Raw genomic sequence first — 115,605 nt, 5'->3', positions numbered from 1 at the left:
TTGGGGATACTGTTTTAACCTATAATCAGCAAAGAAGACGTCTTCGTACTGGAGGTAAGTGTGTTTTTTATATAAATTGTGATGAGATAAACTAATCGGAGATGTTTTCAGCTGTTCCATGCATTTACTTCTTGGATCTTCCAAAACGTTCCGTTTCATTGGTTTCACACGAAATTCCAAATTTATACATTCACTTCTTGCGAAAGTGCAAAATATTTATTTGCAATCACTTCGGAAGATGATCCGGGATGGAGAAAATGTTTTTCTCGTTTTCCAGAAACGCCAATTTGGTCCCTTAAGTGGCCCCACTACGGCTGAACACTCCAAACTGAGACCAATGAAAGCGTCGCGATGATTCATGATGGATGCTTCAATGAAAGACAAAAAAATCAGCAGTGTTCATCTTTCATCATATTATCAAATTGCGGGAACGACACTGCTTCGATATAACCTCTCCACACATTTGTTCATCGTTTTTTGCGTTATTTTTATAATACAGATGCGATAATTTCACTGTTTTTAATTTTAAAATGATTAACTGCTGTTTCATCCCCTGGAAACATATTTTGAGACAGTTCTTTTGTTACAATTTAAAAAAATTCAAAAATGTTCGAATTTATATGAATTCAATCGATGGTTTATTACAATTTTTTGCTTTTTTTCTTTGCCTACCACTACTTGAACAAAGCAGGGAGGAGACTACCTTCTATTCTACGTACTTTGTACTACTGCAATCAAAGTTTAACACAAGCAAAACCCGTGAATCTTCCCACCTTCTATGTTTCATCTCGCAGCTATATGTCTGTCCCTGGTATAAATGTATAATAGGTTCGGTTAGATACAGCTAGTCACGGCTAGATGTCGCTTCGTCATGAAAAGTCGGCGAGGTGAATTGTTGCCATATGTACAGATTTATCTGAATGTCAGCATCTACTTCAAGTAAAGGCTGATTTAGACGATGCCAGTCAGCGCTCTAGTTGAAGTATCCAGTGAACAGAGAACAGACACTCTGTTCAAGTTACTTGTACCAGTATCGAACAAGTAATTGGCCTCTAACTTGAACAGAGTGTCTGTTCTCTATTCACTGGATACTTCAACTAGCGCGCTGACTGGCATCGTCTAAATCAGCCTTAAAACTGATTCAACTCATCAAAATTTAGGGGTAGTGGGGGCAAATTGGTCACCTGCTTGTTTTTTTTTTGACGTAGGACTACGTCTAACCGGAAGATATAGGGGGTGAAATGGAAATCTAGGCACTGAACAAGTAGGAAAAAATGCAAGATTTGGAACGCTTATAACTCGAGCATTTCTCAATAGATCGCAAAGGTTTTTGCATCAATTGATAGGAAATATATCTACGCATCTATCATAACGAATAACATTTCATTTTTCTTGAGATAAATAATTGAATAATTGTGAAATATCAAGCATTGTCAAAATGCACTATGTGCCCATTTTTGATTGGTCCATTTTGTGCTCCTCAAATCGTACCGACCTGCTTTGGTGGCAAATCCAGAACAAGGCGGCATCGAGGGCGTTCGAAATGGTTTTTTTCAAAACCACGATTACTAAGTTTTCTAAATTGGAACCATTCCATAAAACAAGGCGCTTTTCAGGGCTATTAAACCTTCCAAAAAAGAGTTTAGGAAATACAGTTCAATGCTTTCTAAAACATTATCCAAAATAATAATAAAACACAAATTGATTTTTTCATAATTTGTTTGCCAGGATATGATGAGTATGTGAATTTGGCAGTTGTTCTGAGCTTATTGATTTTCACCAATTCTTAAATTGCTTCTAGATTGAAAGTACAATAATTTACACTTATCTCGACATTTAGCCAATTGGACGGACCTATAATGCGGCATATTTAGTTGGACATTTTTGTAAACATAGAGTTCGGGGTCCAAATTATAAACCCACCTTGAAAATCTACACTGTACCACTGTCATCGCAAATGTTCAATTACAGGTTAAAATTACCTCCAATCCGATACTGAGTGGTGGTAATGCGACGTGCCATTGAATGTAATTTACTGTAAAATATGTCACAAGCTGGATGGGAAGAAATTTTCCAACTGTGAAAGCTGTGGCGAGTGGTAAATGCAATCGCTAAACAGAAGGGTTTAGCCGAACAAGATGGGGATATCGAGTGATAACAAAACAATAAACTCTTTAGATTGAAGATAATTTTGTGATCCTGAAAAGGACCCTTTTCAGCCTGCATGTGAATCCAACGAGCGAACAAATCGTAATAAATGTATTTTTTGCCATCGCTCCCTTTTAACGCTCATTCGTTCGTCTCGTTGGACTCGCCCCTCTTGCTGAGTCTGCAGATTTTTCTCTATCCTGTGAGTGTGTACCGCTAGAGTATAAAACACGCGGACCCCAAAAAAATATCTTATTTTATTTCAAACCGTAAACCCGTGTGGTGGTACGGCATCGGCATCGTGGACGTAACAAAGGAGGACAAGTTGAGGGAAAGGCAAAGTCTCACTCGAACCGTACAGGTCTTCAGTTCCCTGTTGGTCGCATTCACTGATTGTTCCGCAAGGGTAACTAGGCCGAACGGATTGGTGCCGGAGCACCAGTATACCTAACAGCGATTATAGAGTTTCGGCCGTCGGAGTGCTCGAGTTGGTTTGCAAAGCTGCTCACGACAATCAGAAAACCCGCATCAAGAACAGAGCAGCTTCGGTTCGGCGCTCATCAAGGCAACAATTAGTTTCAGTGAGTTGCATAGTGTTTCAACATGTCACAAGCTGGATGGGAAGAAATTTTCCAACTGTGAAAGCTGTGGTGAGTGGCAAACGCAATAGCTAAACAGGAAGGTTTAACCGAACAAGATGGGAATATCGAGTGATAACAAAAACACAACACCAAAGGTTCTTTTCAGAACCATCAACATATTCATAAATAGTAAACAGTAAACTAATCCATTTTTCAGGTAGATAGGTAGGTATTCACGTAGGAGAAGAAAATAAAACAATATATTTAAAATATATATTTAACAAAAGCTGTCCCCTTTGTATAGTCCTACGTCACTCCGGTTATGTCCCCGACATTACCCACCCGTCTTTTTTTTTTGTACTAAATTTATTTTCAAATGGCTCAGCAACATTAAGTAACAATGAGCCGTGTTTATGAATAGGGAAAAGCCTCTTTGAGTAGAACAATGCCAATGTTCTTTCTCAAAAAGGCATAAAAACCCTATTATCTTTTCGAAAAATGTTACAATATGGACAAACAATATGACAAAATTCACAATAAGATAATATTATAGGCTTCTTGTTTAAGCTTCTTGTTGCAGAGATGACCATCTCCTAGGAACTAGTTATCTCCTTGGGACTAGGGAAGGTATGAAAATCTGCTCACTTTTCGAATTCTGAAGAAAAAAGTTGAAATAGAGAAAAGGAAACGCTAATAATAAAAATCAAAACAATAAAGGAAAACTAAACATATATATTCATATTTGAAAGTGTATGGATTTGAGAAAATCATAAATTAAAGAAATAGCATCAATATTACGAGTAGCCAGAACGTCGCGAATCGGAAAATTAGGTGGCATTCCCTTATTGCGAAAATTTTCTATTAAAGATAACCTGTCATTTTGAAACTCAGAACAAAACCACACAATATGATCAATATCCTGATATCCTATACCACACACGCATAGGTTACTATCACTGATGTTAATTCGAAAAAGATGTGCATTCGAAGAATAATGGTTAGACATGAGTCTGCACACTACCCGTATAAAATCACGAGAAAAATTATATCCTCTAAACCATGGTTTGAGAGAAACCCTAGGAATGATAGAATATAGCCATCGGCCTTTATCACTACTATTCCAACTTGACTGCCAAGATACAAGTGCCCGTTCACGAGGAAAATGAAGATATTCATCGAAAGTAATAGGCCTATAGAATAAGTCTCCTTCCATAGTGCCCTTCTTAGCAAGAAAATCTGCTTTCTCATTTCCAGGTATCGAACAATGAGACGGAATCCATACGAAAGTGATATTAAATGAACTAGTAATCAGAGCACTTAAAAGTTGATGGATTTCAGATAAGAAATACGACGTATATCTAGTTCTCACTGAACGGAGTACCTCTAAAGAGCTGAGACTATCAGAAAAAATGAAAAAGTGATCTGGGGCCAAGGTCTGAATATGAAGTAAGGCCATGTATATTGCAGCCAATTCTGCAACAAACACCGAACAGGGTAAACTAAGCCTACGAAAAGTGAAGAAGTTGATATTGAATATACCAAAGCCTGTGGATCCATTAAGACTAGATCCATCAGTAAAAAAAGTTTTGGTTGGGTCAATATGTTTATACCTTGACAGGAATATCGCAGGTATAACTAAATGGCGGAGATCATCTGAAATATTATGCACATAATCCTTCATTGACAGGTCAATAGTAATAGAGGAATTGAACAAAATTGAAGGAATGATCTGGAAACCAGATAAAGCAGATGGACTTTCCAGAGTCATAAATTAATGATATAGAGACGCAAACAGCGATATTGAATCCTTTCCAGATGCAAAATATGGGTACAGGCAGCGGACCTGAAGCAAAAACTACCATACTCCATAACAGATAAAATGGTTGTTTTATACAACCTAATCAAATCCTCAGGATGAGCTCCCCACCAAGTTCCTGTTATGGATCGAAGAAAATTTATTCTTTTCTGACATTTTTGTTTCAAGTAGCCTATGTGTTTACCCCATGTTCCTTTAGAGTCAAACACAACACCTAAATACTTGAATGACATCGAGTGACGAATAGGTCTATCCAAAAGTTTAAGCTGTATTTGTGCAGGATGATGTTTTCTTGAGAATACAACCATCTCTGTCTTCTCAGTAGAAAATTCAATACCCAATCTACAGGCCCAATCAACAAAATTGTCAAGAGAATCTTGCAAAGGATTATGAAGATCGGTGTTGTCTTTGCCTATTACCGATACAACACAATCATCTGCAAACTGTCTCAAAGTACAATTTCCCGATAAACAAACATCAATATCATTTACATAGAAGTTGTAAAGAATTGGACTAAGACATGAGCCTTGAGGAAGACCCATGTAGCTAATACGTAAAACTGACGAAGAACCATGAGAAAAACTCATATGTTTTTCACGCATTAGGTTAAACAGAAAACTGTTTAATTTCTGGGAAAACCCATTTAGACGAAGTTTTTGAAAAAGAACTTCAATGGAAACAGAATCGAACGCACCTTTGATATCTAGGCACACTGATGCCATTTGTTGCTTACTACACAAGGCAAAGCCAACCTCTGATGAAAGAAGCGCAAGACAATCATTGGTTCCTTTGCCTCTACGAAACCCGAACTGCGATGGCGAGAGAAGATTATTAGATTCAACCCAGCTGTCTAAACGATGGAGAATCATTTTTTCTAGTAATTTGCGAATGCAAGATAGCATTGCAATTGGTCTATAAGAATTATAATCAGACGCAGGTTTACCAGGTTTCAGAATAGCTATAACTTTAATTTGTCGCCACTCATGCGGAACAATATTCTGTTCAAGGAAAGCATTGAACAGTTTCAACAAACGTCTCTTCGCATTATCAGGTAGATTTTTCAACAAATTAAATTTGATCCTATCTGACCCTGGAGCCGTGTTGTTGCAAGAAAGAAGGGCAAGAGAAAATTCAGTCATACTGAACGGAGGCTCAACATCATCAGATGTCTCTAAGAAGGGAGAAGGTGCGGGGGCAGAGTCTGGACATATCTTCTTGGCAAAGTCAAAAATCCACCTTTCTGAATATTCAACTTCTTCATTTGAATGAGATGAATTTCTCATTTGTCTGGCAACTCTCCAAAGAGTGCTCAAGGAAGTCTCTCGTGAAAGCCCATTTACAAAATGACGCCAATAGCCTCTCTTTTTAGCTTTAATGAAGCTTTTGAATTTACGCTCCAGATAAATGTAGTTATCATAACGTTCACGGGTGCCCAATTTTCGCCAATCCTTGAACGCATTCGATTTATCTTTATAGAGATTTGTACATTCTTGGTCCCACCATAGATTAGGAGGACGTCTACGAAACGAATTACCAGGAAAGCGCTTCGTCTGAGCATCAATAGCACTGTCAAGAATTAAACCAGTTAGAAAATTATATTCTTCCAGCGGGGGTAACTCATGAACTAATGCCACCGATTCTGAAATAATTGAAGAAAATCTCTTCCAATCAATGTTTCTAGATAAATCATGCTGAATATTTGTTGTTTCAGACGATTTTGAATTATTTGAAATGGAAATAGTGATTGGCAAATGATCACTTCCATTTGGATCTTGGATGACATTCCAATTACAATCTAAAGAAAAAGAGGAAGAACACAGAGACAAATCTAAGCAACTAGCGCGGCCTGAAGATGGAGCGATTCTTGTTACATCACCTGTATTCAAAATTGCCATGTTGAAGTCCTCGCAAAGATCATAAATCAAATTGGCCCTTCGATCATCAAAAGACTCACCCCATCCAATTCCATGAGAGTTGAAATCTCCCAAAATAAGATTAGGTTGCGGTAAAAGTTCAACTATATTCACAAGATTTCTATAATTAAGCATAGTTCTTGGAGGAATATAAATAGAAGCAATGCATAAATCTTTACCCTTGATACGTACCTGACACGCTAGAATTTCAATTCCTGAGACTAAAGGCAGGGGAATCCTGTAAAATGGGTAGCATTTTTTAATACCTATGAGAACTCCTCCATAGCAATCATCGCGGTCTAAACGGATAATATTAAAAGCATGGATGTTTAACACATTGTCCGAACGAAGCCATGTTTCAGAAAGAGTAAACGCATCACAATTCAAAAAATGGAGCATTTGCTTGAAAGAATCAAGTTTAGGAAGAATACTTCTACAATTCCACTGCAAAATAGAGGATTTACCTGAATCGTCCAATAAATTAGACATCGAAATTAATGAACGAGAGGAGGGGCCACTCTGAAGTCATTTGTTTAGCTATCTGGCTGATAGAAGGAAGCCAAGCAAAAATGATACCTTTCATTGAATCTGATATTCCGAAAAAATCAAGAATCCATTGAACAATTGATGAAAAGGAAATACCTCCTGAAAAAGATGAGGGATCAGGAACCGATTGAGAAGTAAATTGAGAATGGCTTGACAATTCAGGGAAATGAACGTCATAATTTGAAGATCTCCAACCAGGAGGGTTATTCTTGGGTAGAGCAGAATAATTTGAAGATTCTGGCTTGTTAGAGATCAATCCTCTTTTTTTAGATGGCTTAGAGGAAGAAGCAATTTTCCTCTTCCTGACTCTTCCTGTGATTACTGGATCAAATTGAGAATCCGAATCATCATCCTCTGATAAAACAGAGAAAGGATTTTCTGAAGCCTCGGGTACCTGAGGTGAAGCTGCCTTGAGCATATCAGCGAAGGATCGATTAGAACGATCCTTAAGTGATTGCTTGAGTTTCATCGAACGTAATTTGTATTTCGGACAATCCTTAATTGTATGAGGAACATCTCCACAAAAGATACATTTATCAGCATCTTTGTTACAAGTGACTTCGTCATGGTCGTCACCACATTTTGAGCATTTCGTTTTATTACAACAGTAGGTTTTAGTGTGACCTAACTGATTGCAATTTAGGCAAGTCATTATTTTAGGGGTATATAACCGAACTGGAAGACGAAGTTTGTCGATAAGCACATAATTTGGAAGTGCTGTGCCTTCGAAGGAAATTCTAAAAGAGCCAGATGGATAATACTTTTTTTCTGTACCCTCAGATATCAAAGAGTTCAGAGATCTCACCTCCAAAACTTTAATATGTGGAATATTTGAATTGTGAAAGATACCCTTAGCTTTTACAAAATCTTGAAGTTGAAGAGATTTTTCCGTAACTACACCATCGATTTCAACAATGTGAGCCGGAATATAAACTCTATATTCATTAGTGAACAAAGAGTTTTTCACTATCGCGTTAGCATCTTTGTAATTTGAGAGCACAACACGAAGTTTATCTTTATTGACTTTCGTCATTTCTAAGACACCTGAGTAGTTAGACGTCAGGTCTTTGCAAATTTGAGATACTCTTAGAGGTTTCCCTTTGGGACGGAAGAATACCACCCAACGGTTTTTCGATGATGCCGTGGCGTTCTGGTATTGTCTAATACGTGGAAGTTGAGCAGAGTTAGGCAGAGATTGTGTCGAAGAGTGGAGAACAGAGTTACTATTTGGTACAGACGAAGAGTTTGACTGCGATTGTTTTTGTTTTTTTCCTAGAGAAACCGTTAAACCATCTGGAGGAGGGTCTGAGACCCTCATTTCAGCATCGGAGGGTTCATTACCCTCCATTTTTTTAAAAAAAAGTCGTAAAAATGAGAGAGAAGATTTTTTAGAACACGCAAATATTAAATGATAAAATTAAAAAAGAAAATAAATAAATAAATAAAATAAAATGAAATATGTGTATGTATATGTATATGTATACGTATGCGTGAAAGAAAAATAAAACGAAAACTTATCTTAAATGTATCTAGATGAATGTCAGAGAACTTCTAAAATCCTTGAAGCGGGTCCAATGGAAGCTTCACACTCCAAAAAACACTTGAAAAATAATTCCGGCTTCTTTCGAAATTCCGTCAAAAAAAGTTTTGAATATTGAATATCTTCAGAAATTCTGCTCCGAGGGTCAAAACAGCGGGAAGTACACAACTTCTTCCGGTAAAAGTCTTTCAAACACTGAAATGGCTTACAAGAAAAAGTCACAAAGAAAATCTGCAATATTCGTTATGATGAAAATTATACGTCACCTTTATTCCACGGCTTGCTGATGTATGACCTGCTGGTTTGGTAGTATAACTATTGAATATGGACGCCGTATTGATAATCACTTAATGTTTAAAGAATTTAATGACTATTGAGTCACCCTGTTCTTCAGTAGAGCTGTCGCATGTCAAAATATAAATAAAAACAGAAATTTCTCTTATGATAGCCATTCGGCCGTAGTTCTGTGCGCATGGTATCTAAGGGATTTCTCGTGAAATTTAGTTTATTCAATCTGATGTGTTAGGCTAAGGTTACTTTGGATAGGAGTACGCACGAAAATTTGATTGTACGAATAGAAACAAACAATTTTGTTCGATAGAAGCTGACGAATACGAACGAAGCAAGGGGGAAGCAATGTAACCACACCAATACAACTCAATGTGGTTGTTTAGCTTCACTATTGCAAACAATTCGTACGACCACTTTTCTGCATCCAGTGTCACCGCCGCCCTAGACAAATCATCAGTTTGGACGACTGTTCACATATTTTAGGAGAGATGGACAGATATTATGTTATATCATGGACGGACATACAGCTGTACTAGCGTTGTACGTGTACAGCGTTGTATAGGTACTATCGTACCATGACAGACATACTTTGGTTGTACATTGTACCGTATGTCAAACTGACAATCAGAATTTTTTCCGATTTTTACCACATATTTCAATGAAAAAGGTTTTTATTTAGCGTTCAAACTATCAAACATAACAACCAAGTTTAAAATCTGAGTTTATAACTCAAGAGAAAGTCAATGAAAAGAACGTTTACTAAACGTTTTGATTCGGTTTGTTCATGCTACCCACCACTAACCGTCTATGGCGCTGCGCGCAGTACAGCTGTAGCCATGTACAGCGGTAAAATAGGTCGGTACAAGCAAGGCGCCTCTATATATACCAGGTGAAACAATCATATAGAATGCACTTTCAGCCATATTGGAATTGCTGTCGGTATTGTTTACAAACAGCATCAGAACGCTGCCGGCGGCTCTCTAAGAACTGCTACGACGCTTATTCGAACGATGCCTACTATGTTCGGCTTTCGCGAATTTATGTGAAAAAGAAGGGATGATTTTGTAGAATTTCCTTCCCATCCAGTTCATCCACTACTCTCGCATGTGAAAATGCAAAAATGGCGTATCCTAGCAATAACAAAACAAACAACCCCCGCTCCACAAACCGTAATCCCCTTCTCTTTAAAGTGATGATGTTGCTTCACCTGTTATACATTTATACATGCGCCTTGGGTACAAGTACAACGATTGTACCGAGTTGCTTGCATGGTTCTAGCGCTGTACATGGTGACAGACATACAATTTTCGAAGTACAGCGGTAGAACAGCTGTATGTCTGTCATAAGTATTATACTTATGACAGACATACAGCTGTACTTGCGTTGTACTTCGAAAATTGTATGTCTGTCACCATGTACAGTGCTAGAACCATGCAAGCAACTCGGTACAATCGCTGTACCTGTACCGACCTATTTTACCGCTGTACATGGCTACAGCTGTACTGTGCACAGCGCCATACGCGGTTAGTGGTGGGTAGCATGAACAAACCGAATCAAAACACTTGGTAAACATTCTTTTCACTGGCTTTCTCTTGAGTTAATAACTCAGATTGGGAACTTGTTTGTTGTGTTTGATAGTTTAGACGCTAATTAAAAACCTTTTTCATTGAAATATGTGATGAAAATTGGTCAAATTTCTGATTGTCAGTTTGACATACGGTACAATGTACAACCAAAATATGTCTGTCATGCTACGATGGTACCCATACAACGCTGTACACGTACAACGCAAGTACAGCTGTATGTCTGTCCATGGTATTATGTGGAACGTTATGTGTTTCTTACTACGTTTTTGTATGCATGAGAAAATTTAAATTGAGACTCTAGGTGAATAGGCCAAACTTATTTTATACATGTACCTTAGGGTGGTAATGGATGTATAGGAAAAATTTCCTCATCGAATTTCAAAATCCGACCATGTACATTTTGTTTATTGGCCCAAAAAAATCATCTATGCAAAGTTTCAGCTCGATCGGACATTATTTAGTGGTGCCTCAAAGCGCTCAAAGTTTTGATTTTTTGATCCTCTTCCAAGGGGGGAGTAAAGAAAATTTAGAAAAACCAAATGTTCGCCGCAAAAGCCCCTCGTATAGATTTGTAATGGTAGCCAACGTGATCGGCTACATCTAACGGACAACCGAAGAACTAAATGTGACAATTCGTACTGTCAATGCATTGTAAACAAATGGATAGAAAAAAAACAAAAACGTAAACAAAAGAGAATTATAGAATTGTAGTGAAAAGAAAATTTATTGCGAAATTAAATTTATTCTGTGTGATACGAGAATTGTAAGGAGACTGAAATGTGAGTTTTTGGAATGAATTTAGAATAATTTATTATACTGAAATAAATATACTTAACAGCTTTAAGCTGATCACACCAAAAATACGATTGGTTGATTTTCGCTGGAAGAACTCCATCAAATCTATCGCAACAGTTCTTAAAGATTTCAACCGAAAAAGGATGAGTTCACAGGCGAATGTGAGGCAAACCCGTTCACGGACGAGGGCTCAGCAGGCGAATGCTGCCCCCAATACGGGTATCGACGACGATCAGATATCAAATCAATCGTCGGAAGATCCATTCATACCATCCATGGTTGATAGTGACAGAGGAGAGCTGCACGATTGTGCCGGTTGTAATCGACCCAACAGCTCTGAACGCTATATGGTAGAGTGCCAGAAGTGTATTCGCTGGTATCATTTTTCCGGTGCGAACGTGAACACGACCACGGTACGTTCAACCTGTTTCGTCTGCGTTTCATGCATGCGGAGTGAGATTTCCGGTGTACTGGAACCAGCGGCGAGTCGGATTAGTGGTATACGTCTAGTACCCGTGCAGCCAGAGTGGCTCGTGAACTACAACGTTTCGAGGAATAAAAGAAGTTGTTGGAAGAGCTTAGTCGTGAGAGAATCGAAAAGGAACGCGCCCTCAACGAACAAGAACATCGAGAAAAAATGGAACGCGAAAAGCAGTATCACGAGTTACTGAACCGTCAGGACAACGAAGACGCAAGAAGTGTGCGTAGTGTGCGGAGCAGCCAGAGGGATGCGATGCGCACCGAAAATTGGGTTAGACAAACCGAAACAGTTGCTAGTGAGGTCATCATTCCGACATCTACGTCTATGAGTGCTAATCATCCGGAGGATACTTGTCTGGGAAATCCGCAGGGATTACATCCTTCTTCAACGCCACTGAAGATTAATACACCCGTAGTACATACATCCGCAGGCGGTGACCGTACGGGATTAGAGGAGAAATCGATCCCACGGAACATGGAGAGTGAGATAGTTGCAGAAAATGCTGAGAAGTCTCTGGAAAACTCAGACAAGGTAAATGCGGATAAAGTAAGTCAAACCGTTTTGCCCATTGTCGATCTACAACCCTACGCCGATTTATTAAGGGTGGAAGAAGTAGTCCCAACCGGTGCATATCCCAAAGTGAATCGTTTAAGTCCGCAGTGTTACAAGCGTTGGAGTGTTCAAACCAGTGATCTGCCTAAGCAGGCCCTGTTGCAGCAACAGCAAACAGAAACGGAGCATCGAGACGTCGAAGCATTATTGGCGAGACACCGATTCGACATCGACACGAGACGAAAGCGAGAAAGCGAATTAATGGACCAGATTAAAAACCTGCAGTCGCAGCATGCTGAGGAGCTGAAGCTAGTACGAGAATCGGAGACAGGTTTACGAAGTCGACTCAAAGACAGTGAGCGTGAGCAAACAGAGCTGAAAACGCAGGGCAGCGGATGCGCAATTCAGAAGCAGATTTGCGTGCTCAGCTTGATAAACGCAATCGGGAATGCGAAACACTTCAACTTCAAGTGGGAAAACTGGAGAGAGAAATTAATGGTTTGCGCGTAACGGAGCAGCAATTGCAACTGCAGATAGAAGCAATTCTTCGGCGTGAACAAGAAGCTATTCGTCGGCAAAGTGAAGCAGAAAAAAATACGGGGACTTGCTCGAGGAGGTACAACAAATTATCAATCGATATGAAGGTCGGTCGGCTGATTGTAGTTTTTCTCCTCCGCTACCTTTTTTCGATACCAAATGACTTAAAAATGCAAGAAACGACGAGATCTGGTGTCATCTCAAAAAAAAAAAATTTTGGCCGAGGCCTTTTGGGACTGTGAGGCAATGAAGGTATGGGAAAAAATAATTATCAAATTTAAAGAACCGACCATGTACATTTTGTTTATTGGTCCAAAAAATGACCTGTGCAAAATTTCAGCTCAATCGGACATGATTGAGGAGTGCCTCAAAGCACTCAAAGTTTTGATTTTTTGGCCACTAAGGCTAAGTCCCAAAAGGTCCATTTTCGGCCAAAAACTTTGACGTAGGATTACGTCTTTCGGGAACATATTGGGGTATAAACTGAAAATCGAAAATCGAACACATCGTCAAAATTGTCCAATTTCAAACGCTCAGTCATTTCATGATGGATTGATGAAATTTTTGCGTCAATCGATTTTGGCACTCCATAACAACTTTTTATATTGTAGAAAATAATATATGTCATGAAACTAAGTATCGAACAATTGAAAAATCTCAACCCCTATCCTAACGGAAATACCCATTTCTGATTGGTCGAAATTGACGGCACATGCGGCGGGTCCCTAACAGAGACATCAAAACCAAGCTGCCTGGGGGAAATCGGTATTGCAAATACATAAAAGTAGGGGGAGCTTTTACTCCCACCTATGGAGGCGAATGAACTGCAAAGTTTAAAGCCTCTCAAAAACAAAGAATAGAATACTCCCACCGAAATATGTTCCCTAACAGAGACATCAAAAATCCCGGGGGATTTTTGCAAATATATGCAAGTCGGGGGCACTTTTATATTGCAAGTAAGGTGAGTGATACGATTTATTCTAGCAAATAAAATTTGTAACTTAAATGTTGGTTGTTTCGTGAAATTTCATATCAATGACCGATCGATTGTGTATTTAGCACAAGTGTAAGTGTAAAATTGTAGGTGTGTTCCAGCTCGAGAACAGGTCATTTGGTTTAAGCTGTCAGTTTTGTTGTGTTCATTTCCACCCAAGGAAAGTTTATACGGCGAGAATAATTGGAAAAGTGAAGAAATATTGGAAAAAGTGATTTCCTCTATGCTCTACATATGGTATTAGGTGTTGTTAGTCCGATTAAAATTCGCATTGGGTTGAATAAACTATCAGAAAGTAAAAATTATAAATGAAAATTACTTTTTCCATTTCAAATATGTTTTTTGTATATTAAAGTAAAATGTTTTTACTGATGGGAAAAATTGATAATTGTGTGGTATTGGTAATTATCTCATATTACATTGGTGAGTTTTTTTTCTTTATTTTTCATCATATCTCGTTCCACTTCGGTATCTTTTACCCGATACACACTATTCAACGACTGTTTACCATCCGTCTGTCATCATCACTCGGTATACACTGGTGGAGTGAACAAACAATACTCAACAACCAAACAAAACGGCCCTTTTCAGGGCCTCTAAAACATTATCAAAGAGTTTAACGATGTTATTCTTCAAACATATCCAAAATCAACAGATAGCCTAACGGAATCCTACGTCAACTATGCGGTCGTGTCTCGGACACAACTCTCCTGTGACTTTTTTTTCGGGATGACACCATATCTCGACGTTTCATGCATTTTTAAGTCATTTGGCATCGAAAAAAAAGTTTCGATTTTCTAAATCTCTTTACTCAATCAATCAATGCTTTGAGGCACCCCTAAATCATGTGCGATTGAGCTGAAACTTTGCACAGATCATTGGACCAATAAATAAAATGTACATGGTCGGTTCTTTAAATTTGATAATTATTTTTTTTCCATACCTTCATTGCCTCTCAGGTCCCAAAAGGTCGATTTTCGGCCAAAAATTTTTTTTCGAGATGACACCAGATCTCGACGTTTCATGCATTTTTAAGTCATTTGGCATTAAAAAAAAGGATTTTCCGAATTTCCTTCCGAAACTCCCCCTTGGAAGATTTTCGAGGATCAACAAATCAAAACTTTGAGCGCTTCGAGGCACCCATAAATCATGTCCGATCGAGCTGAAACTTTGCACAGATGATTTTTTTGGGCCAATTAACCAAAATGTACATGGTCGGTTTTTGAAATTCAATGATGAAATTTTTCCCATGCATCCATTATATATCCTAATGGTCGTACATGCTGGCCAAGCAGAGCGAACATAAAGTGAGCACTACGGACCAATTTAAGAAGCTCATTTCCAAGACGAGATGCTGATGGACCAGGTGCGTGCGATACTTTTAAGAAACGTCTCTAGCTCTTTATACAGCACAAGGGGATTATTTTGAGAAAAGTATATACAGTACCATTTTGGTTCAGTTATACATCTCGCTGGATGGACGATCACACATTTAAAGCAGACGTGAGAATATTATAGAGCCGGGTTGAATTGTTTCAAGCAGTCTTCCGAAAAACACTTACACATGTCCACGCGATGTGATAATTCCATGTTCTTGTTTGAATTCGAACATGATTTTCGCTAGTGTTAAATGTCTATCCCAAACACGAACAATGATACACAAACATAAACATTTGAAAACAAACACGATGTTTATAATTCAAGAACATCATGTACAAACATATCACCCGATGTCGCAGTATTCATTGCTTTCGTTTCGTTTCTTTTCATACACGGAAAGAAATTATTCATCCCAAAACATTTCTTCGTAGAATACTTTTTCACAGAAACGAACTTGAAATTTAGTCCGCATTTCAAAAATTGCACGAACTAAGAGGCTATGAGTTCATGCACCAAAATATATTTTTTTTATTAAGGTTCAAATGGCGTCAGCCTAACGGGGCCGGGAGTTCAATATTTTGACAATGTTTGCTTACAACTATGTTAGTAATATGTAACCGATTACTCGCGGTTGGCTTGAGGTTAGTATTACAAGTGTTCTCATAATTGGGATGTTGCAGTCTTCAGTGCTCTGTACGTGTGCCCGACATGGGATACTTCCTATTGGAATGCAGCTGACCGTTAATCAGCAACGCCCCCCTAGTCTGCACCCCATATCTAGCGTGGTGCGTCTTTTTCGACTCGAGGAATCCAGGATAGAATGATCACTAGCCGGCGCAATCATCAGCTCGTGTAGAGTTGTCATGAGCGGTACAACCTTTGACTCTTGTTGAATCATCAGTGGACTGCACAACCTTCGGCCCGTGTATCTGTAAAGAGTGTGTGTATGTATGCCGCGACTAAGTAAAAGTTTATAGATCGTTCATGCACATTTTGCAAGTCTGATTAAATAATCCTTGGTTTCATTCAAAGAAAACACTCTCTGAATAGAAAGAAGCTTTCTATTTTTTTGCGTGCATGTTGGCAATTAAAGTCCGGGGAGCCGACTGCATAGCGGGCGACGTCGTACAAATGCTGACCAAAAAACAGGAAGTGGGTTATATCTATGGTATAATCGCAAGGGTGACGTAGGACTATCGTTGATTTAGAGATCATTATGTGAAGTTGAATCTAAATCCATTCTGAATGAATGAATGAATGAATATTTGGGAGACTTCGAAAACGAGAGCGTAACGTTGGAGGCACAAGGTTTTATGCATCCAAAATAGGATACGAAAAACCTTGTTCTGAAGAATAATCTTCAGAAGCTAACATGCTAACTGTACTTGATTGACAAATCACAAACCCAAATGTATTTGATCACAGTGTTACATGGAAAGAAAACATTCAAATAAACTCTTTAACATGAATATATTTTGAAAATTCCCAAAGGAACTGGCAGATTATTTTCAGTAACGATTAGATATTTCCACATTTTCCTCGATACTGGAAGCCCACCAGTGGTTAATGCCAACTCGATAACCACCTGTTAATAGCACTTGATTGAAACATATTTGGTCACAGTGTTACATGGATAGAAAACATTCAATTAAACTCTTTCACATGAATATATTTTGAAAATTCCCAAAGGAACTGGCAGATTATTTTCCAGCAATGATTAGATCTTTCCGGAACTTTCTCGATGCTGAATGGCATCCAAACGGAAAGAGTTCTGCGCGTGTATGTGTCGATCCTTCGCCGTCCACCTCCTCCAGCACGTTAGGCAACGATGTTGTCTTGTCGATGTTCTCACGAAAAATGAATGTGTCTCACCACCAGAATATCGCTTAAGTATGCTTTTTGTGTGTGATTGAATCGAGAGAAGGTGTGGTTTACGATGGCAATTTGGAAGGCAAACTAGAGGGGAATGAACTCTCTGAGCTCGGAACTTTCGGCGACTGAGCAATAATCGATTGCGGGCGCATACAATATTGGATACGGAAATATCCTACTGATGGGGAAGAATAATCTTCTGAAGCTATCCTGTTAATTGCGATTGATTGAAAAACCACAAAACCAAATGTATTTGGTCACAGTGTTACATGGAAAGAAAACATTCAAATAAACTCATTCACATGAATATATTTTGAAAATGCCCAAAGGAACTGGCAGATTATTTTCAGTAACGATTAGATATTTCCACATTTTCCTCGATACTGGAAGCCCATCAGTGGTTAATGCCAACTCGATAACCACCTGTTAATAGCACTTGATTGAAACATATTTGGTCACAGTGTTACATGGATAGAAAACATTCAATTAAACTCTTTCACATGAATATATTTTGAAAATTCCCAGAGGAACTGGCAGATTATTTTAAGTAACGATTAGTTATTTCCACATTTTCCTCGATACTGGAAGCCCACCAGTGGTTAATGCCAACTCGATAACCACCTGTTAATAGCACTTGATTGAAACATATTTGGTCACAGTGTTACATGGAAAGAAAACATTCAAATAAACTCATTCACATGAATATATTTTGAAAATGCCCAAAGGAACTGGCAGATTATTTTCCAGCAATGATTAGATCTTTACGGAACTTTCTCGATGCTGAATGGCATCCAAACGGAAAGAGTTCTGCGCGTGTATGTGTCGATCCTTCGCCGTCCACCTCCTCCAGCACGTTAGGCAACGATGTTGTCTTGTCGATGTCCTCACGAAAAATGAATGTGTCTCACCACCAGAATATCGCTTAAGTATGCTTTTTGTGTGTGATTGAATCGAGAGAAGGTGTGGTTTACGATGGCAATTTGGAAGGCAAACTAGAGGGGAATGAACTCTCTGAGCTCGGAACTTTCGGCGACTGAGCAATAATCGATTGCGGGCGCATACAATATTGGATACGGAAATATCCTACTGATGGGGAAGAATAATCTTCTGAAGCTATCCTGTTAATTGCGATTGATTGAAAAACCACAAAACCAAATGTATTTGATCACAGTGTTACATGGAAAGAAAACATTCAAATAAACTCTTTAACATGAATATATTTTGAAAATTCCCAAAGGAACTGGCAGATTATTTTCAGTAACGATTAGATATTTCCACATTTTCCTCGATACTGGAAGCCCATCAGTGGTTAATGCCAACTCGATAACCACCTGTTAATAGCACTTGATAGAAACATATTTGGTCACAGTGTTACATGGATAGAAAACATTCAATTAAACTCTTTCACATGAATATATTTTGAAAATTCCCAGAGGAACTGGCAGATTATTTTCAGTAACGATTAGTTATTTCCACATTTTCCTCGATACTGGAAGCCCACCAGTGGTTAATGCCAACTCGATAACCACCTGTTAATAGCCGCGCGTGTATGTGTGTGTAGCGATGTCTTCCCAGGGAACCGTTTGTGGCATCACTCTCCTCCTGATAGATTCCCTTCTGGCCTAGGGTGCACAAACAGGCTCTTGGTGACACCGTTCATCCGCGCTTTCATGATAAATAAAGAGCTTCACCGCAACAGCGACAACATGCTCCAATCGCTGTTCAATTAGAACTGAGTGGATTTCCGAGCGCCGCTCGCTTATATACCGATTGGTGATTTCAATAGCCTGTTTTGAAAGCAATTTTAAGACTATTGAAACAAGTTTTTGGATCAAAAAGTAACAAGTATATAACGCGTAGACATTTTATCCTTCGAATGAAGTGTTTATCATACCATTTCGTTCAGTTGTTTAGGAGCTATTAACGCTCAAAATCTCGGTCTCCGGCGTAACGCTTTCGTTTTCGAAACTTTGATTTTACACCCCGGTATAGAAATGAAAGACGTAGTCCTACGTCAAAAAATAAATACCCAAAAATTAGTTTTAGATGCAACCTTCAGCGGCACACAGCAGAACCAGCAGAGAAATTTCAGCGGCTAAAACACACCATTAATTTCTCGATGTTATCACAAACTGAATGAAGGAAAAAACTAAAAGCTACACTTACACTGCACTACATATGCTATGTGTGCATGCGATTGCATCATCCTTTCTTCTCCTCTGCTCCGCTCGTTTTATAGCTCGGGTCGCGATCGTCGCGAACAAGCAGTATTGGACATTTGTATTCAAAGATCCAGCCAAAATTGTTGCTCCCGTGGTCGAGTGGTTAGCATCACGCCTAACATGTCACTGCTGAATAATTCAATTTTAGTACCTGTTCAAATAGCTAATAATAGCGAATGTTACATGAATTCAATATATAAATTGATGCGTGCACTAAATAATGATATCAAATGTGAAAAACTCTCATATCAATCGATGTTTATTTTGTTCAGAACAGAAAAAGAGGTTGATTTTATTTGCCCAATATTTTAGACGAAGCATCCATTGTCATGAAAGGAAAGCATTTTTTCCATGTCAACATACCAACACACCACGCGTTGAGTGGTGGTGGTGTGGTGTCCGATTCGCTTCTTCTACTCTACGCACTGCCGGTGCTTGAGGTGAAAATGCAAGAGAAACTGTACACCATGTTCGAACATCATGTGAAACATTGGGATTGAACATCGTATGTCCAAACATACCACGAATACAAACATGTCACATTTTCTAACATAGGTACGAAAAAATCATGTTTGTACTCAAACACAAAACTGTGAACAGCAGCGTGGACATGTTTATTCCGGACGCAGTGTTTTTTGTGAAACATGGAAGACTGGTTTCAAGTTATGCTGGAGAGAAGCGAGTGGAATTAATTTCCAGTTGTAGAGTCCTGGGAAAAGTACTAATTATTTGCATCAGTGTATGATGGCAGAATCCATCTACATCGAATGACGTTTGCACAATGTCAAGAGCAACTTGTGAGTGTAGTACAAATACATAGGATATATGTGTCTGTGGAAGTGAGAGTGGTGTATAAGTTGAACGGTACTGAAAGTGCGAGAACCTATGAGTCGTCCACTTGGATGTCAGCGAGCATCGAGAACGGATCAACTTTAGGAGAGCTGTAACAACTGGACGCCATCTTTGGACGCTGCCTTTAGACGCAACAATTTGGCGCAGTCGGTAGGATCATGGTGAGTTTAACTTGGAAAGAATTGAAACTATATAAATTTTTTTTTCCTCATTCGTGAAGAAGATTATCGCATGTGCTAAAGTGAACTCATAGTTGAATTATTTTTGAAGTGAAAATTAGTGAGACAAAATTTGAAATTCGCGATATGTGTGAAATTCGTTCGGTCTGGTGAAGCCGCAAAGCCGATTGAAGCGGAACTGATTTTTTTTTAAAATCGAAGCGCTGAGGGAAAGCGAGTCCGATGAAAATCGAAGCGCGGAGCAAAAGCGAGTCCGATGAAAATCGAAGCGCTGAGGAAAAGCGAGTCCGATGAAAATCGAAGCGCTGAGAAAAAGCGAGTCCGATGAAAATCGAAGCGCTGAGGAAAAGTGAGTCTGGTTAAAATCGAAAAGCGAATCCGATGAAAATCGAAGCGCTGGGAGAAAAGCGAGTCTGAGAAACGAAAAAAAAGAAATTCCGCTAAAGATGCCAATCTACACTGCTAAAGCTGCTGTAGATGTGTACAAAATGGCGACGGGTGAAAATGATGGAATGTTTAACATGTGCGTGAAATAAATGAGCATTTGTGGTACTAATTTACTCCGTTGCTTTCTCTAGGCTGGGAGGAATATTTTTTCCATATTTTCGATTGCTATATACTTTGTCCGTTTTTTTGTTTCATTTCTCCTTTTTTTTCCTGCTGATATTTCAGATGAGTGGAGACGAAATACACAGGATGATGCTAGGGACTTTCAATGACAAAGTTGATTCCCAAGATTTGCGCCGGGAATGGGAAGAGTGGCACCGGGCTTTGGAGCTGTATCTGGAGATGAAAAATATCGAGTCACAGCACGAGAAGCTGGTCACTATGTTGGTAATTGGAGGAAGAGGGCTGCAGCGCATTTTTTCTAATTTACGACCAGTTCCTGAAGAAATGACACCAGAGCCGGTAAAAATTCCGTTTATGCCTCTGGAAATCCCGGAATATGACAACGCTGTCAAGCGTTTAGAAAAGTTTTTTATCGGTAAACGGAATGAACGTGTAGAACTCGAGATTTTCCGTTCAATGAGGCAAACGAACGAAGAATCTTTCAACAGTTTTGTACTCCGGCTGCGCTCTCAAGCATCAAGATGTGAGTTCGGTGACCGCGAGGAGACCGAGCTTCTGCAGCAGATTACAATGGGTGCTCGTGATGAGAAAGTAAAGGACGAAGGACTGGAAAATTCAATGAGTTTAGATGAAATCACCAACTACGCCATAAATCGTGAGATTCTTATGAAGCAGAGGGAGAAGATCAAACCATTTTTTTCCTCATTCGTGAAGAAGATTATCGCATGTGCTAAAGTGAACTCATAGTTGAATTATTTTTGAAGTGAAAATTAGTGAGACAAAATTTGAAATTCGCGATATGTGTGAAATTCGTTCGGTCTGGTGAAGCCGCAAAGCCGATTGAAGCGGAACTGATTTTTTTTTAAAATCGAAGCGCTGAGGGAAAGCGAGTCCGATGAAAATCGAAGCGCGGAGCAAAAGCGAGTCCGATGAAAATCGAAGCGCTGAGGAAAAGCGAGTCCGATGAAAATCGAAGCGCTGAGAAAAAGCGAGTCCGATGAAAATCGAAGCGCTGAGGAAAAGTGAGTCTGGTTAAAATCGAAAAGCGAATCCGATGAAAATCGAAGCGCTGGGAGAAAAGCGAGTCTGAGAAACGAAAAAAAAGAAATTCCGCTAAAGATGCCAATCTACACTGCTAAAGCTGCTGTAGATGTGTACAAAATGGCGACGGGTGAAAATGATGGAATGTTTAACATGTGCGTGAAATAAATGAGCATTTGTGGTACTAATTTACTCCGTTGCTTTCTCTAGGCTGGGAGGAATATTTTTTCCATATTTTCGATTGCTATATACTTTGTCCGTTTTTTTGTTTCATTTCTCCTTTTTTTTCCTGCTGATATTTCAGATGAGTGGAGACGAAATACACAGGATGATGCTAGGGACTTTCAATGACAAAGTTGATTCCCAAGATTTGCGCCGGGAATGGGAAGAGTGGCACCGGGCTTTGGAGCTGTATCTGGAGATGAAAAATATCGAGTCACAGCACGAGAAGCTGGTCACTATGTTGGTAATTGGAGGAAGAGGGCTGCAGCGCATTTTTTCTAATTTACGACCAGTTCCTGAAGAAATGACACCAGAGCCGGTAAAAATTCCGTTTATGCCTCTGGAAATCCCGGAATATGACAACGCTGTCAAGCGTTTAGAAAAGTTTTTTATCGGTAAACGGAATGAACGTGTAGAACTCGAGATTTTCCGTTCAATGAGGCAAGCGAACGAAGAATCTTTCAACAGTTTTGTACTCCGGCTGCGCTCTCAAGCATCAAGATGTGAGTTCGGTGACCGCGAGGAGACCGAGCTTCTGCAGCAGATTACAATGGGTGCTCGTGATGAGAAAGTAAAGGACGAAGGACTGGAAAATTCAATGAGTTTAGATGAAATCACCAACTACGCCATAAATCGTGAGATTCTTATGAAGCAGAGGGAGAAGATCAAACCATTCCAAGGTGAACAGGAACAGAACAGTCTTCATACGAGACAACTTCGTATCAAAAATGCGAGCCCAAAACAAACTACAATGATATATCCGCGATTTGGAAGACGGTCAAACTTCAGGCGTGCTGAATCAGGATACAATCATTCCGGAACTCAATGCGATCGCTGTGGATCTGTCAGACACACCAAGGACTCTCGCGAGTGCTATGCTCGAGGCGCAACTTGTAACCGTTGTGGACAGAGGGGACACTACGCCAGGAAATGTATGCGCGAAAATCTACGACGACCAGTATCACGTTTTTCCAAACGAGAAACTGAGTGCCTTCCGGAGGATGCAAACTTTGTTACAAGTATGGATGGAACAGAGAAAGAAAAAATCCCCCTTCGCTCGACATCTGATGATGTGGCTAAGGTAGAGTAACGTTTAGTTTATCAATTCTGAGTTTAATGGAAATTTCTAAAACACTTCAATCTTGAACTTTGTTGTTAAATTGAAAATCGAAGAAATAAATGTTCTGAAATATATACCCTCAATTTTTTTTTACTAGGTTGATATACAAGCTGAAACCCTCAATAATGGATTGATTGTATGCCAGATCGACAATGTACCGGTAGAATTTCTTGTTGACTCTGGAGCCTCGGTAAACACTGTCACTGAAAATGTGTGGAATGAGCTGAATGAGAAAAATGCTAGTATCTCCAAGAAAAGATACAAATGCGATCGGAGCCTGCATGCATACGCAAGTAGTGTATCGCTAGACGTGATAGCAGTTTTCGGCGCTTGGATATTTGTGAATCCATCGAAACCCAAAACTTACACAGAATTTTTCGTTGTTAAGGAAGCTCGTAAATGCCTCCTGAGTAAAATAACTTCAGAAGAATTACGAGTTCTTAAAGTGGGACTTGATGTTTACCATATCAACACGACTATCAAACCATTCCCGAAGTTTCCGGGCATTCTAGTAAAGCTGTCCATTGACCAAACAGTACCCTCCAAAAAAGTTGCTTATCTCAGAATTCCTGCAGCCATGGAAAAGAGAGTTGACAATAAAATTCATGAGATGCTGCTCACTGACATCATTGAGAAAGTCGAAGGCTCTCCAGAATGGATCTCTCCCATGGTTATAGTGCCGAAAGGAAAAGATGATGTTAGAATATGCATCAACATGAAATATCCGAATGAAGCGATTCAGCGGGAGCACTATCCATTGCCGGTCATCGACACTTTTTTGAACAAGCTAAAAGGTTCTAAATTTTATTCACGTTTGGATATCACGTCAGCGTATCACCACGTTGAGCTTCATCCTGAGTCTCGCGGCGTCACTACTTTCATGACTGGAAGAGGTTTGATGCGGTTTAAGCGCTTGATGTTTGGTCTTAACTGCGCGCCTGAAATCTTCCAAAGAATTATGACGGAAATGCTAACGGATGTTGCTGGCGTTATTATTTATATTGATGATATTGTAGTGTCGGGACGGACCAAGGAAGAACATGACAGACGACTAGAACAAGTGCTTGCTATTTTGAAGCGTAACAATGCAATGCTGAACGAAAACAAATGCATTATTGGTGTTACGGAACTCGAAATTTTGGGATTCCGAGTAAGTGAAAATGGTGTTAGCCCGTCGGAAGAGAAAATAACAGCTGTTAAAAATTTCCGCTTACCTTCGTCAAAAGAAGATGTTTGGAGCTTTCTTGGGCTTGTCAATTTCGTAGGACAATTCATTCTCAATCTGTCTACGAGAAGCGAACCATTACGAAAATTTATTCGGGGTGAAGTCGAGATATTTGGTGAGGATCAAAAAAGAGCTTTTGATGATTTGCGGCTTGAATTAGTTAACAACGTCCGCAGGCTAGGATTTTTCGATCCAAATGACACTACTGAGTTATACGTTGATGCCTCACCAGTAGGTCTTGGTGCTGTTTTGGCACAGAGAGATGTGAATGGTGTACCGCGAATTATTAGCTTCGCGTCGAAAGGATTAACAACAACGGAAAGGGTGTATCCCCAGACGCAACGAGAGGCATTGGCAGTTGTATGGGCAGTCGAGAAATTTTACCTGCACCTCTTCGGTTTACAATTCACTATCTTCACTGATCACAAACCCCTGGAATATATATACGGAGGGAAACATCAGAGCGGAAGACGTGCATGCTCAAGAGCAGAGGGGTGGGCACTTCGCTTGCAACCGTATACTTTTAATATAAAACATATTTCTGGATCGACAAACATATCTGATATACTTTCTCGTCTAGTGAATGAATCTGGATGTGCCGCTGTCAGCAAACAACACCCACCGGAACCTATAAAACGCAAAGAAATGCCAGAACGAGCATGGCAGAAGATTGGAATTGACTTCTTTTCTGCCAAGGAATGTGCGACATTTTTAGTGGTGGTTGACTATTACAGTCGATTCCTAAAAGTAATTGAAATGAAGAGTACGAACGCCACTAAAACTATTGAAGCACTAGAAGGAGTTTTTCGTGAACAAACCTACCCTGAAACCATTCGGAGTGACAACGATCCACCGTTTAACAGTGAAGAGTTCTCTGACTACTGCCAGAGCAAAAATATCAGGTTAGTTCGCACTATTCCTTACTGGCCGCAAATGAACGGTCTAGTCGAGAGGCAAAATCAAGGAATACTTCGCGCATTACGCATAGCGAAGGCTACCAACGCTGATTGGAGAAAAGCAGTAAATGATTACGTTTACATGTACAATACAACTCCGCATTCGGTTACTGAAAAAGCACCAATGGAACTGCTAACCGGTCGTCCGGTGAAAGATCTTTTACCATCCCTCCGAACCGATCCACACTGGCGTCGAGATGAGGACATACGTGAAAAAGATGCAATAAGAAAGTTGCAAGGTAAACTCTATGCCGATAAACGCAGAAATGCAAAAACTTCTGACATTAGGGAGGGCGATATGGTAATGCTGCGCAACTACGAGACGGGTAAGCTTGAGCCAAAGTTCCGACTGGAGAAGTTTAAGGTTATTAAAAAAACCGTAAATGATACCATTGTGGCTAATAAAGAAGGTGTTATGTACCGGCGAGCAATAACACATTTGCGGAAGTATCCATCATCAGGCGATGGAAACTCAAACACTCATCCAGACTCCGAACAACACCAACAACCGGAAGTATTTGAATCAGCAACACAGGCGAAGGAAGTAGAAAAGAAGCGTAAAAGCGGAAGAGAAAAAGCAGCAGATGATGAGATATCGCCAGTAAAACGTCCTTCAAGGGAGAAAAAGCTCCCTTCGCGATATGTTGAATAATCTGGAACTGCTGGTTTCATTTTTTTTTCTCTCTTCTGACATGTTATTATTACTTTCAATAAAGCAGAGGTTATGGAAAATAAACTTCATTCTAGATTAAATATTGTTTTATTTATTTATTTATTTATTTTTGCGAGAAGGAGAGAGACGTAGAGTCCTGGGAAAAGTACTAATTATTTGCATCGGTGTATGATGGCAGAATCCATCTACATCGAATGACGTTTGCACAATGTCAAGAGCAACTTGTGAGTGTAGTACAAATACATAGGATATATGTGTCTGTGGAAGTGAGAGTGGTGTATAAGTTGAACGGTACTGAAAGTGCGAGAACCTATGAGTCGTCCACTTGGATGTCAGCGAGCATCGAGAACGGATCAACTTTAGGAGAGCTGTAACAACTGGACGCCATCTTTGGACGCTGCCTTTAGACGCAACAATTTGGCGCAGTCGGTAGGATCATGGTGAGTTTAACTTGGAAAGAATTGAAACTATATAATTTTTTTTTTCCTCATTCGTGAAGAAGATTATCGCATGTGCTAAAGTGAACTCATAGTTGAATTATTTTTGAAGTGAAAATTAGTGAGACAAAATTTGAAATTCGCGATATGTGTGAAATTCGTTCGGTCTGGTGAAGCCGCAAAGCCGATTGAAGCGGAACTGATTTTTTTTTAAAATCGAAGCGCTGAGGGAAAGCGAGTCCGATGAAAATCGAAGCGCGGAGCAAAAGCGAGTGCGATGAAAATCGAAGCGCTGAGGAAAAGCGAGTCCGATGAAAATCGAAGCGCTGAGAAAAAGCGAGTCCGATGAAAATCGAAGCGCTGAGGAAAAGTGAGTCTGGTTAAAATCGAAAAGCGAATCCGATGAAAATCGAAGCGCTGGGAGAAAAGCGAGTCTGAGAAACGAAAAAAAAGAAATTCCGCTAAAGATGCCAATCTACACTGCTAAAGCTGCTGTAGATGTGTACAAAATGGCGACGGGTGAAAATGATGGAATGTTTAACATGTGCGTGAAATAAATGAGCATTTGTGGTACTAATTTACTCCGTTGCTTTCTCTAGGCTGGGAGGAATATTTTTTCCATATTTTCGATTGCTATATACTTTGTCCGTTTTTTTGTTTCATTTCTCCTTTTTTTTCCTGCTGATATTTCAGATGAGTGGAGACGAAATACACAGGATGATGCTAGGGACTTTCAATGACAAAGTTGATTCCCAAGATTTGCGCCGGGAATGGGAAGAGTGGCACCGGGCTTTGGAGCTGTATCTGGAGATGAAAAATATCGAGTCACAGCACGAGAAGCTGGTCACTATGTTGGTAATTGGAGGAAGAGGGCTGCAGCGCATTTTTTCTAATTTACGACCAGTTCCTGAAGAAATGACACCAGAGCCGGTAAAAATTCCGTTTATGCCTCTGGAAATCCCGGAATATGACAACGCTGTCAAGCGTTTAGAAAAGTTTTTTATCGGTAAACGGAATGAACGTGTAGAACTCGAGATTTTCCGTTCAATGAGGCAAGCGAACGAAGAATCTTTCAACAGTTTTGTACTCCGGCTGCGCTCTCAAGCATCAAGATGTGAGTTCGGTGACCGCGAGGAGACCGAGCTTCTGCAGCAGATTACAATGGGTGCTCGTGATGAGAAAGTAAAGGACGAAGGACTGGAAAATTCAATGAGTTTAGATGAAATCACCAACTACGCCATAAATCGTGAGATTCTTATGAAGCAGAGGGAGAAGATCAAACCATTCCAAGGTGAACAGGAACAGAACAGTCTTCATACGATACAACTTCGTATCAAAAATGCGAGCCCAAAACAAACTACAATGATATATCCGCGATTTGGAAGACGGTCAAACTTCAGGCGTGTTGAATCAGGATACAATCATTCCGGAACTCAATGCGATCACTGTGGATCTGTCAGACACACCAAGGACTCTCGCGAGTGCTATGCTCGAGGCGCAACTTGTAACCGTTGTGGACAGAGGGGACACTACGCCAGGAAATGTATGCGCGAAAATCTACGACGACCAGTATCACGTTTTTCCAAACGAGAAACTGAGTGCCTTCCGGAGGATGCAAACTTTGTTACAAGTATGGATGGAACAGAGAAAGAAAAAATCCCCCTTCGCTCGACATCTGATGATGTGGCTAAGGTAGAGTAACGTTTAGTTTATCAATTCTGAGTTTAATGGAAATTTCTAAAACACTTCAATCTTGAACTTTGTTGTTAAATTGAAAATCGAAGAAATAAATGTTCTGAAATATATACCCTCAATTTTTTTTACTAGGTTGATATACAAGCTGAAACCCTCAATAATGGATTGATTGTATGCCAGATCGACAATGTACCGGTAGAATTTCTTGTTGACTCTGGAGCCTCGGTAAACACTGTCACTGAAAATGTGTGGAATGAGCTGAATGAGAAAAATGCTAGTATCTCCAAGAAAAGATACAAATGCGATCGGAGCCTGCATGCATACGCAAGTAGTGTATCGCTAGACGTGATAGCAGTTTTCGGCGCTTGGATATTTGTGAATCCATCGAAACCCAAAACTTACACAGAATTTTTCGTTGTTAAGGAAGCTCGTAAATGCCTTCTGAGTAAAATAACTTCAGAAGAATTACGAGTTCTTAAAGTGGGACTTGATGTTTACCATATCAACACGACTATCAAACCATTCCCGAAGTTTCCGGGCATTCTAGTAAAGCTGTCCATTGACCAAACAGTACCCTCCAAAAAAGTTGCTTATCTCAGAATTCCTGCAGCCATGGAAAAGAGAGTTGACAATAAAATTCATGAGATGCTGCTCACTGACATCATTGAGAAAGTCGAAGGCTCTCCAGAATGGATCTCTCCCATGGTTATAGTGCCGAAAGGAAAAGATGATGTTAGAATATGCATCAACATGAAATATCCGAATGAAGCGATTCAGCGGGAGCACTATCCATTGCCGGTCATCGACACTTTTTTGAACAAGCTAAAAGGTTCTAAATTTTATTCACGTTTGGATATCACGTCAGCGTATCACCACGTTGAGCTTCATCCTGAGTCTCGCGGCGTCACTACTTTCATGACTGGAAGAGGTTTGATGCGGTTTAAGCGCTTGATGTTTGGTGTTAACTGCGCGCCTGAAATCTTCCAAAGAATTATGACGGAAATGCTAACGGATGTTGCTGGCGTTATTATTTATATTGATGATATTGTAGTGTCGGGACGGACCAAGGAAGAACATGACAGACGACTAGAACAAGTGCTTGCTATTTTGAAGCGTAACAATGCAATGCTGAACGAAAACAAATGCATTATTGGTGTTACGGAACTCGAAATTTTGGGATTCCGAGAAAGTGAAAATGGTGTTAGCCCGTCGGAAGAGAAAATAACAGCTGTTAAAAATTTCCGCTTACCTTCGTCAAAAGAAGAAGTTTGGAGCTTTCTTGGGCTTGTCAATTTCGTAGGACAATTCATTCTCAATCTGTCTACGAGAAGCGAACCATTACGAAAATTTATTCGGGGTGAAGTCGAGATATTTGGTGAGGATCAAAAAAGAGCTTTTGATGATTTGCGGCTTGAATTAGTTAACAACGTCCGCAGGCTAGGATTTTTCGATCCAAATGACACTACTGAGTTATACGTTGATGCCTCACCAGTAGGTCTTGGTGCTGTTTTGGCACAGAGAGATGTGAATGGTGTACCGCGAATTATTAGCTTCGCGTCGAAAGGATTAACAACAACGGAAAGGGTGTATCCCCAGACGCAACGAGAGGCATTGGCAGTTGTATGGGCAGTCGAGAAATTTTACCTGCACCTCTTCGGTTTACAATTCACTATCTTCACTGATCACAAACCCCTGGAATATATATACGGAGGGAAACATCAGAGCGGAAGACGTGCATGCTCAAGAGCAGAGGGGTGGGCACTTCGCTTGCAACCGTATACTTTTAATATAAAACATATTTCTGGATCGACAAACATATCTGATATACTTTCTCGTCTAGTGAATGAATCTGGATGTGCCGCTGTCAGCAAACAACACCCACCGGAACCTATAAAACGCAAAGAAATGCCAGAACGAGCATGGCAGAAGATTGGAATTGACTTCTTTTCTGCCAAGGAATGTGCGACATTTTTAGTGGTGGTTGACTATTACAGTCGATTCCTAAAAGTAATTGAAATGAAGAGTACGAACGCCACTAAAACTATTGAAGCACTAGAAGGAGTTTTTCGTGAACAAACCTACCCTGAAACCATTCGGAGTGACAACGGTCCACCGTTTAACAGTGAAGAGTTCTCTGACTACTGCCAGAGCAAAAATATCAGGTTAGTTCGCACTATTCCTTACTGGCCGCAAATGAACGGTCTAGTCGAGAGGCAAAATCAAGGAATACTTCGCGCATTACGCATAGCGAAGGCTACCAACGCTGATTGGAGAAAAGCAGTAAATGATTACGTTTACATGTACAATACAACTCCGCATTCGGTTACTGAAAAAGCACCAATGGAACTGCTAACCGGTCGTCCGGTGAAAGATCTTTTACCATCCCTCCGAACCGATCCACACTGGCGTCGAGATGAGGACATACGTGAAAAAGATGCAATAAGAAAGTTGCAAGGTAAACTCTATGCCGATAAACGCAGAAATGCAAAAACTTCTGACATTAGGGAGGGCGATATGGTAATGCTGCGCAACTACGAGACGGGTAAGCTTGAGCCAAAGTTCCGACTGGAGAAGTTTAAGGTTATTAAAAAAACCGTAAATGATACCATTGTGGCTAATAAAGAAGGTGTTATGTACCGGCGAGCAATAACACATTTGCGGAAGTATCCATCATCAGGCGATGGAAACTCAAACACTCATCCAGACTCCGAACAACACCAACAACCGGAAGTATTTGAATCAGCAACACAGGCGAAGGAAGTAGAAAAGAAGCGTAAAAGCGGAAGAGAAAAAGCAGCAGATGATGAGATATCGCCAGTAAAACGTCCTTCAAGGGAGAAAAAGCTCCCTTCGCGATATGTTGAATAATCTGGAACTGCTGGTTTCATTTTTTTTTCTCTCTTCTGACATGTTATTATTACTTTCAATAAAGCAGAGGTTATGGAAAATAAACTTCATTCTAGATTAAATATTGTTTTATTTATTTATTTATTTATTTTTGCGAGAAGGAGAGAGATGTAGAGTCCTGGGAAAAGTACTAATTATTTGCATCGGTGTATGATGGCAGAATCCATCTACATCGAATGACGTTTGCACAATGTCAAGAGCAACTTGTGAGTGTAGTACAAATACATAGGATATATGTGTCTGTGGAAGTGAGAGTGGTGTATAAGTTGAACGGTACTGAAAGTGCGAGTTAGAGGCGAATGAACTGCAAAGTTTAAAGCCTCTTAAAAACAAAGAAAGAAAGAAAGAAGTGCGAGAACCTATGAGTCGTCCACTTGGATTTCAGCGAGCATCGAGAACGGATCAACTTTAGGAGAGATGTAACAACTGGACGCCATCTTTGGACGCTGCCTTTAGACGCAACACCAGTCTGATAACCAGTGATGAGTCGCAAAATTTCGGCCTTTGTCTCATACAGAGGACTTCACCGGATAAAAAGAAGTATGCTACCGGAATCTATTCAAAAAAATACGCGAGAGAGGCGATCGCCACCGGTATCAGCTTCAGCTTAGCATAGAGGCCAAGGCAAATCCCTTATCACAGCTGCTAGGAAATAGATACCTTTGTTGCACAACAATGCTGGAGGCAGTAGCGAAGGCGCATGAATTAGGTTTTGTGCAGTTGGGCATCCTCCGTACTTGTCCGATGAGGGTCTTCGTAGCCTAACTGTTTGTATGTCCGCTGCTAAGCGAATGATCGTGAGCTTAAAACACTGGGACCTAAGTCGACCATCTTTATTTGTTATTCTAGCTACTACCATGCAACAATGATCATTTGACGATCTAGACTATCTCCGTTTACACGCACTTTGCTGCTTTTGATGCTATTGATAACACAACAATGGAAGCCTCATATCAACTGTCCCGATGCCTACGGTCTAAAGGTGGGACCAGAATGCCGCGCTATGCGTCGCGTTGCGAAAATTGTGCTTTGACAGTTTATTTTGAATATGTGTGTTTCCGTATAGTCGCCCACAATGATGCGTCGTGTCATTAGCATCGTTGTACTAAACTCTGACATTTGTTCTAAACTGCTTGCGTCGAATATGTCAATGTGTTGTTTTTAAAAACATGCACACAACAAGAAAAACAGGAAGTGGGTTATATCTATGGTATAACCGCAAGGGAGACGTAGGACTATCGTTGATTTAGAGATCATTTGTATGAAGTTGAATCTGAATTCATTCTGAATGAATGAATATTTGGAGAACTTCGAAAACGAGAGCGTTACGTTGGAGGCACAAGGTTTTATGCATCCAATATTGGATACGGAAATATCCTACTGATGGGGAAGAATAATCTTCAGAAGCTATCCTGTTGATTGCGATTGATTGAAAAACCCCAAAACCAAATGTATTTGGTCACAGTGTTACATGGATAGAAAACATTCAATTAAACTCTTTCACATGAATATATTTTGAAAATTCCCAAAGGAACTGGCAGATTATTTTCCAGCAATGATTAGATCTTTCCGGAACTTTCTCGATGCTGAATGGCATCCTAACGGAAAGAGTTCTGCGCGTGTATGTGTCGATCCTTCGCCGTCCACCTCCTCCAGCACGTTAGGCAACGATGTTGTCTTGTCGATGTCCTCACGAAAAATGAATGTGTCTCACCACCAGAATATCGCTTAAGTATGCTTTTTGTGTGTGATTGAATCGAGAGAAGGTGTGGTTTACAATGGCAATTTGGAAGGCAAACTAGAGGGGAATGAACTCTCTGAGCTCGGAACTTTCGGCGACTGAGCAATAATCGATTGCGGGCGCATACAATATTGGATACGGAAATATCCTACTGATGGGGAAGAATAATCTTCTGAAGCTATCCTGTTAATTGCGATTGATTGAAAAACCACAAAACCAAATGTATTTGGTCACAGTGTTACATGGATAGAAAACATTCAATTAAACTCTTTCACATGAATATATTTTGAAAATTCCCAAAGGAACTGGCAGATTATTTTCCAGCAATGATAGGATCTTTCCGGAACTTTCTCGATGCTGAATGGCATCCTAACGGAAAGAGTTCTGCGCGTGTATGTGTCGATCCTTCGCCGTCCACCTCCTCCAGCACGTTAGGCAACGATGTTGTCTTGTCGATGTCCTCACGAAAAATGAATGTGTCTCACCACCAGAATATCGCTTAAGTATGCTTTTTGTGTGTGATTGAATCGAGAGAAGGTGTGGTTTACAATGGCAATTTGGAAGGCAAACTAGAGGGGAATGAACTCTCTGAGCTCGGAACTTTCGGCGACTGAGCAATAATCGATTGCGGGCGCATACAATATTGGATACGGAAATATCCTACTGATGGGGAAGAATAATCTTCTGAAGCTATCCTGTTAATTGCGATTGATTGAAAAACCACAAAACCAAATGTATTTGGTCACAGTGTTACATGGATAGAAAACATTCAATTAAACTCTTTCACATGAATATATTTTGAAAATTCCCAAAGGAACTGGCAGATTATTTTCCAGCAATGATAGGATCTTTCCGGAACTTTCTCGATGCTGAATGGCATCCTAACGGAAAGAGTTCTGCGCGTGTATGTGTCGATCCTTCGCCGTCCACCTCCTCCAGCACGTTAGGCAACGATGTTGTCTTGTCGATGTCCTCACGAAAAATGAATGTGTCTCACCACCAGAATATCGCTTAAGTATGCTTTTTGTGTGTGATTGAATCGAGAGAAGGTGTGGTTTACAATGGCAATTTGGAAGGCAAACTAGAGAGGAATGAACTCTCTGAGCTCGGAACTTTCGGCGACTGAGCAATAATCGATTGCGGGCGCATACAATATTGGATACGGAAATATCCTACTGATGGGGAAGAATAATCTTCTGAAGCTATCCTGTTAATTGCGATTGATTGAAAAACCACAAAACCAAATGTATTTGGTCACAGTGTTACATGGATAGAAAACATTCAATTAAACTCTTTCACATGAATATATTTTGAAAATTCCCAGAGGAACTGGCAGATTATTTTCAGTAACGATTAGTTATTTTCACATTTTCCTCGATACTGGAAGCCCACCAGTGGTTAATGCCAACTCGATAACCACCTGTTAATAGCACTTGATTGAAACATATTTGGTCACAGTGTTACATGGATAGAAAACATTCAATTAAACTCTTTCACATGAATATATTTTGAAAATTCCCAGAGGAACTGGCAGATTATTTTCAGTAACGATTAGATATTTCCACATTTTCCTCGATACTGGAAGCCCACCAGTGGTTAATGCCAACTCGATAACCACCTGTTAATAGCACTTGGTTGAAACATATTTGGTCACAGTGTAACATGGATAGAAAACATTCAATTAAACTCTTTCACATGAATATATTTTGAAAATTCCCAAAGGAACTGCCAGATTATTTTCCAGCAATGATTAGATCTTTCCGGAACTTTCTCGATGCTGAATGGCATCCTAACGGAAAGAGTTCTGCGCGTGTATGTGTCGATCCTTCGCCGTCCACCTCCTCCAGCACGTTAGGCAACGATGTTGTCTTGTCGATGTCCTCACGAAAAATGAATGTGTCTCACCACCAGAATATCGTTTAAGTATGCTTTTTGTGTGTGATTGAATCGAGAGAAGGTGTGGTTTACGATGGCAATTTGGAAGGCAAACTAGAGGGGAATGAACTCTCTGAGCTCGGAACTTTCGGCGACTGAGCAATAATCGATTGCGGGCGCATACAATATTGGATACGGAAATATCCTACTGATGGGGAAGAATAATCTTCTGAAGCTATCCTGTTAATTGCGATTGATTGAAAAACCACAAAACCAAATGTATTTGGTCACAGTGTTACATGGATAGAAAACATTCAATTAAACTCTTTCACATGAATATATTTTGAAAATTCCCAAAGGAACTGGCAGATTATTTTCAGTAACGATTAGATATTTCCACATTTTCCTCGATACTGGAAGCCCACCAGTGGTTAATGCCAACTCGATAACCACCTGTTAATAGCACTTGATTGAAACATATTTGGTCACAGTGTAACATGGATAGAAAACATTCAATTAAACTCTTTCACATGAATATATTTTGAAAATTCCCAGAGGAACTGGCAGATTATTTTCAGTAACGATTAGATATTTCCACATTTTCCTCGATACTGGAAGCCCACCAGTGGTTAATGCCAACTCGATAACCACCTGTTAATAGCCGCGCGTGTATGTGTGTGTAGATTCCCTTCTGGCCTAGGGTGCACAAACAGGCTCTTGGTGACACCGTTCATCCGCGCTTTCATGATAAATAAAGAGCTTCACCGCAACAGCGACAACATGCTCCAATCGCTGTTCATTTAGAACTGAGTGGATTTCCGAGCGCCGCTCGCTTATATACCGATTGGTGATTTCAATAGCCTGTTTTAAAGCAATTTTAAGACTATTGAAACAAGTTTTTGGATCAAAAAGTAACAAGTATATAACGCGTAGACATTTTATCTTTCGAATGAAGTGTTTATCATACCATTTCGTTCAGTTGTTTAGGAGCTCTTAACGCTCAAAATCTCGGTCTCTGGCGTAACGCTTTCGTTTTCGAAACTTTGATTTTACACCCCGGTATAGAAATGAAAGACGTAGTCCTACGTCAAAAGATTTTCCCACGAGCTGAAGTTCGTTGAAAATGGAGTGTGAAACAAATCTAGTTGAATTTGTGAAAACAAACGAGTGCTTCAGGTCGAAGGAACATCGACTGTGTGAAACCAGCCACACGAGATAGAAAATTTGGACTGATATACCAAATGCACTGAAACAAGGAGGTAGGTTACAGTTGAACATTTTTTAAATATTAGGACATCTTATTTGATTTGTTTTTATGCTTTTATTTTGTGGTGGAAGTGTTGAAACGAAAGAGGAAGAGCCGTTACGTGATAGATATTCGCGGAATAAATATGCTCCAAGTATAGGATTGACACCGATTGCAGCTTCATCATGGCAGTATTTTGAAGCATTAAAGATTTTGTAAACACTTGTCAGCAAATGAAGGTGAATAAAATATATAGCTATAATGATATTTAATGTCTTAAATATATATTTTTTATATTGTAGGACTGCCAGCAACTACGACCCTGAACGATCAGTTCTCAGCACAAAAATATTGATCTTCGCGACATTAAGCTGATGGTGAAAACAATGCATGCAGCAAAACCTCCGATACATGATTCATTCGCAAAAAAAACCTTGATGAAATAACCATACCGTTATTCATCTGCATGATACTGTTGACCTCAGTGAGTCCTAAAATGATCACAATTGTTGAGGAATGAAAAAAAACGCCATGTTATCGATTTTTTAATTTTTTATTCATAGTTATCTAGTTTAATTATCTATTACATAACCGGTGAGTGTGTCACGTAGCTTATACGAAGCCTGGTGACCGGAATAAATCGCCACAGTAAACAACTGCAACAGAAACAACCGCTTAGAAAAAGTGTAGTAGGCTAGAAATATTTGGCGCGGGAAAAACATCATGTGCCTCACATTTCTATTATAAATTTATTCTCTTGTTCTCGTTTTTCGAAATTTATTCTGAGGACAATGTAATGGGGACGAAGTCCCCATTTGGCGAGGATAAGGAATCGAGGCGGCCCATGCCGCCAAGATGACGCAATCCGAGTCCACCGCCGACCCGCCGTCGGAAGCGGCGGTGTCTCGCACGCAAACCTGGGATCCACTGATTGCCCGGTTAGTTTGAAACATAGGATACGATCCTTTAGCAATGTCCGACCGAGCTCTAGCGAGCGTCGGACGGTATACGTCTGCCCGGGGCGTTACGTTTGCCTGGGGCGATACGTTTGCCCGGTTAATTCTTGTTTTGAAATACAATACCGCGCCACAATATTTATAGCCTACTACACATTTTATAAGCGGTGGTTTCTGTTGCAGTCGTTTTCTGTGGCGATTTATTCCGGGAACCACGAAGCCTTATTGGAATTGTTCTTATTTATATTTCTGTTGCTGACAAATCCATAAGGGGCTGTCCACATACCACGTGGACAACTTTAGGGGGGGTAGGGGTTACGAAAATGTCCACGCTTGTCCACGGTGAGGGGGGACGGGGTTTTGATATTGTCCACGTGGAAACGTTAAGTATTTTTTAAAGTAGAACATTCAAGTTAGAAGTCAAAATTGAATGAGATCTGTTTTGAATTTACACGATTCTTTGAACTTCACGCCCGCCCTGAGTACTCAGTATTCATCAATAAAAATACTGAACTGCCTGAGAGTGCTGCTCGGTCAAACATCCATATTTTTTCATATGACTGAACCTCTTTCCTGAGATGTATATTCTGAAGGTAACGCACATGAACTAGGATCCAATTTATTCCAATCGGTAATAGAGGGCCATTAAATCCGCCAGGATAAAGACACCCAATAACACAAAGAATGTTGGATTTTGTTTAGTATTAAAAATCACGACTTAAGTGCGGGTTGAATTCAGCTTTTGCTCTTGATGACAAAACTGTTTGGTTTGTTTTCGAGAACTCAAGGATTTCTGAACATTGAAACGAAAAACAAATTCTTCCATGAGTGTACGGGCCGTATCTCTGGAGATCTTTTTCTTGCAATGATGTTGTTCTTCATTGATGTCTGGTAATTTTTGTAATACGCTTTTTTTGAGTTGTCTGGAAAGTTCATGCTGCTACTGCTGATTAATTAAAAGAAAAGATTAATCTTTCATGCACATGAATTAGTAGATTCACTACAGATTTCAAGGTTGCAATATTTGTACAATCCGATAGGACTTGACTCGATCAGATTAAGGGGGATAGAGACACGAATTTCGGACGTTTGTTCGAGCTCCGAAAAAGTAAAACAAAGAATATTTTTACCATCCATTATATCACTATTTGTTATATCAATGAAACAAAAAATTTAACGGAAAAGTATATATCCATAATTAGAAGCTGATCGAGTAAGGGGGTTAAAAAAAAGTTGTGCCATGGCGTACAAGATTCCAGCACTTCTGATTCTCTGAAACAAACAAATCGAACAGATTCTGAATCAGTAAAGATGCCACTATCGTATGAACCTCGGACAAGTCAAAAACGTGTTTTTTGATAAAATGGCGAAAATTTGAACAGATTCTGAATCAGTAAAGATGCCACTATCGTATGAACCTCGGACAAGTCAAAAATGTGTTTTTTTTGATAAAATGGCGGAAATTTGAAGGAAAAAATGCTGTTAAAAACTTTTTTTTAGTTTCTTTATTTTTTTAAAATAGTAAAGTTACGAAATTATGATTTTTTATAGGTTCATGCGATAAAAAGATACATACAGATTGTATACATATAAACATAGATCGGATAAGTAGAACTTGAGATATCGTGTAAACCAGTTTGAAAAACATATTTCGAGAAAAACGCGTTTGAAGTTAATTGTTATAGCCGTACTAGATAAGATATCGCATCACTAAAATGGCTATAACTTGGTAAATAATGAGATTTTCAAAAAGTCTCTTCTATGGTATATTCCTAAATGTCTGAATTAGAGAAATATGAAGAAAAAAAAATTAAAAAGTCACAGGAGGGTTGTGTACGAGACACGACCGCATAGTTGACGTAGGATTCCGTTAGGTTGTCTGTTGATTTTGGATACGTTTGAAGAATTTCATCGTTAAACTCTTTGATAATGTTTTGGTGGCCGTTTGGTTTGGTTGTTACTTTTCCAAATTTTCTCGCCGTATAAACTTTACTTGGATGAAAATAAACACAACAAAACAGACAGCTTAAACCAAACGACCCGTTCTCGAGCGGGAACACGATCTGGTTTTTATTTATGAAAATAGAAATAAATTGTTTCATAGATCAATTCACTTTTAACACAACTTCTACCATATACAATTTCACACTTACACTTGTGCTAAATTTTTCACAATACACGATCGGTCATGGATATTAAATTCTACGAAACAACCAACATTAAAGTTAATTTAAATTTATTTGCTAGAATTAAACGTGTCACTCACCTTACTTGCAATATAAAAATGCCCCCGACTTACATATATTTGCAATGCCGATTTCCCCTTGATTTTGATGTGTCTGTTAGGGAACACATCTCGGTAGAAACAAAAGTTTCCCCTCCTTTCATGTATTCACAATGTTGATTTCCCCCAGGCAGCTTGGTTTCGATGTCTCTGTTTAGGACCCGCCGCATGTGTCGTCAATTTCGACCAATTAGAAGTGGGTATTTCCGTTAGGATAAGGGTTGAGATTTTTCAATTGTTCGATAGTTAGTTTCATGACATATATTATTTTCTTCAATATAAAAAATTGTTATTGAGTGCCGAAATCGATTGACGCGAAAAATTCATCAATCCATCATGAAATGACTGAGCAATAAGCGTTTGAAATTGGACAGTTTTCACGAAGTGCTCGATTATCGATTTTCAATTTGTACCCCAATATGTTCCCGAAAGACGTAATCCTACGTCAAAATTGATTTTTTCAAATTTTTAGACTAGAATACCCTCTTAAAGAACGCAACATTGTGCTAATTTTAAATCCGACCGGATTCAGGAATAAGGGTTTATTTTACCGAAAAAACACTTGAAGGGACTTATCTCAATCTGCGATTCGTTTTATAAACGCGACGAAAATTCATATTTGTAGCGAATTGTAAAGGGCAAATCATTTACAAGAATGTTGAGTTAAAAAAAATCTTAGCAAGTGAATGAAACCCCGAAGCAGGTTTTCGCTTGAAGAAAGTTATGGCTGGGTCTGGTAGGACTGGAAGAAAATCTGTATCATGAGCTTCTACCAAGCAACTAGTTTCGATGAATTCCAACAAGTACTGCTAGCAGCTGAACGTATGAAAATCAACGATCCAGAACCAGAGGATGGAATTCTCAAGTTGCATGAAGGATGCTGAAATATCCATTAACCTATGATCGAAAAGATGTATGCCTACAAAAATATGCTTTTGGTTTTTTCCTTAGAATCGGCATGAATTTTTCAGGCCAATATTCAGCATGATTTATCAATTAAGGGTTGTAGGTCCACGGAATTATCGATCACGATGATACTGCAGATTTTTTGTTTTTACTAGGTTCATTATAGCCATCAGGCACTACCGAACCTGTAAAAGCGAAAGTCATTGATGTTTAGACGAGAACATTCTGTTTTCAAACAAAGTGGTTGATTTCATTGTCTGATTTTCTGAAAACTCAAGCAGCCAGCCAGCTTTAACAAAAATACTCGAGAATAAGCTCACAAAGGGTATTTTAAAATGGATATGGAGATAACGTGAATGGAATTCGGAAGAAAATAATGAGCTCTCGGACAATGTTGAAAAACATCGAAGATTTCAAGACAAATCGTTACCATTGGTAAGGCTATAATTTTTATCAATAAACATATGGAAATTTAAGCGAAAAAATAGAATTTCTTGATTTTTTCCTCAAAACCGGAGGAATGTCCACGTGGACAACAGGGGGAGGGGTATAAGAAATGTCCACGCTTGTCCACAGAGGGGGAGGGGGGTGTCTAAAATCATGCTTTTTCTGTACACGTGATATGTGGACAGCCCCTAAGAAGTATAACTTGAGCACACCATTCTCTCGAATTCATAGAACTTTCACAACCCTCTTCACTTATGAAGTTGTGAAGCGCCGTTGCGATTTTCTCCACCAGATGCATCGAAGTCAGGACATAATCGCGGTCTCTTTGTCGCATCAGCATACCAAAAATCCTATTCGCGTTTCTAGTTCCAAAGGCAAATTCACCATCTACGGTAGTCAGTGTCTCGCATATTATTTCATTATTTCAGGTAGTACGATGACGGCTGCTCTCCGATGTCGGTTCAGTCCTTTTCAGTTCCAATTTTTAAACTAGCTGTAATCTGCATACATTCACTAGTTGATTGAATTTGTTGAGTGTTTTACTTTGTTTTTGTTTACGTGAAAAGTGGCGATGCGAACGCTACATTGTGATTACGAATCAACAGACTGCGTCAGGCAAACGCTTTAGTACAAAACGCAAGCAATGACAGCTGATGAGAAGCGACGCACAACGCGGCATTCTGTTTCCACCTTAACTGTGATCAATAGAACAATACGAATATTCTTACACCGAAAATGAGACATTGTGTTATTTACCACATGCTATCGATAAGATAAAATGTACATGAATATATCCGGCCTTGTTACAGCCAGATTTTAAATATCAATTCACTTAAGATTTCGGAAACGAATCCACATTTTTCGTTGTATAGTGTACTTATTAAAAAAAACAGGAAGTGGGTTATATCTATGGTATAACCGCAAGGGTGACGTAGGACTATCGTTGATTTAGAGATCATTTGTTTGAAGTTGAATCTAAATTCATTCTGAATGAATGAATATTTGGGGGACTTCGAAAACGAGAGCGTTACGTTGGAGGCACAAGGTTTTATGCATCCAATATTGGATACGGAAATATCCTACTGATGGGGAAGAATAATCTTCAGAAGCTATCCTGTTAATTGCGATTGATTGAAAATCACAAAACCAAATATATTTGGTCACAGTGTTACATGGATAGAAAACATTCAAATAAACTTTTTCACATGAATGTAATTTTAAATTCCCAGAGGAACTGGCAGATTATTTTCAGTAACGATTAAATATTTCCACATTTTCCTCGATACTGGAAGCCCACCAGTGGTTAATGCTAACTCGATAACCATCTGTTAATAGCACTTGATTGAGACATATTTGGTCACAGTGTTACATGAATAGATGGAATCATTCAAATAAACTCTTTCACATGAATGTATTTTTAAATTCCCAGAGGAACTGGCAGATTATTTTCCGGATCTTTCTCGATGCTGAATGGCATCCAAACGGAAAGAATTCCGTGCGTGTATGTAGCGGCTACTTCGATGGTCATCTTCTCTTCTCCTGAAGGATCGGCTTCTCTGTGCTCCCTCACTGTTTCAAACAAACTGATTGCGTTTCAGGGCAGATCTCGATCCTTCGCCGTCCACCTCCTCCAGCACGTTAGGCAACAATGTTGTCTTGTCGATGTCCTCACGAAAAATGAATGTGTCTCACCACCAGAATATCGTTTAAGTATGCTTTTTGTGTGTGATTGAATCGAGAGAAGGTGTGGTTTACGATGGCAATTTGGAAGGCAAACTAGAGGGGAATGAACTCTCTGAGCTCGGAACTTTCGGCGACTGAGCAATAATCGATTGCGGGCGCATACAATATTGGATACGGAAATATCCTACTGATGGGGAAGAATAATCTTCAGAAGCTATCCTGTTAATTGCGATTGCTTGAAAAATCACAAAACCAAATGTATTTGGTCACAGTGTTACATGGATAGAAAACATTCAAATAAACTCTTTCACATGAATGTAATTTTAAATTCCCAGAGGAACTGGCAGATTATTTTCAGTAACGATTAGATATTTCCACATTTTCCTTGATACTGGAAGCCCACCAGTGGTTAATGCTAACTCGATAACCATCTGGTTATAGCACTTGATTGAAACATATTTGGTCACAGTGTTACATGGATAGAAAACATTCAAATAAACTCTTTCACATGAATGTATTTTTAAATTCCCAGAGGAACTGGGAGATTATTTTCCAGATCTTTCTCGATGTTGAATGGCATCCAAACGGAAAGAATTCCGCGCGTGTATGTGTGTGTGTGTGTGTGTGTGTGTGTGTAGCGGCTGCTTCGAGATCTTCCCGGGGAACCGTTTGTGGCATCACTCTCCTCCTGATGGATTCCCTTCTGGCCTAAGGTGCACAAACAGGCTCTTGGTGACACCGTTCATCCGCGCTTTCATGATAAATGAAGAGCTTCACCACAATAGCGACAACATGCACCAATCGCTGTTCAATTTGAACTGAGTGGATTTCCGAGCGGCGCTCGCTTATATACCGATTGGTGATTTCAATAGCCTGTTTTGAAAGCAATTTTAAGACTATTGAAACAAGTTTTAGGATCAGAAAGTAACAAGTATAGAACGCGTAGACATTTTATCTTTAGAATGAAGTGTTTATCATACCATTTCGTTCAGTTGTTTAGGAGCTATTAACGCTCAAAATCTCGGTCTCCGGCGTAACGCTTTCGTTTTCGAAACTTTGATTTTACACCCCGGTATAGAAATGAAAGACGTAGTCCTACGTCAAAAATTAAGAATGAAGTCATTTTCGAACTGTAATATTATTTTTTTCATTTCCGCACTTTGGAACCAATAATTAGTGTCGGGTACAAAATATAATAATTTGCACGCTGGAAATAAAACACAAACCATTGATTTTATAGTATACCTGTTTTATTCTTATTGGATGCTATTGTATCATTGTTTCATTTCTAGTACGCACCAGTAATATTTTCATTTGAAACATTTTTTATTACTTTTTCGTTCTCATTGCACGCTGCTGCCGAGACAATAACAGCTGCCATCATTGATGATTGCGCTGATCCGGTTGTTTTGTTGATGGTACTATATCGAATAGGCATCATGCTTTGTCTAATATTGCGTTCTGGTCGTATAAGGATGATATACAACTATTCAAAGAGTGAAAAAAATGTTTGATTCCTGTTTAACCTAGTGTGCACCAGCCAAAAAAAAATCTATTTCTGTTCCAACCCATTTGATATGTGGGTACTTCATGGTGTCCATTCTATTCTAGTTATCACACGCATTTGATTTGGAGCAGAAATAGATATCTGTAGTGCCTAAGTGCATGTTATACTATAGTAGATTTTTATTACCTTAGGTGAAAATAGACAGGCAAGAGTCACTGTTGCTGATAAACTTATTGTGACAGACATAGTTGTTATACGAAGTTGGACATTGTTTCCCGTTCCGAAGTATAACGGAATAAAAGCCAGCCATATTACGCATGTTGTGTACATAGTGAAACCTAGTAGATAGACGAAATGTTTTTATTATTTTTGTTTATTATGTTTTATAAGAATACAGACTTTGTCATGATGTCGAGTTGTGCATATACCCTTGATTGGGATTCAACTTGGTGAATAGGCTGGCTAGTCCAGAATCTGAAGACCTCGTTCAATAAACCATGCTACGACCGTCTGACTTTTATGAATCGTTAAGATGTTTCGGAGTAGAAATGACCAAAATGATTCTGAAGTATTTCTTTGTACACCTGACTGTTGATACCATTGTCTATATCAGGTGATATTCTTTGAAAAAAGGTAATTCGATCTGGATAGTACGCAAGTTTGTGGGCGGAAGATTGATGGTTTGCGATAAAGGATTTTAAAGACAACTAGACCAGGTAACTTCACCATCAACACGAATGAACAATCAGGAGTACAACGAAGTATTTCAGAATCATCACCTGCCATTTTTGCGCCGAATTTATAGGGGTGATTGGGTACTCGAGCAGAATAACGCATCAATTCGTTCCCTACGGCCATGACATGGATAATTTAACAGGGGCTACAGATTCTGTACTGATCAGCTTTATAATCAGATCACAAACCAATCGAGAGCATTAGATGATTAATTGTGCAAACAATAGATACAGATAACAAGCGGTATGGAAGAGTTAATTATCATTATTCGATTATTGACGTCAATTCATTTAATTTGTTTACAAAATAAAACATTTTCCAAAACTACTATTTGAAACGAGCCATTGTTACAACAATTTGATGTTTGGAACTAGGAACAATGATATTTTTGCTAATTAGAATTTGGAACAAAAAGAAAACAAAATGTTTTCCATCATTATAGGTAGAATCAATGTGGCAACTCTCTCATCCGTATATTTATCAGTAACTATCTGACCCGGCAAACTTCGTCCCGCCCAAAATTTATTTTTCGTTTTCAATACCTTCAAACATTCACGATTTCTTGCTAAGCGAACGTTCATGAGTCCAATCACAGAATTGTTCATTGAATGATTGACCCTTTAAAATTACCTTTTACTATAACTTTAAAATAACCTTTTACAAAACTCGTCATTATAATATCAGATTATTTCCAGACACAATTCTCGTTCAAGATTTTTCGAACACTTGCAAATAACATGTTTCTCCGTTACATGGAATAAATGTTTGATACAGAAAATATGATAGAATGAAGTCAGCCCTATATCGGACAATTCCTTCCTCGAGTTTTGCGGCGATCCATTTTTATTTGTAAAGATAAAAGAAGATATAGCAGTGCGTTCTATCACTTGAAAATCCATTTCCAGTTTCGAACAAAGATCAATTTTGTTAGCGCAAACATCAAATGGACTAACAACGCTCGTCACCATGTAATTGTAGAACATACGGGAATTGAATTTTCCAAATTTTCCCATTTTACTTCAGAGTTTTCCGAAAATTTTCAATTATCATGTTCGGTTCAAATATGTGTAATATTTTTATAGGACCCCCTCTCCATTCCAGAGGAGGGAGGAGTGTCATACCATCATAGAAACATTTCTCGTTCCCGAAAACCCTAAAACCTCCATATGCCAAATTTGGTTTCATTTGCTTGATTAGTTCTCGAGTTATGCAGAAATTTGTGTTTCATTCGTTTGGCAGCCCCACCTTAGAGAGGTGGCAGGAGTGTAGAACCACCTTAGAAACGTTTCTTGCCCCCTAAAACCTCTACATGCCAAATTTGGTCCGCTTGTTTGTTTAGGTTTTTAGTTATGCAGGAAATTTATGCTTCATTTGTATTTGAAAAAATATTCAAAATTCGTGCTTCTACACTAGAATACCCTCTTAAGACTAATTCATTGTATATTTACCTATGTATTTTGATTCGTTGAATGCTTCTGGAGTTTTACGAGTAAGTACCGCATACAGAGTACAGATCACGATTAGAAATATTGGATAGAAAAATGCTATCATGTATGATGCATCGGTATATGAATTACAGACAAGTAAATTATCTTCTCTCGTGGGATAGTGGTGCATCGCATGCGCAGGAGAAACAACCATCCAAACAGCATTAATGAGTATCTGTAATTATATGGGGAAAATGATAGATTTACATGTCAATTTTCTCGGTACAAAGTAATGGTCTACTTGTCCGTGATATCCTCATCGAACTAATTTTTAAAGGTTAATATAAATGAAAATATCTAAATATGAATGAACGGCGTTGACATATTAGTCTTCTGGGCTTCAGTTGTCTTTTATGTAACCCTCGGGGAATTGAATGATTGAAAACCTACAAAGCTTGCATACATATACGAAGATCAGAAGGGGAAATAAATGTGGCAATGATATTGGTATTTCTGCGGAAAATGAAACAATAAATAAAATAACAGAAAAATAAATAAGCTAGTATATTACAGAAATATAATTAGGGCTGGAATAGTTAGCGTTATGTCCATGTTTCCAAAGTTAATCTTTGAGCTCACTATTGTTAAAATTTTTCTCACACGACAGTATCACGACACCACAAACCACACAATTAGTCTGATGAATCCATCATCGTGCTCCCCGACGCAGTTATCGTAGATGATAATCCAAAACAAGCAATATCAGCTTATGATATTTGATGGTAAATAGAAACAGCATTTTATATAAAAAGAAACAGCATTTTATATAAGAAGAAACAGCATTTTATATAAAAATACCTAGCAGGAGACTAATTGTAAGTACCTGATATTTGTTATGCTACAATGGTGCGACATACTGAATTGATTGGAACCAATAAATTTGCAGCTCAGCTCAATATAATTGGGAGCCTTGATGATTTCTTATGCGAAGACCTCTTAACAGTAAAATCCCCAGTTTCGATCTCGGTTTCGTTAAGATCGGTCGTGCTAGCAAAGGGTTCCAATCCTTCTCGTATTACCGCGAGTGAAATCTGATGATCTTTTTCATTTGGCTTTTTGCAGATCATTCTCCAACTGACTGGGCATCGGCCAAGCACGAAGATTTCAAATTTGTGTAAGTGTATCCGTGAAATAAAAGCTACCACGAGGCGACAGAAAAAGGCAGCCATCGCTGTCAGCATTGTTCTTATACAACGGAATTATAACTTGCATACAAGTTCCGACAAATCCTTGTTAGCAAATCAACAGAGTGGCGAGAACATTCCGTCACATCGGCAGTGATGCTGGGGGCGGGCTTTCCCTGCCCTTCCCGGGGACTTCGGAGGAGGGTTCTCCGGTATGATAGATGGCACGTCAACACTATCCAGACACATGGATCCTGAGGGAGACCACGGTGAACTAGTCGTTTTGAAACAGGAGCCAATGGTTGGAAAGAAACTTCCAAATAACCCCTTCACGCTAAGCACATCAATTGAAAAACGCATTAATGGCAAGCTCGAAGGAGCGATCCCAGAGGCACGAGGACAAACATATGCTTTGAAAGTGAGAAGTAAACATTAAATAGAGAGACTTCTCTCAATGACGGAGTTGACACCATCGGCTATCAAAATCTCAATGCACCCCGGAATGAACTTCACTCAATTGTATAGAGCTTGCGAAAATTAACGACGATGCCATCCTTCAAAACCTTGAATCTCAAAAAAAAAAAGACGGGTGGGTAATGTCGGGGACATAACCGGAGTGACGTAGGACTATACAAAGGGGACAGCTTTTGTTAAATATATATTTTAAATATATTGTTTTATTTTCTTCTCCTACGTGAATACCTACCTATCTACCTGAAAAATGGATTAGTTTACTGTTTACTCTTTATGAATATGTTGATGGTTCTGAAAAGAACCTTTGGTGTTGTGTTTTTGTTATCACTCGATATTCTCATCTTGTTCGGTTAAACCATCCTGTTTAGCTATTGCGTTTGCCACTCGCCACAGCTTTCACAGTTGGAAAATTTCTTCCCATCCAGCTTGTGACATATTGTTCAGTAAATTACATTTAATGCGACGTGCCGGAGAAACACTTTGCCACTCACTGAAACTAATTGTTGCCTTGATGAGCGCCGAACCGAAGCTGCTCTGTTCTTGATGCGGGTTTTCAAATTGTCGTGAGCAGCTTTGCAAGCCAACTCGAGCACTCCGACGGCCGAAACTCTATAATTCCTGTTAGGTATACTGGTGCTCCGGCACCAATCCGCTCGGCCGTTACCCTTGCGGAGCAATCAGTGAATGCGACCAACAGGGAACTGCACACTTGCACGGTTCGAGTGGGACTTTGCCTTTCCCTTAACTTGTCCTCCTTTGTTACGTCCACGATGCCGATGCCGTACAACCACACGGGTTTACGGTTTGAAAGAAAATAAGAAAATAATTTTTTTGGGGTCCGCGTGTTTTATACTCTAGCGGTACACACTCACAGGATAGAGACAAATCGGCAGACTCAGCCAGAGGGGCGAGTCCAACGAATGAGCGTTAAAAGGGAGCGATGGCAAAAAAAATACATTCATTACGATTTGTTCGCTCGTTGGATTCACATGCAGGCTAAAAAGGGTCCTTTTCAGGATCACAAAATTATCTTCAATCTAAAGAGTTTATTGTTTTGTTATTACTCGATATCCCCATCTTGTTCGGCTAAACCTTTCTGTTTAGCGATTGCATTTGCCACTCGCCACAGCTTTCACAGTTGGAAAATTTCTTCCCATCCAGCTTTGTGACATGTTGTACAATAAATTACATTCAATGCGACGTGCCGAAGCGCCACTCAGTGTCGCATTGGAGGCGATTTTAACCTGTAATTGAACATTTGCGATGACAGTGGTACAGTGTCGACTTTCAATGTGGGGTCATAATTTGGATCTCTATGTTTACAAAAATGTCCAACTAAATAAGTCGCATTACATGTCCGTCCAATTAGCTAAATGTCGAACTAATTGTAAATTACTGTACTTTCAATCTGGAAACAATTTAAGAATTGGTGAAAATTGAATAATCAGGAAAGTCCCCAACTATCAATAAGCTCAGAACAACTGTCAAATTCACATACTCATCAAATCCTGGCAAACAAATTATGAAAAAATCAATTTGTGTTTTATTATTATTTTGGATAATGTTTTAGAAAGCATTGAACTGTATTTCCTAAACTCTTTTTTGGAAGGTTTAATGGCCCTGAAAAGCGCCTTGTTTTATGGAATGGTTCCAATTTAGAAAACTTTGTACTCGTGGTTTTGAAAAAAACCATTTCGAACGCCCTCGATGCCGCCTTGTTCTGGATTTGCCACCAAAGCAGTTTGTATAAAGAACAAACTTTGTTCTTCTGCTACCTGCTGCCGTTTTGCGATTGCGTTTGCCACTCGCCACTCGCTGCAACTGCCTGTTGTTGTCTTGATGTCCACCGAACTGAATGTGTTCTGTTCCGAATGCGGGTTTTCTTATCGCCGCGAGCAGCTTTGCCAGCTTACTCGATCACTTCGGCGGCCGAAACTATATAGCGCCGGCTAGGTGGACTGGTGTACTGGTACTAACGCGCTCGGCCTAGCTACCCTTGCGAGGAACTCCAGATCAACACGGTTCGAGCGGGATTTTGCCTTTCCCTTCACTTTTCCTCCTTTACCATGTCCAGACATGGCTGCTTGGGTTGGTTTGTTGATGTGTTGTGATGCGAACCGATGTGGTGTACGGTTTGAATGAGAATGATCGTTACGGCAGCGGAGCGGGGATTTTTAAGCTGACTGGCAGGCTCGAGAATTACGCATGTGTGAGACTGCGACCAATGTTTCGTTCATTGTTTTCTTTTTCCTTTCCAATCGTGCTTCATTCTATTTCGCTGCTGCTCTGGTTGCCCGTTTTTGTCGGTACGATTTGAGGAGCATAAAATGGACCAATCAAAAATGGGCACATAGTGCATTTTGACAATGCTTGATATTTCACAATTATTCAATTATTTATCTCATGAAAAATGAAATGTTATTCGTTATGATAGATGCGTAGATATATTTCCTATCGATTAATGCAAAAACCTTTGCGATCTATTGAGAAATGCTCGAGTTATAAGCGTTCCAAATCTTGCATTTTTTCCTACTTGTTCAGTACCTAGATTTCCAGTTCACCCCCTATATCTTCCGGTTAGACGTAGTCCTACGTCAATAAAAGGTATTCGACGAATTACTAGGAATATAGGTGTGCGGGCGCAGGCGCAACTCGTCAAATTATTTGCACAATTATCACTCGCTGGAAAACTTAAACTCTTCAAGGGTAGTTCTTAAATGAACTGCTCGTGATAATTGTGACTCAGGTATTCAACGTTATAAGGACGAACGAATGGTGTCTCGATTAATAATAAAAGTATTTTATTTTCGGATTAGAATTTACACCACTGCGTTCGCACGGATAGCTCAATCTGGAAACAATTTAAGAATTGGTGAAAATTGAATAATCAGGAAAGTCCCCAACTATCAATAAGCTCAGAACAACTGTCAAATTCACATACTCATCAAATCCTGGCAAACAAATTATGAAAAAATCAATTTGTGTTTTATTATTATTTTGGATAATGTTTTAGAAAGCATTGAACTGTATTTCCTAAACTCTTTTTTGGAAGGTTTAATGGCCCTGAAAAGCGCCTTGTTTTATGGAATGGTTCCAATTTAGAAAACTTTGTACTCGTGGTTTTGAAAAAAACCATTTCGAACGCCCTCGATGCCGCCTTGTTCTGGATTTGCCACCAAAGCAGTTTGTATAAAGTACAAACTTTGTTCTTCTGCTACCTGCTGCCGTTTTGCGATTGCGTTTGCCACTCGCCACTCGCTGCAACTGCCTGTTGTTGTCTTGATGTCCACCGAACTGAATGTGTTCTGTTCCGAATGCGGGTTTTCTTATCGCCGCGAGCAGCTTTGCCAGCCGAATATATATAGCGCCGGCTAGGTGGACTGGTGTACTGGTACTAACGCGCTCGGCCTAGCTACCCTTGCGAGGAACTCCAGATCAACACGGTTCGAGCGGGATTTTGCCTTTCCCTTCACTTTTCCTCCTTTACCATGTCCAGACATGGCTGCTTGGGTTGGTTTGTTGATGTGTTGTGATGCGAACCGATGTGGTGTACGGTTTGAATGAGAATGATCGTTACGGCAGCGGAGCGGGGATTTTTAAGCTGACTGGCAGGCTCGAGAATTACGCATGTGTGAGACTGCGACCAATGTTTCGTTCATTGTTTTCTTTTTCCTTTCCAATCGTGCTTCATTCTATTTCGCTGCTGCTCTGGTTGCCCGTTTTTGTCGGTACGATTTGAGGAGCATAAAATGGACCAATCAAAAATGGGCACATAGTGCATTTTGACAATGCTTGATATTTCACAATTATTCAATTATTTATCTCATGAAAAATGAAATGTTATTCGTTATGATAGATGCGTAGATATATTTCCTATCGATTGATGCAAAAACCTTTGCGATCTATTGAGAAATGCTCGAGTTATAAGCGTTCCAAATCTTGCATTTTTTCCTACTTGTTCAGTACCTAGATTTCCAGTTCACCCCCTATATCTTCCGGTTAGACGTAGTCCTACGTCAATAAAAGGTATTCGACGAATTACTAGGAATATAGGTGTGCGGGCGCAGGCGCAACTCGTCAAATTATTTGCACAATTATCACTCGCTGGAAAACTTAAACTCTTCAAGGGTAGTTCTTAAATGAACTGCTCGTGATAATTGTGACTCAGGTATTCAACGTTATAAGGACGAACGAATGGTGTCTCGATTAATAATAAAAGTATTTTATTTTCGGATTAGAATTTACACCACTGCGTTCGCACGGATAGCTGCACCGTCGGAGAGATGCAACTGTACCCCTTTTGCTGTTCTCCTTCTGCTGCTACTGTTGCTGCTGCTGCTGTGGTTATTATTGCTGCTGCTTACTGCTCGGTGGTCGACGTCAAACTGCACTCTGCACGATGATTTCGGAATATTGCTTGGTGGTGGAATGAAAACTGAACGTGGAGCGCTTCGTGCTCGTCACTTTTATAGCGGTTTGTATTGTTACGCAATTTCGATGGGCGTGGTTTCGGTTGCTGAATTTTCGTTCAGCACTCGGAGCGTCAGGCGCGAACATTCTCCCCCGGTTGGAAATTACTCTTCAATTTACAAAGATGGTTGTTGATTTTCGTTGTTTTCAATTGGTAAAGGTGCAAGTTTGCTGATTCACCGTCGAAAAACTCCATTCGGCGTTTTTACATCGGCTACTCGAACAATGTGATCTTTACCAGGAAATACTGCCACAATACGTCCTAATTTCCATGTTTGTACTGGTTGATTGTCTTCCATTATAATAACGATAGTGTTGAGCTTAATATTTGGAGATCTTTTAGTCCATTTGGCCCTTGACTGCAAACTAGATAAATATTCTCGTGACCATTTCTTCCAATAATGATCTCGGAGCTGATTTAGGTATTCCCAACGGGACAATCGGTTAGTCGGAACATCCACGTATGACGGTTTCGGAATAGGTTCAAGTGGTCGTCCCAAAAGTAAGTGAGCAGGTGTAATTGGTAGTGGTTCGTTAGGATCATCGGACAATGTATACAAAGGCCTTGAGTTCAGTATAGCTTCGATTTTGCTTAGCACCGTGCTAAATTCTTCAAATGTCAACTTTGTGCTGGCCAGGATTCGGCATAAATGCCTTTTTACTGACTTCACTCCTGCCTCCCACAAACCACCAAAATTTGGAGACCTTGGCGGAATAAACTTCCACTCTATTTGTCGAGTTAAAGTGTAATCGTTGATTTTTTCCTTCGAATTTTCCTCACGGAACATGCGATATAACTTGTGGAGCTCATTGGATGCACCAACAAAATTTGTTCCATTATCCGTCATTAATTTGCGAACCGGTCCTCTTCGACTGACAAAACGATCCAGAGCGGCAATAAATGCCTCGGTGGTTAGGTCAGACACCAACTCAAGATGTATTGCCTTTGTTGATAAGCAAATGAAGATTGAGATGTACGTCTTGATTATTTTCGGTTTATATTTGCCTTCTCTCACGAGCACGGGTCCAGCGTAATCCACACCTGTTAATTCAAATGGGTTTGAGGCAGTTACTCGACACTCAGGTAAGTTCCCCATCGAAGGCTGGATTCCTCTAGGCTTAGCCTTAAAACATGTTTTCACAGATACGGGTTATTTTGCGTATGACCGATCGAGCATTGGTCAGCCAAAATTGTTGACGGATAGCTGCTAGTAGTCCAGATGGTCCATCGTGAAGACGTTCTTCATGCATTCTTCGTATTAACAATTCAGTTACAAAATGTTGCGGGAGAATCAGTTGATGTTTAGCATCGTACGGTAACCTTGAATGTTGTAATCGACCGCCAACACGTAATAGACCTTCGTTATCTATGAAAGGTTGCAGAGCCGCTAAGTGTTTCGGTAATTCTCTACGACGGATTGCCGTGAACTCTTCTTGTAGTTGATCTTGCTGCAGACGTCTGACTATGAAAATCAGAGCCCTTTCCATATCACCTATCGTCAGTAGTTTTGTGGATTTGCGGTTCTGTGGTGAAAGTCTGATTAAACGTGTGAAACTAACAACTTGTGCTAGAACACGCTGTAATTTCAGGAAACAACTAAATCGACTAAAAACACTATCAAACTCAGGCTCTGTTGCAGCACTGACTGCCACTATTGATTTTATTTCTGGAATTTTCTCTTCTGGAATAATTGGAATGTCTTCTGCTTCGTAATAGAGCTTGCGTATAAACTGTGGACCATTCCACCACAAATCAGAATTACTAAGATTTACTGGTGAAAGCCCTCTCGATACGATATCTGCTGGGTTCTGGCCGGATTTGACGTAATCCCAATAGTAACAGTTGGTCAACTTATTGATCTCGATGATTCTGTTTCGAACGTATACTTGAAGTTGTTCCGGAGGTTTTTTTTCTCCAGGCCAATACTATCTGACTGTCGGACCATAATCTTACTTCTCGCCCGTTTTGCTTCATTATCAAAATAACCTTGTTCATTAATCTGGCTAAAAGTAAAGCTGCGCACAATTCCAACCTAGGCATCGTTAGAGCCTGAAGTGGTGCCACCTTAGACTTACTGCATAGCGTGCGACACGATACTGATCCATTTTCTCCAACACAGCGTACGTACACACAAGCTCCATACGCAGAAGCAGAGGCGTCTGCGAACCCATGATACTCTATATAACTTGTATTCTGCACAACCACACATCTCGGGATCCGTATGTCATTAAGATTCACTAAAGACGAGTGAAATGCATTCCATTGCAAAGCTAATTCTTCAGTTATAATGTCATCCCATCCTAAATTGCTTGCCCAAAGACGCTGCATAATAATCTTTGCAAGCACAATCACTGGCGATACTAGGCCTAACGGATCAAATAACTTAGCAATTTCGGATAAAACATGCCGTTTCGTCACTCGTTCTGTTCCAAACGTATTTGCTGAGCTTTTCCAGAATAGGAATTGATCGCACTCTGGGTCCCACAGAAGACCTAGAGTCTTTATCGTATGGTTTGCATTACAATTTTCCAATGCTACAAGCTTCTCGCGATCATCTTCTAAAACACAATTGGAATTCGAACACCATTTTTTAACTGGAAATTTGCCCTTTAACATCAATTTCTCGAGCTCTCCTCTTAACTGTTTCGCCTTCTCTTCGGTTGCAGCTCCAGAAAGGAAGTCATCCATATAACAATCATTCAAAATAATATCTGCAGCATCTGGAAAATTTTCACGCTCCTCCGTTGCTAATTGAATAATTGAACGCACAGCCAAAAACGAAGCAGCTGACGTACCATATGTAATCCTTGACAGCTCTAGAATCTATAAAGCATCCTTGGGATCATCACGCCAAAAAATTCTCTGGTAACACGTTTGGCAAGGGTCCACGAGAATTTGCCGGTACATTTTTGAAACATCACCAGTGAAAGCAAAAATGTGCTTCCTAAATCGTAAAACTATTGAAAATAAGTCGTTCTGTAGGGTCGGTCCCACTCTCAAAACATCATTCAAGGATAATCCATTTGTCTTAGCGGTTGCGTCGAACACCACCCTTAACTTTGTGCTACTACTGGATGGTTTCAAAACTGCGTGATGTGGGAGATAGTATGTCTGCTTTCCGGGTGGATCATCTGTTTTGTTAATTTCTCTACAGTGATTCAATTTTTTATATTCATCGATGAATGCCTTATATTGAGTTTTTAGATCTTCATTTTTCGACAGTCGTTTCTCCAAGAACAGAAATCGTTTGAGAGCGAGTGAACGGGAGTTTCCCAACTGGTTGAGCGTTTCTCGAAATGGCAGCTGCACAATGAATCGACCTTTTTTATCACAGTTATAAGTTTGACGAAAATGTTCTTCAATTTCTTCAACTTCTAGTGGCACACTCTCTATGTCGGAAATCTCTTCTTGAACGAAGAATCGTTTAACAGCATCTTCAAGCGTACCCACGGTAGCAATGTTAGCGCATACTAGAGTTGACACATTTTTGGAATTTCCGTACGTTCCTGCAACGACCCATCCAAATTGGGTATCGTATAGCGTAGGTAGATTATCATCTAACTGCAGTTGTGCTCTCTGGAGGATTTGGAAAAATAGCTCTGCCCCATGTGGACGGTAGAATTCAGGATCCGCTAGTTCAATTCCGGAAGGGATATTCCAATTTTCGATGTTCACTCCGATGGTGGGGATTATACCTGTGATCTTCCCTGTGACTAGACAGTAAATATCGGCGGTGAAACGACTACACCTTGAATTAATACGTACAGCAACATGATGACGAATCTGTGACCTTGTTCCACCCACTCCAATTACTGGTACATTGACAGGATGTCTCGGTAGATCAAGCCTTTTCACCATCGATTCCGTCAGAAAATTGACTTGGGAACCTGAATCAAGTAACGCACGAACCTGATAAGTTTGTCCATTTCTAGCTAAAACATTCACCATGGCTGTCATTAGAAACACTTGTTTAGTTGTCTGTTGGATTGCACTGGAACATACGGATCGCTCCATATCAATCGGAGTAGAATTCGTCTCACTCGGCTGGCTCGGGTTTTCTTCAATCTGGGTTGATTGCACATGAAGTAAGGTGTGATGACGTCTTGAACATTTTGCACACGTTTTGGAGGAGGCGCATGACGATATACGATGACCCTTACGCAGGCAATTGAAACATAAGTTAGCCTCTCTTACCTTGGATTGTCGCTGTTCAATACTCATACCCAGGAATAATGGGCACTTGTAATTTTGGTGTTCTTCAGCACAAATCTCACAGAGTATATTTGAGGTCGTAGTAGCATGTGATATCTTCATGTGTTGTGTTCCCTTCGTGGAAAATTGCAATTTATTATTGAATTGATTGACTCGTGTTGGATTTGCTGACTCACATCTTTCTAGGACTTGACAATGATCTTTCAGGTATGTGAGTGTTTCTTCCAGACTGGGTAACTCTCCATGCTTTAATGTTTTCTCATAATGTTCACGTGTTTCAGTATCGAGACATTTAGTCAATAAGGCTGGAGGTTGCGTCTATGGGTTGATTCATAAATTTCAATCCCTCCACGTGTCGGGCACAGGTTTCTAATAAATTTCTCAATTCCTTATAGCCTTCGCTTGACATCACCTTCATAGATAATAATCCATTGATGTGGGTGTCGATGATGACCCTGGGATTCTCAAAACGCTCTACCAGAAGCAACCAGGTTTGTTCATAATTATTATCGTTTATCATTTTTGCACTTACTATGCCTGCTGCTTCATTCACTAAGGCGTTGTTTAAGTAATGCAGCTTTGTCGCGTCGGAATCTCCACATCTCCCAATGATATCCGTGAAGAGCGCCTTAAACTTGGGCCATCCTTCGTAACTTCCATCAAAAGTCGGTATCGGCGCCTTCAAAGGTTGTTGTTGCACAATGATTTGGGGCACTGCCTGGTTCACGCCGGCGATCGCCATTTGGGTTGGAGTGGCTTGAGCTTGGAAAAATTCCATCAATTCGTTGATTTTTACGATAGCATCTGTGTGAATAAAATCAAATTCATCGAGCTGCTGGCCTTCTTCTTCTATTTTCCCAAAGGCGATTTGCGAGATAATCTCATTGTGTTTGCACACAAATTCCGAATAGTGCAACTCCAACTTTTTTGAATACGCCTTTATTTGAGCCACGTTAATACGAGATGGGTTTGTTAATGCTTCATCGAGCAGCTTCACGATGGCGGTAACGCGCATCTTTATTTGTCCGCGCTGATAAACGAGTTGTTTAATTTGCTCCATGGCTTCACTTCTTGTCATTACTTTTGATTTCGGGGAATGTTCAATTGGCATCACACACGCGAAGGAATTTAATCGGTGAAACGCGCACTGTACTGGTACGAAAACTAAACCGGCGGTGACGGCTGACGAATCACGGTTAGATTACCACACGCGGATCGATACGAAGTCAATAAAACACGCACTGGCATATACAGCCTCGAAACAACTGAACGGCGACCGCGACTGAATTTATCGTTAGTTAAATTCAAAACACTCAGATTCATAAAATGAAAAACACTTGATCGTTCTTTCTATTGGCGAATTGTCACCTGTTTTTCAGAATAAACACTTATGTCACGTATAGATTACCCTTGTGATTTCCAATTATTTCTTTTCCACTCTACTCGCAAAATTAAAATATCCTTGGGCGTTGGTCTGCGGCTCGTGGATAGTTGTACTCGCTGGTAATTTTGATGCTTGCTGGATTTTTATTCGCTGGTAAACAACTTCGAAGCTCACTGGTTGGCAGGACTGTTCCTCACAGGATGGGATCCGGTTCGAAGGACCATGTGCGGGCGCAGGCGCAACCCGTCAAATTATTTGCACAATTATCACTCGCTGGAAAACTTAAACTCTTCAAGGGTAGTTCTTAAATGAACTGCTCGTGATAATTGTGACTCAGGTATTCAACGTTATAAGGACGAACGAATGGTGTCTCGATTAATAATGAAAGTATTTTATTTTCGGATTAGAATTTACACCACTGCGTTCGCACGGATAGCTGCACCGTCGGAGAGATGCAACTGTACCTCTTTTGCTATTCTCCTTCTGCTGCTACTGTTGCTGCTGCTGCTGCTGCTGTGGTTATTATTGCTGCTGCTTACTGCTCGGTGGTCGACGTCAAACTGCACTCTGCACGATGATTTCGGAATATTGCTTGGTGGTGGAATGAAAACTGAACGTGGAGCGCTTCGTGCTCGTCACTTTTATAGCGGTTTGTTTTGTTGCGCAATTTCGATGGGCGTGGTTTCGGTTGCTCAATTTTCGTTCAGCACTCGGAGCGTCAGGCGCGAACAATAGGAGACAAGAAAGAAAATACGGCCACTATTATCCTCACAATCGAAGGTACATCGATGCCAGGGCACATCGACGTGGCCTATCAGCGATATAGGACCCGCCCATACTACCCTGCACCTATACTGTGTGACAAATGCTACACGTTCGACCACACGCAGGTCCGCTGTCCATCAGGCCCTATATAAAGCTACGCATGGACAAAAATCTTACGCCAGTATTGTAGCTCTCTCTAAATACCACACAATCAAATCCATGACAAGAAAAATGGAAGAAAATTACGCCATGAACAACGAATAATTCCGAGTTTAGTGACCTCCGTAATCTTATTCTCAATCTCCAACAAGAGTTGAAAAACAAAGATGAACGAATTCAAGCACTAGATAACTTCCAAAAGGGAGAGTGCAGGATGGACCGTGTACGCATGGTACTATTGAAGACCTTATCGCAAGAGTCTCTTCCCTTGAATAGACATTGTATAAAAAATACAAGGAAATCGGAACATTGCGAACTGTTAATGAACTTATAGACGCGAAATGTACGGTGAACCCGCCCAAAACTCCAGCCAGAAGAGAAATACTTAACGCATTCCGCCCTCTTCGGAACTAACATCAACAACGAAAAATCAACAGCAAAAAACAGCAAATCCTCCAAACAAAAAGCGCTCGAGAACATTTGTTCTTCAATGGAAATCTATTTTATCTCGGAACAAAACACCCATTACGATCACACGGACTCTAAGAAAAAAAATGCACGCGTGGTGCACGGTAGCGAGTTGACTCCAAAAAACGATAAGAAACAACGATATCCCTATGTATATCTCCAACTCAGAGGAGACACAATATAATAAAATCAATTCTTATCTATCCCAAACCCACTCGGAGTTCAACTTTTCATCGGGTGAAGGCACCGCTGATAACTAGGATATACACATGTCCCAGTAATAATAACGCAGTTAAACCCATAAACCAACGCACTCATGGATTCATCACTACCCATGAAAAATAGCAGCGAGAATAGGAAATATCTAGATCAGGATAGCGGACAGAAACAAACATACATATACCCAGAAGGACAACACATTATCACGAAAATGTACTACGACATTGGAAACCGATTGGAACACGATAATGTTAACACCAAAAACAAAATGCTTAAACTACTTAATGTTCTCAATAATGCAGATTTGTATGATCAGCTATACCACCAAAAACAAAAGCCATACACGAGTAAAGCCTGCAGTTACAAAAATAACAACACAGACACCAACAGAATTGGACAAGGCGATTCGTCACGCACGAAGCATCTCACGTCGGCCCTGACCAGAGAAGTACCGGTCTCAATCGGAGAGCCTTTGGCGTCAGCTGACGTAGGTCGCCTGACTCTACAGGCAAATATTTTCTCTTGTTCCCATATATCAGATGCGTTCGTTTCCTCCTCGCGTACTTACAACTTTTCAGAGAACACAACTCCAGCATCAACGCCTATACCAATATCGCATATTAGCAATGGATATTTTGAGATAAATGATAATCATTATTCAGAATCATTTTGCTTCGAAGAGAATGAACCACTCGAAACCATTGATGCTCCGTCCCATGATACGCCAAAGCTAAAGAGCCAAAGAGCTCCTTGGTGGAATCGTGATGTAGGAAAAGCCGTGAAAGAGCGCAGAAAGAAATTACGTGCACTTTGGAGAATCGGTGGTGATGACCCCCGGAAAGGAGAAGCACTTAGAGCATTTCAAGTTGCCCGTTCAGTAAGCCGCAAAATTATTTGCGAAGCAAAATTGAAGAGCTGGGAAAATTTCGTACAGATCATAAACCCCCAAACTCCTAGCAGTCAAATATGGACAAGAGTCAACAAATTGCGAGAGAAAGGAAAAACAACAATAATATTGAAGCTATCCCATGGATTTACGAACGACGGACAGACAGTAGCTAACATGTTTGCGGACATGTACCAACTGATATGGGCTCTTGATCGAAAAGGAGGTTCCTCTACAGCGAATGACATCGGTTACCCCCTTTTTAGAAGATTGTCGTTCTCAGCAAAGCTGTCACTGCTCAAAACCATACAACCAAGTGTGGATAAGCGGCGCATATCCGGACGAATGGAAAGAAGGGGTAGTTATTCCGTTCCAAAGCCAGATGGAGATTGGAGCAAGGCAGACGGCTATAGGCCGATTACCCTGCTCAGCTGTAAGGAAAAATATTTGAACGTATGGTGAACCGTCGGCTGTATTTAACATCATTGGTAATCTCGATTCCCTTCAGCATGCCTCCCGCGCAGGTAAAGGTGCCAACACTTACCTGGCACAGCTGGAAGCCCTTCTAAACCACAGCGAGCGCCAGCGTAGTAGTATAGAAGTAGTATCACTCGACATCTCCAAAGCTTATGACACCACGTGGAGACCGGCAATCCTCAAGACACTGACATCGTGGAAAATATCCGGACATTTGTTGTACATCATGATCAGTTTCCTCAGCATCAGAACATTCAGAGTAGCAGCCAATGGAGCTATATCTAGCATTCGAGTCGCAGAAAACGGTGTGCCACAAGGTTCTATTTTGTCGGTAACTTTATTTTCAGTTGCAATGCAACCCATTTTTGAGAATGTTCCACCAAATGTTCGAATCATAATCTATGCTGATGATGTAATTCTGATTGCTAAGGGGTGCAATTTTACAGAGGTGCGGAAACTGTTACGAAATGCAGTTGTTAAAGTTACCAACGGGACAACTAGTGTTGGATTTTCCATTGCTGCAACAAAATCAAAATTATTACTCATTTGTAATATGAAACATAGGAAGCGAGGTCAGGCCTCCAATATCAATAGTACCGATTCCGATTCCATGCGTGAGAAAGTTTCGAATTATCGGGATACTACTAGACGCAAAAAATCAATCTTCTTCAGTATTTCAAGGAGACCAAATAGATAGATTGAACATACTCCGAATACTGGGATGTCGTCTAGTCAGAGGCAGTTGCTCAACCCTGCTAAACATAGGGTCAGCTCTTGTAACATCTAAGCTATTGTACGGATTAGGCTTCACTAGTATTAACTTAGATGCAATGGAACGCATTCTATCAGCAATGTACAATGAAGTAATAAGACAAGTCTCAGGTGCGTTCAAAACCAGCCCTATTCACTCCATTATGGCTGAAGCAGGTTGTCTACCATTTCGTCTTTTACAGGTACAGCGCCTATTACAATTCGCAGTGAAACTCGCGGAAAAAGCAGATCAGCAACTGACCTACCGGTGGTGAAACGAGCAACTGTTAATTTCTTAACCCAAACAGGACAATATTTGCCAAATGTTTATAACATGTTGAGACTAAACGACAGAAAGTGGTTTACCCCATCACCATCTATGTGTAGCGACTTAAGGGAAAAGATCAGAGCCGGCACTGCAAGTCAATTTGTCGTGCCGAATTTTACTGAAATCATCACAAACAAATTTCCCAATTATGTTGAAGTATTCACTGATTGACCAAAGGATAACGAAACAACTGGCGCAGGAATTGTAACAGGAACTTAACAAATTTCTGTCAGCCTGCCAGGAATTTGTGGCATAATGTCAGCAGAAGCATTCGCACTTAAGGTTGCTTTGTCAGTAACCAGGAACCAACCATCATACTAACCGACTCGGCCAGCTGTTTGGATGACCTTCAAAGTGGAAAATCAACTCATTCTTGGATTCAAGCGATTGAACGTGAAGTGGGGAGTAGAAATGTCATATTCTGTTGGATTCCCGGTCATACGGGAATTTCGGGAAGCTGACAAATTAGCGAACCAAGGACGGAACGAAACTACGACAAACTAAGCCAATCGTCTGCAAATATGTGGACCGTGAAAACTCATCGGAGCAACGTGTTCTCACCAGGCTACGCATTGGGCACACCCGATTGACCCACTCTCATGTTTTAGAAAAGAATGTTTTTTTCATTTGAAGAAAAACAAAACGATCGATGAAACTCATTTCTTCGTGGGAACTTATGGCGAACGTGCTCCTACAGTGAAAACATGTGAGAGATAGTATCGGTAATTCAAAAGTGGTGATTTCGATCTGAAGGACAATTTACGTTTCGGACGATGCTCTGTAAGTGGTGGAGGAGTATGGGTATGACCATTAGCTTTCATAGTGAAGGACGCAATCAAAATCCGTAACTGTCCTGGCCCCGTCAATTACTAGAATAACATTTCAATAGAGATTATCTCGAATGTGACAGCATAATATAGGTAATTTTATATCGTTGTTAGCATGACTGGAATATTTAATCGTCAGCTCGAACGCATAGATTTCCATATAGGGGAGGGGTGGTAAAGACGGACAAAGTTCAGTTCAGTTCTCTGTTTTTAAGAAGGCTTAAGTAACAATTGTTTTTTTTCGTGAATTTCACAATAAATATATAGCTATCTCACCACAAATTGATAGTGTACGTCTCTTTTTATAACAAAATTTGTCTTTGAGGCAGAAATTTTGCAAAATGAATGTGTCCGGTTTCTTTGAAAAAAACAGGAAGTGGGTTATATCTATGGTATAACCGCAAGGGTGACGTAGGACTATCGTTGATTTAGAGATCATTTGTTTGAAGTTGAATCTAAATCCATTCTGAATGAATGAATAAATGAATATTTGGGGGACTTCGAAAACGAGAGCGTTACACGATGGAGGCACAAGGTTTTATGCATCCAATATAGGATACGAAAAACCTTGTTCTGAAGAATAATCTTCAGAAGCTTTCCTGCTAACTGCACTTGATTGACAAATCACAAAACCAAATGTATTACATGGATATTTTATGAATAGAAAACATTAAAATAAGCTCTTTCACATGAATGTATTTTGTGTTCCTCTGGCAGATTATTTTCCGGATCTTTCTCGATGCTGAATGGCATCCAAACGGAAAGAATTCCGCGCGTGTATATGTGTGTGTAGCGGCTGCTTCGAGATCTTCCCGGGGAACCATTTGTGGCATCACTCTCCTCCTGATGGATTCCCTTCTGGCCTAAGGTGCAAAAACAGGCTCTTGGTGACACCGTTCATCCGCGCTTAAACGAAGAGCTTCACCACAACAGCGACAACATGCTCCAATCGCTGTTCAATTAGAACTGAGTGGATTTCCGAGCGGCGCTCGCTTATATACCGATTGGTGATTTCAATAGCCTGTTTTGAAAGCAATTTTAAGACTATTGAAACAAGTTTTTGGATCAAAAAGTAACAAGTATAGAACGCGTAGACATTTTATCTTTAGAATGAAGTGTTTATCATACCATTTCGTTCAGTTGTTTAGGAGCTATTAACGCTCAAAATCTCGGTCTCCAGCGTAACGCTTTCGTTTTCGAAACTTTGATTTTACACCCCGGTATAGAAATGAAAGACGTAGTCCTACGTCAAAATAGATTGAGTCGGGAAAGACGGACACTTGGCAGGAAAAATAGACACCTGGGGTGGGAAAGATGGTTACTAACTGAAAATTCAAGTTTATGTACTCGATAAGTTTTTGAGGTCTTCAGAAAGGTCTTAAAAATGATCAAACAAAAAGGCTGGACTAAAATCAACCAGAAGGGCTTGTAATTTTTCTCATTTTTTCATGTCTAGAACGATGCTATAAAATAGCTTCCGGCATTCGGAATGACAAATTCGGATTACGTTTTAACAACCGCTCTGTTAATACGTCCATGATATCTGGTTGCACTTGCAAACGTAGTTAGTGGGCATCTGTTGAAAAAGGAGAAGATAATCAAATGGTTTTAAAAACAAAATGTTTGTCTTTAGTCGGTAGAGTGTCCGTCTTACCCAATTTAATGAGTACAGTGGATCCCCAATTATCCGCGAGCGGATGATCCGCGGTGATCCTTTGTGATAGACTCATGCACTTCTGTCTTGGTCATGACTTTCACATTATCTGACCACTGGTTTACACGACCTTCTAGAAGTATAGTTTAAAGACTTCTGTATTGATAAAACATACTTTTCATGATGAAATATGTTTTTTCGTGTTTGGAACTCATTTTAGTGCTTTATTCCGTTATCCGTGATTTTCGTTATTTGCGGTTGCTACCCAGACTATTCCGCGGATAATCGGGGTTCTATTGTATTTTACTTTCATCAATATCTCGGGAGCAAAAATGAGAAAACTTCGCCGCTGGTTCGATAATCTCGAAGATAATTTATGGTAAAACACTCACGTAACGAAAAATACCCCAAAAAATTACTTGATAACAATGAGAACCTTATTTTCTGCAGACGAAAATTTACATCGATCTGCTCTTTGTAGATTACTTTTATGTTTTTATTAATGATTTTAACAGAAAGCCAGCTAGGTGTACACAATAAGTGTCAAAGGTATTGATATACTGTGTTGTGAGCTTGTACATCATTAAAATTCAAAATGAAAATGTCATTTATCAATCATACCGTCTGGTGGTGTCCGTCTTTCCTACCGTGTCCGTCTTTCCTACCGTGTCCGTCTTTCCCCTACAGAGTGTTCAATAAGTTCAAATACACTTTAAAAATGTTAAAAGTGTTAGATATTGTTCAGTCCGTCGAACGCACTGAAGACAGAAAGAGAGAGGGGAAAAACTTAAATCGTAGGTCCCCACCCCTTTTCCTGTTCGGGTGCAACACTACACACAAATATAGCTTCCCGAGCGAGGACGAGTCTTTATTCATTCGTCAAGCAAGCAGCAAGTGCTAAAGTGCAAATCCAAAGCAGCAGAGTTTAAAGTTCAGTAGTGAAGAATTATCGATCAGTGTAAATAAAATACATAAAGAGAAGTTTTAGTGAATAATAAATGATGTCTTCTTCTTCTTCTTATATGGCACTAACGTTCCTAAAGGAACTCCGCCGTCTCAACGTAGTATTACTTGCGTCATTTTCATTAGTACTTAGTTGAGATTTCTATGCCAAATAATACGCCTTGAATGCATTCTGAGTGGCAAGCTCTAGAATACGCGTGACCACAGTGCAAGTCAGAGGAAATTTCTTTGAAGAAAAATTTCCCCGACCAGAACGGGAATCGAACCCGAACCCCCGGCATGTAAGGTTTGACGCTGACCACTCGGCCACGGGAGCACAAATGATGTACAATGTGTAAATAGTACTCAAACACCATGTATTTATTCTGCACTGCTCAGACCCTTTCCGAAGCACATCCCAAAAGGTTAGGCCTTTCACAGCACGGAACGGAGCCCCAAGGGCTCCCACCCTTCGAATAAAACGTGAGAAACACGAGGGTTTCTTCCACGCACCCGTTTTTCTCCATGAGTGGAACAACATTTAAACTATACATTCCACCTCACAGTTCCTAGCAGACGGAATAGATATTCTTATATTTTATCAAGATAAGATATAATTTCTGCGTAAATTAATTTTCATTAAGGCAATGTTTATTGAGAACCTTTACGACGTATTAGCTAGGACGGGGGATGCTGGTCACCGTCGGCGTCCACAGCCGATCATTTTGAACATTGTGTGACTGTTGCAAGACAAAGAATTTCTCATCAAAAACACGAACTCCTGACCTGTGTTCCGCGGACATATCAGTTTGGCTCTGCCTAGCCTCCTCTTCGTTGTAGTCTTCGTTACCCCGTGAACCTTGCATTTCTTGTGCGGCTTGTATCCCAGGTCCTTCGTCATTATGGTGTGGGCAGTCCTGATCAACACATCCAGGTGAGCCGCGGTCTTCCGGATCGAGCCTTTCATATTTCGACGAACTCGCGTCCTCGCCGACGTGGCCTCCCGGATCTCACACGGTCCTTGGTCGAGCCCGTCTCCCGGTACCGACGGATGGGGGTATAGATGAAATTCCGGATTTAAACCGTCGGAATATGTAGCCAGGTCGCTCACCTCTCCCAAACAACTTCACTACGACGTCGCGGTACTCCTTCATCGTGCGCGGTAAACAAACCACAAATGTCAGCAAGCCGACACCGCGTTGGTTAGCCTATATATGAGGATAAAGCTGACACCAATACCAATACACAGAATGCACATGGTGTGCACCTACACAACGATGAAAAATTGTATTCAAACTTATTGAACACCCTGTACAGTAAGTTTCAATGTGGGGCCCGAATTATGGCCCGTCTGGTCAGTTTATCCTAAAATAACTTTTTTCAACAATTCATAACTTTTGAGCTACTGATCCGATTTAGATGATCGACACATCAAGTTTAAGCCAAAGAACTGTTCTAAATATTACACTCGTGAAAGTACCTTGTGTCTGTAGTTATTGATTCAATTTGATATGTCGATCATCTGAATCGGTCCTGTGGTTCAAATGTTTTTGAAGAATTTTTGAAAAAAGGCATTATTGCAAAAATGAAGGAAAAATGGTTTTTTTCGGACCACCCTAATGACAAAATCAAAAGAAACGAGTCTAATATATTGCGATAATGAACAAAACTATTTTCACGAAAATCTGAGAACAACTGAGAATAGGTTTGGCATGGAATTACTGTATAAAGATGAAGGTGAATGGTTTTCGTAGAAACAAACCCCGTCTGGTCAGTTTATCCTAAAATAACTTTTTTCAACAATTCATAACTTTTGAGCTACTGATCCGATTTAGATGATCGACACATCAAGTTTAAGCCAAAGAACTGTTCTAAATATTACACTCGTGAAAGTACCTTGTGTCTGTAGTTATTGATTCAATTTGATATGTCGATCATCTGAATCGGTCCTGTGGTTCAAATGTTTTTGAAGAATTTTTGAAAAAAGGCATTATTGCAAAAATGAAGGAAAAATGGTTTTTTTCGGACCACCCTAATGACAAAATCAAAAGAAACGAGTCTAATATATTGCGATAATGAACAAAACTATTTTCACGAAAATCTGAGAACAACTGAGAATAGGTTTGGCATGGAATTACTGTATAAAGATGAAGGTGAATGGTTTTCGTAGAAACAAACAAATATATTGGAAATTTATCTGGGGTGATTATTTCGAACAAAATATATTTCGTGATTCTCCTGAAATTTATGTGTTTTCTTCAACGAAAAAAACGGACTATTTCAGTTTGCACACCTAGTACTTCAAACTATGAACCAAGAATCCTGAAAAATTATAATATCAAATCACATCTTATGACAAGTAAGGCCACGTCGTTCGCCTTCGGAAATACTATGACCCGAGCCATTCCATGTCACTCCCGGTGCATAATAGAATGAATGCATTGTGTTGTGGTTATGTTGTTGTTATTTATATTATACAAAATATTATGAAATAAAACAAACTGGGATAATGGTATGATCTTTTCGTTTTAATGGAACCGTGAAATGATAAAAAAAAAAATTAAAACTTCGTATTGAATATGTCTGGATAATTTAGAACACATTTACCTACCTGGAAGGATATTAGAATTCCGCAAATAACTAGCTGTGAATGTGGGCTTATGAAAGACGGGCGTTTCGCTGATTTGGTACTAGCATTGAATATACGTGCTATTCTGTTAGTTTTCGTCAAAAGTGCAGCGTACACTACAGTGAAGGAAAAACCTGACCAGAACCTGCAGTCATGGAGAAAAAAAATAATGAAGTGCATTACATTTTCAAAACAATTCTGATTGTATCACTGTATTTTATGTGCGGGCAACGTACGTAATTCGAGGACCATTGAAACAGTGTAGATACTACAATGAATAGAATTTACCTTTGTACACCACATACAATGTCGTTTGGTTTAAAAACTAGTGCGTATGTAACACCATAACATAGCAGGATTCCGCTTAAAAGTACATAACTTAATTCTCTGCCTGACGCTCGAACAATAGGAGTATCATTGTTTCTGAAAAAAAAACGAATCAAAAAATTAATATGTTCAATTGATCACTATGCGTATGCTTTACTTCAAGAAAACTCCAACTACAAATAGTGTCATAAGTATTCCTAAACTGCTGAAGATCATGGCTCCTATGGCGTACGGAGATTCGGGTTTCAAATAATCCTCCGGTATATGTTGACAATTTTCATGGTATATATCCGGTATCGTTCCTCGAGGACAGTTCACACAGTGAGTTTCATCGGATGGATTTCGAATCTGGAAAACAAATTTTTGTTTAGTATGTCACTTCAACTAAACGATGCTGATTTCACAGAATAAGCAAGAAAGTATCTCGACCTCGAGTTCTCATTGATTCTCAGTTCTCTATTGAAACATGCGTTCAAAAACTCATAGAGAAGTCGTAAAGGAAGCTAATAGCTCTTTCCCAAAAATGATCGAATGCAATTATCTAGAGGTCACTATGGTGGGAAACTGAGAAATGCGCCGCAGTCGCAAAAACTCGGGTGGCCGAGCAAATGGAGAGATGCACGGATCTCGGTCACCAGATGAGAAACTGCAAAAACTCTGACAGATTCGACCTGTGAGAATGGCTACGTTGCTAGAAACTGTACAAAAAATGTACCTTTGCAAAAAGGAAAAATGAAAATGTTAGGAGGCTGGGAGATTTTAAGTGTCCGTCATACAGGAAGGCGACGGCAGGTCTACAGTAATGAAGGTTACCCAGATCAACCTTAATCATTGCGATATAACACAGCAACTATTGTGGCAGTCACAACGTGAACTAAGAGTTGATCGAGTTCTTCACGATAACGATAAATGGGTGGCGGATAATGTTGCAATAAAGGCTTCCTGATCTCCAGAATATACTTTTTTTTATTTCATTCCAATTTTGCCAACTGTGCCAGCATCCGTTCACCCGTCGGAGCGCCGATTAGGTAGTGCCCTTCATCGTGGGTTATGCACCGGTTTGATGACATCCTCCTTGATACTCGTTCCGTCAAAACGATCCTCGCGATGTTCCTCCATCCAGGCCACAACCAAGCGTTGCCAGGCAGGCATTTTGTTGTTTTCCGCGCCGCTTCCATTCCATCTCGCCATTATCCGTTTACCCGTCGAGACGTGTTCCAATAAGGAATTGCCATCCAACTTGACACGCAACCCGTCACAGCCACCCTAGCAGGGGTTTCTCTCCTGTCGAAACGTAAACCGATTAGGAAGCGCTCTCCAACGTAACGCGCGCCCCGTCTTAGTCACACTAGCAGGATTTCTATTCTCAGATTAGATAGTGCCCTTCAACTTGACGCGCACTCCGTCACAGCTACTCTCGTGGATGCATCAGCTACTTGACGCTTGCTCCGTTGGAACGACCCTCGCCTTGAACCACCTTCTATTTCGCGATTAGGTATTGCCAGCGTACATAATGTCTGGATTCGTTCGATAACTCGCAAGTAGATCGGATAGGTTTTCGAAACGATCCAACAAAGGTGTTTTTTTCCACATCGAATCAGACTGTGTCAGACTTTTTTTTCATCGGTTGCGCTTGCGAGTAGAGCGAAGCTCAAAGTGGTGCGCGACCGAGACGCAGAGGATACAATTCAGACAGATTTATCACACACGCCACACAGCAGCGGCAAGTATAAGTTTATTTTTCTTTTGTCCTCCTACCATTCCTTCTACCATCTGTGCTCGATTTACACCATTGTTCATCTGTGTGTTTACCAAATCGGCAAACGTTGGCATTAGGGGTGTCTATTTTTTCTTGGTTACATTACCGTTGAAATTTTATTGGAACTTTTTTTCATTTTAGAATTTTATATAAATAAAATAAATTAATATAAATATTATCCGCAGCATAACCTTATAATATTTTTTTTTACTTATTCATTTTGATAATTATTATATTCTGTTCATATCGAACAGTTGGCCGATTTTTCTAATATGGCTGAGGGCGGAAAGGACCCCCCGTTGACGCAATTGAATATTTCTGATACCGAACCTCCTCCTGAAGAGCAGGAGGATGAAGCAGAAATTGAGGTAGAAAATTCTGTTTACGAAGTTGATAGTTCCGAAGATGAGGAAATCGACGAGAAACAGGATTTTCGTCCTAAAGAATACCCTGAAGGCTCCAAAGGCCCATTCATTGTGTACTTTAGACGAAAATCCAAACCTCTCAATGTCATTCGTATCTCGAAGGAACTAACTCAACATTTTTCTGACGTTACCGAAATTACACGGATGGGGCCAGACAAACTACGAGTTGTCGTCTCAAGCAGGACCCAAGCGAACAAAATAACGCGCGGCGACCTCTTTGCGATTGAGTATCGTGTATACGTACCCTGTTGCAACATTCGAAATAGACGGCGTAATAACCGAAAAGGGTTTGACCCGAAAAGAGATAATCGATGGTGTCGGTCGCTTCAAGAACTCCACACTAAAAACTGTGAAGATTCTTGCATGCGATCGACTGAAATCTGTGTCACATAAAAATGACAAAAGAATTCTCAATCGGACAAACTCTTTTCGTGTGACTTTTGAGGGTTCCGCCCTTCCAAATTACGTTGCAATAGGGGCACTTCGTTTACCTGTTCGATTGTTTGTACCCCGGGTAATGAAATGCAACAAATGTATGCAACTCGGTCACACGGCCGCCTATTGTTGCAATAAAAAACGTTGCGCAGATTGTGGAGTGAGCCATGATGAGAATCCTTGCGCGAAAGAGCACAAGTGTCTTCATTGCGGCGGGACTCCTCATGATCTTATTCAATGCCCGGTGTACAAACAACGAGGGGGAAAACTCAAGCGTTCCTTAAAGGAACGTTCCAAGCGGACTTTTGCAGAAATGCTTAAGAGTTCCGTGCCAACGACACATGACAATCCCTACTCCATTCTGCAGAACGACGAGCCTGTTGCTGACGCTCCCAATGCCGGATGTTTCGGTACATCGCAGGGTGCCATCAGGAAAAGAAAAATTACTTCTTTTCCATCACTCCCCAGAAAGAATACCGAAACTTCCCAAGTTGGAATGAAGCCTCGAACTGAACGTGCTGAGAATAGGCCGAAGCAGGTACCTCCCGGTTTACGTGGTCATGCTACCAACCAGGGGTCCTCAGCACTTCCCGGAACAACAACGAACACGTCTGTTCCATTTTCGCGGTCGAAGCAACAGCCACTACCTGGCCTGCTTGCGCTTTCAGACCTTGTGGATAACATTTTAAATGCTTTAAATATAAATGATCCTCTTAAAAGCATAGTATTATGTTTGCTTCCGGTTGTGAGAACATTTTTGAAAGAAAAATGTGACTTTTTAGCAGCGTTCATTTCCCTCGATGCCTAATTCAGCGCAAGAGGTCAAGGATTTGACCACTGTCATACAGTGGAATTGCAGAAGCATCATCCCTAAACTAGACCAATTTAAATTTTTAGTTCACAATTCTAACTGTGATGTATTTTCTCTCTGTGAAACATGGCTTTGTTCAGCCGACGAGCTGAATTTTCACGATTTCAACATTATTCGCCTAGATCGTAACGACTCGTTTGGTGGCGTACTATTGGGGATCAAAAAACGTCACTCCTTCTATAGAGTCACTATCCCATCGATTACAGGCATTGAAGTTGTCGCTTGCTAGATACAAATCAATGGCAAAGAACTCTGCATTGCTTCGATATATATTCCTCCCAGGACTACGGTAGTCCGCCATCAGTTCTTTGATATTATCGAGGCATTGCCGGAGCCGCGGTTAATCTTAGGTGACTTCAACTCCCATGGAACAGCATGGGGATCACTCTACGATGACAACCGTGCCACGTTGATTTATGATCTGTGCGACAACTTCAACATGACAGTTTTAAATACTGGGGAAGCAACTAGGATAGTCAACCCTCCTGCACGGGCAAGCATGCTAGACATATCTCTCTGCTCTTCTTCATTATCCCTGGATTGCACATGGAAGGTAATCCAAGATCCCCACGGTAGTGATCACCTACCAATAATTTTATCGATCGCCAATGAATCAAAATCTAGTGAGTCAGTTGATATTGCGTATGACCTCACGAAGAATATTGACTGGAGAAAATTTGCAGAATTAATATCTGAAGCAATCATTTCGATGCATGAACTTCCTCCCCTTGAAGAGTATAATTTTATATCAAGTTTGATTTACGATAGCGCACTTCAAGCTCAAAAGAAACGTGTACCGGCTACCACTTTCCGACGTCGTCCTCCATCACTTTGGTGGGACAAGGAATGTTCAAAGGTCTACCTTGAAAAATCATCCGCTTTCAAAAAATTCAGGAAAACTGGAATGGTTTCGAAAGTACCAAGCTCTAGAAGCCAAACTAAAAGGTCTGATTAAAGCAAAAAAGCGTGGATATTGGCGGAAGTTCGTCAATGGTTTGTCAAGGGAGACCGCTATGAGTACTCTTTGGAATACGGCTAGGAGAATGCGTGGCTGGAACCATACCAATGAAAGTGAGGAATACTCTGACCGTTGGATTTTCAAATTTGCAAGGAAGGTTTGTCCCGATTCTGTTCCTGCACAAAGCGTCGTACGCGATATTCCGCTCCAATGCGATTATGAGAATTTTTCGATGGTAGAATTCTCAATTGCCCTCCTCTCATGTAACAATTCAGCTCCGGGGTCGGACAAGATTAAATTCAACTTGTTGAAGAATCTTCCCGACTTGGCAAAACAGCGTTTGCTGAACTTGTTCAACAAGTTTCTGGAGCTGAATATTGTCCCGCATGACTGGAGACAAGTGAGAGTGATAGCCATACGAAAACCCAACAAGCCGGCTTGCGATCACAACTCGTATAGACCGATTGCAATGTTATCCTGTATTCGTAAATTGTTAGAGAAAATGATTCTACTTCGTTTAGACAAGTGGGTCGAAACGAACAATTTGCTGTCAAATACGCAGTTTGGCTTCCGTCGAGGTAAAGGGACGAATGATTGTCTCGCGCTGCTATCTTCTGAAATCCAAATCGCATTTGCTCGCAAAGAACAAATGGCTTCCGTTTTTCTCGATATCAAAGGGGCATTTGATTCAGTTTCCATGGAAATTCTCTAAGAGAAGCTTCATAATCGTGGACTTTCACCAATTCTGAATAATTTCCTGTACAATTTACTGTCAGAAAAGCACATGAATTTCTCTCATGGCAACTAAAAATCTTCTCGTTACAGTTTTATAGGCCTACCGCAAGGCTCCTGCCTAAGCCCCCTCTTGTACAGTTTTTACGTCAATGATATGGATGATTGTCTAACTAGAGACTGCACGCTGAGACAACTTGCAGACGATGGAGTTATTTCCATCACGGGTACTAATCCCGTCGCTCTGCAAAAGTCGTTGCAAGATACCATGAACAATCTGTTCACGTGGGCCCTCAAGCTGGGTATCGAATTCTCTACGGAGAAAACTGAAATGGTCGTTTTTTCTAGGAAGCACGAACCCGCCCAATTCCAGCTTTACCTATCCGGCGAAACGATCCAGCACTCTATGTTTTTCAAATACCTGGGTGTATATTTTGATTCTAAATGTACCTGGGGGTGACACATTGCGTATTTGAAACAGAAATGCCAGCAAAGAATCAATTTTCTCCAAACAATAACCGGAACATGGTGGGGTGCCCATCCAGGAGACCTCATTCAGTTGTACAAAACAACGATATTATCAGTGTTAGAATATGGCAGTTTTTGCTTCCGATCAGCTGCCAGGATTCATATTCTCAAGCTGGAGAGGATACAATATCGTTGCTTGCGTATAGCCATGGGGTGTTTGCATTCGACACATACGATGAGTCTCGAAGTTTTGGCAGGAGAACCCCCGCTTACTCTTCGGTTCACAGAATTATCCTACAGATTTCTCATCCGTTGCAAGATCATGAATCCATTGGTGATTGATAACTTCGAAAATCTACTACAACTTTATGTTTTATGTCTTTATACCATGAGTACCTTACCCACGACGTGCACCCTTCACCAGGCATCTCCAACCAAGTTTGCTTCCCAAACTTTTGCAATTCCTCTGTTTTTTTTATCTGTCCATGCGACAAAAAATCCATGGAATACCAGATCACCTACGCTCCAATGTTATTCCGTCGATATTTTCGGCAGAATATGGGAAAGTTGGATCTGATAAAATGTTCTTTACTGACGGTTCATGCATAAACGGGTCCACTGGCTTCGGCATATTCAATGAAAATTCCAGTGCATCTTTCGAACTCAAAGATCCTTGTTCCGTGTATGTCACTGAAATGGGTGCGATATACTATGCTCTAGGGATCATTGAAACACTGCCCATCGACCATTATTTTATTTTTTCAGACAGTCTCAGCTCAATAGAGACAATCCGCTCAATGAAAGTTGATAAACGCTCATCTTATTTCCTAACAAGAATAAGACATCTATTGAGTGTTTTGGTCGAAAAATTATTCAAGATTACCTTAGCATGGGTTCCCTCTCATTGCTCGATTCCGGGGAATGAGAAAGCGGACTCGCTAGCTAAGGTGGGCGCTTCAGAAGGCACACTTTTTGAAAGGCAAATTGCCTATAATGAATTTTTTCACATTCCTCGTCAGGACACACTCGTTAGTTGGCAGCGCATGTGGAGTGAAGATGAGTTCGGTCGTTGGTTACACACGATTATCCCTAAGGTCTCGACGAGTGCATGGTTCAAGGGATTGAATGTAGGTCGTGATTTCATTCGCGTGATATCTCGGCTTATGTCCAATCACTACAACCTAAACGCGCATCTCTATCGCATTGGGCTCGCAGCAAACAATCTTTGTGATTGTGGCGATGGCTACCACGACATCGAGCATGTTGTCTGGTCGTGTATCCGGTTCCATGCTGCTCGCTCTCAGCTCTCTAGAGCACTGAGAGCAAAAGGCAGACAATCGGATATCCCCGTCCGGGATATCTTAGGTAGCCGGGATCCTGATCTTCTGCTTCATCTATACCTGTTCCTCAGAAACGCCGATGTCAACGTTTAATGATGTTTCCTTCGTTGTGTCCCCGTTTCATATCCCTCCTATCCGATCGATAAACTTTTACTTAGTCGCGGCAATACATACACACACTCTTTACAGATGCACGGGCCAAAGGTTGTGCAGTCCACTGATCATTCAACAAGAGCCAAAGGTTGTACCGCTCATGACAACTCTACACGAACTGATGATTGCGCCGGCTAGTGACCATTCTATCCTGGATTCCTCGAGTCGAGAAGACGCACCACGCTAGATATGGGGTACATACTAGGGGGGCGTTGCTGATTAATGGTCAGCTGCATCCCAATAGGAAGTAGCCCGTGTCGTGCACACGTATAGAGCATCGAAGAATGCAACATACCAATTATGAGAACACTTGTAATACTAACCTCGAGCCAACCGCGAGTAATCGGTTACATATTACTAACATAGTTGTAAGACAAAAATTGTCAAAATATTGGACTCCCGGCCCCGTCAGGCTAACGCCACATGTGCCTTAATAAAAAATATATTTTGGAAAAAAAAAAATAATGCTGTTCACCACACATCACGCATTCCATCTCGCCAGTAACCGTTTACCCATCGAGACGTGCACCGATTAGGAATTGCCCTACAACTTGACGCGCAATCCGTCATAACCACCTTCGCGGGATTTGAGACGTGAACCGAATAGGTAATGCCCTCCAACATGACGCGCACTTCATCACAGCTACTCCCGTGGGGTATCATCCATTACAATAGGCCTCGCAGTTCACCTTCCACCGTCAGGCATTGTCTGCGCGCTGGTCGGCCCTCCACTACCGCTGTAGCTCGGACATGATGTGTACGATTGCGCTGTTCGCTGCATTCCAGGTGTCCTCACCGCGACACATTGCCTTCACGATATTCCCAGCATAAAGTGTAACGTTTTGGGCGTCTGAATCAGACATTCAGTTCATGCATGCATGCAGTACACCCCTGCACCATCGCACCCACCACAACTGTCACGGCGACAGAAATCGAACTGTCACAGAGGTAAAAAGAAACCGGCAGAAATTTTGTCTTTTCGGGACCACACATCGTCTGAGTCGAACGTGCTTCTTTCTTTGGGCGCTGTTGCGCCGAGTGTCCGTTTTGTTTTTTGGTGGTGTACTTATCTGCCGTTGGTCGTGCAAGACCGACGGGATTAGTAGCGCTGAGTTTGGTGGTCCAACTCGGACAAATATTGTTGTGTCGCTGTTAAGCATTGTGACGTAAGTCTGACACTGACACACCTTGAATAAATATACCTTGGTCCACTCGTGTTGTTTATTATGACAGTAACGTTCGGACGTATGTCTGTTGACTATTCGGGATGAGGGTATGTTCGGCTTGCGTTCGGGTCTATGACAGTTTTAATCTCTTATTCAAAAGATATCGGACAGTGTAGACGTTTTCCAAGTTTCTCCGAATAATAATCATCATAACTGGTCCTTCGAACCGGATCTGGCATTTTTCAAGGTAATTTATTTTCTGTTCTAGCTTTAGGGCACAATCGGTGGTGGAAAGCGTAGATCACGACACATGGGTCGACTCTAATGAGAATGGAACCATGAGGGGAACCATGCTGTGACACTCGGGTCGGCAAAATCATACTTTAGAATCAAATCGCCGCTCGGGGCGATTATCAGTAGAAATTAAAACAGCTTTTTTGTATGCGTTCTCGACTGTGTGGGTTGAGAAGAAAGCGCCGCCCGGGACGATTTTCAATCAAATGGCTGATGCTCTTCTGTATGCGTTCTCGGCGTGTGGGTAAAGAAAGCGCCGCTCGGGGCCATCATCGATCAAAATAGCTGCTGCATTTCGGTATGCGTTCTCGATCCTGTGGATTGAGAAGAAAACGCCGCTCGGGGCGATTATCAATTAAAATGGCTGATGTTATTTTGCATGCTTTTTCGGCCGTGTGGGTTGAGAAGAAAAAACGCCGCTCGGGGCTATTATCGATCAAAATGGCTACTCCTTTCCTTATACGTTCTCGATCGTGTAGATTGAAAAGAATCCGGCGCTCGGGCCGACTATTGATAAAAATGGCTGCTGCTTTTCTGTACGCGTTTTTAAACGCATGGGTTGAGAAAAATGATACTCAGTGAAAAGAAAAAATGCTTTAGCAGAATTATTGAGAGAACATTCGGACAATCGGGTTGCTACGTAGTCTACGCTTCCCCTCGTTCAAAAGCATGATATAACAAATAAAATAAGGAACAACAAACTTAAAAACAAAAAAATACTTTCGGCTGACAGGTGTAAACAATGGAAGTAGAACAGGAACACCCTGACGACCAACATGCCTACGACGCGGAAGATACGCACATAGAACACAGTGATCAAACTACTACCGAAGGTTCGGTAGTGTACATGGATCAGTCTGAATTCAATCGGCTCACCATGCAGCGCAACCATGCGGCTTCAAGGATTCGACACATCATCAACAACATTGCTGCGTTCCAAGACGACATCATGGCACTGGAAACAAGACGTGACATGTTGAAAACATGTTACCAGAACTACGACCAATCGCAAAGCCTCCTGGAACAACTGACTCCCGACGAAATGCTAAACAGAGACACCGTAGATACCCAGGATATAACTGGATTGAGCATGATCGACAAAACCATCAACAGCAAGCGGAACCACAATTCATCCGTAGGCAACAGAGATGCAGTGCGCTTACCTTATGTCGATCTTCCAGTGTTTTCCGAGTCGGGGGAAGCTTGGCTTGAGTGGTTCGACAAATTCAACGGACTAATCCATTAACGACCTACGTTGGCCACCATACAAAAGTTTGAGTACCTGAAACTTTCCCTACGAGGTTCGGCTCTAGGATTGATAGACTCACTACCAACCACAGAAGCAAACTACGCTGTGGCGTATGAAATGTTGATTCAACGCTATAACAACCCGAAACTATTGATTCAGCGCCACACACGTGAGCTGTTCGAAATGAAATCACTTGAAGTAGAATCGGCAGTGAGTCTTCGGAACCTCTTCGATACAGCTAGGAAGCATCTTCGTTGTCTCCAGATCCTAAATCAACCGGTTGAATCTTGGGATGCAATATTGATCCACTTGATGGCTAATAAATTGGACCCAATAACACGTCAGGAATGGGAGGCTGCGTCATCTGGAACCATGTCATCATCGTACAATCAACTTGAAACCTTTGTAACGGACAGATGCCAAATGTTGGACGCTTTACCTACCAAGCGAAAAATTTATACGGAGACAACCACTCTGCCAAAAATGTTCAAAATGGAAACGCGAGCGTTGGCGGTCAATAGATTTCAACATGGATGTGCGGCATGCAAAGGAGACCATGCCCTCAGTTACTGCAATCGGTATAAGTAAAAGACGCTATAAGACAAGCTCAAGATGGTGAAACGATTTTCTCTTTGCTACAACTGTCTGAAACCTAATCACACAGCAGAACAATGCCACAGCAGGGGGTGTCTCAAATGTGACGGTAGACATCACACTTCAATTCATCGAGAGAAAAGGGCTAAACCAGTATCTGCGAACAGCGATTCAAGCAGACTTCGTGAAGGTAAAAGTGAGTAATGTACCTTATACCTAATCTGTAAAGTATTACATTATTGTTTTGTTTAATAAAAAAAAACTTAAACAGAGACAACAACTGGTTGGTTCGACAACTCGCAAGCAGATCGGACAAGTTTTTAATCGATCCAACAAAGGTGTTTTTTCACATCGAATAATAGTGTGCTTTTCATCGGTTGCGCTTGCGAGTGTAGCGAAACTTAAAATGGTGCGCGCTGAGGATCCAAATCAGACACATTCATCGCACACGCCACACAGCCGCGGCAAGTAGAATTTTTTTTACTTTTGTTTCCCTATCATTCCTTCTACCTTCTGTGCACGATTTATACCATTGTTCAACTTTGTGTTAACCAAATCGGCAAACGTTGGCATTAGGGGTGATCATTATTTCTTATATACCGTTGAACTTTTATTGGAACTTTTTTTTCTTTTTAGCATTTTTTAAATAAATTGAATTTAATATTCGCATCATAACCTTATAAAAAAATAATTTTTAATTTTTTTTTTTTTGGCAGACTTATCTCACTTCTTAACTAGGCGAACCTAGCCAGAGTTTTCACCTGCCCCCGGGCTTCTGAATGCCAAAGGGGGACTAGGCTCTGCGGAATGCACGTATCTGCATGCTCGTGCTGTTTCAGTCCTGACCGAGAAATTGTCGGACAATCGCGCAGGTGCTAAGGATGACCGACTTTTGGATGCCGGCCAATTCCTTCTCCATGTTCAACACCTTTAGCGCTTCCAGAAGTGTCTTCGGGACAATTCCAGTTCCAGAGAGAACGACTGGAACAATTCTTGGGACCTCCCTTAGCCCCCACAGTTCCTTGAGCTCCACGGCCAATGGTCGGTACTTGCAGATTTTGCGACCGTGGGTCTCCTCCAGATTCTGGTTCAGTGGAATAGCGACATCGATGATGGTGACTTTGCGGTCACTCTTGTCGTAAACCATTATATCAGGACGGTTGTGGTGGATCGAGAGGTCGGTCAGAACAGTGCGATCCCAGTACAGCTTGAAACGGTCATTTTCCAGGACAGGTGCAGGCAGGTACCGGTAGTTTGGTACGTTGTCTTCCAGTAGAGCACATTGGAGCGCCAGTTGTCGATGAACAATACGGGCCACGTTGTTGTGGCGCTCGGTGTAGGCTGCGTTGGCCAAAACGGGACAGCCTCCCATAATGTGCTCTATGTTTTCACCTGGTTGATGGCACATCCGGCAAATGTCATCAACGTCTTGATGCCAGACGTACCGCCTGCAGTTTCTCGTCGGCATTATCCTGTCCTGGATGGCTATCATGTCGCACATACTGTCAGAAAAGCACATGATTTTCTCTCATGGCAGCTCGAAATCTTCTCGTTACAGTTTTATGGGTCTACCACAAGGCTCCTGCCTAAGCCCCCTCTTGTATAGTTTTGACGTAGGACTACGTCTTTCATTTCTATACCGGGGTGTAAAATCAAAGTTTCGAAAACGAAAGCGTTACGCCGGAGACCGAGATTTTGAGTGTTAATAGTTCCTAAACAACTGAACGAAATGGTATGATAAACACTTCATTCGAAAGATAAAATGTCTACGCGTTCTATACTTGTTACTTTCTGATCCAAAAACTTGTTTCAATAGTCTTAAATTTGCTTTCAAAACAGGCTATTGAAATCACCAATCGGTATATAAGCGAGCGCCGCTCGGAAATCCACTCAGTTCTAATTGAACAGCGATTGGAGCATGTTGTCGCTGTTGTAGTGAAGCTCTTCATTTATCATGAAAGCGCGGATGAACGGTGTCACCAAGAGCCTGTTTGTGCACCTTAAGCCAGAAGGGAATCCATCAGGAGGAGAGTGATGCCACAAACGGTTCCCTGGGAAGATCTCGAAGCAGCCGCTACACACACACACACATACACGCGCGGAATCCTTTCCGTTTGGATGCCATTCAGCATCGAGAAAGATCCGGAAAATAATCTGCCAGTTCCTCTGGGAATTCAAAAATACATTCATGTGAAAGAGTTTATTTTAATGTTTTCTATCCATGTAACACTGTGACCAAATATGTTTCAATCAAGTGCTATTAACAGATGGTTATCGAGTTAGCATAAGCCACTGGTGGGCTTCCAGTATCGAGGAAAATGTGGAAATATCCAATCGTTACTGAAAATAATCTGCCAGTTCCTCTGGCACATCCGGCAAATGTCATCAACGTCTTGATGCCAGACGTACCGCCTGCAGTTTCTCGTCGGCATTATCCTGTCCTGGATGGCTATCATGTCGGCTTCTACTACTGAAGAGAGTTCACCACGCGTTAGCCACAGATTAGATGCGGCCTTGTCGACGTGTGGCCGGTCCAGTTGATGGGGGTGGGCACCATGCACTGCCTTCTGCTTCCAAGCTGCAATCTCCTCCACTGTCTGCAGATTGCAGTTGAGTTGGTACTCCGCTTGCGCCAAGTGCAGAGCGCTGTATCCTCTGTCGGCGGCGCAGACAGCCCGGTATAGCGCGTTTTGGTTGGCGCGTTCTGCGAAGTACTCGCGCAGTTGTCGTACCTGGGCAACACACAGTGCAGATATGTCGACTATTCCAAGTCCCCCTTCTTTGCGTGGCAGTGAAACTCTCTCCAGTGCCGATTGAGGATGATGCATTCCGGCCTCTTTAAATGCTTTCCTCATCCTCCTCTCAAGGTCCTCTAGGTCAGTTTTGCTCCATTTGACTACACCAAAACTGAAGGTCAGCAGGGGAACCGCGAATGTGTTGATCGCGCGTACCTTGTTCCCCGCGTTGAGGAAAGTCCTCAGGACACAGTTCACTCGACTCAAGAACTTGTCTCGCAGCTCCGTCTTGATGTCGGAGTGGCGAATCCCGGTGAGCTGTCGGAATCCAAGATATTTATAGGATTCGCAACGAACCATGTCTCTTATGAACTCGCCGTCATAGACCTCGTAACCTCCGGATTCGGTAAGCTGCCCTTTCAGCAGATGGACACAGCGGCACTTGTCAAGGCCGAACTCCATGCAGATGTCCCTGCTTATGTCTTCGACAACCCGGATAGCTACACCTAGACGCTGACGTGAATCAGCGTAGACCTTGAGATCATCCATGTAGAAGGTATGGGTCACTTCTTCGTGGGCGCCGTCGCCATACCTTATTTTATAGCCATGACCGTTTCTATTGAGCGTCCTACTGAGGGGGTTCAGTGCCAGACAAAACCAAAGCGGGCTGAAAGAGTCGCCTTGGAATATCCCCCTCTTTATCTGCAGCGTTCTAGACTGCAACACATTTTCCCCATCACTGAGGTGCAGAGAGAATTTTTTATTTTTTATTTATTTTTTTTCACTTATTTATTTATTTTGATTATCATTATATTCTGTTCATATCGAACAGTTGATCGATTTTTTTGATATGGCTGAGGGCGGGAAGGATCCCCCATCGACGCCATTGAATATTTCCGATACCGATCCTCCTCCTGAAGAGCAGGAAGATGAAGCAGAAGCTGAGGAAGAAACTTCTGTATATGATGTTGAAAGTTCCGAAGATGAGGACATTGACGAAAAACAGGATTTTCGTCCAAAAGAATACCATGAAGGCTCCAAAGGCCCATTCATTGTATACTTTAGACGAAAATCTAAACCTCTCAATGTCATTCGTATCTCGAAGGAACTTACTCAGAAGTTTTCCGAAGTTACCGAGATTACACGGATGGGGCCAGACAAACTACAAGTTGTCGTCTCAAGCAGGACCTAGCGAACGAAATCACGCGCTGCGACCTCTTTGCGATTGAGTGTCTCGTATACGTGCCCTGTTGCAACGTCGAAATAGACGGCGTAATAACCGAAAAGGGTTTGACTCGAAAAGAGATTATCGATGGTGTCGGTCGCTTCAAGAACTCTTCACTAAAAACTGTGAAAAAAATGACAAAAGGGTTCTGAATCGGACAAACTCTTTTCGTGTGACTTTTGAGGGGTCCGCCCTTCCAAACTACGTTGCAATAGGCGCACTTCGTTTACCTGTTCAGTTGTTTGTACCCCGGGTAATGAAATGCAACTCGGTCACACGACCGCCTATTGTTGCAATAAAAAACGTTGCGCAGATTGTGGAGAGAGCCATGATGAGAACGGCGGGACTCCTCATGATATTATTCAATCCCCAGTGTACAAACAACGAGGGGAAAAAATCAAGCGTTCCTTAAAGGAACGTTCCAAGCGGACTTATGCAGAAATGCTTAAGAGTTCCGTTCCAACGACTCAGGACAATCCCTACTCCATTCTGCAGAACGACGAGCCTGTTGCTGACGCTCCCAATGCAGGAAGTTCCGGTACATCGCAGGACGGTACATTTTTCTTTTCCTGACGCAGGGTGTGCGACAACTTCAACATGACAGTTTTAAATACAGGGGAAGCAACTAGGATAGCCAACCCTCCTGCATGGGCAAGTATGCTAGACATATCACTTTGCTCTTCTTCATTATCCCTGGATTGCACGTGGAAGGTAATCCAAGATCCCCACGGTAGTGATCACCTGCCAATAATTTTATCGATCGCCAATGAATCAGGTTCTCGTGAGTCAGTCGATATTGCGTATGACCTCACGAAAAATATTGACTGGGGAAAATTTGCAGTAATAATATCTGAAGCACTTGTTTCAATGCATGAACTTCCTCCACTCGAAGAGTATAACTTTATATCGAGTTTGATTTACGAAAGCGCACTTCAAGCTCAAAAGAAACGTATTCCTGCTACCACTTTCCGACGTCGTCCTCCATCACTTTGGTGGGACAAGGAATGTTCAAAGGTCTACCTTGAAAAATCATCCGCTTTCAAAAAATTCAGGAAAACTGGATTAGTGGAATGGTTTTGAAAGTACCAAGCTATAGAAGCCAAACTAAAAGGTCTGATTAAAGCAAAAAAGCGTGGATATTGGCGGAAGTTCGTCAATGGTTTGTCAAGGGAGACAGCTATGAGCACTCTTTGGAACACGGCTAGGAGAATGCGTGGCTGGAACCATACAAATGAAAGTGAGGAATACTCTGACCGTTGGATTGTCAAATTTGCAAGAAATTCCCGATTCCGTTCCTGCACAAAACGTCGTACGCGACATTCCGCTCCAAGGCGATTATGAGAATTTTTCGATGGTAGAGTTCTCAATTGCCCTCCTCTCATGTAACAATTCAGCTCCGGGGTCGGACAAGATTAAATTCAACTTGTTGAAGAATCTTCCCGACTTGGCGAAACAGCATTTGCTGAACTTGTTCAACAAGTTTCTGGAGCTGAATATAGTCCCACATGACTGGAGACAAGTGAGAGTGATAGCCATACGAAAACCCAACAAGCCGGCTTGCGATCACAATTCGTATAGGCCGATTGCAATGTTATCCTGTATTCGTAAATTGTTAGAGAAAATGATTCTACTTAGTTTGGACAAGTGGGTTGAAACGAACAATTTGCTGTCAAATACGCAGTGTGGCTTCCGCCGAGGTAAAGGTACAAATGATTGTCTCGCGCTGCTATCTTCTGAAATCCAAATCGCATTTGCTCGCAAAGAACAAATGGCTTCCGTTTTTCTCTATATCAAAGGGGCATTTGATTTAGTTTCCATGGAAATTCTCTCAGAGAAGCTTCATAATCGTGGACTTTCACCAATTCTCAACAATTTCCTGTACAATTTACTGTCAGAAAAGCACATGATTTTCTCTCATGGCAGCTCGAAATCTTCTCGTTACAGTTTTATGGGTCTACCACAAGGCTCCTGCCTAAGCCCCCTCTTGTATAGTTTTGACGTAGGACTACGTCTTTCATTTCTATACCGGGGTGTAAAATCAAAGTTTCGAAAACGAAAGCGTTACGCCGGAGACCGAGATTTTGAGTGTTAATAGTTCCTAAACAACTGAACAAAATGGTATGATAAACACTTCATTCGAAAGATAAAATGTCTACGCGTTCTATACTTGTTACTTTCTGATCCAAAAACTTGTTTCAATAGTCTTAAATTTGCTTTCAAAACAGGCTATTGAAATCACCAATCGGTATATAAGCGAGCGCCGCTCGGAAATCCACTCAGTTCTAATTGAACAGCGATTGGAGCATGTTGTCGCTGTTGTAGTGAAGCTCTTCATTTATCATGAAAGCGCGGATGAACGGTGTCACCAAGAGCCTGTTTGTGCACCTTAAGCCAGAAGGGAATCCATCAGGAGGAGAGTGATGCCACAAACGGTTCCCTGGGAAGATCTCGAAGCAGCCGCTACACACACACACACATACACGCGCGGAATCCTTTCCGTTTGGATGCCATTCAGCATCGAGAAAGATCCGGAAAATAATCTGCCAGTTCCTCTGGGAATTTAAAATTACATTCATGTGAAAGAATTTATTTTAATGTTTTCTATCCATGTAACACTGTGACCAAATACATTTAGTTTTGTGATTTTTCAATCAATCGCAATTAACAGGATAGCTTCTGAAGATTATTCTTCTCCATCAGTAGGATATTTCCGTATCCAATATTGTATACGCCCGCAATCGATTATTGCTCAGTCGCCGAAAGTTTCGAGCTCTGAGAGTTCATTCCCCTCTAGTTTGCCTTCCAAATTGCCATCGTAAACCACGCCTTCTCTCGATTCAATCACGCACAAAAAGCATACTTAAGCGATATTCTGGTGGTGAGACGCATTCATTTTTCGTGAGGACATCGACAAGACAACATCGTTGCTGAGGATGCTGGACGGCGAAGGATCGAGATCTGCCCTGAAACGCAAGCAGTTTGTTTGAAACTGTGAGGGAGCACAGAGAAGCCGATCCTTCAGGAGAAGAGAAGGTGACCATCGAAGCAGACGCTACACATACACATACACGCACGGAATTCTTTCCGTTTGGATGCCGTTCAGCATCGAGAAAGATCCGGAAAATAATCGGCCAGTTCCTCTGGGAATTTAAAATTACATTCATGTGAAAGAGTTTATTTTAATGTTTTCTATCCATGTAACACTGTGACCAAATACATTTGGTTTTGTGATTTTTCAATCAATCGCAATTAACAGGATAGCTTCTGAAGATTATTCTTCCCCATCAGTAGGATATTTCCGTATCGAATATTGGATGCATAAAACCTTGTGCCTCCAACGTAACGCTCTCGTTTACGAAGTTCTCCAAATATTCATTCATTCAGAATGAATTCAGATTCAACTTCAAACAAATGATCTCTAAATCAACGATTGTCCTACGTCACCCTTGCGGTTATACTATAGATATAACCCACTTCCTGTTTTTACGTCAATGATATGGATGATTTTTTTTTCCAAAATATATATTTTTATCAAGGCTCATATGGCGTTAGCCTCACGGGGCCGGGAGTTCAATACTTTGACAATTTTTCTTATTATATATGTTAGTAATATGTAACCGATTACTCGCGGTTGGCTCGAGGTTAGTATTACAAGTGTTTTCGTAATTCGGATGTTGCTGTCTCCAATGCTCTGTACGTGTGCCCGACTCGGGATACTTCCTATTGGGATGCAGCTGACCCTTGATCAGCAACGCCCCCCTAGTCTGTACCTCATATCTAGCGTGGTGCGTCTTGCTCGACTCGAGGAATCCAGGATAGAATGGTCACTAACCGGTGCAATCATCAGTTCATGTAGAGTTGTCATGAGCGGTACAACCTTTGGCTCTTGTTGAATCATCAGTGGACTGCACAACCTTTGGCCCGTGTATCTGTAAAGAGTGTGTGTATGTGTATATGGATGATTGTCTAACTAGAAACTGCACGCTGAGACAACTTGCAGACGATGGAGTTATTTCCATCACGGGTACTAATCTCGCCGTTCTGCAAAAATCCTTGCAAGATACCCTGAACAACCTGTTCACGTGGGCTCTCAAGCTGGGTATCGAATTCTCTACGGAGAAAACTGAAATGGTCGTTTTTTCTAGGAAGCACGAACCCGCCCAATTCCAGCTTCACCTATCCGGCAAAACGATCAGGCACTCGATGTTTTTCAAATACCTTGGAGTATATTTTGACTCTAAATGTACCTGGGGAATACACATTGCGTATTTGAAACAGAAATGCCAGCAAATAATAAATTTTCTCCAAACAATAACATGGTGGGGCGCCCATCCAGGAGACCTCATTCAGTTGTACAAAACAACGATATTATCAGTGTTAGAATATGGCAGTTTTTGCTTCCGATCAGCTGCCAGGATTCATATTCTCAAGCTGGAGAGAATACAATATCGTTCCTTGCGTATAGCAATGGGGAGTTTGCATTCGACACATACGATGAGTCTCGAAGTCTTGGCAGGAATTCCCCCGCTTACTCTTCGGTTCACATAATTATCCTACAGATTTCTCATCCGTTGCAAGATCTGAATCCATTGGTGATTGATAACTTCGAAAATCTACTCCAACTGACTCCTCAGTCAAGTTTTATGTCTTTGTACCATGATTTCCTTACCCATGAAGTGCACCCTTCACCGAGCATCTCCAACCCAGTTTGCTTCCCATACTTTTGCAATTCCTCTGTCAATTTTGATCTGTCCATGCGACAAAAAATCCATGGAATACCAGATCACCTACGCTCCAATGTTATTCCGTCGATATTTTCGGCAGAATATGGGAAAGTTGGATCTGATAAAATGTTCTTTACTGACGGTTCATGCATAAACGGGTCCACTGGCTTCGGCATATTCAATGAAAATTCCAGTGCATCTTTCGAACTCAAAGATCCTTGTTCCGTGTATGTCACTGAAATGGGTGCGATATACTATGCTCTAGGGATCATTGAAACACTGCCCATCGACCATTATTTTATTTTTTCAGACAGTCTCAGCTCAATAGAGACAATCCGCTCAATGAAAGTTGATAAACGCTCATCTTATTTCCTAACAAGAATAAGACATCTATTGAGTGTTTTGGTCGAAAAATTATTCAAGATTACCTTAGCATGGATTCCCTCTCATTGTTCGATTCCGGGGAATGAGAAAGCGGACTCGCTAGCTAAGGTGGGCGCTTCAGAAGGCACACTTTTTGAAAGGCAAATTGCTTATAACGAATTTTTTCACATTCCTCTTTGGGACACACTTGTTAGTTGGCAGTGCATGTGGAGTGAAGATGAATTCGGTCGCTGGTTACACACGATTATCTCTAAGGTTTCGACGAAAGCTTGGTTTAAGGGATTGAATGTAGGTCGTGATTTCATTTGCGTGATATCTCGGCTTATGTCCAATCACTACAACCTAAACGCGCATCTCTATCGCATTGGGCTCGCAGCAAACAATCTATGTGATTGTGGCGATGGCTACCACGACATCGAGCATATTGTCTGGTCGTGTATCCGATTCCATGCTGCTCGCTCTCAGCTCTCTAGAGCACTGAGAGCAAAAGGCAGACAATCGGATATCCCCGTCCGGGATATCTTAGGTAGCCGTGATCCTGATCTACTGCTTCATCTATACCTGTTCCTCAGAAACGCCGATGTCAACGTTTAATGATGTTTCCTTCGTTGTGTCCCTGTTTCATATCCCTCCTATCCGATCTATACACTTTTACTTAGTCGCGGCAATACATACACACACTCTTTACAGATACACGGGCCAAAGGTTGTGCAGTCCACTGATCATTCAACAAGAGCCAAAGGTTGTACCGTTCATGACAACTCTACACGAGCTGATGTTTGCGCCGGCTAGTGACCATTCTTGAAGGATTCCTCGGGTCGAGAAGACGCACCACGCTAGATATGGGCTACAGACTAGGGGGGCGTTGCTGATTAATGGTCAGCTGCATCCCAATAGGAAGCATCACGTGTCGGGCACAGGTACAGAGCATTGAAGACACCAACATCACAATTACGAAAACACTTGTAATACTAACCTCGAGCCAACCGCGAGTAATCGGTTACATATTACTAACATAGTTATAAGGCAAACATTGTCGAAATATTGAACTCCCGGCCCCGTCAGGTTGACGCCATATGAGCTTTAATAAAAATATATATTTTGGATAAAAAAAAAAGAGACAACAACACTGATTAATCGATTTGGCCAAGAAACTTTGCTTCCTACTGCTTCGGTATTGGTTTACTCACGAGATCGATTACCGATTCTATGCCGGGCATTACTAGATTCTGGGTCCCAGTCTAATTTCGCTACAAAATCGTTTATCAACCGAATAGGAGTTCCTACAAGTTCCACTCGAACGAGCGTAACTGGTTTTGGTCAAAACTCACAACCCGTCAGGGAAAAAGCGGTCATTTGCTTCAAGTCTCGTGTGTCTACCTATTGCCGAACAGTTCCGATGCTGGTAACTGACACCATCACAGGTTCCATCCCACATGCAGACATTAGCGTAGGTCACTGGGATCTTCCAAATGTTAACCTAGCGGACCCGGAGTTTAATTTGAGCCGACCAGTGGACATGCTGTTAGGAATATCGGCAATGTTTGATATCATGCACAGCGGAAACAGAAAAATCGGTGATCATTCACCATTGATACAGAACACGACGCTAGGATGGGTGATTGGGGGATGAAACACTTACCTCAAAGCGAATCGAGAAATTACAACAGTTATTAATGAAAACACCAGCATTTTAGTGTCTCGTGAATGGACTGAAGAAGAAACTATCTGTGAGCAGTTATTTATAGAGACTACATCAAGGTCTCCAGAGGGGCGATTCATAGTACGACTTCCTCTAAAACAAAACGTGAACCAGCTTGGAGATTCTAAAAGTTTGGCACTAAACAAATTTTTCAAGCTTGAAAGCCGATTAGAAGCCAATCCATCATTACACCAACAGTACAATGACTTCATGGAAGAGTATATGAAACTAGGCCATATGTCAAAGGTCCGAACCGAAAACGAACTAACAAATTTGGCAGAGAGTGGCCCTCTGTACTACAGCCCTCATCATCCAGTGCTTAGACCCGAAAGTACTACTACTAAGCTAAGAGTAGTATTCAATGCATCGGCCGCTACATCCAGTGGCTTATCCCTCAATGACGTTCTCATGACGGGACTAACCATGCAATCAGATATTTTTGACATTTTGCTAAGATTTCGTTTTTCCGAATATGTGCTGGTGGCAGATCTGGAGAAAATGTATCGGCAAATCTTAGTGAACAAGTTAGATTGCCAACTGCAGTTAATCTTGTTCCGCTTTTCAAATGCAGAAGCTGTTGCAACATACCGATTGAACACCGTCACCTACGGCACATGTTCTGCCCCATACGTGGCAGCACGCTGTTTAAAATAATTGTCTGTCGAAAATAAGCACAAGTTTCCAAAAACCAGCCGAGTAATGGAGATGGACTGATATGCTGACAGGTCGCGATAATCTAGAACAACTCATACAACTGAAGGAAGAAATAACATCAATTCTAGGAAGTTCCGGATTTTATCTTCACAAATGGAAGTCTAATGTAGCTGATATAGTAACCGAGGACCACGGACAGGACGAGGTCAAGATACTTGGACTAAGGTGGAATTGCAGAACAGATGTGTTCAGTTTCCAAAACGACATAAACGTCAAAACGAAAATCTCTAAGCGCAACGTTCTTTCGGAAATTCAGAAGATCTACGATCCACTTGGTATCATTAGTCCCATTATCGTTCACGGAAAGCTAATAATGCAAAGCATATGGGCTGATAAATTAGACTTGGATGACACGTTACCAGAACAAACAGCTGCCAAATGGAGATGGTTCTGTGACCAAGTAACGGAAATACAAAGAATCACTTTTCCATGACACGTAACGCGAACAGGGAACATAATTGAATTACACGGTTTTTCGGATGCGGCTAAGAGCGCGTATGGTGCAGCAATCTACGTAAGAACCGTTTCAGAAAGTGGAGTACAAGTGACACTTCTTTGTGCGAAATCTCGTATCACTCCAAGTAGTGAAAAGGCAATGATGAGAACGTTACAATAACTAGATTGGAATTGAGAGCGGCAACACTTCTAGTAGATTTGATGGCTAAGGCTAGAGAAGCATTAACAGTCAAGATAAACGGGGTTTACTACTGGACCGATTCTATGGTTACGTTGGGCTGGATTTCAAACCCAAGGAAACGTCGTCCGCAGTTTATAACCAATAGAGTTACCAAGATCAACGAAATGTCTTCAGTTAGAGATTGGTATCACGTCAGCTCTCAGGACAATCCAGCTGATCCAATTCAAGGGGAACTTCGGCTAAAAAGCTGGCGAGGAACTCCCTCTGGTGGTTTGGACCTAAGTTGTTGACAGAATCAAATGAATCTTGGTACGAAGAACCAATTGAAATATTCATGATAAAAGTTAACAAACATCAAGAGCCTGAGCAAAACGACGCGTTGGATTACACATTGATTGACCGGTTTTCGAGTTTCAGGAAACTACAGCGTGTCCTTGCATACAGCATGCGTTTCGGCAAGAATTGTCGAAGACAGAAAGCTGAAAGACAGTTAGGACCAATCACGCTGGACGAACACAAAGAATTCTTCAATCACATTATCAGGTTGAGCCAAAGGAAATACTTTCGTTCAGAAGTTCATCAACTGATGGTTAACAGTCGCTGAGATCGTTTTCTTTGGCGGTGCAGCCAAGTCGGTGGAGGACGTGGTGACGCCGAACGATTCGGTGGATTGGACTGCTGGAAGAGGCCATCCGGACGGGCACGCAGCGCGGTGTTTGCCGAAGCAGCCGGAAGGGGAATTCGGCGAACAGTGCACGCTGGAGCGCATTGTGTAAGTGGAACTAATCCACGCGAGCACCGGTAGCAGACGTAGGCGTTTGCGGCCGCCACGAGAAGGAAGAGAGCGGCAACACCCCTCAATTTGCTGCTGGTAGGAGTGGCATCCGGACAACACTGGTGAGGTTCCGCTGACTCATCCGGCATTGGTCAAGGGATGACAACCACGAAAGGAAACTATTGGTGAGTGCGGGGTGACCCCTTTACAGTGTATTTTTGCATGCATGCATGTCATGAGCGCGAAAGGCGCACAAAGTAGATCGTATCCCAATAAAAGATTAGCCAACCCCTCACGCCATGCGGTGAATCTGGTGCATACAAAAACCAGACAGTGTATTTTTGCATGCATGCATGTCATGAGCGCGAAAGGCGCACAAAGTAGATCGTATCCCAATAAAAGATTAGCCAACCCCTCACGCCATGCGGTGAATCTGGTGCATACAAAAACCACGTGCTACAGAGTTTCCCCCACATCTCCACACTCCCAACAAAGAGGCGATCTTGCGTGTCCAAACCGGTACAGATACTGCCTGGAGCAGCCAAGACCAGACAAAAACTGCGTTAGGAAGCAACTCTCCTTTCCATGTTTTCTGTTAACTCAGCCCGTTATTGTCGATATGAGCCTGTGTGTCCATCTACCGTTTTGAGCCGCACTCTACTTCTGCTACCATTTAACCATCGACTTCGCCCTCATTAGTTTTCGGATTCCTTTGGTTCTCCTCCTCCTATAGTACTCGCTGTCCTCCGCCAAGATAGCTTCTCAGTATTCTGCACACATAGTCTGGGACTCTCATCGTGTGGAGCGCAGTCGCGGTGGCCTCTCAGCTGGCACTTTTAAACGCGTTCTTAACGTCGATCGTTCTCACTGCGCAGTATCTGTTTCCTCTGCGCTTCTGTTTGGATGCTTTGTTGACTCTTTCGACCACTATGCGAACTACCGTAGATCGCCCTTTTCGGAGTCCGAAATGATCCACGAGCTTGCTAAGGATGATTCTCTCCAGAAGTTTCCCAAGAATGTCCAGCAGGCATATGGGTCAATACGATGCAGGGTCACCAGGCGTCTGGTTTGGGTAAAAGCACTAGTTTTTGTAGGAAAGTAGCATTCGTATGAACACTTCTGAATTGCTGTCCTGAACATATCAGGGAATGCTAGGACTGCCGCTTTTAAAGCTACATTTGGGATTCCATTTGGGACAAGCGCTTTCTTTGTTTTGAAATTCATAACTTACACTAGCTCATCGTTCGACACCTTTCTGCGATCAGTGTTATCAAATTTATCCTCTCTATATGGCGTGGGTTGCTAGGTCGTCGGGAACAACCTTTCCAGGATAATTTTTAGTTTTTCGGGACATATTTCGGAGGGCGTCGTTGGGCCCCTGAGCTTCGCCATCACCACTCGGTTATAGATTGACGTCCACGTCCCGACATAACTTCCCGAAGCAATTAGATTTGCTCCGCTTTATCGCTCTTTTAACAATAGATTTCCCAAGGAAGTCATTTTGACTACTTTTAAATTTCAATAAGAAAAACAACTATGTATTCAATGACACAAGTATTTCAGAATATTGTGATTTTTTGTACAACACTTGAATGCGTTTATGGATGATAGCAGTTACCTTCCCCCTCTTTCATTTCCGGTACATCTGTATGTTATATGTATGTATGTTATTGCCCAGAGGCAGTCATTTTGATTGCTTCGGTATTTGAAATAATCTAATGACTCTTATCATTGAAATGCGTAAATTTCTTATATGACCAGTTCTGCCTTGTATTATTTTTCAATTACATGATAACATACAAGTGCATGATAAATTCTTGATTTGGGTGTATATTTGATAAGTCTCAATTTCTCTAAAGCTAAAGTAGCCCTTGTTGTTAGAATCTTCATGCATCTATACATGTGCTAACAAGTTGTTTATTTTATGTCTTTTGACCCATAAATTCAGGAAATGAATATGGAATAGAACTAAAATTAAAAATGAAGATTGTTCCGATATAGAACCAGATACAACAAATTCTGAAACACCATCTGGAAATGAAGCGAATTATATTCAAAGTGAAACATCTGACACTAAAGATTGCCATGAATTGTCGATGATGATACCGATGGTATCGTGTGGTCAAAATTGGACGAAGGTGATATTCCTGGAAGACTACGATTTACTTTCAAGGGTGTGAGAGGGTCGTCAGGCTGCGCAAAAACGAACATTATGTTAGATAATCATATCTTTCTTGTTGATAATAGATAAAAATATTATCAAACATATTAAAAAATGCACAGATGAAGGAGAAGGAGGCTGTCGAGTTTTGAAGAACGATTGGACAACAGGAATACCGGAAATACGTGCATATATGCTCGTGGAACTTACAATGCATAATAAAAAATTAAACTTGTATATTTATACACACAAAAGATGTTCCATTTTTTTAGAAAAATTATGAACATAGAACCTACACCTACAAACAAAGAAAATTTCCTTGTTTTCGGAATTATGGGACATGTTCATTGAAAATAGTCAGGCTTGTGATCAACCAAAATATAACAGTTGATGAACAATTATTTCTCTCAGAAGCCATATGCAGATTTACAAAGTATATGTCTAATCAACGGAGAGAGTTCCTGTCCCGATTAGCAGAAACGCTTTCCGACGAATACAGAACTGCAAGAAAGAATAATTGCAACCCATTCTAATAAATGCAAAATTTGTGAAATCCAACTTTGCTGCAACAATATGTGAAAGATGTCAAAAGTATGTTGCGAAAGATGTACACATAACAAGATTTCCACTTTCCTTTGTAGAAAATGTACAAACAATAATGTTTAATTTCATTCCCAAGTATTTTTTTTTACTTATCTTTACTTAGAACTTATCTTATAACTGTAAATAATATAAAACAATATAGAAAATTTATTTAAAACGAATTTCTTTACACATTAGTTATTCTTTTGCAATGCAGTCATTTTGACTGCTTTTGGGCAATCTAGGTATATACAAAATTTTAGTCTTTCTAGTGTTAAGAGTGGACCCAACCTAACTGTATTCCACTCTCCGCTCTTCTCTGGTGCCATGGCTTGTCCGTTGGAAGTGTCTTCTGGCGCTAAGGCAGTTGGCCCCAAGCATGATAAGTGTCTCACTCCACCAATAGGCTGGGAATCTATACCTGGGTTACTTATTTCTTGGCATTATTGTCTCACATGCTTTTGCTAGCGTTTCTGTCAGTTCATCCGCGTTCATGTTCAAGACGTCGCTCTCCACGCGTAGTGCTCGACGAAAAGGTCCTTGTCAAAGGTTCTTGTCTTCCACCTGCGCGGTGGAAGTCCTATTTATCCGTATTGCCACGGAGTTTCGTTTGGTACAACGGATGGCTTGATGGTCACTGTGGGTGTATCCTCCGCATACTCTCCATCTCAGTTTCGTTATTAACGACGAACTGCAGAGAGTCAGGTCGATGGTGGACTCACTACCATCTCTGCGGAAGGTACTAGAGGTTCCCTCGTTGCATAGGGCCACATCCAACTTGGCCAGGGCTTCTAACAAACTAATTCTACTCGCGATGGTGCATCTGCTTCCCCACTTTACTTCACAAGCATTGAAACCCCCTTCTATAACAACTGGCCTTCGTTCGGCGAGCTCCTCGGTGAGAACACCCAGCATGTAGTGGAACTGGTCCATCGTCTATCTAAGATGTGCGTAGCAACTGCAAATGGAAATTCCGTTGAACTTTGAGTTCACGAAACTCTCGCCAGACCTCGAGACTACCTCCTGAATGGAATATCGACCCATGACTTGAATGGCGACATCACAGTTTGTTTCTGTCGTTGACTGTTACAACAGTTTTGTGCGGTGTCACCAATGGTTGAGATTAATTTGGGTTATTACCATCACTGTTGGCTTGCTCTTTGTAAACAGTGCAATTGAAGCCTCCCGTCATATGATCATTACTGTCCTCTTTTTCGCAGAACATACACCTTGGTTGTATCTTGCAGTCGCTGTGTACCTCCATTCCGCATTTCCTGCACATTTTGGATCGCCAGGTAGTCGAAATTTAAACACCTGAAACGTCTCTCCAGTTCCTTGGGGACAGGAGGAACGATTCTGAAACGACTCACGGCCCAGCAGACGTTTCTACTCTCTAACTTCAGCAAGTTCGCTGCTTCCGTCGAGAGACGAATCGTTGCGATCTAAGTCCCGCGATACGCCTTCCTTAATCGGATTTTCATCGGAACTTTGCCCACAATGTTTTCCTCCTCCAACTTCTGACGCAGGTCCTTCTCAGTGGTGAACAGGCTGAAGTTCCTGCGTCCTATAACTAATAACTGAATTCTATAAATTATATCTCACCTGATATTGCGAACAATTAAAGCAGTGCCAACAGCAACCTTCACCTTCCACATATTTTTTGGCCTGTCCCCTTTCACAGGGCATGCTACAAACTGATTCTGGGGGATGAGGGTTCTTTATACTAAACTGAATATCTGCAGCAAGCATTGTGAGTTATAGAGATATTTTTTTCATTGTACCGTAATGCCTTACCATCTATATTCAAGCGCAGTTCTCCTTGATAATATTCACCTACTTTGATCCATTTGTATTTATCGGTTTCTACTTGCTTGAAATGAATGATATTATAACGAGCTGGTCCATCGCCATTGTTATCGAAATTGAAACGGTCACCACTTAAACCTATGAAATCTGCCTTTCTCAGATATTTCAATAACTCGGCACCTTTCGTAGGATTCATTTCGTTGCATAAGCCTGGTCTACCATTGCACAGTTCCTGATGCATGTTTCTTGAAAAAAAAAATTGAACATAAATATCATGGAATCATTGTTAATTCATTTATTTTTCCATTTACTTTAGTGCGTATCCAAATGCCATTACAGCATCACTCACGAACTGTAATTGATCTTCAAAATCAAGACTGTTCCTGGACAGTTTCTCCGCAGTGGAACATGTTTTTGTGTAAGCAACATTATAAGGTGTGAGAGGTGAACCAGGGTATCTACATTGGAAGTGATCTTCCCAAAATTCTTTTCACACAAAATAAGTAGAAGTAGTAAACATTCACATATTGTTATCTAATTTTGAATATCACTCACCAACAAACCAAGGATTTCTCCAGTTGTTGAGAACTGATAGATTGAGAAAATATTCTTCGAATCCTATTACCGAGTTGGCTTGTGGTTGAACTGATAACGTTCCTTCAACTTCAGCTTCGTTTCCATCAGACACCAAGTTCCGTGCACTCCAACCATCTGATCCAATCCAAGAGAATACACCGGTAACATTTTGTCGGCGAACTGCCCTCATAACTTCAGCTACTTCTTGGTCCGATCCGAATATTATGACACCTGCACGAGAGGAAATTCACACGAGTTAAAATGTTATGCAAAAACAATAACTAAAACAGAATCTTCAGTTTTATGAAAATGTTTTTTTTTTCATTTATCTACTAAGCAGGTATATTCCCAAGGAGTACTGATAGAATGGAAAATTAAGTTTTATTTTGAAAAACATAATTATCATCGTTAATCGAGTTCCACGCGTAATGGATGTTTCTGACTGATCGACATTGCGAGCTGAACCATACTTAAATTTGATATACTGGGCCATTATTTGAGTTCAACGCGACATCCGCAGGATGTGCGCTAGTACCTACCTTTCGCTCGCGGTTTGGTTAGCAACTTCAATACAATGTTGTCATATGCCACCTTTTCAGCAACACCCGAATCCTTCACCAGTTTTTCTTTGATAGCTATGCATATTCCATGTTTTGATAGTAAATCGTCTAGCTCCTCGAATGCCTGTGTTACGTAGATAAATAAAAATATTGATATGTGTAGAATGTTTAAAAATTGAATAGACATATAGGATGCTTAGGATGGATTATTCACATTGTGTATTAGCTTAGAATTTAGTTAGAGTGATTCCTCCAGATAATATCGGAACTGTTGACCCCATATGATTAACACGAAATCATTTCAATCTTCTATAACGTTTGGAAATTTCTCAACTTGCTTTACCAAACTGAAAAAACTTGGAAAATAGTGTTTTCAAACTAACGTATATTTACAAGCTTTGTGACTCTCGATCATGACTGTTATTCTTTGAGATTATCAAAATTGAAATACATTCGCCATCAAATATATTAAAATATGAAAGTTTTACACTTCAATTTATCTGTGTAATAGTTTTAAGACAGGTAAGGTAAGACACTCTCGCGCGCAGTATTTGGAGAAGCTGCAATAGAGCACAATCACGATAATATGTATACGTAATAGGCCAAATAATGGATTGAAAGTAACCCAAAAACTTTTTTTTCCAACTTGAGGATTTTATGTTTACCTAGTTTATGAATCGCCCAAACTTCCTCCAGAATTCTTCTGGTGAACAGGAAGTATATGAAAATTGAAAACGTAGAATTAAATAAATATTGAAAATATACAGCTCTAAATGCAAATCGAAAATTTAATTTAGTTTTGAACTCAAAATTGAGTATACATTAACAGAATAAGCCCCGCGTTACATGCATTTTATATGTAAATAAATGACAATTTTGTAATACTTTTTAGTTTTATTTACAAGCGCCCAGTGCAATCTGCTTTCCACCTCTATTCCTGTTTGCTGCACTCATTCGCAAACAGGTCGCTCGCAAACAGTACGTTCGGAATCAGTTCGTTCGCAAACAGTTCACTCTCAATCATTCCCTTCCAAACGGTTCACTTTAGATCAGTTCATTCACAAACAGTTCACTCGCAAACAGTTCGTTCGGAATCAGTTCGCTCGCAAATAGTTCACTCTTTATTTCGCTCCCAAACAGATCTCTCTCGATCAGTTCGTTCGCAAACCGATCACTCGTTATCAGTTCGTGTGGTGAACTACAGTTCTTTAAAAAAGAATGACCGTTCGTCCACTCTTTTTGGCGAACTAGTCCTTTCGTATCGTTCGCGAACGGTTTATCCATCTCTAATTCAGATACCTCACATATGTAGGATAAACAGAAAAAAGACGAACCCACATATCGATAATGTATTGTATGAGTGAAATAATGGCTTTTGTTCTACGCGGCGAATGACGTGGGATTACTCGAGCCACTTGTGTTACTCGATTTTGGAAGGCGGATGGGATGTAAAAACAACTGGAGTGAACACCGCCGAACTCTAGTTATATTTTCGAAGGCGATATCCTCTTCTGTTATCGACTTGGGTATAAAATAGAAGCTAAAAGCAATGAACTGCAAAGTTTAAAGCCTCTAAAATACAAACAAGAAAGGAAGGTGACATGCAGAGTACAATGAGTGACATTGACGCGACTACTGTTACCTCACGTCATTCGCATCGCAGAATAAGGGGAAATGTATAATCAATCAAATTTCTCGAGGAAATCAGATGAATACTTTTCATCTTGGTGCAACATACCTTTATACCATAATTGCTCTCCTCATAAATTATAGATATATAACTCCAACCTAACTTCCGTACAATATCCACTATTGCCTTAACTTGATAGTGATCTGAAGGAATAGTTCGTGAGAAGTACTCGAATCTTTGTTTATTGCTCAGTTCAGGGCTTGTGGAAAAGTAAGATACCTGTAATAATAGTTTCAACTAGTAATTTTTGTACAAATTCACAATAAAGAATCTTACCTGCGGAATTCTGAAGAGACGTAGCAAATTTGCCACCTGAATGGACGTTACTGAAGAAGCGGCCCCCACTACCCCCGAGATCACTTTTTTCTTGTGACCCCTGCTGCAACTGTCATAGTCTGTGGCATCATCTATATTACTAATGGATCCTTTTATGAAATCAACTGCCATTTCGAGGCCATATGTATCTTTATCACAATCGTCTAAAATGTGTGCTCCGATAGTTACATTAGGTATGAGATTATCCATGTTGATTTTATCCAACGTATAAAGCATAGTTTCCAATGCTTGTATGCCTCCTTGTGGCATGATAGGACCACATGTAACAGAATCCTCTCTAGAGTGGACCATCATTAGACCACCAAGAATCAGATCGCCTTCTACGACGGCTTCCCGTTTCACTGGCCAATGTATAGAGTGAGTGGTTTTGGTGTTGTTGCGTTCTTCCTTCACTACGTTGACATTGTGGCGAACGAAGAACATATTTTTATGATGTTGTTGAAATCCATGCCTCTTACGTTTCAGGGTGAATTTGTTTTGGCTCATGTAGTTTGCCATATGCCTCCTACTTCTATTATCACTCTTTTCGACAAACATAACATAATTTCCAAAATAGTCTAGATTGTTATAACTTTGATAGCGTTTATGTTCATCGCTCAATCCATGCTGTGTTAGTTCATGCCCACCAACGTTGAAAATTACATCAAGCAAACATAATACAAAATCGATGTTGATGATTAAAATCTGTTGTTTCATTTTACTCTACGACAGTATCAGAAATGGTGATCATTGTTGCACTAATTCACGAAGTATCTGGAAAGACAGAGTTATTTAATTAATGGTATTTTACAAAGGAGATATAAACAATAGGAGTTTTTACATAGTATACTAGCTGACCCGGCAAACTTCGTCCCGCCCAAAATTATTTTTTTGTTATCAATACCTCCAAACATTCACGTTATCTAACTTACAATCATGGGTCCAATCGCAGAACTGTTCATTGATTATTTTCATTATAATATCCGATTATTTTCAGACACAATTCTCGTTCACGATTTTTCAACCACTTGCAAAAAACATGTTTCTCCGTTACATCGAATAAATGTTTGATACAGAAAATATGATAGCGAAATCGGATAATTCTTTCTCGAGTTTTGCTCTTATCAACACATTCGGCGATCCATTTTCATTTATATGGATAGAAGAAGATATAGGAGTGCGTTTTATCACATTAACATCCATTTCCACTTTCGAACAAAAATCAATTTCGTTGGTACAAACATCAAATGGACTAACAACGCTTGTAACTATGTAATTACAGAGCATATGGGTGTGGAAGCGATCTGGCGTAGTGGTAATATCCATACCTCTCACGCAGAGATCACGAGTTCAATTCTCACTCCCGACATTCTTCCAAAAATGGAAGTAAAAGTGACGAACCAGCCGAAATGTGTTGAAAGTCACTATAATAGAAAAAAAAGAGCATATGGAAATTGAAATTTTCCGAATTTTCCCATTTCCCTTCAAAGTTGTCCGAAAATGTTCAATTGTCATGTTTGGTTGAAATATGTGTAATATTTTTATGGGACCCCCTCTCCATTTCAGAGGAGATAGGGGTGTCATACCATCATAGAAACATTTCTCGTACCCAAAAACCCTCACATCCCAAATTTGGCTCCATTTGCTTGAATAGTTCTCGAGTTATGAAGGAATTTGCATTTCATTTGTATGGAAGCCTCCTCCTTAGAGGGGGGGAAGGAGTGTATATCCAATATAGAAACATTTATTGCACCCTAAAACCTCAACATGGTAAATTAGGGTTCGTTTGATTGAATAATTCTCAAGTAATGAAGAAATTTATGTTTCATTTGTATGGCAGCTCCCAGCCCAGTTCATGTCGCCATTTGATTGTCATCAGAATCGAGACGTCCTCGGTACACGACAGGTGAACTAACAAATTTACTATAGATATCCATTCCACCATTTCCGAGCATTTGGTGAAACTTGGTTAAATAAATCGCTAATCTTAATTTGCAACACGCTCCATAAGCGCAAACAAACGGTGTTTTTGCTGCAATTTGTGAAGGGTGATGACAATTCAAATAATTTACAACAATTTTCAACGATAGAATCTTAGACAATCGACATAAACCGATCTTCATCCGAAGAAAGTCATGTTATGTGTCTAGTGCAGTGGTGGCTCCTGCGGCCCTCCAGCTTTGTTTATGCGGCCCGCGGCCTGATTTGAAAAATGATGGTAATTTTTTGTTTTTCTGAGTGATGGATTCCCGGAATAAAGCGCAGGAGAAAACGACTGCAACAGAAACCACCAATCATAAAAAGTGTAGTAGGCTATAAATATTGTGGCGCGGTATTGTATTTCAAAACAAGAATTAACCGGGCAAACGTATCGCCCCAGACAAACGTAACGCCCCGGGCAGACGTATACCGTCCGACGCTCGCTAGAGCTCGGTCGGACATTGCTAAAGGATCGTATCCTATGTTTCAAACTAACCGGGCAATCAGTGGATCCCAGGTTTGCGTGCGAGACACCGCCGCTTCCGACGACGGGTCGGCGGTGTACTCGGATCACGTCATCTTGGCGGCTTGGGCCGCCTCGATTCCTTATGGCGGGTTTACATTAGGGAGATCTATAGCTATAGATGGATTTATTCACGTGAAAATAGGTGTAAACGGGTGAGAATAAATATGATACACTTATTCGAGGTATATATAACTTGAATAAATTCAGCATATGTAAACGCTTGTGAATTTCTCACTGGTGAGAAATCACTAAAGTTTGATGCAGTTCTACTTCAGGTGAATAAATTCACCGAAAATATGAATATATTCATTATAGAAGTTCACGCTAGTGTAAACGGTTGATGCGATTTCTATAAATCTCATCATATTTCTTCACATGAATATATCCCTAGTCTAAACCCACCCTTATCCTCGCCAAATGGGGACTTCGTCCCCATTACATTGTCCTCAGAATAAATTTCGAAAAGCGAGAACAAGAGAATAAATTTATAATAGAAATGTGAGGCATTTATACACATGATGTTTTTCCCGCGCCAAACATTTCTAGCCTACTACACTTTTTCTAAGTGGTTGTTACTGTTGCAGTTGTTTACTGTGGCGATTTATTCCGGTCACGGACTTTTCTACATATTTCTACATGAATATGACTTTTCTACATAACATAAGCACATAAGAGAGAGAATGTTTTGGAGAGAATTCAGTTGATTTTGATGCGCTTTCGCCATTGAAGAACAGTCGAGTTTATTTCCATTTCAGTGTCTTCTTGAAGTCGCTTCTTTTTGCGTGTTGTGCATAGAGGCACAAAACACATTGTAGCGGGAAAAAAAGGCTGCTGGATCAAAAGAATTGGCATTGGATAGTGAGCTTGCGAAGGAGTGTATGGAGGCAGTGGCTCAAACGAATAGCCTGTCACGAAACGATTTGAGAACGTAGCATAAGATCTGATTTAAAGTTTGTAAGTATGATCTGCTGACACTGTATTTTATTCAGTTGCGATATTTCTGATAAAATCAATTAGTTTTTTTTTGAATAAGAATTGATTTGCCTTTTCCTAAGAAAGGAACGACAGGCACAGGCATCGATATCATCAATGCACCGCGTAAAGTTGAGCAGAAATTTGTTGCATTGCTGGAGAAAATTTTCGGTGCAGTTGCTGATGGAGCTCGTGATTTTTAAGTTTAATTTCGATTTCACTTTCCATATTTCGTATTAATATTGACTTTTACCTTAGTAAAGAACGAATGTGCTATTTATGAGTTCCAAGCTTTTCTTGAAGATATGAACGCACAGTATGGCCAAATTCCATCTTTCACTTGAAACCGGACGAGAATTTCAAAAACGAGGAATGTATAGCAGATCTGAACTATTTGGCTTAATGTAAATCGGTTCACAACTCAACTAGATAAAAAAAACGAAAGCAAACTCATGTTGCTAACAAAGTTGTTTTTTCCTGAGTTGAATTAGAGTGACCATGAAAAAGTGGGGTTTTTTGCTCTAACTCTTATATTTAAAATTTAACATCAAAACTGTCTTCGTACGACTTTTAGAGCTTATCAAGACCAATATTTTGCGATGCAGAACTTGTCAATATCTAAATCCTACTCAAAGATATTGATGGTTTTTTAAGCAAAAACTCATGATTTCAATTTTAATTTACACAAACACGAAAAATAACATAGTTTTAAAAACCACACACCATGTAGAGTGAACTATGTTCTTTCAAATGCCGCCAATAAACTATATTTATGTTTGCCCCAGAAAGAATGATAAACAATTGCAGAGCGCGTATTTATTGGGAAGTAATATCAATAACTTTGAGTGAAGGTGAGATATTGACATGTTCTGCATCGCAGAATGTTTGTAAAAGTAAGCTCTAAAAGTCTTTTGAAGACAGTTTGTATGTAGAATTTGAAATTCCAAACACTTTTTTTCATGGTGACCCTAACGCAACTTAGAAAAAAAGCCGCTATTTCGATTATTTCAAGAGATAGAAAAAAAAACTTTGTTCTACAAAGATGTCTCAAATAACTGGAACTACAACATTGTTGAGCCACGTTTACCTCTATCTATAAATATAAGAAAGATAGATTTTTTATTTCATCGACAATTCCCCCCCTTTTTTTTTGATAACATGAAAATGAGCGCTCTATTATATGTGCTTGCGTCTTGAATGAACACCCTTCACTACAACCCTGAAGGCAATCAGCTGCTGTCTGGTGCGTACAATAACCTATAAGCAACAATAATATTCACCCAGACAGCAACATCAAACAAAGCAGCAAACAAAGCACCATAGTGAGTGTAATAGAGGCAATGACTGAGACACCGGACATCTCGCTTCCGCTGCAGTAATTCAGGACAGACGCAAAGCAGAGGAGAATATTCACCACAGCCGAAACCGAATCGGGAGATAAGATTTTGTGCTTGAGTGGAAGAGCAACAACATCAGCAGTGGACGGGAAAATTGCAGATCTGCGGAGCAGATCATTACAACTTGGTCCATCGCAGGATGCTTATATCATCGAGAAGATTGTGCCAGTTGTGCGAGAAATATTTGTTATCTGTAAAATAAAATTGATTAATGTATTGATTTGTAAATTAAATGTGGAAATGTAAAATTCGATAAATCTTGTGTATTGCAAAAATTGTGAAACAAATATACATATAAATGTGAAATTACTATAATGTGAGTTGAAATAAACTGTTTGCTGCTATCTAGTGTTGGTTAATTATTTGCTGTAAGCACTTCAGTGCAAATTTGGAGATATTACGGAAAGTGAAGTTAATCAATGAACATTGGTTGGTGTGGTTTCCGTCGGCACCGTTCAAATTCACATCCAGGTGTATTTCGGCGCATAAACTTTGCGTATGATTTGATTGTTTTGCCGTTTGGTATGGTAGACGGCTATCGGAGAAGGCTAGGTATGCATCAATATGTAACAATTTTGTCGAAGATAGTTTTTGTCTAGAGAATAACTGTCGAGCTCTAGATGCTAATTTCCACTTAAATGCATCTCCTGGACCACTGGCCTAGTGGTGTTGCAGAGGAATTTTGTGTTATGAGCTTTCCTCAAGCAACCATTCGATAAATTCAAAAAAAAAACAGCTCGTAACTGGACCCGAAACCGGAAAGGAACCCGCTCAGTATTAGTTAATATAATGGCAGTCGTGTTACATCAGAGTAACGTCAGACCTCACGTCTATTTGACAATCCGGCAAAAAAAAATTTGAGTTCAGCTGGGATGTGCTATTCCAACCACCATGCTCACCAGATAAGGCACCTTTAGATCACTAATTCAAACCACAGTTTAATTCTCTCAATATTGAAAACATAATGACAGTTTTTGACGAAAGATTCTGGAATAAACCGGTATAAATCATGCTTTAAATTTTTTCCTTCAAATCGGCACCAGCTCAATATTTTCCAAGAAGTTGTTTTTTGATCTTGGGACAACGGGAGCTCCGCTCAAACGAGTGTGAAATAATTCACTACAGATGACTTCGTGGATTCATAGCATAATGACTGAACAATTTTGAGAAGCAGTTCTAGTAGAGGCTAGCCGAAGACAGCGTAAACGGGATTCATAAGAAAGTGAAGAGCGGTAAATATCGTAACGTAATCCTACGTCAACTATGCGGTCATGCGGTCAACATAAAACAGAAAATAGAAACATGCTTCAAATGAAAATCAATTTTTTCAAAAAAAAAATTAAGAACGTCCACGTGGACAAAGGTTGAGGGTAGAGTGCCAATGAAAATGGCCATCTCGAATTAGAAAGCGAACTTGATTAAAAATGTTAATTCCCACGAAAAACTACCCTATGCAAAATATCAGCTCAATCGGACTTTATTTACTAGTGTCGCACAGCCGTCAAAGTTTTTTATTTTTTTTTTTGAAAACCGAAAAATCAACCAATGGGGAGTAAAGGATATCAGGGGTTTCGAATATTTGTTTGATGCCAAATGTCTTCAAATTGCATGAAACGTCGAGATCTAGTGTCATCTCGAATTTTTTTTGGTCAAAAATGAACATTCTGGGACATTTTTTCGGAGTACGAGGCAAAATGTATGGTTTAGTGTGCCAATGAAAATCGTCATATAGATTTTTCATACGGAACTCCCTGCGAAATGTTGATTTGCACGATAAAATACCCTATGCAAAATATTATTGGCATTCATTTACTATTGTCGCAGATCTCAAAATTTCAGTTTTCTGGAAATCGAAAAATCGCCCAAGGAGTAAAGGAAATCGGGGTTTAAAAAAAATATAGGAGGTTGTGTCCAAGACACGACCGAATTTTTGACGTAGAACTACGCTGTAGTTAAACTCAAGTCGCTTGATTATAAATGCGAATATTATTTTATAATGCTACGAAATTTTAAAAATAACCATTCTACTAGTTTGGTCGCCCTCAAATATTTTTTTCTTGTAGAATTTTTTGACGACTATTGTTTGATGAATCATTTTTTGTCCTCGCAGAACAATACATGCTCGAGATAAGCGCAGTTATCATCCTTAGTGGAGAAAGTTTTGCTACTGACAAGCGAATCCAAATCACATACAAAATTCCAGAACGACATTTACTTTCTTGGTGACGAAATAAACGAAATAAACTCTTTCTGTTAATCTCAACAACCTAGAAAAGAGTAGCACTGCTTCATTATGATCAAGATTAGCGCAAATGCAATCCTAGTTGAAGAAGGTTTTGCAACTGGCACGCGAACCCAAATAAATAAATAACTTATTATAACTTATTGAAGAACTTGGTATTCCCAAATAATTTTTTGGTGCACAACCTTAATACCTACTTCACCATAGCGTCAGTTCAATGCATTGATGCAATGTCAAAGGCACCAACGAAGCCTTTATGATGACGGAAAACAAACAATGTCAACTGCTAGGAAAAAGGCTGAATATTCGCCTCAGCAGAGATTCATTACTACTACCCTAGCGCAAATATTTCCTTCCCGCTATCTCCCCTCCTTGTCACCACGTTCGGATCGACATGTTCACCCGCAACAGCACAATACGTTAAAACGCACGTACGTACACACACAAATATTCATATATCGATGGCTTGAAACAATTGAATATGCACACACTTATCTCCGTTGCGCTCAACAGAAGCCCTTTTTGTTAATATTGCCGGTCTAGATCAGCTTATCTGTCATCCTTTGTGGAGAGAGTTTTGCTACCGTTATGCGAAACCAAATCACAGACAAAATTCCAGAACATTTATGTTCTTGGTGAGCTGACGATAGCCTAGCTTGATGATTCCCCACACAATTGTGTAGCTCAGAACCTTAATGCAATGGCGTCAGTTTGATGCAATTATTGCAATGCTAGAGACATCAGCGAGTCAGTAATTTGGTCGCGTCCACAGCTCAATCCGAAACTAAGACATGTGAGGCTTTCAACTTCTTTAGTTCATTCGGCTCTTACCTTCAAAAAGCCTCTTGGAAAACTTTACTTTTTCCTCGTACTACTCCTCCACTCCTCACCGTCAAGCTTGCCCAGCAACGATGTTGTTCAGTCGGTGTCCTCACGAAGAATAAAAGTTTGCCTCAGCGAGATCCACTGTTTATACTCTAGGCAAATATTCCACTTCGTTCTTCTTCTTTTCCTTTGTTCACGGAGACTTGTAGTCTTGCGATTTCCCCTTCGATGCTCGTTATTGACAGCTCTGTTCGTGAAAGCACACAAATGGACAGAACAAATGTATGGGAAAATGGAAACGCTTATAGTTTTCATGAATTTTAACCATTTACACACCATGGAATTGTAATGTATAGCATATCAAACAAAAATTCCGATTCGTTTGGTATGTAAATCGCCAAAATACGTTCGTGGCATAAATAGTTATTAACGTTAACTTTATTTCATAAAAACGTGACCTGTTTTCTGATTTGGCACCCTTAATGAAAGACGTAGTTATACGTCAAAAAATCGATGCCAAATGTCTTAAAATCGCATTAAACGATATTCACTACTGTCCCAGAGTGCCGATTTTTTGCAACAACAAAAAATAGAGATGACTACATCTACTACATCTCGACGTTTCATGCAATTTGAAGACATTTGGCATCAAAAAAAATCGAAAACCCCGATTTTTTAGTTTTCAAAAAACTCTAGCTTTGACGGTTGTCCGTCACTAGTAAATGAAGTCCGATTGAGCTGATATTTTTCATAGGGTAGTTTTTCGTGGGAATCAACATTTTTAATCAAGTTTGCTTTGAAAATTCGGAAGTTACTTTTTTCCCATACATCCAGTGGCACTCTAGGGGAGCCGTATGAGAAATGTCCACGTTTGTCCTTCTTCAAAATATGATCATGATTCATCTGAAGCAACACACATGTGCCAACATTTGACCCAATTCTCCATGCATCCTTGGTAGGCCGACGAACGGATGGCCTTTAGTTCCCTCGTCGCACGAAGTGAACCTTAGTTAAACGAAGTGGAAACTTGAATTTGGGGAACAAAAATCGCACGATGCTTGCTCGAAGGTATTCATTTGATGTTTGGTCAAATAATTCAACGCAATTCGGGCAAATTGTCGACATTTCCGGCCGTGTGCGACACCAATGATCGGAAAGTACTAAAACCTGACAGATATGCGTCTTATGGTCGTACCAACATAAGAAAAAAATACCGGTTCCCGCATGCACGGAACTTTCTGATAATAGTGTTTTTATAATGCGGAAATCCCGCCGCTTTCCGGTGGTGGAATATTGTCCCAATTCGCCAATGACACCGCGATTTCGATTATGGGTTGTGTCATCGCTGCACTGGCTCGCAGACTACAGGGTGGCCTGGATGCTGCAACATGGGAAATTGTTATCAATGCGGAAAAAACTCAGGTTATTTATTTCCCGCATTCGGGATTTCCTAGGTAATGTTCCAAATGATGGAATTCGATTTGATGATTCATTTTCGAATGGTCCGATTAAGTGGTCTACTTAGAAATTTAAACAGTCATCTGTTGTTTAGATCTTGGGCCTTATTCCCGAATACACTACACGTGAAAACAATGTGAAGTGAAGAAAACCTTTTTCCGGACATGCAACTGTAAACAATTGGTAGAATTCATTATGAATACACCGAGTTCATCCATCGATTTTATTCTGGTTTATACTTCACACTCTCGTTTGTGTAAACATAGCGATTCCTCGTGCTCATCGTAATCGCCGATCATATTTCTTTTTCGACACAACTCGTCCACTACTCGAGGATAAACGAATCAAAATACAACTGACGTTTCTCTTAGAAACAACATTGGAAATGAACACAGGGTCATTCTGGTTTCCATTCTACTTACTACGCAGAGTTCATTTTTATCTAAGACAAGACGTTGTGATTGTGGCGATGGCTACCACGACATCGAGCATGTTGTCTGGTCGTGTATCCGGTTCCATGCTGCTCGCTCTCAGCTCTCTAGAGCACTGAGAGCACAAGGCAGACAATCAGATATCCCCGTCCGGGATATCTTAGGTAGCCGTGATCCTGATCTTCTGCTTCATCTATACCTGTTCCTCAGAAACGCCGATGTCAACGTTCAATGATGTTTCCTTCGTTGTGTCCCCGTTTCATATCCCTCCTATCCGATCGATAAACTTTTACTTAGTCGCGGCAATACATACACACACTCTTTACAGATGCACGGGCCGAAGGTTGTGCAGTCCACTGATGATTCAACAAGAGCCAAAGGTTGTACCGCTCATGACAACTCTACACGAGCTGATGATTGCGCCGGCTAGTGACCATTCTATCCTGGATTCCTCGAGTCGAGAAAGACGCACCACGCTAGATATGGGGTACAGACTAGGGGGCGTTGCTGATTAATGGTCAGCTGCATCCCAATAGGAAGTATCCCGTGTCGGGCACACGTACAGAGCATCGAAGACTGCGACATACCAATTATGAGAACACTTGTAATACTAACCTCGAGTCAACCGCGAGTAATCGGTTACATATTACTAACATAGTCTAAGCAAACATTGTCAAAATATTGAACTCCCGGCCCCGTTAGGCTGACGCCATATGAGCCTTAATAAAATATATATTTTGGATAAAAAAAAAAGACGTGACAACTGGCTTCTTACTCTTCCTCTTCGACCCAGTGCAACCAACAGGGATGCCGAACCACTCGAAATATCAAGTTTTCAAATGAGATAATGTTTCTGAAGACTATTTTTTCACGTCCCTGACATCTGTTTTCGTCTCATATATCCTATGAATTGGATATATTTGGATGATGTAAAGCACAATTGTTGCGTATTTCACAACGAATTGTATTTTTCTGCTATGCTTTATCATGAAAATTAGGGTGAGTGTACATACCATGAATACATTTTGTCGAAGTGTATTTTCAAATAGTATTGGCAACCCTTTAAAATTGACCAATCAGCAGCTGGTCCAAAAACTGGTCCGAAATCGACCCCCTATTGTCTGGTCTTGTCTTAGATTTTTATACTTCACGATTGGTGGAAACGGGATCAGGTACAACAAAATTAAGTGAGATGTAAGCGTAGTGGGAACGTAAGTGTAAGTGGATACGGGATTAATGGCCCTCATGTTGAGAAAACCGCCACGAATGTAACATTCTATGTTGGTTTTGTTAGAAAATCTAAACCTTGTCGAATGGATATCTATATAGACAGGTCATTTACCCCCATTTACCACGCTCTCGTTTGTGTAAATGGAGCGATTCCTCGTGCTTATCGCGATCGCCGATCATATTCCTTTTTCGACACAACTCGTCCACTACTCGAGGATAAACAAAACAAAATACAACTGACATTTCTCATAGAAACAACATCGGAAATGAACACAGGGACATTCTAGTTTCCACCCCACTTTCTGCGCGGAGTTTATTTTTACACTTCACGAACGGAGGACACGGGAATAGGTTCAAAAAAGTGAAGTGAGATGTAAGTGTAAGTGAATATGGGAATAAGGCCCATAATCTTGACGATATCAATAAAACATATTGTAATTGAATTCAATGATTCAAGAAAGGCGAATGTGAAAGGCGAGATCGATTCACGAAACGCCTTCTGAGATTATCTTTTAAATCGGTCAGTTTTTCAACGTGTATTACCCGTAAAGTCAGCAATGGAATTATAAATGTACAACTGGTAAACTATTTTGTACAGTTCACAGTTTTTGCAAAAGTTGTGAACAGAGTTATACATTTAATATTATAGAGTAAATTTTACTGAAGCGTCTATCAAATTTTTTTGGTTTAATATCGTCGGTTTGATACACGTGTAGTAATCAAAAACAAACCGGTCCCACTTATTGTCAAATGAAATGAATCCTATGTTAATAATTGATAACATGATTGGTAGTGATATAATACTTTGCACAATATTATGATACTCTACCATAAATTCTACAACTGGTAGTAACAATGATGAATCTGGATGATAACAAGTACGCGCCAATGTCGTTCTCCATAGAGAGCGTTTACATTATATCCACAAACAATGTACACATTTCTGTATCGACTGTACTATGAAACTATTATTTTATGTCTTAAAATGTTTGCAATTCATTCACATACTACCATATGTGTTCACTAAGAGAGAAAAACTTACTTTCTCGAAAACTTGCACAATACATTGCTTTTATAAAAAAGAACTGTTGAGTTGTATAAAAAAATTAAGCACATTTTTCCGAACAATATGCAATAGTTAATCATTTGCATTCAAATTCTTTTTGCCGGATTTTTTTTGTCGAAAAGTAAGGAATGCTTTCTGAATGTAATCGAATTGCAATCTAGGGTCGTTTAACATACCCAATAATATGATATTATGGAAGAAGAGAGTATCCAAAATGGTTTATGAATACATTGTGCCTGTGTTGCTTTGTTATACTCGAAATAATTAGTAATTACATATTTTGTGTTGTGATGTACATAAGAAGAATATCTAAGCTATTTCTTTTCTGCAATCACGGATCCATGCGAAAATTTCACTGAAATCGTTTCATCTGTAGAGTAATACGCATAATACATTCTACTATCATTGCACTTTCCACACAATCATCATCATGCTCAGAAATTGTCACTGCAAATTTTGTCAAGAACTCTTATATGTCGAAATAATATTATAACACTCTATAATTTCCATGTTTGTCACAGATGCTATGTATAATTTATTTTTTCCAAAATTGCGAATGAAGCTATACTGAAAAGAAAGATATCCAGTTTTCACTAACCGGTACGGTAACTACTGTTTAACCACTGATAAACTACTGATAAAAGATAACAGTACACGTTTGGTACGATGGGAGTTGGAAAAACTGTTCATCAATAGTAGAAAATTGTCCGAAAATTGTGAACTGATAAGACGGATACCTCCCAGTATATGTTCTTATCATCAATGCAAATACATAAGAGGACATACAATGTGCAATGCTTTCGTCCTATGTTTTAACACTAATACAAAAGACGCGTGTGACGCATGCTCAAAGTATCATAGCGCTGAAGTGATTGTTCTCTTATCAGCCAGTACATAACATTCTATCAATGCATTTTCTCTTAGAATCTAATCTTAATTCAAATTACGATTAAAACAAATCACAATATTTTTATGTTAATGCATAAGTATAGCATGCGATTATCTAGGGGTTCATCGAATGCAAATGAATATTTCACCAAAACATTGTCCTCTTATCAATGGATCATAAACACACATACACATTTACTATTCTCGCATTCGTACAACAACTTGCGGTATTTCGAAATGATTGAACAAAATTTCAACTGTAATCATCACAAACTCGGGAAATATATCCTCAGAAAGGCCAATCCTTTGTTGTTCTCATTCGCATGATGAAAAAATGTGTCTTGCACATGGAATTTCATTGAATATCTTTCTGTATGTTACACGTGATCCTTTCGCACAACCACACAGGACAATTGATAGAGTAAATTATACAATAGTGGACCCAGTAAAAAGGACTTTCTACGCCAGGGATTGGAGAGTGAAAATATTGTATTCCAGATGCTTCAAAATTGTACGATAATTAACTGTTCGTTAATTCGGCCAATGAGAATTGCTGGAAGTCTAGGTGTTATAAGTAGGTACAAGGTGCATAGGAAGTATCCCGTGTCGGGCACACGTACAGAGCATCGAAGACTGCAACATACCAATTATGAGAACACTTGTAATACTAACCTCGAGCCAACCGCGAGTAATCGGTTACATATTACTAGCATAGTTTTAAGACAAAAATTGTCAAAATATTGGACTCCCGGCCCCGTCAGGCTAACGCCACATGTGCCTTAATAAAATATATATTTTGGGAAAAAAAAATTGCAAAAGAAACAAACATAAGAAAGGATGTATAGTAGGGTGGTTACAGAATTGTTTTCTAGAGATAATGTCAATCCTTCAGAAGTTTTTCATGTTTGATATTGAAGAGCAACATTCTATTCATTTACGATTTTTTTTTGTAAAATACGCAATGACGATCTTTTTATGTGTACATCCGGGGTGGCAAGGCTCCAAAGGAAACAATCGATGGGGCAAACAAAACATTATAAATATTGAGTTGGGGAAAAAGAAATGTCGTATATTGTCAATATAAGGCAACACTTAAACATATCTTGTATTGTACTTATCGCATCGGGTCATACTATACTGCTATTTAAAGACGACAATCTGTGCTACAAGTGTCGTTTTGACAGTGTTGTGATTGTCCTTTTCAGTCTCAAGTTATAGCGCATCAAAGATGGAGTCCACCAAGCAAGAAATTCGCCATATTTAACGTTTTTACTACCTGCGAGGTAAAACTGCAACGAAGGCGGCCGAAAAAATTCGTGTAGTTTATGGACCCGATACTGTAACGATTCGCACAGCACAGCGTTGGTTTGATCGATTTCGTTCTGGCGTAGTGGCTGTCGAAGATACACCCCGTACTGGTAGGCCAATCGTCATGGAAACCGATAAAATCGTTGAAATCATCCAAGTAAACCGGCATGTGAGCACTCGCTCGATTGGCCAGGAACTGGTTATAGATCATAAAAGCGTTTGGAACCATTTGCAGAAGATTGGATTACAAAAAAAGCTGGATGTATGGGTGCCACACGAGTTGACGCAAAAAAATGTTTTAGACCGAATCAACGCCTGCGACGCACTGCTGAAACGGATCGAACTCGACCCACTTTTGAAGAAGATGGCTTGACTGGTGATGAAAAGTGGATCACGTACGACAACCTAAAGCGAAAAAAGGCGTGGTCGAAGCGCGGTGAGCCGGCCCAAACCATCGCCAAGCCCGGATTGACGACCAGGAAGGTTTTGTTGTGTGTTTGGTGGAATTGGAAGGGAATCATCCACTATGAGCTGCTCAACTATGGCCAGACCCTCAACTCGGTTCTCTACTGTGAGCAACTTGACCGTTTGAAGCAGGCGATTGATCAGAAGCGGCCAGAAATGATCAATAGGAATGGTGTTGTTTTCCACCAGGACAACGCTCGGCCTCACTCATCTTTGATGACCCACCAGAAGCTACGGGAGCTCGGATGGGATGTCCTATTGCACCCACCGTATAGTCCGGACCTGGCTCCAAGTGATTATCATCTCTTCCGGTCCATGCAAAATGCTCTTGGTGATACAATATTATAATATCGATGAAGAAAATGTCACTCTGGAAATTAGCCCACCCGAAACAAAAGATTAATGACTAAAGTCGACATCGTACATATCAACACCATAGTAACGTGCTTTCTCACATCACTTTTTTCTTGGGGACGCAAGAATAAAAAAAAAATCTTGCTCTAACTTCATTAAAATATCGTATAACGATTTGGAGAGAATGGTCAAGTGATGAAATCGATACATTGAAATCCTTGAATAAACAGTATCGGACAAAAAATTAAAACCACTGTTCAAGCAAAAAAATAAAGTGACGGAACTTTGAGAAAAAAATTCAATCCAGTGCTCTATTTATAATAATTTATTTGCATTATTCGAAGAAATTTATAACATCTGTAGTTGAAACAATAGGCATTCATAAAAAATGCGTTTTAAGCATACTTAACAACTAAAATGACGCGACAAAAATTAAGCCGGTAACGGAGCGGTAAAAAAATTAAAACAAGAAAATTCATACCGTGAAAAGATTCTAGGTTTAGTACTTGGTTGTGTAACCTTTGTTAGGCATTACCTCGCGTACCCAGTTCGGCATGGATTCCACCATCTTCTGGCACTTGGTGACCGAGATGGCGTACCAACAAGCTTGAATCCTATTCCACAGTTGCTGCTCACTTTTGGCCTTTAATAGATTTAATATATTGCGTGCTTTTTTTTTTGACCGCCTGAGAATATGGTATAAAACTCAGTTACTTGTCAAAAGTTACTCCAAGTATTTTGAGAGTTTTGACCGAGGAGATTTGTGTTTGGAAAATTTTTGGGTTAGAAATTTTGAAGTGCGCATTGGGATTACATGTATGAAGATTTTTTTATTTTGCCGGGGTTATTTCGAAACCAATATTTTGGGTCCAGTTTTGAACGGAATCAATTGCTTTTTAAAGTATTTTCTCTTATTGCTTATGCAGCGACGCTAACTGACTTGTGGTAACATCCATGACCTTTAGCGTGAAAGGTATGGATGTTACCACAACGCCAGATCGCCTCTCGAATTTCTGCTCCTATTTTCTGGGATAGTTTTTAGATAGAAACCAAGTCGACCCCGAACCCCCCAGTCGAAGAGACGCTTCAATACTGGTCAAATACTCGATCAAATGCCTTGCTTATATCAAGCGATGGCATATCTGCGTGGTGATCTGTCTTAATAACGTTATGTTCTTCAAGGTGATCTTCTGTGCATTTTCCTGCACGAAAAGCGAATTGTACAGTAGCTCATTCTACTTTAAGAAGGTTTTCAAGCGTCGATTTACTATCCTTTCTAGAACTTTCCAACACGGCTCAAGAGAGTTATAGGTTGGAATTTGTCCAGAAGATTTTGAGG

The 115,605-nt window shown here is 40.5% G+C and overlaps 1 protein-coding gene and 1 long non-coding RNA gene across 6 annotated transcripts; one reads left to right on the top strand and one right to left on the bottom strand.

The window, feature by feature from the left end:
* The first annotated feature begins 35,543 nt into the window (after window positions 1-35,543).
* LOC129764738 (uncharacterized) lies at window positions 35,544-36,402 on the top strand. The gene is made up of 3 exons (XR_008741207.1): window positions 35,544-36,006; window positions 36,086-36,232; window positions 36,296-36,402. It is a non-coding gene; the product is annotated as an uncharacterized LOC129764738 (long non-coding RNA).
* A 7,117-nt stretch (window positions 36,403-43,519) lies between these two features.
* Window positions 43,520-112,456, bottom strand: LOC129764736 (metabotropic glutamate receptor 8-like). Of its 5 annotated transcripts, none has more exons than XM_055764169.1 (14): window positions 112,331-112,456; window positions 99,086-99,898; window positions 98,858-99,028; window positions 97,099-97,243; window positions 96,539-96,790; window positions 96,295-96,469; window positions 95,972-96,228; window positions 95,780-95,913; window positions 68,252-68,442; window positions 68,056-68,190; window positions 67,750-67,912; window positions 45,960-46,173; window positions 43,963-44,114; window positions 43,520-43,755 (listed from the first exon to the last, which is right to left on the bottom strand). In XM_055764169.1, the coding sequence occupies exons 2-14, from the start codon at window positions 99,839-99,841 to the stop codon at window positions 43,558-43,560; spliced, it is 2,943 nt and encodes a 980-aa protein (XP_055620144.1). In that variant the 5' UTR covers window positions 99,842-99,898; window positions 112,331-112,456; the 3' UTR covers window positions 43,520-43,557. The 5 variants fall into 5 exon arrangements, with proteins under 5 accessions (XP_055620144.1, XP_055620147.1, XP_055620143.1 ...); XM_055764172.1 differs by having other exon boundaries at window positions 112,414-112,437; XM_055764168.1 differs by lacking the exon at window positions 112,331-112,456 and adding an exon at window positions 111,850-112,032.
* Between the last annotated feature and the right edge of the window lie 3,149 nt (window positions 112,457-115,605).

The sequence above is a fragment of the Toxorhynchites rutilus genome, chromosome 2 (genome assembly GCF_029784135.1).
Source record: "Toxorhynchites rutilus septentrionalis strain SRP chromosome 2, ASM2978413v1, whole genome shotgun sequence".
NCBI classification, from domain to species: Eukaryota; Metazoa; Arthropoda; class Insecta; order Diptera; family Culicidae; genus Toxorhynchites; species Toxorhynchites rutilus.
The sequence above is the reverse complement of the archived record's forward strand: the minus strand, read 5'-3'. Positions and strand labels throughout refer to the sequence as shown.

Excerpts from the sequence above, each read along its gene's own strand:
- LOC129764736 (XM_055764169.1), bottom strand. The coding sequence starts at position 99,841 with ATGAAACAACAGATTTTAATCATCAACATCGATTTTGTATTATGTTTG. Across the intron at positions 99,029-99,085 it reads GTCTCTTCAGAATTCCGCAG|GTATCTTACTTTTCCACAAG; the intron begins GTAAGATTCTTT and ends CTATTATTACAG. Across the intron at positions 96,229-96,294 it reads GCATTTGGATACGCACTAAA|AAACATGCATCAGGAACTGT; the intron begins GTAAATGGAAAA and ends TTTTTTTTCAAG.